The sequence below is a fragment of the Vicugna pacos genome, chromosome 11 (assembly GCF_048564905.1).
Source record: "Vicugna pacos chromosome 11, VicPac4, whole genome shotgun sequence".
Taxonomy (NCBI): Eukaryota; Metazoa; Chordata; class Mammalia; order Artiodactyla; family Camelidae; genus Vicugna; species Vicugna pacos.
The window spans coordinates 83,793,851-83,938,029 of NC_132997.1; the positions used below are offsets into that span (position 1 = coordinate 83,793,851).

General features: G+C 42.8%; 1 protein-coding gene and 1 long non-coding RNA gene across 7 annotated transcripts; one reads left to right on the forward strand and one right to left on the reverse strand.

Moving 5' to 3' along the window:
• Positions 1 to 32,256: 32,256 nt before the first annotated feature.
• XPNPEP1 (X-prolyl aminopeptidase 1) lies at positions 32,257 to 83,617 on the reverse strand. Of its 4 annotated transcripts, XM_072971855.1 has the most exons (22): positions 83,482 to 83,617; positions 81,227 to 81,336; positions 76,743 to 76,831; positions 70,629 to 70,753; positions 57,580 to 57,643; positions 56,266 to 56,370; positions 53,293 to 53,385; positions 52,905 to 53,048; positions 51,162 to 51,257; positions 48,979 to 49,060; positions 47,271 to 47,481; positions 45,403 to 45,492; positions 44,751 to 44,801; positions 43,521 to 43,579; positions 43,310 to 43,387; positions 41,310 to 41,381; positions 40,520 to 40,580; positions 39,002 to 39,071; positions 37,949 to 38,122; positions 37,143 to 37,219; positions 35,834 to 35,932; positions 32,257 to 32,795 (listed from the first exon to the last, which is right to left on the reverse strand). In XM_072971855.1, the coding sequence occupies exons 4-22, from the start codon at positions 70,743 to 70,745 to the stop codon at positions 32,667 to 32,669; spliced, it is 1,872 nt and encodes a 623-aa protein (XP_072827956.1). In that variant the 5' UTR covers positions 70,746 to 70,753; positions 76,743 to 76,831; positions 81,227 to 81,336; positions 83,482 to 83,617; the 3' UTR covers positions 32,257 to 32,666. The 4 variants fall into 4 exon arrangements, with proteins under 4 accessions (XP_072827956.1, XP_006200281.1, XP_072827955.1 ...); XM_006200219.4 differs by lacking the exon at positions 81,227 to 81,336 and having other exon boundaries at positions 83,482 to 83,614; XM_072971854.1 differs by lacking the exons at positions 81,227 to 81,336; positions 83,482 to 83,617 and adding an exon at positions 83,283 to 83,409.
• Positions 83,618 to 83,733: 116 nt separating this feature from the next.
• Positions 83,734 to 94,279, forward strand: LOC140699423 (uncharacterized). 3 transcript variants are annotated; one of them, XR_012077587.1, is made up of 4 exons: positions 83,734 to 83,948; positions 85,575 to 85,690; positions 86,779 to 87,045; positions 90,820 to 91,610. It is a non-coding gene; the product is annotated as an uncharacterized lncRNA (long non-coding RNA). The 3 variants fall into 3 exon arrangements; XR_012077586.1 differs by lacking the exon at positions 90,820 to 91,610 and adding an exon at positions 92,500 to 94,279 and having other exon boundaries at positions 85,575 to 87,045; XR_012077585.1 differs by having other exon boundaries at positions 85,575 to 87,045.
• Positions 94,280 to 144,179: the final 49,900 nt, after the last annotated feature.

The window sequence follows — 144,179 nt, forward strand, 5'->3', positions numbered from 1 at the left end:
GGAGGGGCAGTCCCGCGGGAAAGAGTGCAGGTGTGAGCCATTAGCAGGTGGGGGATGAGAGCATCACCTAGTCAAGAGAATCTGGGTGGGACACGAGGAGCATCTGCTGCCTGGGCTTACATGGGACCACATCCCTAACATTTCTAACAACACTTCTGTCTGGATAAAAGGACCTACTCAGTAATATCTCAGTCTTTTCAGAATTGTTAACAAAGGCTGTGACATCTGTTTGCTCTGAGGTTTTGTCTTAGTGGCCAGGCTCTAGATTTGGTCTTGGTCCTAAGGCTGTGCTTTAATAGCCACACCATGAAATGTTTAGAAGCAGTTTCGTATCCCAACCTCAAAAGTCCCAGAGTCTCTGGGTTCTCTATTACTATCTGAATCTGTTGGCAAGCTCTCTTTCCTGAGCTCCTCTCTTTCTTGTATCTTATCAAGTAAACCTGGTAGCAACCAGCTCACATGTTCAACTTCTGCTTTAAAACTGACTAAGCCAATGCTCAAGTTAAGAATGCCCTCTATCTTCCGGACTGCCACAGGCAATAGTTTTACAAAATGTTTACCAGTACAGAACAGGAGTTGCCACTCTTCCAGCATCCTATAACAATTTTCTCATGGCCATCTGTTCACCAAGAGACCATGCAATGACTGCAGATACATAATTCTTTGACAGGGTGGTAAGGAATTGGGACCAACAATACGATTAACCCAGTACCTGACACAAGGCAGATCAATGAAAATCCTTTTCATGGGGATGGAGAGTAGAAGTTCCCCCTGTGGATCTGATCCAGATCTTTTCTGCCTTGTGACTCTCTTTGCTGAGAGGGCCAGTCTGCAGACATAGATAAATGAAGCAAATAAACAGAACAAAGCAGACATGTGGGAGGCACAGAGGGTTCCCTGGGTTCCAGTTACTTTGCCCTTTTCTGGTTCCAACTCCTGAGGCTCAGCTGTTTTCCTTTCCTCTTTGAGTCCCCTTTGCCCCATCTTCATGATAAACTCCCATTTTCACTGTACACCAGCTTAAATCATTTTCTGTTACTTGAAATCAAATATTCTCAACTAATTCAGAAGAACATGATGTTCCCAAGACTGAAGCCATGCACCAGTCCTCATATGGTCCAGTGCCCCAGCCCCAGCCCCAGCCAGTCTGATGCTAGAGCAGATTATCACTTGGGTCTCTTCTGGTTCTGAAGTTCTATATAAGGCGACTCTGAGTAAACTCCCTGAAGTGAGGAATCCATGACTTCCACAAGTATAGCCCATGATAGACAGGACCACCCTAGAGTGAGTGTGTAATTCAGTACCTAATCAGCACAGTGCCCCTCTGCTGCTGCAGAAACACCTCAGAGTGCACACTCTACCAGCTGATTATGGGTGATAAGGTAAGCCTTCACTAAGTCTTTTTTTATCTGTTAGTCATTTCCAAATCCCGCACTGGGCTAGAACAGTTCCAGTCCTTAAACCTTTGAGGTTTCTGTACCATGTCTTTCTAGAATGTTAGAACCAGAAAGGGCCTTAGAATTAGTCTACTTAATGATATCCTTTCATTTTTTAGATGAAAAAAATAATGTCCACAAAAGTTGAGATGACTGAGTCAAGGTCATTTGGCTAGGTAGAAGCAGAACACAGATTAAAATCTATTCTAGTCCATCTTCTACTCCATTATCCTACCTAACAGCTGAAATTGAAGACACCACGATTTTCTCTTGGTTAGCTTCCTGCTAAATTTTTAACTAAAATTAAAAAAAATAGGTAAAAGAATCTGATTTCTCTTCCCACTTCACCTTGACTCCAGATCATGCGCCCTAAGTTTTTTACTCAGAGGATAATGGAGTAGGCATGATTATGGATGTATTTCATAGAGCAGCAAGAGCAAAACAGTTCTGTGGTACTCAAGTATCTTTTAAAAACAATAATCATTGCAGAAACCAGTAAGGAAACACAAGAGCTCTCCCAGACTGCCCACATGGTCCTACATCCAAGAACACGCAGTAGGAGGTCAACAACAAGACCCAGAAAGGAAGCAAATTAGAGCACACAGCAGAGAATGAAACTGGGGCACCTGCATCGTCAATAATAAGTGTTTGTTCGAACAACTGTAGCATTGAGAGAAGAAAAAGAAAGAAGATCTCACTACTGTAGTTGATTCAGCAAGAGGCATACTGTGGTTTCCTTGACGTTTCACCAGAGGAAATCTGCAGTAGGCAGCCGGGCTTGACGATACAGAGCTGTTCGGTTGGGAGCATTAAGACCAAATGATATCAGGAAAGATCAGTAGGATGGACCCAGTGATTTCTACAAGTGTGAACTGGATGCAGAACAAGGCTGTTTTCAGCTGTTAGACTCATGCAGCAACCATCTTTATGCCATGCATTGAGGTGGCCAAGACAGTGGCAGGAGATGGACCATGGTCTCCTTGATCTAACTAGAGACACAAGGTAGCACCACGCTGACTGCCAGGAACATTACACTCATTGCCAGGTGGGTGAAACAGCAGCGAGAGAAATTGTACACAATAATATTGTGTGCAGAAGGACTTCCTCAGAGTCAGCTCTGTTACGTGGTAGAATGAGTTCCCAAGGGAAATAACAGGAGGCCAGTCACCCAAGTTATTAAACATCAACTGGACAAAGACACCAAGTATGTGCTGGCAGGAAGGCTCCAGTTTCAGCCATACTGGAATGAAGAAAATGATCCTAACAGGATTTTTCTCTCCTCATCTTACTTTTTCTCTAGGCTGAATTCTTTGACTTGTACTGAAATCAGTTATATCCAAAGACAGCAAGATTCACTGCTTTCCTGTGGCCAAATTCATCAGAAGCTAGAACAAAAGCAGGGAAAGGGGATATTAAAGGATCTCTTTTTCAACTATCAAGAAACACCCTGGTCTCCTGGAAGAAAATCAATGCCGGTCTCTCAATTCTTGGCCTTTTCTTGATTCTGTGATTTAAGAAAAAAATTCTCTGAAAACAGAAGGGTAAGTTCTGCTGACATTTCATGCAAAAACTAGTATGTTATACATAGATTCCTACAGTGTCTGCATTTAATTTTTGTCCATCAACAAGTAAAGCTTTATTCCCCAAACAGTACAATTTTCCCATTACATGTTTATGGCAATTTCTCTGAAGTTCATTCATTTTTTTATACAGCCTTGCAGAGCATTGAAGAAGCCTTTTCAAACTCAAAACGTATGAAATATAGGCATTACTGTATTGAGGCAGATCAATGTCCTTACTACCTAGCACTCTGGGGTCCAAATAAAGATGTTACGGTTTTCTATCTTGGCATTATCAGTTAAACATATCCCTTTACTTGACCCAAGGCATCAATGAAAAATCTACCATGATTTGATAATCAGATAGTACCTCACACAAAGAGCACTTGTTTTTTATAAACTCTTTCACAAGCATCCACTCTTTTGATCTTCAACCTGGGCATCACTAAATCTAGTATACAAATGAAGGATCTGAAGCTCGGTGAATCTATGGCCATACCACCCTGAACGCACCCGATCTTGACTGAAGCTCAATGAGCTAGCAAGGGTAGGCTGGAACACAATCCCAGATCTGTCCCCAAAGCTCTAGATTCTTCTCTTTCTACGACCTTGCCCTTCTCAGGGATTTTGGGGGAGCCTCAGCCTAGAAACATGGAGATGATGAGTTTTAGCTGCTGAATGCATCCTCTGTATTTGTCAGACCAAAAAACTACACCCTCAAATAGACATGTGTATCAATAAAAAGTGTTTTAATCAGTGACCAATATGAAGTAGCTTCTTATCTACCTTCAGGCATTTTTCATTCGTGGGGAAACAATTATGCAAATTAACTTGAACTTTATGTCTCTGGGTTGAAAGAATTCACCTGATCCCTGAAAACTGGACACATTCTGCCTGTTCTTTTTGCAGAACCCTGTCCTCCTGGCCTCTTACACCCCCGGGGTACCTAGAGGTGTTCCCCTGGGCATTGAGAAAGCATATACTGGAGTAGCAATAACTTACTGTTGATTACAGTGGGACAGGGGTGTTTTGTTTTGTTTTGTTTTCTGTTACTTGCAACAGGAGTTGTCCTAATGGATATACCACTGCTGGCAAATTCAGACCAGAAGTCTAGTTTCCCAGGTTGATCTCCACAACAACACAGATCAACCAGAGTTACAGATTTTTTAGGGCTGGAAAAGATCCTTGAGTTCTAGTCTAGTACACTTTATGAATTAAAGTCTACAGTGTTTTGGAAAAGGGACCACAAGTAGGTGACAAGCTCTCTATCAAGATCAAATTTCTTGAAGTCAAGTGATTCTTTTCAACCACTCCACACTACTTTATTAATACATTAAGAATCTGAATCACTAGACAGTGATTTTTTGATAACCAACTATGCACTTGGTTCTGTGGTTCCTTTACTGTAGACAAATAATGATAGATATATAGAGATAAATAGGTAGGTAGATAATTTAGATGATAATAATAATAATAATAATAATAATAATAATAATAATAATAAGTATCCAGTAGAACTAGAAGGTGTGGTTCTCATTCTCAAAGAGTTTACATTCAATACCATAAATTCAAGAGTATCTGTTGAATACCTATTATGAATTCTTCAGCCTTCCTGGGGACAGGAGAGATGAGTGTAGGATTAGTGATAAAGTGTACAGACCTGGAGTCAAGCATGGCCCCATGGGGAGCCCTTGCCACCTCCACCTGTTACCACTTACTGTTGACCTTGAATGATATACTTGATTCCTTTAACTTCTCTATTTCCTCACCTTAAAATTTAGTTAACACTTGGTGTCATATGGCAAAGATTCAGTTAAATACCTTAGGTTTGAGCGCTTAACACCGTACCTGGTGAATATTATTCAGTGAATTATTTAGTATTGTTATTGTTACATGCATGAAACGCTATATGATATGTTGCACAATTTCAGTTCCCACACAGTGCCCTGAAATGTGTGGAATAGCACAGAGCATGGTGTGGTAATTGATGGATACACGGACTTCAGTTTGCAATTATCAGCCTATGGGGTAAATCTAGTTAGCAAGCATGTTTTGTGTGATCCACACAGTATTTTTTTTTTAAACCTTCAAATATTTTCCAACACTTAAAATTGGAAATATTTTACATAAAAATATAGATTCCTCTCTTCTTTTGTCAAATTAGTCAATCTAACTGTCCTGGGACTGCACTTCAACTTTGCAGTCATCCGCTGGATCTGAGCAGTGTCTGCCCAGTTCAGAAGGACCCACCATTGCCCTGTATCACAGACCCTACCCATCTGTATGTTTTGTCCAGCCCTTTTAGGCTTTGGGATTTTGGAACTCAAATCAGCATTTAACAAAGATGTTCTTAGAATCCTCACATACTAACATTTGTTTCACAGGCACAGACATACACACACACACACACACACACACACACACACAAACACAGAGTCTCCCTGGCACATACATTGGGAAATGCTTCATAATAAATCCTCAGCCACTTGGAGCATCATAATTCACTTAAGTTTCTAGAAACATTACAAGAAAGTAATCTGTTCAGATTGTTTTAACCCAGAATTTCTCAAATACATTAGGCTGTAGAAAATTTTCTCCCAAAGAAGACCTGATAATACTATTTGTACTGGTGCTTTTGGAAGACAGCTAGAGATTATTGGAATAGACTTAAAGAACCAGTATGTTCATAAGAAGAAAAGATTCGTAAGAAGTAGTGTTATGTCACGATTTCTGTCCAATGTGTAGACATATTCTCCAAACTAAGCCCTCAGGGTGAGGTTAACAGACAATCTAGGAGTGAACAGAAGTTGGGGAAATGGTATACAGGAAGAGAGACACAAGAGAAAGGAATATATTCTGGTCTCTCACAAAAAAGGGGAGGGGCGGGGGGTGGCTTAGGAAATTAAGCCAAATAAATCTTTGCTACCATTTCTCGGAGAGAATCAACTCCATGTTAATAGCACCCAGGCAGCAAAAGCTGCTGCTGGCATTGGAGTACATTCTCAGCTTTGCTCTGCTGTCTGTTTGGTGTGTCTCTGCTTTTTCTCCATACGTACATTATTAACAGCTTAATAGCGATTTTCCTTTTTCTAATAAATAGACTGGAGAATTTGACTTTTGGTCCACTTTTCTTCAGCAAACAACTCAGATTGATCAGTAAACTTTCAGTTACATAGGCCAACAGATAATTCCTCTGTTTACTGGCTTCCATTACTCAGAAAAGATTTGTTCTACTCTATGCCACAGGCTTGGCTTGGTGATTCATAAATATTAGTAAGTGCCAAGGACTTATAGCCAGACTAATTTGGCAAAGCTTAAGTCTTCAATTTTATGAGGTTTTGCTTTTATTTTGTTTTGAGTGCTGAATAGATGTTAACTTGAGAAAATTGGAAAGTACAAATAGCAGAAAGAATTCAAAATCAGTTAAAGGTAGCATTAAGGGCTAATATTTTTATACATGCCCTACGAACTTTTTTCCAAAGAACAGTCAACACTTGTATAGTATTCTGTGTGACATGAATGTTTTAACCCCAGAATTAAGAAGATACTATCAGTCATAATCATTTAATTTATTCAAATTATCCAAATGGCTATCAGTAGCAGAATGAATAAGTTGATTTTGTATTCATATAATAAATACTATACACAATGAGAATGAATTATCTGAAATTACACACTATAAGTAAATTCCACAGAAACATAATATTAAGTAAAGGAAGCCAAACTTCCCTTAATATAAAATATAAAAACAGACAAAACTAATTTATGCTGCTGGAAGTCAGGATCATGCTTTCTCTTTGAAAGGTGATACCTGGAGGAGTACACAGGGTTCCTCTTGGGGTACTGAAGGCTCTATTTCTAGATCTGGGTGTGGTTACAAAGGTGTTTCAGTATATGATGACTTATTGATCTGACACTTATGTGAGCTTCTCTACATATACTTATATATAATATTTTAATAAAAATTTTAATCTTTTTAAATTGACAGAAGTCATTATTTCAGAACCTGTATGAGATATCTGCCCACTGCTGACCACAACCTTAGCTTTCTGCTCCCCCTTAAACAAAGACTGAATACTGAGAAATACTGCTCTTTGGAAAAACTGAGGAAAGACACAAGAACATTAGTGCAACTAACAAAACAACAATAAAAATTCTGTGCCCCCTCCAAACACTCTAAGATGATACAGATTTTGTAGGACTTATATTTATCCACATCTAACTTTCTCATTCTTCAAGATAGCCTATTTTTTCCAATTTTTTAATTGTGGTAAAATATACATAGGATTCATAGTAAAAGTGGTAGGTGGGAATATAGTTGAACTGTACTTGTTAAGGACCTTTTAACAGTTTATTTCCAATTATGCCTTCCTGTCCTTTGTGCTATCGTTGTCATGTATTTTAATTTTATGTATGCTAGAAACACACAAAATATTGTTACTGTTTTTGCTTTAAACAAGAATGTGTCATTTAAGGCAATTAAGCATAAGTTTAAAAATTTTTAATTAAAAAAAGTACAGGGAAATATATACAGGATCTTGTGGTAGCTCACAGCGAAAAAAATGTGACAATGAGTATATGTATGTTCATGCGTAACTGAAAAATTGTGCTCTACCCTGGGATTTGACACAACATTGCAAAATGACTATAACTCAAAAAAAAAAGTTAAAAAAAAAAGACTGAATAGTTTTTCATCCCCTATCTCCTATTTCTCATCTTCCTTCCTTTTTCTCATCCACCATTACTACCATTACCATTTAATGCAGAATATATATTTACTTATCAATGAACTTGATCACAGATCAAATTTAAGTGACAGGTTCTTAAAATATATTTTAATAGAGTTATTTTTCATGGGATTCTAGATAGAGGTGGAGGTAGGAAACTCCCTATCTCGACCATAATTTTCCATTCCTTTATCATATAATAAATAATTTCTGAATTATAGCCATGAATAAAATTTAATTGTCTACCTATAAAATATGATATTATCTAGTAGTTGTAAACTTTTCTTTGGTTATTTTTTAAGTACACAGTTCTACATGGTGTTGCAGCCAGAAATGAGTAATTTGGACCTCTTGTTTTAACTTGCTTCCAGTGGAAAAAAAAATATGTTGATACCAAGAAGCTATTCTTTTTAGCAAGGAACCAGCTGAAAGCACTGGGTCAGGAATGATCTCCAAATATGGATTATTGGTGTTATATTTGATTCACGATGCCTCTGGGGACCTGTTGCAATCTGGTTTAATTAAAGGATACACTGTCAAATGTAAATGAAGAAAACTTTGCTCCTGGCCATAATAGAGTAGCTATAACTTACCCTATCTCTTATTTTATTCTGTAGTCAACTTGACATAATAGATATTTATAGAACATTCCACCCTAAACTGCAGAATGAATATTGTTTTCAATTTCATATCTAACATGCACCACAAAAGTCCAGAGGCTGAGCCATGAAACAAGAATCAATACATTTTAAAAGACTGAAATCAAAGAGAGTATGTTCTCTGACTAAAGCACAATTAAGTTAGAAAATAATAACAAAAAGATGCTTTGAAAATCTCCAACTATTTAAAAATTAAGCCCCATACTTCTAAATAGCCTATGTGTCAAAGAACAAATCACAAAAGAAATAAGAAAAAAATGTTGAATTGAATGAAAACAAAAACACAGAAATCAAAATATGTATGCTGCAATTAAAGAAGTGTCTGCAGTATATTCTTGTACGGCATGAAGAATGTAGCCAATATTTTATAACTATAAATGGCGTATTATCTTTAAAAATTATGAATCACTATGTTGTACACCTGAAACTTATATAATATTGTAAATAAACTATACTTCCATTTAAATAAATGAATAAATAATAAAATGAAGTATCTGCAGGAAAAGTTATAACTTTGAATGCTTACATTATAAAAAGATATAAAAATCAGTTTATGACAAAGATATTATAAGAAAAGGTAACTACAGATTGACATCCCTTGTGAACATAGATATTTTGAATTATTTTTTAAAAATTAAGGAAGTGAACATAGATTTTTTAAATTTTTTTTAAAAATTAAGAATCCAGCAAAATTTTTAAAAAGTTAAGAAATTATCAATTAGGAGGTTTCACAGGAATGTAAGTTTGGGTTAACACTTAAAAATCAATCAATACAATTCATCATACTAGCAGAATAGAGGAGAAAAGTTCTGTGATTATTTACTTGGATGCATAACTGTTTTACCAAATTCAACACCCATTCGTAATAATAACTCTTAACAACCTAGGAACAGAGGAGAGTTTCCTCAACCTAAAAAAAGAACATCTATGAAAATCCTACTACTAACATCACACTAAGTGACGAAAGGTTAATGCTTTATCACTACGATTGGGAACAAGACAAGGATGTCCATTCTCACCACTGATATCAGTATTGTACTAGAGGTCCTACCTAATGAAATAAGCAAGCAAGCAAGAAAGAAAAAGCATACAGATAGAAAAAGAAGTAAAACTTTTTATTCACAGAGGACATAATTGTGTATGGAGAAAATCCTAAGGAATCTACAAAAAGCTACCAGAACTGACAAATAAGTCTAACAAGTTTATAGGATACACAGTCAACATACATAACTCAGCTTTATGTTTATATACAAGTAACAGTTGGAAAATGAAATTTAAAAAAATACAACCTATAATAGCATCAAAAACCATGAAATATGTAGAGATAAATCTATAAAAAATATATGCAAGACCTATGAAATGAAAACCGTAAAACATTGCTGAGAGAAACTAAGGAGGTCTAAATAAATGAAAGATATACCTATACTAATCTATGGATACAATGTAATCCCAGTTAAAACCCAAAGAGGTTTGCTAGTCTTTTTTTAAAAAAGCTGATTCCAAAATGTATATGAAAATGCAAGAGACTGGAATAGTCTAAACAATTTTGAAAAAGAAGAATAAATAAAGAAGATCTACACTACTTGATTTCTAGTTACTAATAAACACTTGATAATTAAAGTGTGTGGTGTTGGCATAAACACAAGCATACAAGTTAATGGAACAGAACAGAAACTGCAGAAATAGACCCATACATTTATAGTCAAATTGATTTTTGGCAATTTGCTAAGGTTCTTCAATTGGGAAAATAACAGCCTTTTTAACATTTTCACTGAAACAACTAGACATAAATATAGGGGAAACGTACCTTGACTTTACCCCACACCATATGTAAAAGTTAACTTGAAGTGAATCATTGACTTCTACGGAAAAGTTAAAACCTAAAACTTCTAGGGAAAAAAAGATAGAAAAGATCTTTGTGACCCTGGAATGGGCAATAATTTCTCAGTTAGGATACAAAAGCATGAACTATGAAAAAAACAAAGAGAAGGAGGAGGAAGAGACGAAGGAAGGAAGAAAGAAAAAGAAAAATTGAACTTAGAATTTAAAACATCTGCTCATTAAAATGAAAAATGCAAGCAACAGACTGGGAGAAAAGATTTACACTACATATATCTGACAAAATCTAAACATTTTTAAACTTACAAAATAATAATAAGACAAATAATATAAACTGGCCAAATATTTGAGCAGACACTTCACAAAAGAAGATACGTGAATGGCCAATAAGCATATGAAAAGATGCTCAACATTTTTAGTCACCAAGAAAATGCAAATAACACCACAATAAGATTGCCACTCCACATACACTAAAATTAAAAGACTGATGATACCGTATGTTAGTGAGGACTTGGAGAAACTGGAACTCTCATGCGTTGCTAATGAAAATATAAATTAATACAATCACTTTAAAGACCATTTGGCAATTTGTTAAAAATTTAAATCTACACTTACCGTATGATCCAGTAGTTCCACTCCTAGATACTCATCTAGGGGAAGTGAAAATGTATGTCTACCAAAAAGACTTTGGTTCACAGAAACTTTATTCATGATAGGCAAAACTGAAAACAATCCAACTCTCCATCAACAGGTACATTGTTAGGCAAATCGTGATATATTTATGCAATGGAATACTACTCATAAACAAAAAGGAAAGACTACTAAAATGCATAGCAACATGAAAGAATCTCGGATGTGATACACTGAGCAAAAGAAGCCAGAAACAAAAGCATACATGCTATATTGTTCCACCCATGTAACACCTAATCTACAGTAACAAAAAGCAGTGGTTTCCTGGCGCTAGGGGTGAGGGGCACTGAGTGTAAAAGGGCGTGAAAGCATTGGAGAAGGTGATAAAAATGTTCTATATGTTAATCATGGTGATGGTTACGCAGCTGCATATATTTACCGAAGTGTTAAATTGTACACTTACAATGAGTGCATTTCATGGTGGATAAATTAAATCTCAATAAAGTTGGTTTAAAAAAAAAATGAAGAGTCAGCTGTAAGGGCAACAATATTCTTTCCCCTTCAGATTACTCCCCATTTCTCATGTGGCATTGGTCCTCCCAAAACACAGTGTGCTGAATGTGCTGATAAGGCCATGTTCCGAGCTGACAGTTCCCTGTTCGTGACATCCAACTGTCACAAGCAATACCTGAGAGATGTGCTTGAAATGGCCCTTTAAATGGTCTATGGCTATGAAAGTTGGAAGGATAGCAGCCCCTGCCTTCTTATCCGGAGAGGGGATGAAGATAGCATTCTGATTTAAGGACAGAATAATTTTTTTGTCAGCATAACCAATGTGTTCTCCCAATGGCTGTAATCAAGGGAGACTTGCTCTTCGGCCCCCTAGCAGTGAGCAGACCTTCACTGAGTTTGTTAGGGCTGTACACGGAGAGCTAGAAAATTATGGACAGGGACACCAGAGACATTATATATTACTGCTGCCACATAATTCTAGCACTTGTCAATATCTAGTAATCTCTATAACTCAGGTATGCTTCTAAAATGGTGACCAGTTGTTTACTGGGGCCAAGAGAGGTCTAGCAATTATAAAACTAATTACTAAGATGCCCCCCCACAAACAAAAGGAAATAGTTAATGAGTATTCTCCCTGTAGTTTTTTTCACCAGGTTGTTATCAAGAAGCAAGTAGCTTAGCTGGCATCCACTAAGAGGGTTATAGTGTGCTTTTAAAGAAGAGACATATCTGGAAAGGAATTTTTCATGGATGTTTTCCACCTTAATGTATGAGGGATGTTGACAAGCAGGGTGGCCAAAAAGAAATAAGCCAAACAACAAAGGACACTTTACTGAATTCAAGGTTTTACTGAAGAATTCCATAGACATTTGCTATAACCTTAACTTTCTCGTCAAAGAATGACATTCATATCAGAATATTGTGGAACACGGAAAGGAAATGGAGGTTTGTTGGGGGAGGTGGGTGAAAGGAGCCATCTGCTTCAACTTTAAAAATTCTGAAATTTGGGAGCTAGAAAGGACCTGGAGTTCTGGGATTCCCAATGCTCAAGGAATGAGGTGGTGATGCCGTGGGGACTAGGAATCAAAGGCAAATATGACTCAGCTTCCAAGATAATTCTATGCACTCAGTTTTTCTGCATGCATGTTATATATTAAAACAAACACAGATGCAAGTCAAATGAACAATTTGCCTGAATTTGTTAAGTGGCATCGTCAAAAACTTGATTGATTTCAGGAGCCGCTTTTGGCTGTTCTCCAAACCCACCAGCCTTCTCTCTCCCCTGCTACCAGGCGCGCTCCAGTGGAATGGAAAAGAAACAGAGTGAACCACCTCCTGGGCAGTCTGTGGTGATGAAAGTGGGACCCAAGAAACGAAAGGGGCTTGTCCAGGCCACACTGTGTCTGTGGGTAGAGCCCAAGCTGGGTTCCCCTTTCTCCTTCTCCAGGACCCGTCATCTGACAGAGACCTGGAGGGAGGAACCTGCCTGACCTGACTTGCTCCAGCCTGGCCTTTGGAGGAAAAACAGGTCCACTGGCTGCTCTTTGCAGGGAGAAATCAGGCCCTGGGTTCAGGATGCCTGGTCCTCCTCTAGAAGCCAGGTCTCACCCCTCCCCACCCATCTCCACCTTCCTAGAACACTCTCCTCCAAAACAGAGCCAAGTACACTCCTCTCTTCATGGGTGGTGTTTTTCTTTATTTCATATGGTAACTTTATGTTTAGCTTTATAAGAATCTATTAAACTGTTTTCCAATAGAATGTACAACTTTTTTCCATTTTTAATTTTTTTGTCCGCTTTTTTTTTAATTGAAGTACAGTCAATTACAATGTGTCAATTTCTGGTGTACAGCACAATGTCCTAGTCATGCATATACATACATATATTCATTTTCATAGTCTTTTAAAAAGGTTTTTACAAGATATTAAATATAGTTCCCTGTGTTATACATAAGAAATTTGATTTTTATCTATTTTTATATAGAGAGGTTATCTTTTGCAAATCTCAAACTCCCAAATTTACTCTTTCCCATCCACTTTCCCCAGGTAACCATAATATTGTTTACTATATCTATGAGTCTGTTTCTTTTTGTAGATGAGTTCATTAGTGTCCTCTTTTTTCTTTTTTCTTTTTTTTTTCAGATTCCACATATGAGTGATATCATATGGCATTTTTCTTTCTCTTTCTGGCTTACTTCACTTAGAATGATGATCTCTCGGTCTATCCATGTTGCTGCAAATGGCATTATTTTATTTTTTATGGCTGAGTAGTATTCCATTGTATAAATATACCACAACTTCTTTATCCAGTCATCTGTCATTAGACATTTAGGTTGTTTCCATGTCTTAGCTGTTGTATATTGTGCTGTGAACATTGGGGTGCATGTGTCTTTTCGAATTGGAGTTCCCTCCAGATATATGCTCAGGAGTGGGATTGCTGGATTATATGGTATGTCTATTTTTAGTTTTTTGAGGAATCTCCATATTGTTTTCCGTAATGGCTGCACCAAACTGCACTCCCACATGGGTGGTGTTTAAGAGAGCTCATCCATTCATCCCCTCACTCATGCCTTCACTTTTATCCTGTGCACACCAAATAGAAAACTAAGTAAGCCAGCCATTGTCTCTGCCCTCAGGGAGCTTACAGTCTAGTCTGGCAGGAAGGTGGTGAGAACTGATGCATGTTCCCTTGACACACGGTGTACACCCTCCCTCCAGTCCTCCCCAAGTTCCTCCTCTAGGAACTTCAATGGTAAGACAATCAGTACAGCCCACACCTTGGGGTTACTCTACTAGGTTTCCCTGGCAAAAGAAAATAACCATCCGTTTCAGGTCCTGCCCTCACTCTCATAAAATATATCCACAACAATCAATGGAACTAAAGTTCGAAAAATGAATCATTTGGGTAAATATTTGCCTACTGCTGACGAGATCAGTGACAAATTTTGGGAGAACAAGTCCTGGTGCTAAGACCGATGCCTTTGTGTGTCCTGAGGACTTGTTTCATCTTGTTTCTGGGTGGTGTATCCTCTCCTCTGCCTCCCACCTGTGTTCATGTGAGGGTAGGTTGGAGATTAAGGTGAGCCATCCAGATGAGGAGTAGCAGAGGGCAGCCCGGGGTGTCCCAGCCAAGCGCTTCCTCTCCCCCGCTCCCTCCATGATGAGACCCCTTTCTCTGGTCTTCCTGATGCCTCATGTTTCCCTCCATCCTGCTGAAGGAGCGACCACCACAGAACAACCCTGCTTGTCCTCTGGACCCTCTAAGAAGGAGAAGATCCTGGATTTCAGAGGCCAGCCTGCCATGTAAAGTCTGAGTGTGAGGCAGAACCAAAGCTGGCAAATGCAATTTTTGACAAGTAGGTTTTGTTTCAGAGCATCACTCTAACTTCCCATTCCCTACATCTCTCCAGGCTCTGCTTTTTTTAAATGGCAGCACTGTTTCCTCTCTGACTCACAAGGTGGGATTTTCTTTTTCTGCCAAGCCACTGAGGTAGGAGAGCTGGCTTCTAAAAGACTGGGGTTGACAGACACCGGCTGGATTTAGGAGCAGCGGCATGATTTCTCACCCAGATTCTTCCCATCCAGTTGGGAGATTATGAAAACATTTGATGTGTATATAGTTCGTTACCAAGTGCTTTGATACTTACAATGTTGCTTGATCCTTTCCACAATTCTGTAAGAATTTTTATGATACTGAGGAAGAAACTGATTCAACCAGTACCTTACCATGTCCTGTGCCATCACCATGTAGTGGATATAATGTAGAACCACACACCCCTCCTGTTTTTAAGACACTTTATGGACTGAGAGGCAGGCAGCAGGTAGACAGATAGGAATAACTCTGTGCTAAGAGCCCTGCTTCCTCCAGACTGTCTTACCTGTGTGGTGCAGATAAATGTTGATGGTTGTCCTCAGTCCTCTGCTCCACCAACAGAGAAAAGGGGAAGGTCTAACAAAGTGATGCTCTGTTTAAAGGAAGACAGTTCACCAAGTGGACAAACCTTTGAAGAAAGGAGAGGAGGAAAAGAGGGCATTCTCAACAGAGGGAACAGGGTGTGCAAAGATTGGTTTGTAGGATAGTGTGTTCACAGAACTTCATGATGAGGGCAGGAGCCAAGTGACTTGGCCCAAGGGATCTAATGTCCTGCCGCCCGTTACAAGGCAAGGCTTGGCTTTAAGGATGGTTCTCTTTTTTTTGGGGGGGGGTAGGTTAATAAACAAATATAAACACATTTCTATTTGTTTATTTTTAATGGAGATACCAGGGATTGAACCCAGGACCTTGTGCATGCTAGGCACACACTCTACCACTGAGCTTTATCCTCCCCCTTAAGAATGGTTCTCTTTCCTCAGTGTCTTCCTCCCCAGTCATAAGTCGTAAGTGGTCAGGATCTCCCTAACACACATGAAATGCTGCCTGCCCACTCACCCTCCCCATGGAGGCTCACAGCAAATCATCTCTGTTATTCTTGATTTTAAGCTACCTCTCTTTGGACAAGCCATCTCTATATCCTGGCAAATTGCAATAGTTACGATCATGGTTAATAACATCACAAGAATAATCAAATGCTATTGAAACAAGAGGCACCGATTTAGGCTGGGCTTCATCTACTGTAATGTGCATTTAAGTTTATGCACATTTGTGATTTATGATAAAGACGGTGCCCTTTATGATTCCCCGGAAGCTGTGATTTCCTGCCCTCTGCAATCTGGTTTTGTTTGGCAATTTATCTCCCCTTCCCAGCCGCCCCCCATCCTCAGTTTTAAAAGGGAGGGAAACCAACCCCCTTGCTGCCATCTGAGCCTGTGTTACTGAAGCAAAGCTGAAGCCATGATGAACTATAGTTGATAATCCATTCAGTCCGCTCCTGGCAGGACCAGACTGGGTGGAATAACCTCCACGCAGCCATCCGTTCGGCAACCCAGTCCCTTTTTCACTTCTCTGAGGCTGGCTGGGTATTACATGCCGCTGCCCACCCCTACCCTGCCCTGTCGGTTGGTCTCACTCTGGCTACTCTGATAACTTTCAGACTTGAAAAGCAGTGTCTGCCACTGATTTTTCTCTATGAGAAGAAGCTATCCCGTTGGAATGGGGGCCAGAAGACTTTCTTTGAAGCTGTCATATTTGCATATCAAGGACACTGGATTTACTTGAATTGTGGGTTTGTTCCAGATGGCTTGGAGAGTGCTGATGCAAGGTGTAACTGGAACTCTCCCAGCTCAGACCTCAGTGTCCCTAGAAGGAGACCACACGCTGGGAGGGCTGACAGCTCTTTCAGAGCCATGTTAAATTTCCTGTTCCCCAGGTAGAGTTCCTCTCTCCATGCCCACAGTTGTCTTGGCACTCTTCACCTGTCTGAACACTTTTTACAGCCTTCCAGCTCGAAAGATTTCTTGGGTTCATGTGTCTTTTCTCCATTCCATGGTGAGCTCTAGGAGAAGAGAGTGTCATAGTTATCTGTGTCACCCACAGGTATGTTAGAGGTTCAATAAAACCTGGGCAGCTTGTCAAAGACAGAAACCAGTTAATTATATCCCCATAAACCTGGCGGTGGGAGAGGCAAAAAACAAATGAGTAAGAAGATTGATTGTATTGAGGCTGTCACAGTAAAAAGATCCCAAGATCACGATGTGTCCCAAAGAGTTTTGTTTGGCAAAACTTTGAACTTTAATGGGAAGGGAAAGGGAATAACTAAGTCACAGATAAGGTGATTTATTTTCAGGGTTGTTTTGCCAGCAAGACAAGTCTCAATCAGTTGTCAGACCAGGAAATGTTTTTCTCTGTGGTTAGCTAGTAGGGGGACAAATGGTTCTAACCTCAGCTAATCAATCATGTAACAAAGACCAGGAAGTTGGAGGGGCTGTGTCCAGCCTTTGTCAGCCGGCTCAGACAAAGGGGGAGAGGTCTGTGCTTGGCTTTGTCACAGGTAAATACAGGGGCCGCCTCCAAGTCTTGTGAGAGTCGTGAGAAAGTATACACTTTAAGTCTTATCTAAGTCACATGGGGAAGGGTAGTTCTTTGTGGTAAGCTGCCTATCAGGACACAAAGGTCAGGTTGTGGGTATTTTTTAATGGTCACTATTCTTGGGGAGCACAGGGCTCAGGTATAGTTCAACATTGTCAGACTGAATGAAAGCAAATGTGCGATATAGGTCGATTGATTGATTGATTGATTAATAGACAGGCCAGTGGTCTCTTCAAAAACAAGGTTATTCTTGTTCTCTCTCCCTACCTACTAAAATGGAAAACAAGGAAGAAAAGACAGGAACTGCCCATGGGAAGAATTGCCATTAAGGTTATTGGACTTTAAAACATGCAGTATAAATATCACACTGGTAATTTTTCCACCAGAATCGAAGATGTGAGAAGCAAGGAGGATAAAGGGTGCTTGTGCATGTGTGTTGAGTCAAAGATGGTGGTCAAAGGACTGTGGTCTGAGGAGCCATAGTCAGGGAAGTCATTATCTTTAAAAAGATACACCAGACTATATCATTCTTTTGCTAAAAATTTTCTAACAGCTTCATGTTTACTTATAATAAAATTCAAACTTCTTACTGAGATCTACAAAATCCTAGGTGCTTTGTCCCCATTAATATGCACTAGGTGCATAAAATAAGCCTTGAAAAGATCACCCGAATCAATCCACAGGTAAATTAACTGCCTGCCAGAACAAAACTTAACATGTGTCTCAAGGAAGACAGTGAAATACAGATAATCACATTATGGCATCCAGCATAAAAACAAAACTTTCCATTATATGAAAAAGCATGAAATCGTGACCCATATGAAGAGAGCAATCAGTCAACAGAAACAGATACAGAAGTGAAAGGGCTGATAGGAGTAGCAGAAGGTGCTTTAAAACAGCCATTACAGGAGATGAAATAACACACTAAATAATTTTCAGTTAGTCTTAGTGCAGGAAAGATTAAAAGGAATAAAGAATGGATGGCCCAAGTAGGGGAAAAAAAAAGCAAGATGGTAGACTCAACCCCAGTTGAAAGTAAATAGATTAAACACTCCAATTAAAAGACAGAGGTTGTCTGGGTAAAAGTAAAATTAAAAATAATCACGTGGGAAAAGGCAACGGTCCAGTTTAACCAACACATCAGATTTGGAAAGGTAACATGAGATAAGACTGGGAAGTTTGATGAAGCCAAATTATGTTGGGTCATGGATGTCAAAACCTATACTTACTACAGGAACTTGTGCCTTCTGCACACAAATAAATAGTACACCCTGTGAAATGGAATGACCTTCTGGAAGAACAGGTATAAAGCTAACTTACTTTCCAGAATGGTTTATTTCCTAAGGGAAGCAAATCTTTCTCCTATCTCCTGGTTTCTTCTCTCCTCATGAGGAAACAAGGTGGCCACGGTCACGCATTTCAGCTGCCCAAGCCCCCAGGGCATCAATAAGCCAGGTGACAAAGCAATCATTCACCTTTAAGCTATGATCTTTCACATGCTATGATCTTTCTTTTAAAAGTGAAAATGTACTGGGAGACTGAAGAAAGTAGTAAGTCTAATCCTCCCTTGTCATTAAATCAATAAAGAAATTAAAGACAACATTAGTCAGAAGTGTGGTTCTTGGGAGACATTGCCTTTTTTTTTTATTATTGTCTTTATTATTATTGTTATTTCATTTTTCAGTGGCCACCAAGTATGAACATTCTGGAGTTAAAGGCATAGCAAGATATAGAAAAGATATTGCGTTTGCCTTAGTTTCATGAAGCTGATATCAATCTTTTATTTCATAAACTTCAGGCTGGTTATTGCTTTAAACGCAGGCTTTGGTGCATTAAACGTGGCACTGACAGGAATACAAATAAGTGAATTCCCAAGGATACTAGGCCGGGGGCTGGGGCAGGACTGACTTCCCTCCCGCGCCTGGAGAATGGAATTCAGGAAAGGTCACAAAGCAGCCAGATTTTAGAGAGAAATCTGAGCTGAACTGACTCAATGAATGACTCAGAGGTACAGTTTGTGCTGTTGCTTTTTCCCAGTGAGAGGAGAAAGGACAAAGGATTTGATTGAGCCTCAGAAGGAGGTCTGGCTGTGCTGAGGTCTGGAGTTTACCCTGCATTCAGACCCTAAATAGCCCACCTCTCTGGGCCTCAGTTAGGTCTGTGAAATGACAGCATTGTGCAGCAGTTAATCTCTAAAAGTCCTTTCTGGCTTGAAATATTAAGGACCTAATACATCCTATATGGAGCAACCGTCCATATTTGGAAAACACTTTCTAAAACATCATTTGCCTTGATGCTAATCACAGTCCTGTGAGAAATACAGAGTAGAGCTGAGTGAACTGAGGTTTAACTAAGCTGAGGAGACTTACAGTTAGCTCACTAGTGAAGAGATCTGGTCCTAGGCTGCAAGTCTTCTGGCTTTTAATCATGTGTCATTTATCCTATCCCACACTGCCTTTCAACAAAGAGAAGATAAGACTTCTTTAAAGGGAGCATTCAAACAAAACTGGGGAAACAGACTCACAGACATAGTAAACAAGCTTATGAGTACCGGGAGAAGGTGGTGGGAAGGGATAAACGGGGAATTCGCGATTTGCAAATATTAACTATTATATATAAAATAGATTTTTAAAAAAATTTCTTCTGTATAGCACAGAGAACTATATTCAATATCTTGTAGCAATGAAAAAGAATATGAAAACAAATATTTTATGTATATGTACGACTGAAACATTATGCTGTACACCAGAAATTGACACATTGTAACTGACTATATTTCAATTTAAAAAATAAACAAATAAATACAATTTTTTTAAATGGGTAAATGGTGTTTTTGAGCTCTTCAGGAAGGATTTAGCTCTGGTACAAAACTATAAAAATGGAATGAGGTTGTCCATCAGATCAGGATTAAGAACAGAGATTGCCCACTCCTGGGTATTTGCACAAAACAACTAAAAATAGGTACTCAGACCACACACAAGTGTCCTTAGTGTCAGGGGATAAGAACAGGACATCTGGATAATTTCTTCATAGACTACAGGTTAAAGGAAAAAAATCCTTATCTTCCAAATGCCCCCAAAATCTTATCTTCTCTTGCCTTCCCAGTCTAATCCTCGCTTCTCCCCTTCATGTACCAGTGGCTCCAGTCAGACCAAAGAATGAATCTTCCCTGTCCCTGCCCATGCTTTCCTGCCACCATTTCCTTGCTCACACAGTCCACAGCTGCATCCTTTTTGTTCATCTAAACCCATCTCCATAATTCCATGCGTTCTCTGATTCTTCCAGCTGGAAGTGTTCCTTTCTCTTTCTCCTCTGTAGACTTGACTTGTCTCCTGTATTATAATTATTCCCAAACCTGCCTTATTTCCCCTCTTAAATAGTACATTCTTTTAAGACTAGAGGAATATAGACTTCCACAGGACATCGATTTGGGGATTCAAACCAAAGTTAACTTGATCTGTAAGGTGCCAGGAGTTGCTAATTGTCATCTCAAATTGGATATTAAACAGCTCAATACATAGTAAGTGCTCAATATTTGTTAAATGTTATTTGTTTATTCATTCATTTGATTTCAAGGTCACTTCAGCATTAAAACCCTTTTTCTATCTTTATTGGCTATATGTATTTTAAAACTGGTTTGGGGAGTAATATTATCTAATACCAGAATGAATTTGTGAAATAGCTGAGGATGTCTGTGAGCATTTTTAAGGAATTTTCTTCTAGAAAAATGGGAGCACTGAAGATAAAAACTTGGGATCTCTTCCCCATCACTCAGTTCCACTATCACCAGGAAAACCTTTGCTTTGAAGATAGAATCTTCTCTGTGACATTTTAAAGCCCCAGATGAAAATATGCTGAGCTGAAAGAAAATATTTTCATTTCATTGCTTTAAACCCTTATTCACTTGACTACTAAAACACATACCTAATCATGGCATATATTTAAAGCCATGAAATATTTACAATGCAATGCCTAAGGCAGATGATGTATAGTATATTCATTCTACAGTTCAGTAAATTCTGGCTACAAAGACTCAAATTGATGCTCTCAAGTGATCGTGTCAGTGCAAACAAACTTCCCTTAAAAAACAGTTCTTCATCTCCAGAATTTGCTTTTCATTCTGAAAGATGGTATTCTCTAGGTATGTCTTAGCTGACAAATAAATCTAGACTACAGCTCTTCCTACAGTCATCAGGGAACATTCTGCCTTGTGACTGAATCGTATCAGAGCAGGTGAGACTCCTGCTCCTAACACATTAGCCCTCCCTCATCGGAGACCCTGCCTAAGTATGTATTTGCTAAATGAAATAAAAATTCTCAGTTGCATTTCCCAGAGTTCTGAACAACTCCCCACTACTGTTTTGATGTTTCATGGGAAGTGTGGGCCACATCAGGGAGTTTATAATCCTGGGAAACCACAAGTACCTGGTAGTAGCCATGAGCTGAAGTGTGACATGCTGGGAGCATTTCTTCATCGGAGACAGAAACTGTTTTACTGACTTCTGTACTTTGTTCATTTGCCTCTTTAAATCATGTTGCCTCTGCAACCTTTCTTTCTCCAGTGATTCTGCAACCATTATTTGGGGGGGCATTTTCCCCGTTTCTCATATTATACAACAGTCACTAGACCCAGTTAGTGGGCACTCAATAAATATTTGTTGAATGAATATAAAACTGCCTGTGACACGTCGCTGCCATTTGTGAGGTGAGGTGTTGTGCTACATGCTGGAGATGAAACTGTGAGAACACGGCCTCTTACGCTGTGAATACGGCCTCTTACGCTGTGAAATTCAGTCTAGTGGGATTTTTACTGCCTCTCCTGTCGAACTTTTTACCTACGATTCCTCCTGTTGAAAAAAAATCAGCTCCTTGATAGCAGGAGTTTGCGTGGGGAGGTTCTTTACTGCTTATAACCCCAATGTCTAGAATGAAGCCTGGTACAAAATAGCACTCAATAAATATCTGTTGGGTGAATGAATAAATGAATGAATGAGTCTTCACTCTGAGGAGTCTTCTGAGACACTGAAGACCCTGGCCTTTCTGCTAAAACTTCTCTAAGATAGATTTCCAAGCTGCTTCACCTTCCTCATCTGTCGTCTCTGACCACTAAAGCAAGGTGCTCAACAGGCTGGCTCCAGGTAGCTTTTTCCCCTAACCAGGCTACAAGCCCCGTGAGAACTGGGACTGTGGTCATAACTATGTCTGTACCACTCACGCATCCTGGCATATTCCACCTCTGCGGGCATTAAGTGCTCAGTAAATATGGACAAATAGTAGTCTCTCTTTACGTTCGTAGACTCCCTGCGTGGCTCAGCTGGATTTCCATGGCAAGATCTCATCCCTTCCCTTCCTTTCAGTTTTGTCTCTCTTTTCTCCATAGCATTCACCCTCAGGAACGCCCCCGTCCTAGGACTAATGAGGGCTTGACATTAATTAGAAAACTGACAACAAAACACACTATAACTATATAACGGAAAGCACGTTCTTAAAACCAAGGTTATTCTCCTCCCCACCACTACTCCCCAAAGCACACATAAAATTTTTTTCAACCCGTACAGGAAGAATTAAAACCCATGGGAGGAAATCAGAATGATCAAAGGGACAACAGTAGAGACTACAGGGCAAAAGCAGAAATTCCCTCATTCATGAGTTAAGTGAAATCTTTGTCGCATGCTCATTATATGTATGGAAGTCATGGTTTTATCTTTTTAAAAAATATATCCTTTAACACTTTCTAGAAGGAAAAAAGACAAATAGAGTGGTATCGAGGGTTTTTAATTAACCTTAGACCTATCTTGCTCTGAGATGTAATTTGTGATTTAATTGAGCGCTGTGCCCAGCCCTTATGAAACCTAGCTTGGGACATTCCTCAGAGAAGGCAAAGGGCTCGAGGCTCTGTCATTGCATCCAAGGCTGTACTGAGCATTTATGATCTTCCAGGCACTTAGCTTCACTAAGTCATCCTACCACCTACGATCCTGGCAGGATGAGAAAACTGACGCTCAGATGACTTTCCCAAGGTCATTCAGTCAACAATTAGGAGATCCAGGATTTAAACCCAAGTCACTCTGTTACCAAGCCTGTGATCTCGGTCACGTGATGCAGGCAGATGAGGAAATGGGGACTCAGAGAGATCTCACTCCTGGGAGAGGAACTGTCACTCAGGCTGATGAGGAAGCAGATTGGACTGCCCCCTGCCCAGGCCCCCACCTACCGCCAACCAATCCCTGTGCCTCCCTGCCTTCAAGTCTCCGTGCAGATAGCCTGCTCTGCACAAAGCGCGTCCTTCCTGCTCTGCAGCCTCTCAGGGCTCGCCAGGTCTCCAAGGCACTGCCTTAATCCATCCCAGTTCCCGTGCTGTGCTGCTGTGAGAACGTGCCTAAGTCATGTCATTTTCGTGCACGCACATGTTTCCCCACGTGCACACACATGCACACGTTCTTCACCACCACCCCTCCCCCCGAAGTTTTTTGTTCCCTCGCAGCAGCAGAGAGATTTGGATGGTCCTCTAAGCACCCACCTCGGAGCCTGCACACAGGCCCTGCACACAGTGTAATGAAATAGCTCCTGGGCTGGACATGCTGAGGGAGGTGGCCAAGGCTAAAGACTGCAGACCGGAGACAAGAAGACACAGGAACTTCCCTTTAGAAAAGACTAGATGCGGTTTTGTTTTTCATGCAGCATAGAAGTCTGTAACCCAGTTACAGGACAGGACCAGAAAACAGAGCAAGAGAGCATCCGTTGAAGTCCAAGGTCCTCAACTCAGGGATTCAGGGAAGGGGAGGATTGGGCCATGGGCTGTGTCCTCAAGAGGCCCTCAGAGCCTAAGCAGGACCTTGAAGAGACCGCAGTGCCTTGTGGCAGGTACTCAGTTAAAACAAAATGCATGTTGCACTGACTCCTGGGACAGAAAGTAGGAATATCACCTGTGCGGCTGTGAACATCCCAATTGCAGAGGAGTTTGAGTTCGTCTGCACCTGTATCCCTCCAACATTCACCCTGTGGAGAAGCCTTAAAAGAAAAATTATTCAGACTCATCCCCTGCCCTGAAGGAGCCATGGAGGCAAAAGGATAAACATGAAATAAGAAAAGTAAGAAAAATCCCAGTGCTTCCAGCTCTTAAGAAATAATTGTCTGGTGAGATTATGGAGTCTGCGGTGGAATCTTTCATCACAGTCGATTCCAGGAGAGAGACCATCAAGGGGAAACTCAGATCTCCCTTCCCTGAGGGTGTGCAGTTATGTATGCAGCTGACTCTTCTTTGGAACAACCCATTATAGGACAATTACGCCTAAAACTAAATCAATCTGAGGCTATGTTTTGCATCACAACTTTGCAAAAGGATGCACCAAGAGTGTCTCTTAATAGGTGATGTCCTGGTCCATCTGACACAGGATTCCTTATAAACATAACTTTTTAAAAACCTTATGTATCGCATAAAGCAAGATATATACCAGTATCTCCCTGTAGTTGGTTGGTTCTGCCATTGTTTTGTTTTGGGCTTTCAAGCCGTCAACACCCACCACTATTTCTGTTAGCCCCACTATGGCCTGTTTGGGAGAATTCCCCAATGTTCAAGGTCTTGGCAGAAGTTAAGTCCTGGCCCTGGCCACTTCACACTGCCTTCTCTACTAGGAGGCATCAAGAGACCACATCGTTTCTTCACTACCCACAGAGACATCCCAGTGACCAGGCTAGACCAGTCAGATGTTCCTGCCTGGGACCTTGACTCTGCGCCAAGTAGCACTAAGTCAGAGGGAATGTTTGAAGGGCAGATTCAGCGGTGACTACAGCCTTTTGACACCAACTGTTCCTGATGCTTCAACACCAATGCTGCAACCTTCCATAAATCCCTCCCCTCTTCCACTTTTTTCCCCTAAATGTGGGCAGACTCAGTTTCTGATTCTTGCAAATGAGAATCCATCTGGTCCAGTTTCTATCACACATTTAATGTGACCATATGTCTCTACCTCGTAAACTCTAACTCCAGTACATTGCACGTTCTTTGACAGCAGAGACAAGCTCTATTTTCTCTTCCCAGTCTGCAAATGAAATAGATGCTCAGCGACAGAGCTGAGAAACACTCACTGATACGGAGCAAAGAAAGAGAAAGGGATTGATGACCTCACAAGTCAAAGTATCAAAACTTAGCATGAAGTTCACTGAAAAAAGGCCAAATAGAACTACCTTAAATCTCCTAGAGTGGATTTGGGTTTGACTAATACAATAAGTTAACATACTAAAGTGCAAGAATATAAATAACTCCACTTCATGTCTGCCTCATGAGACATTATGTCTTAGGTATTTAATTTTAAAGTCACACTGAACATTATGTTTTAATTAATGAATCTTTCTTCATAAGGCAGTGAAAAGTGTTTCTGCCAATTAGCATCAGGTCTGTCCCTTACACATAAGTCCTCTAATTCTGCACTTGCGCACCGGGCTAGAGGGGTGGAGAGCAATGACCTCCTTTTCACTTTATGCACATGGATTTGTTTGCGCACTGGTACCAGACAAAGGACAGCTGGAACATCTGCATCTGTGTCTGTAGATGCTCTTCTTTGATCCATGCTCATGGCAAATACAATTTCCTTCATAATAAAATCACCAAAAGTGTCCCCCCCCAGCTCCCCATGCCTTCCCACTACACCCTGCTTGTGCAAGGAATGTGTCCAAATCTGCAAGTGTCAGCTGCCTACAAGAGATCAGCATGGGGGCGGGAGTGGTGTTTGGGGCTGGGGGAGATCGTGTGGGGGTAGGGGGAGCACAGTCTCCAGAGTCAGACAGCCTGGAGAAATTCCTGGTTCCACTATTTACGAACTGTGCAATCTTGAATAAGTCATTTCGTTTAGCTTCTTTACATGTAAAATTAAACTGTTAGTAGCACCCACCTAATAGGGTTGTTGGAAGGATTAAAGGAAATCAGCTGTGCAGCACTTAGAAGAAGGCTGGACACTTAGGAAGTGCTCAGTAAAACATGCCTGCTATTATTCTGCCTCCAACATATGCACTTTGTAGAGACCTTCTTGCCAAACTTTACAGCAGTCCCATAGACCGTAATGATCCTAATCATTTGCTTTGGGGGTTTTTTTTGGGGGGGGTTGTTCTTTGTTTTTTGCTTTTGCTTTGTTTTGTTTTTCATTTTGCAAGGGATCTACTTTCCTTACCAGATGCTCTTTGAACCAGGCACCCAGAATGTTGACAGGCTGCACTGTCATCCACACATACTCCCTCAGCAGTGCCACAGAGGGGTAAGCAGTGTGTCTGCTGCCTGCCCTTGGAAGAGAAGGGGGGCCCACAGCAGGGAGTGGACTGGTAACATCAGGGATCTGAAGTGATCCTCCCTGGGGCAGGCAGCAACACAAAACCCGATGACAGAGCAGTGGTGTTGGAGAGGGAGTTGGGTGAGAGGCAGTGTTCCAGGCAAGTGGCACCTCTAGAGAGTCAAGCAAAGGGGGAGTGTCCCACCAAGTAGGAAAGAACATGGGATTCTTTAGTCTAGGGTAAGGAAAACATAGACAGTCAGGCAAACAGTTGGCATCAATCAAGCCAAGGCATCCCAGGCACCAGAACTGCAAAGACATGGAAAGGTAGGTGGATGGGAACTAGCTTTGACTGAACATATTTGGTATAAGATTTGTACAAGGCAGCATTATTAACCACTCCCATCCCTTTTAAGAAGAAACTGATTGAGAGAAGCCACAGAAGGAAGCCAAGATCGCTCAGTGGTAAGCTGTGGGTGAGCTGCACCCCACCTCTGCCCTGATGGAGTCCAGGAGCCACCAGAGGGCTGAGCAGGAAATGAGAGCTAGATTCAGGCAGGGAGTATCATTTGGAAACTGATACCCTGTCTTAGAAGTGAGCATAAGGGAGAAATAGGGCTGGCAGGAAAAGGATTCAGAATCAGCATAATATTCAGCTTGACAGAGGGTGGGCATGGTCCTGGAGTCCTGGTGAGCTGGTCTTCAAGGTGGTGGCTGAAGGACCTCATTTTTGGACTGAAGGGTTGGGGATGGGGGAAGAGAAGCCAGGACACCATGACAATGGTGACAACAAGGTTAAAGGTATTGGGTAGGATCATAGACCAAAGGAAATCCATTGGCTCACCTGGGGTCTCAAAAAAAGGATTTTGATTTTATTGGTGCTGAGCTCCAAACCACGGAGCTAACGAGGCTACAGATTACTAAGCACAACACGTGGAGAAAAAGATGCTGAAGTCCGAGTGAACATAAACCTCTTGTGACACAACAGTACAGAGCCTTTGTTTAAACAGGAAACCACACTGTAGAAGGGAACTATTATCTGTATGCTTCCTGTTGTGGAGAGTGGAATGCTCATGGAGTCTCCTTGTTTAAGACAAAATAGGACAAAACCGGGGGAAGCCACAAAGGGCTCCAAAGGAAGAGTCCCAGAGCGAAAGGGAGAGAAGATGAGATCGTTGGAGGTGAAGATGAAAATGCTGCAGCCACTTTGGAAGACAGTTTGTCAGTTTCTTATAAAACTAAACATACTCTTACCATACGATCCATCTCCTTGGTGTTTAGTCAAAGGAGCTGAAGACCTATGCCCACACAAAAACCTGCACATGGATGTTTATAGCAGCATTATTCATAATTGCGAAAACTTGGAAGCAACCAAGATGTCCTTCAGTTGGTGAATGGATACATAAACTGTGGTGCATTCAGACAACAGGACGTTATTCAGAAGTAAAAAGACACGAGTTATCAGGCCATGAAAAGACATGGAGGAAACTTAAATGCATAGTGCTAAGTGAAAGGAGCCAATCTGAAAAGGTCCCATACTGTATGATTCCAACTCTGTGATGCTCTGGAAGAGGCAGAGCTATGGGGACAGTAGATCAGTGGTTCTCTGGGATTTGGGGTGGAAAGCGATGAAGAGATGAAACACAGAGGATTTTTAGGCCAGTGAAAGTACTCAGTATGATACCATAATGATGATTATTTGTCGTTATTCATTTGTCCAAACTCCTAGAATGTGCAACACTAAGAGTGAACCCTCATGTAAACTACAGACTTTGGGTGACAATGACGTGTCAGTGTAGGTTAATCAGTTGTAACAAACATCCCCCTCTGGTGGGGGATGTTGGTAATGGGGGAGGCTGTGCGTGAATGGGGCTGGGGGCATATGGGAGATCTGTACCTTCCTCTCAATTTTGCTGTGAACCTAAAACTGCTTTTAAAAATAGTCAAAAAAAAAAAAAAAAGGCTAAGGAGTGAGCCATGGTGACTTTCTAGCATCTAGCATGATGGCCAAAAGTAAGCTGTTCTAACTGAATGGACTCACACTGCCCAGGACTCCCAGGAGGTCTGAGGCAGACAGGGGTTGTGCCAATGGGACAGAGCAGCAGGGAGGCCCTTGAGAGGTTCTGTGTAAACTTCCTGCCTTTTCCACTTACCTTATAAACTCCCCTGTGCTGTAGTCACATTTGAACACGCCGCGTCTCCGTTAAGGCACACTCTGTGAGGGGTCCCCTGGGATGTATCTGTGTTCCCATCGTAACCAGCTGAGGGTCATCCCATCAGGGCTGCATTTCAGTCCATCTTGTTCAGTGAACTCTACCTGTATTCCTGCCTCCAGTCACGGGCTGGGTACAGTGACCTCTGAGAGGACACCGAGTGGCAGCCACTTGCGCTCATGGGATTTCTCCCCAGGTCTTTCTTAATATTTAATTCAACCCATTTCCCTGGGGTGGTGGTCTTCCTCTCTCTAAAGAACGACACTGCCATCTGCTGGCTGGATGCACAGGAGGGACCTGACGCAGCTGTGCCCATGCTGCCGGGGTTTGCTAGAAAGTCTCACAGTCTAACTCCCCAACTAATGATCTCCTGACCCCTGGTATGCCATACTTTGAGCTCTGGAAACCCCAGGCTCTCTTTCTTATGGTTTTCCAAGTATATCATGATCCTTTTCTTCAAAAAATGTTCTCTTCTTCAGAAACATGTCCTCCTCACAACCAAATGACAGGGAGATGCCACCACTAACCTCACTTTACAGAGAGGGGAATAGGGGCTCAGAGAGGTTGTGTTCTTGCCCGAGGACTCACAGCGAGTACGCGGTGCGTGCAGCTCCACAGTCGTCGTCTCATTCGGCCTCAAGGAGCTAACAGTCCAGTAAGACACTACTGCTGCCCAAGACCCTAATTCAGCCACACATGCTCTGTTTTGGGGTTTTTTGTTTTGTTTTGTTTTGTTTTTTGGTTTGGTTTGTGTTAAATTGGTTATGAATGTTTAAAACCTAGGATATGTTACACACACACACACACAAAGGAGTTCCACCTTCTCTTTAAAATCATGTTTTCACGCTTCTCCTGTGAGTCTTCGTCACATGACCAATCAGCTGTAGATGATCCCTCCTCCCTCCTCACACAGGACACTGGCCCTTCCTTCCCCCCCACCGTGGTCCCATCAGCTCAAACCCTGACCACCTGGCACTGTTAGTATTTTTTCAAATGTCATTATTGTTCTATTTAGCACAGATGCAAAAAAACACATAAAAGAAATTCGAGGTTCAATGAACTATAACAAACACCCTTGTCGCCACAATCCCACATTATTCCATTTCTTCTGACCTAAAATGTGGCTGTGAAAAGCTTCTCTTGGAAATCTTATACTTTTTCCACTATAAATGAGTGGATCATTTGTTTGACTACTAAAGGTTTCTTTTTTCTCTGAAGTACAGTATATTTTCCTGATGGTTATTTGGGGTCCTCAGCTCTGCCAGACACCCCACTGCTCCCCTCGGCTCCTCCTGCACAGATGCTGAGGACGCACTCGGTGGTCTTCACCGGCTCATGGGAAGGGTTTGTGAGGATATTCATCACCTTTATTTGGTGTAAATCTCGTCCACGGGTTTTAGTTTGCTATCCCAGCTTCTCTGTGCTTTATTATAGAGTGATTTGAAGGGATTCAAAAACTATGACACAACTGTCACCACCTTGCCAGAATCTGCATGTTTGTTTTCAAATCTGATCATGTGAATTTCTCACTCTCTGTAGTCCAACTGCTTTCAGGAACTAGAAAACACATTAAAATTGCCATGCACCCACCCTGCCCTCCCAGTACCCATTTCCAGCTCCCCTTGTTGCTAACAGCGCTTGAAAGGTGTCACAGTGCTGCACATGCGTCCTCACATCATCGCAGGTATAAATCTCCAGCTGCTGGGAAACAAGGGTAAAACCTCCCTCCCCGCTTGTGAGTGCAACTTCCCACTCCTCTCTGATGAGAAATGACTGTCACTGCTGGGCAGCTGGTGGCGCTGCCTCTCTCACGGCACTAGCAACATGGATTTGTAACCAGAGGGTGAATGAGAAGCCGCTCTTTCCGGAAGTCAGCCCCTGGGGCAGTCACAGCAGAGGCCCCACATTCCTACCCTTTTTTGAATTCTATCTTGTACATAAAACTTCAAGACGGGATAAAGTAAGCAAGACAAAGGGACAAGATCAGCTTCCCTGTAATTCTTCCGTAAGTTTAGCATAATGCCTGTTTTCGAACCCAAATTTTTCTTATCATTTATCTGAAAGTGAAGAAGAGTGATTCTTTTAATCCACACTTTATCTCCCCATTGTCCCTCCTGAGCTCTTGCACATTAGTTTTATTTTGGTCCTTGGTCTTTCTGGGGCACGCCTCGTTTACGGCTCTTGGACTTAATGCCAAGACATGCAGGTCCAGGCAGGACGCTCCAGACACCCGACACCAGGAAACTTTGCTTCCTGGGTTTGAGCCAATTAAATCAAACTTTGTTCTGAGGCTGCCTTGGGAAGTGACAGGCTTAACAGCCTAGTGAACAAACGGCGGAGCTGCCGTCAGACTTGAGTTACAGTCTGTTTAAACTCAAACCAACTGCAATTCACAGCTCCCATCTCATGAGAGAGGGAAAGTTTCAGGATGTCCTAAAGGGGAGGGCCCCTGACTTCAGAGACATGATGGATGAGAAACACGATTAATAAGTTCTATCACTGGAGGAGAAACGTCTCTTAAGTCTGATCTTATGAACCATATTAGAAACATGAGCAAGGGTGAACCAAAAGCATTCAAGAATTGATCTTCGGTGGATCAAACACACCCTGCTACTGTGAGGCCCCACTTCTGCTTTTTCCTGGCCTGGTTACAAATATAACCTGAGGAGCTGTCTGTCTTGCTTCCTCCCACACAGCACGTTGGAATCAATGATCCTTGAGAGAAAAGAAGGCAGGAAGGGTGATGGAAATGCTGACAGATCTGTTTTTAGGTATTCTGTCCATTTGGGCTCCCTATGTGTAAAATTTCCTTTGCTGCCTCCCTGGTTCTGAATGGTAACTACAGATGAGTTCACTGCAGCTGGAGAAAGCAACAGGCATTAAACTCTGCCAAGCACCCTCTGGTGAGAAGCCAAAGTATGCTGCTGCTTATTCATCTTTCACAGCCATCCAAATCAAAGATGGGGTTTAAGATTTAATGAGACTGGTTTTTAAAAGAACACTACCATTCAATAGAATAGTCTACAGTCATTAAAAATAATTAGATCTATACGTATCAATATGGAAAAATGACTTGGCTATGCTGCCAAGTTAAAAAAGCACATTGCAGGGGAAGGGTATACCTCACGGGTAAAGCGTGTGCTTATTAGTATGTACAAGGTCCTGGGTTCTATTCCCCAGTACCTCATTAAAAAAAAAAAAGCAAATTGCATAGGTATAGAATGGCCTGATATTCGTGCACACATTCTCATTCTATATATTACTGATGTATTTCTTTGTATTCTTTCTTCTAGAGAAAAGAAAAAGAGGCTTAGAATTAAGCCAGCAAATATGCAGGGAGGCTGGGGATCTCTGCCCAGAGGGCTCCTTCCCCCCAGAAAACGTGCCCTGGAGATGCGCTCGCCCCACACTCTGGGTGGGCAGTGCCTGGAGGAAACAGACAGCGGAGACCAAGCAGGTTGTGACATTTTATTCACTGATCGTAAGTACAGTCTCGTGTGCGTGAGGGTGACCGTGGATGATGGACTAGCACCTGGAACGTGACTGTCGCCGAGCACTCCCTGCTTCGCCATCGCAGGCCAGGGACTCGCTGCGCTGCTCGGGGCGTCTCCCTGGTAGAGCGTTCGGCTTTGTGGGGCCCCTCCTCCTGGGGATGCAATTTATTCTTGGCTCATTCTCAACAATTTAAAAAAAATCATAGAAGATTGAGTGTTTGCAAGAAAATATCAAAGAGGATGAGAAGAGTTTCAGTCCAGAGTCTAAAAGTAAGAGGGGAGGAAAGGTAGGAGAAGAGGGGGGATGTCAGGGGTCTGCCGGGCTTCTTCCTTTCCCCAGAGTGTTGTTTTCCTAAAAGCCAGGGCAGTGTTAATGCTGCTTGGAGATAGGCTGTGTCTCTCTGATGAGCCACTCGAGAGCTTCCTGGCGACCCTGTCTTTGCAGTTCCTTCCCGATCACGTCCCTGCAGGTCAGGTGGTAATTGTTGAGCCAGTCGCGCTGCAGAGGGAAGAAAGTCAGACGCGGGGCTCAGCATCACACCTTTACCGAAGGCCACGCAGCAAACAGCAAGCGGCAGCCCCCGTGCTGAGATCACAGGATGAGAGTAAAGGAGCACAAAACCCTCTCTCCCTGCTCGTGGACAAGTGACTTCCTTGTGTTCTACCTCCCTGGAAACACATAGGATGAGGCCACGTGGCTTCTGGTGAAAATGCTCCCAGCACAGTCTACTGTGCGTGGACGGCAGTGACTGTGAGGAAATCACAGGCACGCAACGACAAGCCATGGCTGTGGGCTCCCCTGAATGCAGAGACAACTGTAGGCAGGTGTCCCCTCAGCAGCATCCCTAGAAGCCCTGACAAGAGTCATGGGGCTGGGTTCTCGGAGCTCCTACACCCACCCTGCTTGCCTCAACTGCTGTGAAGACATGCCTGAGGCTGTCCTCCCAACGCACTGAGTCTTCTATCCTGCAACCGCCTGCAGAGCTGCAGAGACCAGAATCAGGCAAGCCCATGAGGGTCCTGCGAGTGGGGCTGTCTAGATGCACCCAAAACCTCTGCTGGTCAAGGACGGAGGTTCTACAGGGTGGGACTGGGAGTAAGCTGGACCTGATGGCAAAAGTTCTGCACGTGTAGAAGGTGAAACCTCCCTGTGACAAGGAGGGGAGGACGAAGGCTGGAGGGACGCAAGTTCTACCAAGAGGACAACAGCCCACTCTCTCCGCTGTCCATGAAATGGGCCCAACCCCTTCACATCAGACAGGTGGGGTGGTGTTGCCAATGGATTTGACCCAACCAGGACTCCAATCTCTGCTGAGAAGAGCATACCAGCCCCTGCTGGGAGGGCTGGGGAACGGGCAGGGTGGTATCAAAAGCAAGTGAACGGCTACATGTCAGCAGCACGGTCAGGCAGGGCTGTAAGGCAGCCTGAGGTCCAAAGCAGCTCAACAGTGAAGGAGCCAGGAGCAACCCTGGGGCCACAGACAAACTCTCAAGACCCTTGTGGTTGCGGGGAGGGGAGAAGGGATGTCGGGGCAACCTCAGCAGGCCTGAGCAACAGCCCAAAGACCCCGGCAGTCTGTAGGGCCCATGTTCATGTCCAACCAAGCTCCTCTGCCGCCACCTGGTGGCAGATTGATGGGAGTGTAGACCCAACCCCAAAACTCCCTGAAGTTTCTACTAAGACAGCCTGAGAAATGGTACAGGGCAATGAGTGGTATTTTAAAAGCCCAATGGACAGAATCTTGTTGTGGGGTATTACTATGCCTCAGGACAGAAGGAAGCCCCAGGTTTACTGAGTGGAATATGGGAAAAGAACCCTTTTGCCAAAAGAGATAATAAATATGCTCTGCTTGGTATATTAAATACTGTCCACTACTTGTTATTCATGAAAACTTGCTAATGATCCCAACCTAAGAAAATATTATCTGTCCTATAAAAAACTAATTGGCTAAAAGATTAGTTCAGTGAGTTGGGTATGTATGGTACAGCAGTGAACACTGGACCAGACAGAGTCCACTGGTCTTCATCCAATGTCACGGGGTGGACTGAGTCACAGGGTAACAAAACTCCCTCAAGGGAAAATGGCCTCGCGTACCCTTCCTCACGCACTACGTCCCTGGATAAAGTGGAATGTCATGTGCGAGAAATGCCTCCTGACGGGCACATTCCGTGTGGACAGCAGGGACCTAGAATTACGTGGCAGAAGCCACAGCCCTGGGCTCCTAAGAGTGCAAAGTGACTCGTTACTGGAGAGTCCCCTGCTAAGACCCGGGAAGCTGTGCCTGAGGGCCATCAGAAGAGACTGGTTCCTTGGGGCACAGGGTTTTAAGCAGGGTGGCTCGCCCACTGCCATGTGCTCACCCTCTCACCTAAGCCACCCCTGTGGGGACTAGAGGAGAGACTCTTCCTGCTGAAGAGACACAGCTGACACTGTGCTGCTGACGGGCTGTTTCCTGTTCTGTACCCAACAAACTGAATAAACCAGCATCAGCAGGGCCTGGTTGGTCCTGTGAGTGGAAAGTCTGGCTGAAACGAGTGCCTTGGGGGTGAAGGAGAGGTGCCCAAGGGTGGGGCCTTCCTCTGTCAGCCCTCTGTGAGCTGGATGAGGCAGAAGGGGGAGCGAGCCCTGGCTGGGAGAACCCCATTCCATGTCCCGTAGAAGGGAGCTCCTCAGCGCTCAGAGGCAACTTCCTCTACTAAGCTCCAGCGAGGATCCATTTCTGCCTCAAGAGGCACTAGAAGGTGCCCGGGATGTCTGCCTCCTGTAACAAAAACCTCTTATTCCTGGAGTAACCCCCCAGGCTTGTCCTGCCTTCGGCTCCCGCCAGCCATTTGCTTTTTGCTGGACTTCTGACCACCTGCCTTGCTCTGGAATTTATGTCCTTCTGGCTTCTGTCTTCCTGGCTTGGGAACTACTTTGTCTGTCCAGGGCCGACTATTTCTGCCTCATTTTTGACCCTTGTTTCTGCTCTGACCTTCACCACCTGCCTGGTCCCTCAAGCCTTACTCTAGATTCTTGGGCCTGCCACCTGGCCTGGCCTCATGAGCCTGGGGACCCACACTAGGATGTGAAGTGGTTTCAAGACCTGTCACCCTCTGAGACTGACAGGTGGGCACCGCTGTGCTTCTGCTCCGTGAAGGGCTTCACTGCCCGAGTGACCACCTCTCTCCCTGTCTGTGTGAAAACTAGGTGTATGATAACAGAGTTTGCTTCCCATTTCCTTAATGTTTCATGCAACAGAAGAAAACAGTCTGGCATATGCAATGGCCAACAGGCCCCACTACCCATCTGGCTTTTTGTAGGAAGACACATGGCCCATGTTTGCTAAACACGCCTCAGGGAGGCTACGGCCCCTGCCCTCCTGGACATCACTAGCACAGCATTCCCACCCGCAAAACCCCACAGGCCAGTGCAGACCTAGGGTTTTCAGACTCAGCTGGCCTGGATTCTAACTTCAGAGTGAGAACGGGGGAAGAACAGAGGGTGACCCTCCCCACAACACACATGTCTGCCCTCCCCCAAGACTCCCGTGTTACCTCTTTGTCTGTAAGAGAATCCACATCTATCATTTTGGTCTGTATTGGAACCAAAGTTAGAGGTTCAAAGGTCAGGCTTCCCCGGTTATTGAAGTTATACTGTGGGAAAAGGAAGAAGACAGAAGCTTTTACTCCTCTGCACCACAATGAACCACCAGGAGGTCATTCCCACCAGAAATGACCATTCCTCAGGGTCAGGTGTGACTAGGCATCGAGAAGCGGTTGGTGGGTCACCAGTTAATAGATGCAGGAGGCACGATGACAAAGCTGATGCCACCTACCAGGAGCTGCTCCACTGTGCCAACCACACAGCCTGTGCCATCAGGAAGAGCCACACAAAGAGGGCTGAGGGGCTCCCAGTCGCAGGGCCAGTCTCACGTCTGCTGTGACAGAGGAGGCCAGGGCAGGCCGCGGGATGTCTGGACGCGGGGACATCTCTGGTTTGAGTTCTTGAGACTTTGCTAAGGCACAAGCCCCAGAAGATCACTTTTTTTTAACATCAACCATGCGGCCTGCCCATCAGGTGACAGATAACTGGTCTGTCCAGAGCACGTGGCTTGGAACGGCCGGGGCACACAGAGCATGTCAGGTCTCTGATCCTGGCAGGGCCCTCTTTGGGAGTGAGGGGAGAGGCCACTCAAGAACAGTGACTTCAGCGTGGAAGCTGAGAGCAGACCCTGCAGTCAACCTCCTTGCAGGCCTAGGAAGACATTTCCCTCTAACTGTTCTATTTCCAAAGTCACCCATGGAGGAGGAGCACACAGGTCTTCTAGGTAAAGCCTAGGACCTGAATCCTGCGACATCTTGGTTATGTGACGGGGAGAGTGTGAAACACCTGTCTTCCAGACGGCACCACGCTAGTGTATCATCCACCTGAGGGGCCTGACCCAGGGGATAACTCAGGCTTCCTCAGCTTTACCTGATAAAAATCATCTGGGGTGTTAGTCTCCAGGTCCCAGCCCTGGAGATGCTGCATCAGTGTCTGGAAGGGGCCTTTAAATGAGCACCCCCAAGGCAGAGCAGGTGTCGCAACAAGAAGCTGCCTCCAAGAAACTCAGAGCCCCAGGTAACATCCAGCAGGGGCCTACCTGGGGCTCCCTGAGTTCGTTTGGGGTCCCAGTTCACTAAGGATTTTCTTTCTGGCTTTGCAGAGGAGAAGCAATTCCAGGAAAGACCCTGATATCAGGGGAAGAAGGCTCCATTCTGGCCCCAGAATGGCACACTCTTGGTTCCAAAGACACAAGTCTTCATCTTCCCCCCAAAAAGGAATAAGGGAATTTTAAAAACAAACAAACACATAATTACTCACCTTGGTCTTCACAGGAACTACCAGGACTACATTCTCAATGCGAATTCCAAAAGCCCCATCTTCATAATACCCTGGCTCTAAAACAAACCAAATCCCAAAATGAGAAGCAGCCCACAATGAAGAGGTGTACAGAGAAGCTTTCACTCCTGGGATGACAGTGCTTCCCCAGGGGAGGAGGAGACACAGAGGAAGGGCCCACTCAACCTGGGTCAAGAGCCCAGAGGTGCCCCCTCCTCTCACGTGGCCACTTTGAATAGGCACTTGAGGTGCAGGGAGCGAGAGGCTCCAAAGTTCTGGAAACAGCCGCAGGGTAGAAAGTACAATGACCGGGGATCCGCCAAATAAACTGTGGTCCTTATCCATAAAACATAATGACGCCGGCATTAAAATACATTCACAAAGATTTGGTAATGACATGCGAAATGGCAATATGTTAAGTAAGAAAGCAGAACACAGACATGTCCAGTATAATCTCAATGTAAAAAAAAGATACATACATAGATAAAAGACCAGAAGCTGACAACATACCAAAGTGTTAAGTCTCACTTCCTCTGAGTGGCTGGGTTACAAATGATGTTCCTTTTCTGCTTTACACCATTCTATAACCTTGCTTTTTTTCTACAGTGAATATTTATCACCTTTATAATCATAACAGGTTGCTGTTTGTCATTGTTGTTTAACTCAAGGTATCAGAAGGGGGAAATTATTTCCAATTTACTTTATAATCATTAAAATATAAGAACAATAAAGAGCTTTCAAAAAGCCAGGGGATCCATGCATGTACCCGCTAGGTAAGGGACACCTACCATCAGTGACAATCATGCCCGCCTCCAAGGGCTCGTCGGAGAATGTTTTATAGCTGATGCCACAAGGACCCTCGTGAACATTCAGAAAAGACCCGACACCATGCCCTGTGCCGTGCAGGTAATCCAGGCCAGAATCCCACAATGCTGAGCGGGCAAAGGAGTCGAGAAGGTGGCCTGAAAGACATATAAAGAACCACTTGATGATATCTGTACAGTACTTTTCAATTTGCAAAACACTTTAGAGATTAGATTTGTTATATTTGGCTCCAGAAGGTGAAACAGAAACCTGCGGGTAAAAGTTCTGGAGGGTTCAGGTTTCAGCTCGGCACAAAGAAGAACTTTCTAACAATTGGAGCTCCTAAGGAGGGCAGCTCCCCAGCCAGTCAGAGCTCAGTCTGAAGTTGGAGGATGCTGGTGAGGGACGGTCACCTGTAGCCAGATTAAATGCCACAGACATTCCCTTCCCAGCGCTGGGACCCTACTGTTTCAGAATTACAAGGATGAGAGTCTAACCAAACTGCATGCAGGCATGACAGACGAGGAAATGGGTGCCCAGAGAGATGAGTGTGGCCCAGTCTAAGTGGATTCAAGGCCCAGGTCTTGTCACCTCCCCATTCAATGCCCCACCCACCATCCTCATGCAAAGAGGTACGTATCTCAAGTCAGGTTCCCAGTAAAATAAATCCCAACAAGGATCCTGCAAGGAGGTAACGGCCCAGCAGTGAAGGGCAGACAGGAGGCTGCACCAACTTCCACTGGGACCCTGAGGCCTTCATGCCCTGCTGCCCTTTCCTGGGAGCCACCCACATGGGACACCCAACACCGCAAGTGGTCGGAAGAGAGGTGCACGGCTGACCCTGGGCCCAATCCTATGCCTGGCCCCCGGGAGGTCCTCTCAGCTCAGTCTGTGCAGTGCTCCCACACGCCCTGGCTGGGCCTGAAGTGGGCTGGGGGCTGACATGGCGAGGGATGGACACATTCCTCCACTCAAACTGGGACACGTCTGCTGCCTAACAAGAAGCAGCCTGCCACGTGACAGAAGGAAACACCTACCTTTGGTTCCAGTCGGGAAAATGGCTGCGCTCACAGCTATGTGGCCCTTGAGGACATATGTGAAGCATTCCTGCCAAAGACAACCCGGGGGCATGTTCAGAATGGGCACAGAGGCTTTAATCCTAGAGTTCTCTGGCAGTTCAGAAAAACTTGCCTCTGAAGGTTTTCTAGCAATACTCCAGAGAAAACCAGGGGAAAAAGAAACAGTCTAGTGGAAAAAAAGTTTGGCCTTGGTACCAATTTTCCAGAAAATCATGAAATTAAATTTAGTAAAACACAACTGTCTAAGAGATGCCCCCACCAGTCTTCCCCTCATAAGGGACATTGTGACACACTCTATGCCACCTGAGCCTCAGAGAGACAAGGGGGGAAGTAATAAAAAGTACCGATGACACTGGCTAACATCTACTGAGCTACTGCTCCGTGCCAGGCATGATAATGAGCACTGCGCATTTACTCCGACACTTCATGATGGGGACACCCTTGTCGTCCTCACTTTATAGAAAGACAGTCATAAGTGGCAGCATCTAGCCTCGGGGCCAGGTGGTCCTGCCTCAATCTCTGTGCTACTCGCCACCATCTATACTCAGGTTGTTCCCTACTGGCAGGACAAGAAAAGTGCTGTGTGGAAGGGTAATGGCTTGCTGGTAAGGTGCAGAGTCAGGACTAAACACACTGTTCAGTCTGGTCTAGAGCTCATTCCACAGCATAAGAAGAGTCACAACAAAGGTACCTGGACCCAAGTAAAACTCTTTTAAGGCACTGGTGTCTACCCATGAATGATGCAAGAGACCAACACTGAAATCTGCCCCGCTGCATCACATAAAACCCTCTTCCCTGGACAAACTTCCTGAAGGAGCTCCCTGGGAAAAGAGAGTCACTCAGAGATTCAGCCAGTATTTGCCGAGCAGTGCCTATGATCCAGGAACCTGATGGGCTCACAGAACCTTCACAGTCAGCCTGGGAGGCAGGTACTTCTATCCCCATTTTTAGGGATGATCTAAGTGCTGTGTTCAAGGTGATGGAGCCAGTAAACAGCAGAGAAGATCTGAAGCCCAGTCTCCAGACTCCTGGTACATATCTCTCTACCTTACAGCTGTCTCCTCTTTTCCGTGCCAGACAGACCAGAAACTGAGCAGTATATGTCATTTCAGAGGGTTCCTAGACAGTTGAGCCTATGAATAGGAATGCTGAACTTGAAAAAAGAAGGGGAGTAGCTTTCAGAATCAAATCTAGACAGTTTATAAAAAGCATACATTACATTACCCTACTCCCATCCCCAAAGAGATTTCCTGACTCAAGAGAAGGCCAAAGCTGTTTAAACCTGAATCTGAGCCGCTCTGACCTTAGCAGACAGAATGCTTTTAAAATTTCTCCAATAATTAATTAAATTGATGTCACAAAGCAGATAAGCCTGACTCCACAGTAATGAGCTATTTTATTGTCCCACATATAATAATTTTTACTTGTTTATATAATCCCTTTTCACAAAAGAGAACTGTCAGAGGAAGCTCTCACCTTCTCATAGGCCGTAGGAGTTCCAAAATGCATGGTACGGGTCACATCTGTGGTTCCATCCCTTTCCAAGAGAAAGGACAAATTAGTTTACATTTAAAATAAGCTTTTGCTCAAGTATGAGGCAGGTGAGGATATAGAGAAATTAAGATGCTCATGCAGTACTGGTGAACATGGAAAACACTCTGGAAAACAGTGTGCATTTCCTTAAAAGGTTCAACATGGAGTTACCCTACAACCCAGCAATTCTGCTCCTATGTAAGCGCCCAAGCAAGGTCTCCAAACTACATTTTGAGAGGATTAAATCCATTAACTTACATTTATTAAGAGAAAGTTCCACTTAATTAGCTTTTGGTAATTTTAATATAATGTACTGATTATAATATTTAATTAATACTATGATTTTATCATATATCATAACTAACACTTTGCAGTGCCTACTATGTGCCATGTACTAAGAACTCGAAACATATGTCCACACAAAAACTTGTACATGTATGTTCATAGCAGCGTTATTCATAACACCCAAAACATAGAAACAACCTCAATGTCCATCAACTGATGAATAAATAAGCAAAATGTAGCATATACATACAATGAAATATTATTTAGCAATAAAAAGGAATGAAGTACTGATACACGTGATTATCATTGATGGACCCTGAAGACATTATGCTAAGTGACAAGCCTGACACTGAGGTCATGTGCTACGTAATTCCATTTACATGAAATGTCCAGAATAGGCAAACTCATACAGACATGAAGAATACCAGTGGTGCCCTGATTCACTTACTTGTACTGAGCACCTGAGTCAATGAGGTACACCTCATCCAGCGACAAGGTCCTGTTTGTCTCAGGGACTGGCCTAAGAAAGGTAATTAAAACTTAGTTATCCCACTAACATAAATGCTTCCTGAATCCGGGAGGAGGCAATGTAAAAGTTCCTTGCACAATTTTTACAACTTATGTAAGCCTGAAATTATATCAAGATAAAGTTACCCAACAAGTTAATTATTTCAACTAATATTAACCTTCTACTATTCAAAGACCCAGTCAACCTATCTCTCCAACTAGATTAAGATCTCAGGAGAAAGAATAACCTATTTCTTTATATCTATCTCCACTTGTGTCTGAAACAAAATAAGTGTTCATGAGATAACTGTAGAAACTACAAAAATAATAATCAATAGAAGCAATAGGACCAAGCTGGGAAATGGGAAGACAGCAGCCTAGAGCCACTTGTCTTTCTGGGGGTAGGATGTAGGGGTGGCGGTGTCCAGGCCCCTGCCTCAGCTTCCCCTTCCCTCCAGTCCTAACCCCACCAGGGGCCTCCCCACTTGCTTCTCAGACCACCAGACGGGCAGGAGGTGATGTCTCAGTTTGGGAGATAAACTAAAGGGATTGCTGCTGGAAAAGGAGTGGATCACGATGCTCTTAAGCTGGAGCACTTTCTTCAAGTGAACATGAGGTATTTTTTACAGTGATCTGATTTCCCCAAGCCTTTTTCCAGGCGATGCACTGGACTGGGAAAAGCTCAAAGGGACGTGAGCATTCCAAGTCTCTGCCCTGCAGTGGAGAGAGGTTCTCAGAGAGGTTCTCCTTCATTTCCAGGCACCAGCCCCTCTTCATCAATAAGGGTGCCGGTGGGCACCCGAGAGCCCAACGACTGAAAAAAGACAAGACTTGGGCCTAGCTTCAGCACCCTGCCTGTCAACAGGCTTCCAACAGCCACAGTGAAGAAACACTGAAGGAGAAGCAAAATTCTCCCAGCTTGGTCTGAAATTACTTAATGTGTTAATTATATGCAAAATCCTAGGATAGTATCCAGCCAGGAAATTCATCACCTGAGTTAAATATAAGACAAAAACTGAAGTTCTTTTGGTATTTTAACGCTGGAACAGAGGCACTGATGTGAGAGGACTGTACAGTCACAGATGTGACTGTCTCACACACACAGCTTCAAAATTTGTCACAAGACTAAAAATTCCAAAAAGCAATTACTTAAAAGAGGGGGTGGCGAACCTGTTTTCAAGGACAGCACAGTGAGACAGCCCGGGTGTTCTTTCACTGATTGTGCATGTCACAGATGGGGAGCAAAGAACTTGAAATGCCCCGCACAAGACAAAACCAGGCGAAGCTGAAGCTGGAGCCCAAAACAAGCCCAGTTCCCTCCCCCTCCACCTCCACAGGCAGATCCAGCCGTCCTAAATTCATCAGTGCCCATCCTGTCTCACAGTGCAGGGATGCCCGGCTCTGTGCATCCATGGCGTTCTTGGAGGTCATGTGGTAAAAATCCCCAAAGGCTGGGGAAGAAAGAGAGGGTGCAGATTATCTCCTTAACCATAACAGCATGTTCCACAACTTAGGGAAAGTGTTTTTGGTATGGAGGTGCTGGAGCTCATAGGATGTTTGCACTAGTGCCTCAAGAAGACTGTCACTGTCGGGGAAAAAAAAACACTAAAACTTCTAATTGTTAAGATTCGGAGATTGTGAAAACAGATACTGCAGCCTCAGAGTTTGGAAAGAGGGACAGCCTGTCTGACTGCATCATGGAGAGTGTCAGTGCCAAACACCAGCACCTAAGAGTTAGCTCCCAAAAGGCAGAGGCATGGAGACTTAGAGCAAGTGAGAGAACATAAGACCTCAAAAGTCTTATTTCCCATATAAGAACAATCTCAACAGACACACGGAGGTGGGCGCTGGGGCCTCTGGTAAACAATGTCTCTCCCCTGCTCAGGCTCCTGTGCAGAAGCAGCAGCGAAGCCAGGCAGCGTGCTCCTCCGCATGCCTTACGCGTAGTGAATGATGGCGCCATTGGGTCCCGTACTGGAAATTGTTGGGAAGCTCAAGTCCACGAAGTCAGCTTGCTGCCTGGAACAAAAAGACACACAAAGCAGAGCAGCTTAAAGGTTTTTACTGTGCCAAGAATCAGGGCCCTCCCAGCTTCATTTAACCTGCCAAGGAAATGAGCCCAGGCTCATGGGGCTCCCAGACTGAGGCTCACCTGCGAAACTCCTCAGCTTTATCAGCTGCTGAAATCTCCGTCACACCACCTTTGGGCACCTACAAGGAAGTTGCTTATAAACCATCAGGTGTGATAAATTCATGTGTCACCTACGTATTACATGGGGTGCATTAAAACCTTACTTTTTCCTCAATTCCCATGTCCCCACTGTCCAATTTATAGGACACAGCTTAAGTCTCATCTTTAACAAGTAGGGAACTTCCAAAGGCTCTTACCAAAGCCATCTAAAGTAGAAGGGTTTCTATCCATTTAATTTTTCACTCAACCATTTTGCCTCAGTATTATATCCTGAAACCTCCCAACACTTAATACACCTAAATTTAAAAATTCAAAAGCATCCCCATCTAGGACATCATCCTAAGAAAGTGATCTTAGATAAATAAAAAAGATAGATACAAAGATATTATTACAAAGTTTATAGTAGGTGCAAAAAAATTAAAAACAATCTAAATATTTGAAAATAGGAGGAATGGGTAAATAAATCATCCTAACCACTAAACAGTCTCCATTTGTATCATTTTTTCAAGACCTCAAAGCACATGGAAAATGCTCACACTATGATACTAAGTGAATAAGATAAACAAAGTACAAAATCATACCTGCACAGTAAGAGACATGTAAAAATGTTTTACATTGAAAAAATGATATACACAGATGAAAAATAGCCAGAGGGGAAAAAATTGTTACACTGGTAGGAATATGGGTGACATTTTCTTTGTCTGATTTAAGCTACTTTTAAAGAGTTGTTTATACAATACCGAAAGGGAAGATGATATTGTTTAATAACAGCACAAAGAAATCACCTTCCTGACAGCTACAAGGAGTGAAAAGGCAAGCAGCTAATGACCAAGAGTCAGTTATATTACACAAAGATCTTTTTTCTCAATATAATCAGCTTGCCTATAATACATTGAGAGTCATCTTTTCTTTTAATGAAACTCCACTTAGTTACAAGACAATTCCTTAACCCAAAAAGGATCCATTCTGTTAAGTAATTTCTTCACCCTTGTTTCTATTTTCTATAATTAAAGAATTTTAAAATACACACACACACACACACACCCCAAATTGCCACAAAGAACTATTAAACGAGAGTTCTAAAATTAGATCAAGATCTTAGACCTCATGGTCAGCCAGAGTCACAGTTAAAATCACTTGTAATGTCTGAATAATCTATATCCAAGAGTTAAACAAAGACTAAGAACCAACCTCTTTCTCCAGCCAGTTAAAGAGTTCACAGAGGGCAACAGCATCTTTAATCTGTGCAGACAGGGGAGACATTTTTTTACAGTTACTACTGAAAATCAGATGGGCAGATTCAGAGTCCAGCCCTAACATGATCTTGAGAAGGTCGCACATACAAGACCACAAACCATTAGCAATCAGGGCTTTACATGCAGGCGTTTCCTGTGAACAAGTGTGCAGCAACTTCCACCATGGGGGAAAGGGCTCCTCTGCTGTTGAGCTGTTCAGGACAGTCAGGGAGGCCCACCTCAGAGGACACGCAGCTCCCTCAGAGGGGTCACTCCTGTACCACCAGGGCAGGAAAGACGGGCCACTGTCAAAAGCCATCTCTGGGTCCCAAATCTTTCTAGATCCATTGTTGCCCTTGAGACACAAATCTAGGCCTTTTCAGAGGCTTCGTCTTCATCATTTGCATCATCACCAATATCTGCTTTTGTGTCATGTTATATTTTGTAAAGATCGACCCCATCCAGTATTTTATTTCATTTTCTCATTAACTCTGGAAGGCTCAGAGAGGTTCTGACCGTGTGCCAGGCTCAAGGCCGCTCAGCAGGGGAGGGAGCTGGGCCTTCTGACCACCACACATCCCCTCTTCTGCCCAGGCTGCGGTACTCACGTGAGCTCGCCTCATGCCCTCTGATTCGGCAGAATTCTTCACAGCTTTGGCAATGCAGATAGGGGTATAAGGCATACAGCAGCGGTGATCCTGGGGCAGAAGGCAATAGTGTGGCAAATGGAGCCTGGCTCCGCTTGCCCAAGACCAGGCAATCACCTCTCCACCCAGCACTCCATACCTAGGACAAATCACTGGAAGAGCTCCCACTCAGGACCCACCCAGCTGTCCCATGGGGCCTGAAGACCTTCCCCTTTTGGTTGATGACTCCGAGCATGACAAAAGGCGCTTGAGCTCATCCAAAAAGATAAAGTACATCAAACAAGGTATTTCTCTTTGCTCCCCCACCTCTTAGCTCTTTGAGACTGCTGGCTGCCAGCAAGCAGCAAGATACTGCTTTTCAGGCCTCTGCAGTCATGGTCAGAGTTCACTAACGGATCAAAGCTTAACCGAAATAACCCCTTTCTGGCTACACAAAGGAGGCTTTTTCCCACTGTCTCAGGATGCACATGACCGACGAGGGAGGAGGGGGAGCTCCTGCTCCTTCCCCCTCAGCCTAGGGATCAGCCACTATTAATGGTCTGATCTTAAAGGACTGGAAGAGCCTTTCCAGTCTGAGGACAAGTTAGAATCCAGCCTGTGTTACTGGGAAGGCAGGGCAGGGGGCTGTTCATACCACTGTGCACTTGCTCTGAGCTTTTCAAAGGACTTTCCATCTTTCCACCCTCCTGATTCTCTCTCACACACCTACCGCTCATGAGACGACGAAGGCTGGCATGACCCCTGAGGAAGTAAAGCTCTGAGGAAATGAGTGTCACACAGTGTGACAGTGACAGGGCTGCAATGGCAAGCCAGGTGTAGAGGGCCAGGCCTGGGCTCCTCCCAGGATGGCTCACTGCATAGTGGAGGAGAGAGGACATTGCACCAGCAGCCCAGGGCAGGATAGTCAAAAGGGCTGTAACTCAGGGGGCATGGACTCCTGCCCCAGGCCCTAATTAAAATGAGGGGGCAGGTGTCAGCTGCTTAACACCACCCAGCAGGGGCTCAGTCAAGGCCAGGGCTGTCACTGTCACTTGACCTTTGACAAATCCCCAACTCCTAAAGCCTCCCTGGGCCTCAAGGCTCCTTAACTATAAAATGTGGTGGGGGAGGTGGGTGCAGAGCAGTGTTTCCCAAATTCCAGACGTTCTCATACCTGCACAGGACTTACCCCAGCTGCCTACCTCCTGGACCCTTATTTACTTAATCCTTTTCTTCAGACTCTCTTTGAATTAACTTAGTTTATTCAACTCAACTATCTCTTGAGAAATAATTTTTATAATATATGGTCTCATATGACAATCATTTTTTCTAGTATACACTAAGGTGATTTTTTTAATTGACGTGTCGTTGATACAACACATTATCTAAGTTTCAGGTATACACAGTGATTCACAATTCTTCAAGGTTAAACTCCATTTAAAGTTATTATAAAACATGGGCTCTACTCCTTGTGCTGTACAATCTTCGTAGCTCGTTTATTTTATACACAGTAGTTGGTACCTCTTACTCCCCTCCCCCCACCTTGCCTCTCCCTACTGGTAACCACTAGTTTGTTCCCTGTATCTTAAAACACTTTTAAAACAGATAAATTTAAATAATCCTAAGTATGAGTGTGTAGCACCTAAAGTTACCTCTCATGCCACATTTTGGGAAACACAGGGCTCAGTGGGTTCTAAGAGCCTCACATTCATCCAGGGGGGGTGACGCCTCTGACCTGACAGCCTCTGCTTCAAAGACAAGCTGCATGATGCCAGGACTTGGGGGTGGGGGGTTGAGGGAAGCCTGGGAGCTGGAGCGGCAGGTTTAGATGGGCCCCCGAGGCTACCAACCTTGGGGATGGCCTCGCTCACAGCATAGCTGGCCTTGTCGCTGACCCACACCTTCTCCCTCGGGGAGAGGCTGGCACACAGGACCTTGAGCTCGCTCAGGATGAACTTGTAGGGAAGCACCTGGATTTTGTATTCGGCTTCCAGGCCCAAGTCAAGAAGCAGGTGCTCCTTCACACTGGGGGTATCTATGCGGTCACCGTCAATGAAGAGCCTGCAGAGGGGCCAGAGGTGAGGTGACAGAAAGGCAGGCACAGGAGAGGACGAGGACACAGACCCACACACAAGCCACAGGCTCTGTCTTCTGACAATCCAAACCAAGCAGTTCCTCCTCCCTCCGTTCCTTTCCCAAATCCTGCCCCCATCCATGTGTAGGTTGTCACCTTCCACCCAGTTCCCCAAGCCAGGACCTTGGCAGTGTCCTCCTTGATGCCCCGCCTTCCCTCCTTCATTGAGGTCTTTGAACCTATAGACCAAATCTCCCTCAAATCTCTCCAGTTTCCACTGTAGCCTGGCCCAGCCACCACCCAGGTTCAGGTCACCATCACCTCTCGCCTGGATTGGTGCCACAGCCTCCTCACTGGTCTCCCTGCCTCCAGGCTTCCCTATCTGCCCTATTTTTCCATCATAATATTCTTTATGACTTATAAGCCTAACCATGTAGTTCCCTGTGAAAAACTCATTCAATAGCTCCACAGCATCCTCAGGATGAGACTGGGCTCCTGAACCTGGCTCACTAGGCCTTCCTTAATGTGGCTCCTGTTCACTTGCTGGCCTCACACTCTATGTCCCAACCACCCTGAACCATTCCAGGTCCTCCACATGCCCTGTGCTCTCTCCTGCCCAGAGCCTTGAAAATGCTGTTCCTTCTGCTTAGATCACCATTCCTTCTCCTCCTTGCCCCCTATTCACCAAGCTAACTCATATGTACCCTTCATCTCTGCTTCAGCATTACTTTCCCTAAGAGTCTCTCTGACCCCCAAGTCTAGGTCAGGCCACTCCTATGTCATCCATACCCACCCCACTGACGAGCTAGCTAGTGCCCACTGTGTGCCTGAATCCCCAGAGGAGATGTTCATCTCCCCAACTCTAACCCAGGATCCTGTGTGTCTCATTTACCCCAGCACCTAACAGAGACCCCAGCACATAAAAGGCACTCCATAAATACATTGTCTGAATGCAGAACGATCCAAATAGAAGGGCTATGGCAGGAAGGCCACAAGCAGCAGTTTAAAAGATAAACTGACAATTCAACAAGGGACAGCTCAGGGGGGTTATTTGCACTGTGGACCCAGGATTGTAATAAGAAGCCCATGTTCCCCTCTGTTGAACTGGCTACTAGAAAACCTGGAATCGAATGTGCGACCTGAACAAGACTTTGCAGCAGGAACTTCGTGAACTAACCTCACTCTCTCTGGTTTTATTCCAATGTCCTCGACTACCTTTTTTTTTTATCTCCTAGTACTATAGGGACTTTCAGAGATTTCAAATCATTTTCAGGATTAAAAGAGAAGCAGGACATAAATAAATACCAATTGTTAAGGAAGACAAGAAGGGGAAGGAAGAAAAGCGGGAAAGGGAAAAAGGGCAGGAGAAAAGCAGGCGTCAGTGCGCGTGGGGCCGAGACCGGTGGGCCCGGACTAGGAGGGGGAGGCTGGGGCTCTGAGCAGCAGGAGGCGGAAGGACTTGCAGGTGTGGGGCCAACACTCACATGATGGTCTCTAGTCCTATGATTGCATAGGAGAAAAACACCGGATTGTGCTCCACATCTGATCCTCGGAGATTGAACAGCCCTGAAACAAAAAGCTCCTGTCACTTGCTGACAGAGTTTAAGGGGTAGCTTCCACCTCCTAGGGAAGGACTGGGCGGCATCTCTCAAAGCAGCTAGGAACCTTAAGTTACCTCTTGGTTCCACCTCTGAGCTGCAATTGCTCATGTCCGCCAGGTGATGGCACCAGAGCTATTTTTTCTGTTGCCATATCCCGTCCCGAGAAGGGAATGGAAGAGTTGTTAGTCAGAAAACCCCAGAAATGCCCTCCAAACAAAGAGCCGAAACGGTCTGCCTGGTGGTGACCGGCCAGGCCTGGCGTCGCTGCAGAAAAACCTCTGGCGCTCCCAAATCCAAGGGAAGGAACCCAGCACCCGCTCTCTTCTGAGGGGAACGACCTCGGGCAGAAAAACTGAGACCCACCCACGAGGGAGCCGAATGAGGCCCTCCGCGTGAGGGTCAAGGAGCCCCAGGGGCGGGGCTTCCCGGCAGAGGAACAAAAGCAGTGAGTCAGCGGGGCTCCCGGCCCAGGAATGAAACCCGAGCCCGCGGCCCACCCATGGGTCTGCTGCGGAACCGCGGCAGGGTGGAGGACCTGCCTACGGCCAGTGTCAGGGGGGCTGGTGAGGTCACTGTGTGTCTGAGAAACTAGACCGACCAGCAGAGAGCAGGACTCCGGTCCCAGGGCTTCCAGCTACGTGCTCTCCTGAGGATCAGAGTGCAAAAAAGACCCTGGTATAAAAAGTACTGCTTCTACTTTTAAATCGTGGCTTCTCAAAGTAAAGGAATGAGACATGTTTTACCTATCAGACCAAACCAGCACTCTGTAAATGACGGTACCTGGGGCTCGCGAGGGTGTGGCAAGATGGGTGCCGTCATACACCCTGTGCAACATTTCTGGCAGGTAAATAAAAGGCAAAATGGTCGAAAGCCCTACCATGCACACACCCTCTAACTCATAATACCACCTCTAAAAGCCAACCAGAAGTTGAAAGAAAATAATCGGAAACTGAGACACAGATTTTGATGCACCAAGACTTTGATGGCAGCACTGTAATAAGATCATGAAAAAAACCGGACATAACTCAAAAGCCATACTTAGGGGAATGGTTAAGTAAATTATGATATAACCATATAATGGGATATTTAGTATTCGCTTAAAATTATGCTTGTATATGCTTAGAGTATCTTGATAAACTGGAAAAAAATCAAGCCACAAAATTATATATGCACAGAATGTTAACAGAGTCTCTGTGTAACAAGATTATAGGTGATTTTTTTGTTCTACTTTCTCTGCACTTTCTACGTTTTCCACACATAAATGTGGTTTTTTTTAATAATCAAGGGGAGAAGTTATCTCTATATATTATTTTCTCCGATGTTGAGGTTCAGTTAATTAGGGATATAAATCACTGATACTCTTGACAAAGTTCGGGGGCTGGGTATTGGAGAGACACGACACTGTGTAGTAGGCTCTTTTTCTCTAGTGAGAAAATAAAAAGATAAGGCAGTGCCTCTTCTCCGGTACCCTGAGTCAAATCCAGTCAGAAAACAGCAGACAAAACAGAAAGGTTCAACCAGATTCCTTCAGGTTCTAAAAGGCACTGAACAACCGCATGAGGACAGTTTAAGGTCTGAAAATGAAGAAACTGCTAGTGTGTCCAAAGGCTTCGTGAAGAACTTTCAGTGCCTGAAGTTTTCTGCAGTAGAAATACTTCTAGAACATCTTCACTGTGAAGAACTTGGGGAAATACAGGAAAAGTACAGAGAAAAAAAATCTCCTATGATCCCACTTTTACACCTATAGAGAAACACAAATGTTGACGGACACAAAAAGTTTGGAGGAAATGTCCCTCCTCAGAGGTATCACAGGCCAGAGGGGGACATCACCACAGATTTAACATCAGCCTGGCTGTAATAGTGCTCCAGGCCAGGCTACATTCCCCTCCCCCACTCCCCGTGATTCCTCCTCCATCCTACTTGGTATGTCATATACCCACTTAGTGACACAGTCTTTGGCTTATTCCCTGACACTCAGAAAGCTGACTTGCAGGAACACACAGACTCCCAGAGAAGCAATGGAGAGACGGAGTGACATGCCCCCGCAGTGAAACCAGAGCACTCACATGCAATCTCATCCAGGGCAGTGACCACAAACCACACGACGTTCCTCTCGGCCATTTTCAACCGAAGGTCTGCAACCTTGTCTTTCCAGGAAACACCTGCAAGAAACAGACGTGCTTGTGATTCCATCCCTTGACTGGTCCCAGGAACCTGCGGGAGCCAAGTGAAAGAACCCACTCCAAATTCTTAACCAGAAAGTCCGGATTCAAGTTCCAAACAAGAGAAGTGACCCTGTCTAAGCTAGTTGACTGTCGAGAGCCCTGATGGCTTCCCAGCAAAAGTAACTCATTTGTTCACCCAACAAATGTCCATGAAGCATCTCGACTTCCCAGGTGCAAATACCAGCAGGTGCTATGCGGGTCACTGCGATTACAGCTCTGAGCGACACAATCCTGCCCTCAAGGGGCTTACAATCCAGATGGGAAGACAGACAAACCAGCAGTCAGTTACACTTCTGTAAGAAGGCTGTTGCAATAGAGGAAGCACAGGGAGCTTTGAGAACAGACCACCCAGCGGAGAGAACTCACCGAGTCTCAGAGACCAAGGGACGATCACCCACCACTTTGCATTCCTGGAGCCTTTCAGTGCTGAGACCTAGGAATTCTCTGCAGTCTACTCACTATGACTATCACATCCAAATCACACTTGAGCTGTGTCCCTGCTGCTCCCCAGAAATGAACTGTGGCCCTAGAGGAGCTCACCCCATCCCCACCATCACCACCCGCCACGAAACAGCCTTTGTATCTCAGGGTACAGCCACCGGTGAACAGGGCAGGCATCTGTCTTATTCACTCAGCACCTGGCAGTGTCCTGCACACAGCAGGCACTCACGTGTCTGCTGAACAGAAGTCTTACTAACCACATGTGCTCTCCCCTCTCTTACAACCAACAGGTCAGAGCCTCTGCTTCAGTTAAACAAAATTCAAAACACACTACTGGCAAATGTTTAGCTGACTGTAGGCCGCTCACTGGCCCCATCCCCCAAGTCTGCAATACCCTCAGGTGAGGGCGTCACAAGGAAAGCAAGCTGCCGCCACAACCAAAGGCTGTGCTTCTTTGAAGATCAGCTCGGGAATGCTGTTTAAAACTTGGCTGAGAATCTGGGCTGTAATGCTTTCTTCCCAGGACCCCTCTGGGCAATGTGCCTACATTCCAGACACCCACCCACCCCCGCCCCCGTCCACCTCTCTTCTTCCATTTCTACAGCAAGGCTCCCTCCCCTACAGCCCCACTTCCCAGGCCTTTCCCTCTGCACTCCTCACTGTTCCATAAATCCACGCTTTCATCTTCCACAAATGTTCACAGAGCTTGCTCCTCACTCAGCACCATCACACAGGCCAAAGAAACCCAGCCACACCCCAAAACAGAAGGTATAAGACAGAGGGCAGGGGGCCCAGGAAGGTAAACTTACAAATGCTGGCAGAAGAAATGGAGAAGGAATCTAGAAATCTCTATGCTCTGTTTCCAACATCAGTCACATTAGAGGGGCAGTTAGCAACTGAGTGGTAAAAAAAGCATTCTCGGCAGCACTCGCTGGTCTGCCCACAAGAGCTTTGCAAGAATAAACTCTGCCAAAGTAGGTGGCAAAGTGGAAACAAACTGAACTGCTTCCATCAAGTGCCCCATGTGCCAGGATGGGGCAAAATCCCCCCCATCAGCCCAAGCTCGACTTGGACTCAGAGGACTTCCATTCAGGTGGAGAGGATGATGGCTGGGGGCCTGCTGGGCGCAGCCGTGGTTCTGACCTGTGTAATCCAGACCCAGTGTGAGCAGGGGCTTGCACGGACGCTCAGGACGCTCTGTCCAGATCTTGTCCACAAGGTTCTCCTTGACAGGAATGAGATGGTGGCCAGCACTTCTCAGAACCTTGGCCATCTTCTTCCAGTAATCTGAGGAGACACACAAGAGACCTAGCTATGAACTGAATACCCTTTACAGGCAGCAGGGCTTTGAGAGCCTGGCACCTTCTGAATGGCGATACTCCTGTGGCTCTTCTCCTCAACTTGACCTTCGCTGTGACATCAAGTCACACTGAGCCCCCAAATATTCACCTCCCACAAGCAAACAAGGAGGATGGAGAGGCATCTAGAACCCACTTCCTCACCCAAGCTGAAAGGGCCCATGCTTACTCACCTGTAGGAATGATCAGTGGGTCCACACCAACCCTGGATCCTTCAGGAAGTACACTCACCAGCCAGTCTTCCTGAGTCGGTGTGTCCTTCAGACCTACACAGAGAAGAACTGATAAGAAACAATTCCCACGGTGTCATCATGAAAATTATCTCATCAGCCTTCGATCATTTTACCACTACTGGTCACGTGATAAGGGCCCAGGTGGCGATTCCGTGAAGGCTGGAGCTGGGAGCCTCCCCTACATTCCACACCAAGTAAGGGAACACACACCACACTGCCCTCTCTTCATCTGGAGGGCAGCAGCCACATAGAGGACCCCACACAACAATCAGGCCTAAATGGAGGACTAAGCACAAGACTTGGCAGCAGAGAAATCTTTCCAGAGATTATAAGAGGGACACACAGGAAACCAACATTGTGTCTGTAACATGGCTCCCTGGGTTTCCCAATTACCAAGAGCAAAGAGCCCTTTCCATTTCTAAGAGACCAGTCATAGGACACCAAATAAGTTTCAAAAAAGAAACTGTTATTTCTGATATCCCAGTTTTTCTTTAATCCAACCCAAAATCTTGTATGTTTGGGACATATACTTTTCTCATCAAATTTTTGTTAAACAATTAATATTTTGGTAAAATATCAAATTAAGAGTGAAAGTTCACATATTCTAAAACAATACTGATTTTTACTACTTTCTCCACTGAGTACTGATAACCATATCACCACAGAAGTTTAAAGGTTTATAAAAAAATGAGCCCATGAATCTCAATTCTAAAAAACTGCCTAGAAGCTGGCATTGAGTTATTTTGCTATTTGATGCATTCCTATTTTATTTTTCAAATTGCTAAACAAGCCACTTATTAACAAAGTTTCCTCCATGCCCCTAGTGCAACTTTGAAAGCATGAAGTCATGTCATCTCTTAGCTGACAGATGTTTGGCAAAACCCAGGGATGAATCACTCCCCAAACGAACCCACCAGAAGAGACCGGAGGAGGTGGGCTTACGGAAGAGACAGCTTAGGGAAGAAACCAGAGAGGGGCTTGGAAGGGAGGAGGATTCATCCCCCAGGGCTCTTCTAAGGAACAGGCAGACAGTATTTGCTTCTCTGACACACTGACCCTCAAAGTGCTGACAGATCTAAGAGCTGGAGTTGTAGGCCCCAAAGAGAGAGACCCACACCCCAGGGGCGCACTAAATGATCCACTGGGGTGCAAGCAGGAAGTATCAGAACTTCCATTTGTATTTTTTCTGAAAAAATAAGAAATTAATCTTTGCTTATATTTGAAATACAGGCAGACACTAGCACATACGTATAACATATAATCAAATATACATATATACTAAGGGCACATGAGCCATCAACAGAGGCCTGTAATTAGAAAGTTTAAAGGCCTAGTGGCCTATCCATTTATAACAGCCCCATGACTCCAAATGCCTGTGTGTGTGTGTGTGTGTGTGTGTGTGTGTGGGAGTGAGTGAGAGAGAGACAGAGACAGAGACAAAGAGAGAAAACATCTGAGGCAACATCAACCTGTAGCTTTGATATTTTTATATTTCTAGAAAGATTTCTGAGAAATAGAAATTTAAAGTAAATCCACTGCCAGGATAAAACCATTCCTAATTCTTCCCCAAGACAAACAACACATATACATGTATATGGAGACATGTATATGTATGCACGTGTGTGCACACACACACCCCCAACACACACACCACCCCCCTCAGTAAACTAACTGCTTGGATCTTGGTGTCAACTCGGCTGAACTCAGTTGTCAACAGCCCTCTGATCCCTGAACTGTGAGCCTGGTAACAACCTGGTTTCCTCCTTACTTCCTACAACAAACAGGAAATATCAGGTGTTTGGCCTCATCTTCTCTTCCTCACTCAGCCCTGGTAGGCCCTTTCCCTCCTTCTATTGTCCAAGTTAAAATTTCAGGAGGCAGAGACCTTTGTACAACCACTAAAACTATGTTTCTAAAGACTTTTACAGCACAAAAGAAAATGAAAAACCAGAGAACACACGCACGCACACAATCACACAATCATTATTCCATAAACACTAAGCTCTATTCCTTCCATATGTTATTTATTTAATCCTCACCATTTTATGTGGTACTTACTATTACTATTCCATCCCGCAGATGAGGAAACTGAAAGTGAAGTAACCTGCCCAAGAAAGTTCCAGACCCACGCTCTTGCCCTATGGCTGAGCTGCCAAAAGTGAGTCCAGGATCCTCAGAGGGAGAGCTTCCTAGTTTCAGCTGCCTGTGGCCCCTTCCCTTTATCTCTGAATCATGACACAGCAAAAAGCAGTGGAAAGTCTTCCAGCTAATGAATCAAATGCACAGCACGCTATGTGAGCAGCAGCGAAGCAACTGCCCTCTCGGGCCCTCAGTCTCTCCTCACTAAAATGAGTCTTCTGAACCAGGACCTTCCAGAATTGAACACATAATGGTATATGTAAGCATGTCATTTTCTTGGTTTTCCTTGTGCCATGAACTGGATTGTATCCCCTCAAAATTCATATACTGAAGCCTTATCCCTAAATGTGACTATGTCTGGAGTCAGGGGTTGGAGGAGGTGGATAAGGCTAAATGAAGCATAAGGGTAGGCTTCTAATCCAACAGGACTGGCGGCCTTCTAAGAAGAGAAACAGAGAGAGCTCCAGCCGTGGAAGGACATAGTGAGAAGGCGGCTGTCTGTGAGCCAGGAAGAGAGCCCTCACCAGGACCTAACCCCAGTGGCACCCTCATCTCAGACTTCCAGCCTCCAGAACTGAAAAAATAAATTTCTGTTGCTCAAGCCACCCAGTCTATGGCATTTTGTTTTGGCAGCCTGAGCAGACTAAGACATCTTAGATTCTAAAAAGGGTCCATGGCCCCATGAAAGGGTTAAGACCCAGGAGCCTTGAGGAGCTCTCGGGTCCCTTCCCAGAGCTGGCCAGCTCAGGCTGAGGCAGCCATGCCTCTACACACCCATCTTCATGAGTGTCCAGTTGCTGTCCATCTGCTTAGCAGCCTGGAGAAAGTAGCGCCCGTCAGTCCACATGGCCGCATGCTCTTCTGTGATGATGGCTGTGCCTGGAACAGGGGAGCAAAGAAATTAACAAGGTTTCTGACAACCACCTAGAAGCTACACAAAATGGCAGCAGGCAGGCCAGTATGGTGAAAGGCACCAGATCCTGTGTGGCCCGGCCACCCGCCACCACTATAGTGGGGCCGGTGGGCCTTTAACTCCAAGGAAACCTCCAGGCAAGTGAAGACAATTCCACAGAGAACCAGCCGTGGGCCAAGCTCTAAAGGAAACAGTCCTGAGGTAGCCCAGTGGGTACCAGTCCCTGCACAGAAAGGACCCCACTTGCACAGCATGGGTCAAGGCCAGTAGAAGCGAGGTCTGTGGACCTATAGCCACAAGGGCCCCCTAATCAATAAGGCAGAGGTGGAAACAGTTCCTGCTCAGTGATCACAGTGATCAGCTCCACCAGACACCCGAAAAAAGGTGTTTCACCTTTCCCAAGAAAGACCCCCCAGGCCCTGTGAGTGTTCATGGTGACTCAGCAGTCACCAGCAGGGACTTCAAGCACCCCACCTCTACCTCCCCTCTGTCCCCACAGGCCAGGCAGAACTCAGGGCTCTCAGCAGAGGTGGCAGCCAAAACCAATCCTAATGTGCCAACCAAGACAACACTTACATCCAAGGAAGCAGTGGGCTAACTTCGAGGAGAGAGGGGCTCCCACCAAGTCTAGAAGCTTAAGGGATGAGAGTCTGAAGAGGGAAACCCTCCCTAAAACTCAAGGGCACAACAGTTTTGAAAAAGTTAGTGCAGGGCACCAATGTAGCTCAACGTTAATCTTTTGTCATTTAAACCGAAAGTGAAAACAGAAAAACCAAAAGCCAAGCACTGAGAGAATTGCACAGGACGGATCTGCTAAGGAGGGGGCTCAAGAGTGTTGTCATGTCCCATTTCTATCTGGAGTGCTAGTCACACAGGTGCTCTCAGGTTAATTGATACACTTTTCTGCACGTATGTTATATTTAATAAAAAGTTCAAAAATATCTTTTTGATAAAATTTTTAAGATTTGAAAAGCAAAGGCATAGAGAAAAGGGTCGCTAAAACGTAAGCTTAGGAGCTGAGGGGGCTGGGACCACGTTCCCTCTGCAGAGGCTTTATGGAGACGTCTAGTCTGTGTTTTCTTTTTGGTTCTATATCACAGGTTGAAACTGGGTCCAGTTATCTTGGGGAGGCAGACAAAAGTACCAAAGAACAAAGGGAGAATTTAGTGACTCACCTGCAGAGCCATCAAATCCAGAGATGAAGGCCCGCCGACAGTCACATGGAGCGATGTATTCACTCTGGGAAACACAAAGGACAAGAAATTGGGCTTTGGTCAGTCACATGCCAACTCGTGCTCAGCCCAGCAGGGCGACAAAGGCTGGCAAAAGCTGGGCACCTGCCTGCAAGGAACTGACAGTCTAGCTGAAAAGGCAAGCTGAACATTTGAAAAAAAAAAATAAGTGCACACTGCAAAAGACCTTAATTAATTAAGGGCTAAAAGGGCCGTTCCCCGTTAGCCTCTATTTCTTCATCTGGAGAACAAAGCAAGTCAAGAGAAACAGATCGAAACTGCTCTCTCCTCACTGAGCCCTTACTTAAAAACAAACCAAGAGCCTTCTCCCTTCCTTGCCACTGACATTCAGGCATCTGTTATTTTTTTCTGAAAAGGCTGAATTTCTGTTTTAAGTGCCAATAATTCTCTAACTTAAGTCTCTTTAGGTATCAGCTTATTTCTGAACTTCCTGTTTGTGTCCTCTTCCAGGGCAGTGTCACTAATCTCTCCCACGCAGACCCTGTCCCTTCCTGTTAGGGAACGAAGGGAAACACATCCTACAACCCAAGAGGCTTCAGCAAAATAAAACATCATGTTCACATCTAGGTCCTTCCTAGCTGATAATTCTTTTCCTCTGAATGGAAGGGGATTAGGGCTGAAAAAAATTAAGTTCCCACTCTTGGGGAGGGGGTATGAGGCTACAGTGTGTAACTTCTGGCAATAGCCAGTGAGATATAGAGTTAAAGAACCTGTCCAAAGTCACAGAGCTAATAAGTAGTAGAGGCAGGATTTGAACCTGGGCAGTCAGCTCCAGAGCCTTGACTCAAACCCTGTGCCACGCTGCCCCAGTAAAACACACCATCCTTCATTCTCATAATGACTTTCCAGAATAAGACCAATAGCAATGAGAAAACGGAGGTTCAAAGGCAGAATTGTTAAGTAACTGACAAGTCAATAGCGGGGCCAGGACCTGGTCTGCTTGACACCAGAGCCACTGCTCCTTCTACTGTTCACGTGGTTTTTGCTGAGCTGAAGGACCTGGCACGGTTAAGAATGTTTCAGATAGAAAAAGATAGAAAAAGGGGCTACTGGTTGGAACCCAAGGCATTTCAGGACAGCCAGCATGATGGCGGGAAAAAAATGGCACCCATGTTCTACTCCTGTCGTGTGGCTGAGAGCTGCCCCTTTTGCCAAGGCAGCCACAATCGCGGCCTCAAACCAGTCAAAAGACCACAACCCATGGAGGTGCCAGAAGGGTCAGCAGAGAGAATCATGATGGCAGGATGAAGGCACTCTGGGAGCCCTGGGCCACACCTGCCCTCTAGCAGGCCAGCTATGTGGTCCTCAACGAGTCTCCTCGCCTCTCTCAGCCTCAGTTCCTCATTTCTACAATGGGTCATTTCAGATTGCTGAATGCAAGGGCAAGCAAATGTTTTATCCCCAAAACACAAAGGAACACTGAACAGAGAGCTCTAAGGACATAGAAAAAAGTGGCCACAGACATCATTTATGAACTGTAAGAATCATCCTTTGTTTCTTAACCCAGTAATCACTGAGTGCAAGACTGTGGGGGAAAAAGGCCAAAATGGGGGAGTGGGTTCCCACCCATCTCCTAGGACTGCTGTGAGGAACAGTAAGTGAATGTTTAAAGCAACTCACCAGAAACCTGAGAGGGCTGTGTCCATGCAACAGAAGAGATAATATTAATCTCTTCTTCCCGAGGGATGAACAAGTGTCTAAGAGGCTGGGAAAACTAAGCTAACAAAAATAACCCTTGTGCTAAAAACCACAGTGCACAACAGGGAAGACACAGAGAGGACACTCTCAACCGACAAGGAGGTTCCCCTGGCCTGGGGCTGAGGACGCTGGCAAGGGGCTGGCTGAGAAGGGACTGCTGACCTTGGCCCAGCTGGGCTCTTGCACGCAGGGACACAGCTCTCAAGGAGTGCTGCTCCCCACCCCTTCCCCGGGGCAAGCCTGAGAGGAGGCACAGGGCCCCACAGGGGTTTACCTAGAGTTGCCATCAGCAAAGGCAAGAGGAGAGTTTCTCCAAAGGGGGGTGGAATTAACAGCAGGTGGACGTGTTTGGTTTGGGACCGAGATGAGGTCTGGAACAAGAGCGTCTAGACATGACCTAAGTGGTCAACATGCCAGAAAAACATCGCTGACCGAAGCTGTCACCTCCACACCAACAGGCTAGGCAGAGGCCAGACAAGCACTGGGCCTGGGCCTCCCACTCTTCCCCTGGCTATAAAGCTGGCAAAGCCCGGAAACATTCTCCCTAGAGAGCAGCAAAAGGTCTAAAATAAGCCAAAGCTGTAGCATGCTAGGAAAAAGGCACAAAGAAACACAGCTGTTGGCTTTTTCTCCATAACCATCCATTTCTCTCCATCTCGAACATGCCTCAGTCCAAGCCTCCCTCATCTCTACCTGGACCATTACCCCTCCAACCCACTCTTCAAAGGCTCTCAGAGTGAGCTTTTCAAAATATGTGTGTATGTGTGTGTATCATGTTAGCATCCTGCTTAAAAACCTCCAATGGCTTCCCACAATATTTAGGATAAAATCCAAACCCCGGCCCAGTCCCCAGGGCGTGGCTCAATCCAGCCTGCTCTCCTCCCACAACTCGCCCACTCACAATGCTCCAGCCACCCACCTGCTTTCTGCTCCATGTACTTCCCAATCTCATTCCTGCTTCAGGGCCTTTGCACATGCTCTTCCTCATACCTAATAAAAGCCTCCATGGCTAGCTCCTTCCTATCACTGTACTTCAGATTGGATGTCAGTTTCACAGAGAGGCTTGCCTGAATGATCCAGCTAAAGAAGCAACTCAGCCTCTTTCATGTCTCTGTATTGCACATTTTTCTAGATGTTTCTCATCTTAATGACTGTTTTACATTGTCATTGTATTGTCCTGCTCCCCAGAATGTAAGTTCCATGAGATCAAGGTGTTTGTCTTATTTGTCACAGTCCCTTATACAGGTGACACACAGTAGGCCTCAACCAACATTTGCTGAATAAATGAACAAGCAGGAGAGATGAATCTTTTTCCATAGTTAAACCTTTAGCCACCTCTTTGAAGATGGAGAAAGGGCTACAAGCCAAGAAATGCAGGTGGCCTCTAGAAACCGGAAGAGACAAGGAAATGGGTTCTCTCCAGAGCCTCCCACACTCACTCAGCCCTGCTTTAGACTCCTTCAGACTGCAGCCCTCCAGAACTATAAGATCATCCATTTGTGTTGTTATGAGCCACTAACTTTGTGGTAATTTGTTACAGCAACAATAGGAAACTAATTCTTTATCCAACAGGAAAATGAACAGAAGGGCTTATAACTGGGGTTTCAAACTCAAATGCCCCAGGGTACAGGCCAGTAAACTAAATGAGTGCAAGCAAGACAGGGTGGGTGTCTTTTCTAGACAGCAGCTCCTACTCAGCTCATTCCCGCAGTGCTGGAATGCAGCCATGTGTTGCCAACCTTCACTATTTCAGGAGAAGCTAAGTATATGTGTGTTCGTGAAAGAGCACCCAGTTTTTTAAATGTTGGCATCTAAGTCAAACAATGTAAATAACACAGAGCCAAATAAAACATATATGTAAACTACAGGGAAAAAAAACCAAAAACATCCTTAGCCATTTCACAAAATCCAGCTCAGATGCGCCCTTTTCCACAAAGCTTTCTGACTTATCCAGCTTTCAGAGATCTCCCACATCTCTGAATTTTACAGGACCATCCACGTTGACATTTATCCATGCCCCCCACCTTGGGTGATAACAGATAATATTGGCTAAGATTTACTAGCTGCCAGTACCTAGCTTCATTTCCTCTAATTCTGATCCCAACAGCAGCAGTTCTAGAATGTATCATCCTCCCCATTTACAGATTAGAAAAAAGAAGAAGCTCAGAGAAATAAATTATTTACTTTCCCCCAAGGCACCACTGCTCCAAGTGGCAGAGCCAGGATATGACCTCAGGTCTGACTTTCAAAAGCCCTTGCCCTTGCCACCTGCCAAGCAACCTCTTTTATTCTGTACAGACACTGTGCACAGCTGGTCTGCATAGCTGGATTATAGACTCTGGGGGAACAAGAAACACAGGTATGCCCCCCATTTACCTCTGCCTTCATCAAGCACATAACAGATCTGCCTTGAATCCATCAGGCCAACCTCAGAGGTTTGACCTGGGCCAACACAGACAGGTGAGGAGAAGCAGGTGAGGTCTCCTACCTCCTACCTCCAGAAATCAAACCTATGTTCAAGCCTGGCTCCCCCACTTACTGGCTGGGTAAACCGTGGGCTCAACTGCTGCATGAGTAGAGCAGGAATGATAAAGATGGCCACCCGGGAGGGCTGAGGTGTGACATAAAGCAATTAGCACATGCTAAGCTTTTGATAAACTGCAGCACTTAATACTCTGCGCCAGGCGATAAGCCAGACTCTGTAGAAGACTTAAGAAAGTACCTTCTCAGAGTACACAACCCAGCAAGCAAAACAAGACAGGTATCAGTGAAACACTAGCCCTAATCAACAGCCACCTAACCTATGCTGCATGTGCAGTATGGCATCTGCTATAGTTCCAAGCTCAGATCTGCCTTGAATCCATCAGGCCAACCTCAGAGGTTTGACCTGGGCCACCACAGACAGGTGAGGAGAAGCAAGAAGGCAATCCAGACAGGGGGAAAGGTTCAAGGCCCAGAAGCAAGAGGCCAGTGGCAGGACAGCAAGCAATTAGCCTGACTGCTGGGGCAGAAAGTTCAAGGGAGTGGCAGCAGAAATTCCTGGAAAGGTGGCCTGAAGACAATGGTCAAGGACCTCAAACCTCACACTAAGAGGCTTAAACTTTATCCTGCAAGTTCTAGAGAGAGAATAAAAGTTCAAGAGGAGGTGGTGACGTGACCAGAGCTGGGTTTTAAGAAGAGTGAGCAACATGGCCACGTGCAGATGGACCAGGGCATTCAAGGCAGATGGCTGGGTGCCACAACAAGCATGACTAAAGTTACAGGGGCCATGCTGGAGTGACATCTTTCCCCCTCCTCGACCCTTCACGTCCCTAAGCCATGACCCTGGCATAGTGCCTCAGACACACTAGGTTCTCAACAAAAATGAAACTGGAAGAGTAAATGGCTGTGTGTCACATGACTAGTTCTCACCAACGGAATGTGGGTGGGACGTGATGTCTGAGTCAGGGCAGTTAAATATGGATGTGCCCTCTCCATCCTCCTTCCCCTCTGCCAGCCGGAATGGTGGCATCGTAGGATGCTGGCATTACTCTAATTAACGCAGTGGGTAAAATCACTCTGGGATAAAAATCACTACCTCCACCCCAAGAAAGAGCCCGGTTAAAAAATACAAAACAGGAAGCCAACTCCTGGAAGAATGGGAGTAGGATCCAAAGAGTTGAGGAAAATCTGATTCATGTCTTCCAGAAGAAGGAACCATAAACACAGCCAAAAACTCAAGCTGGTAAAGTCACCCTGGCAAGAATGTGACTCTTTGACTAAGCTGAGACCAAGAGCAGAATAAGGGGCCTTAACAGAAGGGGCGGGGGAAGAGTTCGGATTTCTCAAAGGCAGTGCTAGGGCAGCTCTGGCCCCAACCAATGATTCTCCCGGTCTGGGGTCCAGTGGTGCCCACAAATCCCAATATTTGACTTAGATGGTACAGAAAGCACCCAGGTGACAAGGGAGAATGGACAATTCCTCACTTTCAAAGTCCCCTTGGGCCCAAACTCACTGATACCACAATCCCTGTTCTGAATTTAAAAGAAAAAACCCTTAGATCTGCACAAGACAGAGAGGAGCAGACCCCTAGAGTGCCAAGTGCTTGCGTAATCATGCATTTGGGGTGCGTTTTCTCTCCAGCCTGCAACAGGGTGTGGGTGTGTGTATTTGTGTTTTAGAAAGTACACAAAGGAGAATTCAAGATCCCTCTCCACCTCTCCAGCTCCCTCCCTCCCCCACCCTTCGGAGAAATTCCATCAACCCTGAATCTAGCCTGAAATGAAACAGTGAGAACAAGAGCCCCAGAGAACAGCAGCCTCTCTATCACTGAGGAGGCCGCTGTGGCAGGGCACAGACAAAGCCAGCCATCCTCCTTGTCCTCACAGTCCTGGCGAGGACCCAGAGTCCCACTTAGCAGTCCTCCCAAAGATGCCCGTCCTCTCCACTGAAACAAGGAACACGGGACTTCTCATTTCCTTCTGTGGAGGGCACCACAAACCCTCTCAGCTCCCAAGCTTCTCAGTCCCCATGGCCTCTGCTTACATGGTCCACCCTCGATCTGTCTGCTCCTTCTCTTCCACACCCTTCCCTTCTCCTCTGCTCCTAGGGCCAGCACCCAAGTTCAGGCCCTCGGGACCTGACTCTGGGATCCTGCAGTGGCCTCCTAGCAGGTTTCTCAGCGCCCAGTGTCTCCCGTCTCTAATCCATACTACACACTGCTCCCACGGATTGATCACATCACTCTCTTGTTCAAAGACCCTCAGTGGGTCCCTACTGTCTAACAAAAACCTGAACACCTGACTCTGGTGGTTCCTGGGGGGCCTTGACCAGACCCCTATTATCTTTCTTCTTTAAGGTTATCATTATTCATGTTCTCCCACTTGCAAAGATGTGCCCCTGGTATTTCTTGTACCTCTCTACCTCCAAGCACCCGAATTCTACCTGTTCACGTGCCAATTTAAATGCACCTCCATCATGAAGCCTTCCTTGACCACTATCTTAAAACAGTCCCTCTCACCTGTGAGTTCAGTCCACACTTTACCTAAATCTGTGCTGTCCAGTAGAGCAGCCACCAGCCACTCACAGCTACTGCACACTTGAAATGTGGCTGATGTGCCTGAGAAACTGAATACTGAATTTTATTTTGTTTCAATTATATATAAATTTTTAAACTGATGCTTAAGACTCAGTTATTGTAAAACTTTTCAAGTATATGTAGAATAACTTTGGTATGTAAGCCCACTTTTTTAACTGTAAATTTTACAAAATCTAAATACAGATCAAATATTTTCAATGAACATTCCACATTCAACTTGAGAGGTTCTGTAATGAAATACATAGCAGATTTGAAGACTTAGTATTAAAAAAGGAATGTAAACCACCTCACTAATAATTTTTTATACTGATGATGTGTTGAAATGGTAACGTTTTGGACATATTGGGGTAAATAAAAGGCATTATTAATAATTTCACTATTTCTTTTTACTTTGTTTTACTATGGTTATTAGAGTATTTAAAACTATGTATGTGCCTCACATATTTCTACTGGACAGTGCTGACTGAGTTCCTTCCAACAGCATTTACTAGCTGCATTCTGTGTTAGCATCTGTGACTAGGGCTATCCACTCTTAAATCTCTTTAAGGGGATATTCCCTTGTTCATCTCTATCATAGTAATAATAACAAGAGTAATAGCAGCTAATATAATGAGATGTATTAGGTGACGGACATGCTTTAAGTATTTGCATCTATTAACTCCTTAAGGATTTACATCTATTAACTCATTTAATCCTAACAGCAACCCAAAGAGGTGGGTAGGTCACTATCCCTTTTTTGCAGATAGGGAAACTAAGACCCAGAGGGCTGAACTGACACTTTGGAATCTGAGGTGACTTTCTTGAGGTCAAGCAGCTAGTTAAGTGGCAAATCTGACACCTGAACCCAGACGATCCCGGAGCCCACACGCTTACCTTTATGCTAATTGCTTGCGCTTTAGGTCTGTCCCAGTACTTAGCCCTGAGCTGGTAGTCAGGAAACATGCACAAGACAAACAAAACACAGCTTCTCCCACCTTGCAAGGCAGATGGCTAAGCTGCAGCAATAGAAACGATAGTTAAAGATTATGAAAGAAAAATGGGGAGGGGGTGAGGGGGCGAGGGGGAAGAGGACAGCAAGACTGCAAGGATACAAGTTTGTGAAGCCTAAACAAATAGCGGCTTCTGCAATAAGAGCGACAGCTCTTATCAAGCAAGCGTAACTTGTGTTTTCAGGACACTGCTGGAAAACACATATTTCTAGGATTAGAGCCTCAGCTTCTGATATTCCAGGATCATTAGCAGGAGCTGCAACACTAAGGGAAAGCCTGGAACAACACCTGTGGTTTGGTCCGCATCACTGCCATTCCCAAAGTTGAATAAGAATTGCTTTGGATATATTAGGCCACATCTGATGTCAAAGGCAGAGAATTTCTAAAAAATCAATCATGGTATCAAATCTGGCCAAAAACCAGATTTATGACAAGAAGTTAGCTCAGGAACAGCGCCCAGCACCAAGAACACCAAGATAAATCTGGTTCGGCTACAAGAACATCCCGTACCAGTAAACATACAGGTTGTATCCTAATTGCAAACAAAAGGAAACAAAAACTGGAATACCAACACTACAAAGCTGCCAACACATCCTTAACTGGAAACCTTCAAAGGTTAATGCAAGTAATACTCACAGGTCAAATCTTCCCACACAATGAGGCCTCACCTGGAGGAGGAGGTTCATGAATAAAGCAGAACTAGCAGAAGTTTGGCTGGAGCCTGGGAGACCCCGTTCAAAGGAGAGACCCAACCTCAGACAACAGTGTGCTAGTGCTCTGATGGTTAATTTTATGTGTCACCTTGACTGGTCTAAGGGATTCCCAGAGAGCTAGCTGGCAAAACATTATATCTGCGTGTGCCTGTGAGGTTGTTTCTGGAAAAGATGAACATCTGACTTGACAGACCGAATAAAGTTCGTCCTCACCGACACATATGGGCAGCATCCAATCTGTCGAGGGTCTGAACAGAACAAAAAGGTGGAGGAAGGGCGAATCTGCTCTCTCCTGTTTCAGAGGAGACATCCATCTTTTCTTGCCCTCGGACTTTAGCATTCCTCGTTCTCAGGTCTTTGGCTTAAGTGGAGACTTGCATCATTGGTGCCATCTGCGAGCTGATGAACCAGGAGAGCCAGTGGTGTGACTCCAGTCCAAACCCGAAGGCCTGAGAACCAGGCGAGCTGATGTTGTGTGAGCCAGCCCCTCATAATAAATCTCTCTCTCTCTCTCTCTGTGCGTGTGTGTGTATGTACATATGTGTATATAGATATGCATACGTACACGTATATACGTATCTATACACGCACACACACACACCTTATTGGTTCTATCTCTCTGGAGAACCCTTACTGACACAGGCACTTACAGAAGACCCCAAACCAACTGCTGTATAATGTGCTCCACCACCCTGCCCAGTACTGAGATAGGATGGCTAGAGTCAAACAGCCCAAGGCAACTGCCTGATGCTTGAAGGGCAGAGAATGACAAACACCACTGGTGAATCCAGCAGAGAATCCATGTGACATGAAGCCCAAGTCCAAAGGCTGAAGCCTGGGACTGACAGGAGGCAGGGCAGAGCCCATCAGAGGTGCCCAGGCAGGAGAAGAAAAAAGGAGTTCCTTGAGGACAAGGCCCAGGTCTGTTCTTCTTAAACTGTGGAGTGCCCAGCTCCTCTGCTACCTACACCTCCTCAAGCCCAAATAAGTAGGGTGGCTCAAGCCGGTCACCCAACTTACTCATCCAGTCCTTAGTCAAGATGAAGCTTGGGTTCCTATGAAGTTGGTGAATCTTGCGTATCCAGGGAACAGAGGTGAATGGAAGAATTCCATTGCCAATGCCCACCCTACACCTCACCAGCCTCTCCTTACCTGCCCACTGCCTACTTAATTTAACTCTCACGTGCAGGGCCACCACAGCTTCCTCACGTGCCAACAACCCCCCTTCCTGCTAGATCTTCTACATCTGCTGTACTTGCATCTTGTATCCTCTCACCTCCCCCTTCACCCACATTCACATGCCGAACCCTCATCTTTGGTGGCCTCTCCTCTCACATACTATTCTCCCCCCATCTCACTTCAAGAAGCAAATTCTAACCCATTATGGTTCGAACAGTGTTGATCAAAAAAAGATCAACTAACTAAGGAATTCCACACTGGGTCCCTTACTCCAGTCCTGGGATAATTGTGGAAATTTCACGGACATTTAAATCTGGAAAATACTCAATACTTCACCTTTAGAGCCACACAGTGCACACTAGTATATTAAAGGCCCTGAGAAGTCTTGCACTTAAGAAACAGTCCAAACAGACAAAGGACTTGAGTGGACATTTTTCCAAAAGAAGATATACAAATGGCCAACAAGCATATAAAAGCTGCTCAACATCACTCATCATTAGGGAAATACAAATCAAAACCACAAGATATTATCTCATACCCATTAGGAGGCCACCATGATAAAAAGAAAGAAAAGGAAAGAAAGAAAGAAATAACAAGTGTTCACCAGGATGTAAAGAAATTGGAATCCTTGTGCACTGTTGGTGGGAATGTACAATGGCATGGCCACCATGGAAAACAGTATGGTGGTTCCTCAAAAAACTAAAAGTACACTTACTGTATGATCCAGTAATCCCACTTTGGGTATATGTCCAAAAGAACTGAAAACCGGCTCTCGAGGAGGTATTTCCAGGCCCATGTTCAGGGCAGCATTATTCACAAGAGCTAAGAGGTAGAAGCAAACTAAATGTTCACAAACAGATGACTGGACAAAGAAAATGTCCTATTATTCAGCCTTAAAAAAGAAGGAAATCCTGTCTTAAGCTACAACATGGATGAACCTTGAGGTCATTATACTGTGTGAAATGAGCCAGTCACAAAAAGACAATACTGCAAGATTCCACTTGGATGAGGCACCTAAAGTAGTCAAACTCTTAGAAAAGTAGAAGGGCAACTGTCAGGGCACGGGGAGAGGGGAGGTGCTCAGTGGGCACAGAGTCTCAGCTCTGCAAGATGAAAAAGCGCTAGAGGTCTGTTGTACAGCTATGTGCGTACAGTTACCATGCGGTGTTGTACAGCAGTGTTAAAAATAGTTAAGATGATAAACTTTATGTTAAACATTTTTACCACAATAAAAAAAAAAGAAAGAAACTGTTTAGCTCATTTCACTATTTTCTTGAGCCCTGACTACATTTTTCACAGAACATCTTACAAAACACAACAGGAATGCTGTAGAATACGGTTCGGGAAACTGTTCTAAACATCAAAATATCCTAAATTTCATGCTGTTGCTTCAAATCATCCAATCCTTTTGGTTATTCATTTCAGCCCTTTATTTGCTCCTGAGGCCAGGAAATCTCATGTGTCCCCAGGCAGGGGTCTAATCTTGACACTGTCCCCAGGTTAACACTGACCTGATATTGCCACGACCGAGTGGTCCAGCCCCTTTGGGGAGGGGCAGAAAGGAGGCCAGCTCAAGTGGGCCTCTTTTGGGAACTCAGCTCAGCTGACAGTAATACCTGTATCTGCCACCCTCTCCATCGTGGCAGACCCTCATGAGTCATGTCTACGCCACACGCAATCCTACATGTGCACGTACACACACGCGTGTGTGCACACAGTCACAGTGACCAGGACCAAGGGTAAACACCAAGCCACTACACCAATCTGACCCAGGACTCTGGGTTTGGAATTAAGTCAGGGATCTTCAAAGTAAGAGATAAAGAAATATGAATACAGAAACTGTGGGATGGCCACCTATTTACTATCTACTTTATTGTCTGAGAAAGAAAGAAACTCATCTGCAGCAAGAGCTGAAACTCCTCCCACCCCAGTCCTCAGAGAGGGCCAGCTGCATCCCTGCCCTCAGGGGACACCTGAGGCACGACTCTGGAGAGCACCATTCACAACCTGGAGCAGTGCTAATGCAGAGGCCCTGCCCCTAAACCCTTAAATCAAGTAGTTTATTGCTTGAAGTACTTCAAGGTAGTTTATGCTGCCTGCAACTAAATAATGCTAGAACACCAGTATTTCCCTCGATTGTTTTTTACTCCCCTAAGCTTTTGCCAAAGGATCTTGCCACATTGTTTCTGAAAAGCACTCCAAGCCTTTGCTCCTGCTAATCTTCCTGCCGAGGATACCCTCCCTTCTCCTCTATTTATACAACTATGCATCCTTCAAGGAAGGTCCAGTTCAAATACCTCCCCTGACCATGAAGCCCTCCGTTATCCTCCCCCTCACCCTCAAACATCCACAGCCCTCTGTCCAGATTTTCTTGATGGCACATCTACATTCCACCTTACAATACAGACATGTGTATGCATCTTAACTTCATTACCAAACCGTATGCTTCTTGAGACCAGGGCCAATCACATCGTTGTGTCATGTACCATACCTAAGGCAGCGCCTTGCACATAAACAAAGGCTATAAAAACTAGATGTATAGATGACTCAATGGAAGAATAGCACTTTGTATATTGTCTCGTGCCTCTACTAAACTGTAAGCATAGTAAGGACATTCAATCTTAAATTCATCTTTGTAACAGTATCATGAGCATGGTGTACACATTCACACACTTGCTGACTCAGTGACCTAAAAGAGTAAATCCTAGAATCCTTCCATCCTCTTCCCTTCAGCCCCGTCACATGCAGTCTCCACCTCTCCAATCCTGACTCTCCCATATTTAAATCACTTGTTTTCTGAAGTAAAGGGCACTTACTGAAATGCTTCCATCAAAGGTGGTTGAGGGGAAAGAAGGGGTAATAAATATTAGGAATCATCCCTAAAACCTGCGGGGGTAGAGATTCAAGAGGACTTTCTGACTGCTCTTCTGGTTGTGCCAGCGGGATGGGACAGTCTGGATGGGGACAAGGGAGGCAGGACAGACGATTCGGCTGGGGACAGGGTGCGGCAGAGGAGATGAGGTAAAGAGAATCAGCAACAGAAAGGCCCAGACTTCTGCCCCTTCATTTGTACACTAATTCTTCCACAGTTGTTTGAAAGCTAGCTATATACACTGGAAACAAGAAAGCCACGGCCAAATCAACATGCATTCTGTGAGACCCTACTGGACACGGGCCCCTGTGCCTAGCCCTGGGGCACATGCTTAGATGTGGGCTGACAACTAGCATCCTACAAACACACTGAGGCTGGGGGAAAAGAATGGGAAGAAAGGAGGGATGGATGAGCTCCATCACCAGCCCATCTCCACTCAGTACCTGGTGGGCGTCTCCCGACGGGATGATGTAGGCCTGGATCGGTTCTGTCACATATTCCAAGTTTTTCATGGCTTGTCTCAGCTGCCGAAGCAGCTCTGAAGTTATCTTTGGAGCCATTCTGCCGTCTGCAACAACAGAAGAGTTTGTTCCAAAACCAGCCTGCCCCGTGCAGAAGCTCCCGAGAGAAGCACCTGCCATGTTCTGCCCAACCCCCAGCTACGTTTTCAACCTAACCACCCCAACACCAGACCAAAACCAAACCTGCCAGAAACTCTAAAGCTTACACTTCTTAAATACCACTTCCAAATAGCCATTGTGGCAAGAAAAGTTGAGTTACTAATACTCATTTCCAAACTAGTTACCTCTTTCACTTCCAGGACTTCATTCTGAGAAGATAAACAGATGCTCAAAGATATAGGCATTTATCTTTCTTTACAGTAGTTTGAAAAAGGGGAGGACACATAACTGGTTAAATGAACTATAAGACATACAATAGTAGAGTATGAAACCATGAAAAATTACATGAACAAAAAAATTTACATGGACCTATATTTTAACTCACAAAGATACCAACAACGCTGGCAGGTAATTAAAAATAGATTACGGAAGAACATGTATAGACTGTTCTTATCTAAAATTCTGTATTTGTATATGCAGAGAGAAGTTTCTAGAAGGCCAGTCAATGAAGTGTTAGTTAATGGTTACATTTGGGTAAAGAGATATGAGTGATTTTTAATTTTCTTCTTCTTGTATTTTGCTGTTTAATTTTGATGGCTTTAAAAGAAGTTTTATATTTTTGTTAAATAGCCAGCCACAGATTTGGAGCAGGAAGCTTAGTCCACTAGAAGTCAAAAGTGTTAAGTCATGTGCTCTAGTGTACGACCGTGGGGAGAAGGGGAACAGGCTAGCAGTGCTCCGGGTTCTCCTTTCTAAAATACGGTGGGATTGGAATGAATCCAGGGTTTTCAAACTGAGCCCCCAAAAGTCCCAGGGATCCCAAGGAGCCTATCATCCCAATAAAACTAGTACTGGAGTCAACAGCTCTAGAAAATACAAAATAGAAACAGTACTAAAAAAATCATTAAAAAGAAAATGTTAGGAACATTAAATGTAGTCTTACTAGAAATTCTTAAACTTTTACTAATTTCAAGTAATCAGAATCAAAGAGTATTGCTTCTCAGTGAGTACAAGAGACTATTTCTATGTGATCAAGGCACAGATGATGCAAGCTGACTTTAAAACTTTAGCTGGTTCTTCAAAAAAAACTTTCTCAACAAATACTGACATCAGTGAACAGTTCTGATAAATCATACTAAATCTATCATCATAAATCATATGATATAGATACAGATAGAGACAGATAGACAGATAACTATATCACAGCTAGAGTCCCATGAGTATATAACAAAACAACTACACAAAAAATTTTTACTACATCCCATATATTGGCACAAAACTAAAATAGTAGAATTTAAAATAGAATAATGAGTTTTTCCAACTCATTTTTAGATAGATTTTTTTTTTTAGAGCAGTTATAAGTTCATGGCAAAATTGAAGAGAAAGTACAGATAGTTCCCACATACCTGCCCTGCCCCAACATACACACAGCCTCCCTCACTAGCAAGATCCCCCACCAGAGTGGTATATTTGTTACAACTGATGAACTGCACTGAAATATCATGATCCCCCAAAGTCCATAGTTTACACTGGGGTTCACTCTTGGTGTTGTACATTCTATAGGCTTTGACAAATGTATAATGACATGTACCTATTATGATGGTTTAATAGGTTAATAGTTTTCATTGCCCCAAAAATCATCTCTGCTCGGTCTATTCATCCCCCCTTTCCCTTCCCCCAACTTCTCGCAATGACTAATCTTTTTACTGTCTCCATAGTTTTGCCTTTTCCAGAAAGTCATACAGTTAGAATCATATAGTATGTAACCTTTTCAGATTCTTTCACTTAGCAATATGCATTTAAGATTCTTCCATGTCTCTTCGTGGCCTGATAGTCCATTTCTTTTTAGTGCTGAATAACATTCCATCGTCTGGATGTACCATGGTTTATTTATCCATTCACAAACTGAGGGACAACTTGGTTGCTTCCAAGTTTTGGCAATTGCTGGGATCATATGGTTAAGACTATATCTGGTTTTGTAAGAAACTACCAGAAAGTCTTCTAAATTGGCTGCACCATTTTTACATTCCCACCATTAATGAATGCAAGTTCCTATTGGTCTACACCCTAGCCAGCAGTTGGTGTTGTCATTGTTTCAGATTTTGCCAGACATTTTTCAGACAAGTAAAAAGTACTTGATTTAACCAAAAACATCCTAATGCACAATGCTGTAAGCAACAGAGAATTGCACTAGGTTATCTTCAGGAATTCACACTCTGACTCACTGTGGCTTGTACTCTGCTGGTGTAGATCCTTTTTTTGGTTCTTTAACATTTTTATCAGCTGCTTCTCCATCATCACCAGCACCTTGGGCTATAAATGCCTCAGTTATCTTCAACAGATTCCTCTATGAGGTACCATGCTAATCTTGGGACTCACTGAAAAAGTGCCCCATTTTATTCATAATCTGCAAGAGCAGCTTCAATAGCCAACCTCAGGGCTCCATCTCAGAAGTCCCTGAAAGAGAGAAGTACTCAAAGAGAGAGTCACTGGAAATGGTCCTATTCATGATTCAAATATGTCCATGTTGCCTACAGTACAGCTGCTTCTGAATACTTTTCAAAGGGACATCTTTTGCCTTTGTCTGATCTACTGAGCCTACAATTTCTTACCTACCTGAAAAAAAAAAGAGAACAGAAGTATCTAACCCGACTAAATTTATATGTCAGTATCTCCATTGGGTTCAAAATGAAGCCTATAGTGAACTCATAAGCTTGCCAGCATCTAAAAACTTTATTACGACATCTTTCAGGAGCTTCAGAATAGATTTGTGTTTCCAAACCATATTTCTGAGCAAGTTAACATTTTAAAAAGTCAAGCAGAAACATAGACATCCCTTGAAGCAGTATTTCAACCTTGGCTGCACATGAGAACTACCTGGGGAACTTCTTTAATTAGTCTGGAATACAGCCTGAGCATCTGGAATTTTAAAAAGCAACTATATGATAGAAGCCAATATATTTTCTTTCAAGATCATTAATTTCCTCATAGAATTTGGCTTCTATTTGGGCACATTCCGACTTAACGATTTTGATGGTACTGACTGGGTGTTGACAGCGCTGACTGCAGTATGTAACTGATATTGTAATATGTAATATGTAATGTAATAGTAACGGATACTGACTTCATCAATAAAGTCAACAGAACGAATGGCAAGCACAAAATCCTCAATTACAAACTGAAAACCATCAAAGGCAAAATGGAGCAGGTCAAAGACATTGTCTGCTTCCTGGTCACCACAACCTGCCTCTTCACCACCACGCTCTGACCTTCATCACCGTCTCTTGCCTCATCATTACATTCCTCCTCTCAGCTGGCCTGCTCAGAATTACCAGCATCATCAGTTTCACTCCACTAAAGTGGCATCTTCATACCTCCCTCCACAATGCCACCTGCCCCCCCCCACTATTAACACCTCCCGGCTCCTTCCTTCCTCATCCTTCACACCCTTCACATTTGGTTGGTGTCCCTAGTCTGATGCAGCCACTTCCTTGTCACCTATATGAGATTCAATGAAAGAACTTCCAATACCACAACCAACAGTTAGGATGTGGTAAGGGGCAGTGGCAGCACCAACAAAGGGAAGAAGAAAGCAACAGGCAGTGGTTGAGGCAATGGATGGGCTGTGGCAGTGTAGGCGGCTGCCAAGGAGGTGGGCAAAGGTGGCTGAGGTAGCTGTGGCCACAAGAACAACAGGCCAAAAGTAATGGAATGGGTGAACGGCTAGAGCTGAGGAGGAGACAAAGGAGGTGCAATTAAAAGACCCAGTCACTGAAGTGGCAGCAGGTGAAATGATAGTCAAGATGGAAGAGGTGAAAATCATGGCTGGTGAGCCTCACAGGGTAAATTTTATGAGGCCTAATGGGCTATTATATACAAAGCACTTAGAAACAGAGCTTGGCACATAGTTAATGTTATGTTTGCAATTATGAGAGTTAGATACACAATTAACTAGTAAAGCAATGTGATCATTGGTGCAATAGGCATATACATTGTTTCTCCTTAAGGCAGGGACCATGGCATCTTCATCTTTGAATCACTGTCTCTCGCCCAGCACCTAACATGTGCAGACATTCACTCAAAGATGGCTGAATGAATATCACAGCTTTGTGTCTGTGATTTTTTTCAGACTCAACACAATAAACAGTAATGAATCTTCATGAAAGAAAGCTAGGATCCTAGAGAATGCTGTATTATAGCATCTGCTCATTCCACATCCCATTACTTTTCAGAAATGTTAGAAGCAGCCAAGAGCTAATCAGGGTGTGCAGGGTAGTAGGGAGCCAAGAGCAACAAACCTAGTCCATGATGTAAAATTAGCCCATACATTGCCAGGTATTTTTAAATCATGCTTTAAAAAGAATGACTCATTTAAAAATCTCTTGCATATGTGGGTCTGCTTTTAAAATAAGTTCCCAAATCTTCAGCCTTTATCACAAAAGACTTTTCACTACTTGGAAGTACCTGAAGAGCACACCCTGTCTACCTCACTGGGTGGCTAGAAGAATCCAACATGACAACGTGCACAAAAGCACCAAGCACAGCATCTGGTACGTTGTAGAAGCTCAAGAAATATTATTTGAATCTGGGTCTGAAGCACCAGCTGGGATTCCTACATGCCTTGTTATAAGAATAGAAGGGGCTGGTTTACTCCAATTTCAGCACCTTAACACTTGCACAGATGCCAAGCTGCTCTTCCAGCGTCAACAGCTTTAGAGATGGTGGTTTGTTCCTCTGTCCCACTGCTGAGCGAGGGCCAAGGGCTTTACATACATTAGTGGTTAATTCTCATAATAATCCCCCCAGGGAAGTTTCAGTAGGCCCAGTTTACAGATAAAGAAACAGGAGTTAAGTACTTGCCCAAGTCAACTGGATCATCAGGACCAGGGCCCAAGGTCTATTCAATTCCCAAGCCATGCTCTGTTATATCCTATTATCTAGAGGACATAACGGAGGCTCTCTTAAAGCATTCTAAGACCAAAGGAGTCAAAACAAGTGGGTTCCAGTTTCCAGCTAAGATTTGCAGCCTCAGACAACTGAAGCTCCCTGAACCTCTGTTTCTTCACATGTAATAAAAAGAAAGTGAAATTCTCTTAAAAACTCCAAATTCAATGATTCTATCACTTTTTCCCTTTCCTACTTCCTCTTTTTGCCTTTCCTTTCTCTCTTCCCTCCTGAAATGTGTTGGATACATCTATATTTTTAAAGCAAAATGACCTAAAATTGCATGCAGCTACAGCATTGATCTTCCGAAGACAGGTTAGTTATGGTTTCTTATGTGCTTCATGGGATTGATTTTTTTCAGTCAACCAGAAGGAAGTGTTCTAGTTCTCCTAGGTAGTCCACAAAAAAGCCCTGGTTCACATGGGATAGAAATATAGAAATACACCGCTTTTCAGAATTCAGGTTTCTGGCAACCCAACAATATAACTAACCAGTTCTGGGAAGAGGATATGGTTCCAGAAATTTTTCCCCCAAAATTTTTCCTGAATGCACATTCAATTTATAATGCACAATAACACATTAACCTTTTCTTATTTCATAGCCTTATGATGAAAATTTCTTATTTCATAGCTTATCTCTAAAGCTGTCAATAAAGGACTATATGAGAAACTAGAAAAATTAGAACAGGACTTTTTCATTAGCAATCTATCTCTATCACCACCACCACCCCAGGAACAGGAAATGCAAAAAATCATAATTCTCTAAATTACCACCCAAAAAAAAGTTATACATATATATATACGAACAATAACCAAATCAGAAAGCCAAGAGACAAAATGGTTGGTTTTTAATTTCCAGATATACATCCCCTCACCTCCAAACACGACCAATTATTAATCCCTTACCCTCTCGTCTCTCTCCAACTTGAGGTTGGGGTGGAGGAACTAAAATCCTCTGGAGATGTTCCATCTAAGTAATGGGCAAAATTATTACCTGTTTCCACACCTGGGTCTCCTGAGTTTATCACCTCGTTGGGTTCAATTATTCTTAAGTTTTTCAGCTGAAAATCCTGGTAATTCGCCCTAGGGAAGAGAAAGAACAGGATACTGCAGACTTTGACCTTAGTAAACGTGGTAAGGCTTAGTCAGAGAGGAACATCAACTTGACTTAGCAATGTTTCTTCATGAGTCAGAAAAACTCACCCCGTATCTGTGATGATATAAGTAAGTTTCAGATAAAATTTGCAGATAAAACATTACCATGGCAGGTATCTCAGTCCCAGCCTTTAATTCATGAATTCTCTTCAGCTATGTCTAATCTCCTGTTTAACTAGTCTAAAAATATTTTATTTGCAATGACCATTTTTCACATGTACAGCTCTATTTGGTTCTTTTTCAAATTTGCCTGTCCTTTCTTCACGGTGTCCTATTCCTTCACTATGGTTTCTGTTCCCTCTTTTAGCTTTATTTGTGGTCCTTATTTTATAAATGATTTCAGACCCTCCATTAGAAGGCCCTGGAACAGTAATCCTCAAGTTTGCTAAGTCTGCCGGCTCCCTCTTGGTGGATCATTCCTTTTCTTATAGACTCAGACTATTTCATCTATGAGAATGAGACATATCCTGGATTGTACAAGCACCACTGTCACTGTTGTTTGCTTCTGAGACTAATTTTCACTTTAATTTCTTAGCTAGGAGATTTACACACAAGTCTCCTGTCCCCATCTGAGGATAGTCTGATGCCCTGGACCCCAACAGAAAAGGCCTATAGCATTGGATAATCTCCCAGATGTCATGCAGGCTTTAAATTCCCCTTCATTTCTGGCACCTGAGGACTTCTCTTTCTTCCAAGCCTGTTCAGTCAGCAGATATTTATTGAGACTCTTCTATAATCCAGGCCCTATTCTAGACACAACAGTGAATAAAACGGATAACATCTCTGACCTCAAGAAGTTTACACGGTGAGGGAGGCAGGTGGAGGATGCTGGGGGGTGGGTATACAAGAGGAGAGGCAACAGACACAAGAATACAATCCATCAGGTGAGTACGTGTTTTATGAAAAAAAGTAAAGCAGGATAAGGGGAAGACAGTGTCAGAGAACTAAGGAAAAAGATTATTTTATATGGGGTTGCCAGGTAAGGCCTCCTTGCGGACAGATGACACTTTAGCAGAGACCTAAAAAAAAAAAAAAAAGTGAGGGATCAAGCCATGTAGATGTCTAGGGAAAGAATATTCCAGAAAAGGGGAATGGCAAGTGCAAAGGCCCTAAGGCAGGAGTATGCATAGTACACCTGAAGAAAAGCAAGAAGGCCACTGTGGTATGGATTTGTGTCAGACCACGGGGAAGTAAGTGGTTGGGAGACAAGATCAGAGAGGCAACAAGGAGTCTGTTGTTGGCTATAGAAAGGGTTTTAGATTTTATTCAGTTATGAACTTAAAGACAGTTTTGTTATAATTTTACCACATTTTTATGTCTTCAGTCCACCACATAGCCAGAACCAGGGAAACAGACATTTTTACCAACCACTCCAGGTCTGCTCTCAGATGGCTGCTATTTTAATTTCCTTCGACAGAATGAATGTTCCTTACTGGAGGAAGCATATACTCTTTCATTAAAAAATAAGATACTCAATAATTCTTATAAACATAAATGAAATATCCTCAACAAACTACCAGCAAACTGAACCCAGTAAGATATAAAAAGGATCATACACCATCACCAAGTGGGATTTATCCCAGGAATGCAAGATTGGATCAAAGTATGAAAATTAATGCAATACACAATAACAACATAATAAAGGAAATAACTACATAATCACCTCAATAGACACAGAAAAAGCATTTGACAAAATCCAAGACCCCTTCATGATAAAAATACTCAATAAACTAGAAAAGGAGAAATTTCTCAACCTGATCAAGAATATTACAAAATCCATGGCTAACATCATTCTTAATGTTAAAGGGCTGAATGCCTTTTCCCTAAGATCAGGAACAAGACAAAGATGTCCACTCTTGCTACTTCTAGTCAAGATTGTGCTGGAGGTTCTAACCAGGGCAATTAGGCAAGAAACTGAAATAAAAGGCATCCAGATTAGAAGAGAAGTAAAATCGTCTTTATTTGCAAATGGCATTATCTTGAATGTAGAAAATCCTGAAGAATTCACGTAATTAGAACTAATAAACAAGCACATCAAGATTGAAGGATACAAAATTAATATATAAAAATCGATTGTATTTTTACATACATGCAATGGGCAATCCAAAAATGAAATTACAAAAAGTTCACTCATAGCAGCATCAAAACAATATATATCTAGGAATAAATTTAACAAAAGAAGTGTGTAAAACTTACACTCTGAATATTACAAAACATTGTTGAAAGAAATTGAAGTAGACAAATAATGGAAAGATAGTCCACGTTCATGGATGGGAAGACTTAAAGTGCCAAAATGGCAAAACTCTCCAAAATAATCTACAGATTCAATGCAATCCCTATCGAATTCCAGCTAAGTTCTAGGTAGAAACTGACAAGTAGATCCTAAACTAATATGGAAATGCAAGCAATCTAGAATAACCAAAACAATCATGAGAAAGAACAAAGCTGAAGGATCCACACTTCCTGATTTCAAAACTAAGAAAACTACGGTAATCAAGACGGTGTGGTACTGGCGTCTAAGGACAGACTCACAGATCAATAAAATGAATTAAAAAATAAACCCTCATATTTACTGTCAATTAATTTTCTACAAGGATATCATTCAAATATAAAGGAGGAAAATATAATTCTTCAACAACTGATACTAAGGCAACTGGATATCCACATGTAAAATAATGAAGTTGAACTTCTACCCTCACACCATGTACAAAAATTAACTCAAAATGAATCACTGACATAAATGTTTTCTTAGGAGAAAACACAGGCATAAATCTGACTGACCTTGACTTAGACAATGATTTCTTAGATATGACATCAAAAGTACAAGCAGCAAAAGAAAAACAGATACACTGGACTTCATTAAAGACTTTTATGCTTCAAAGGATAACATAAAGAAAGTGAAAAGACAACCCATAAAAAGAGAAAAAGCATCTGCAACTCAAATATCTGGTAAGAGTCTAGTATCCAAAGTATATAAAGGACTACCGCAACTCAACAATAAAAAGACAAATACTACAATTTTTAAATGGTCAAAGGTTCTGAATAGATGTTTCTCCTAAGAAGACATACAAATGGCCAACAATCACATGAAAAGATTTTCAACATCATTATTCATTAGGGAAATACAAATCAAAATCACAATGAGATATACTACTTCACATCTACTAGGAAGGTTATAATTTAAAAAAAAAAGACAGTAACAAGTATGGGCAAGGATGTGGAAACACTGGAACACTCAGGCATTGCTGGTATGAATGTAAAACAGTATAGTGGCTTTGGAGCACAGCCCAGCATTCCTCAAAAGGTTAAAAACAGAGTTAGCCTATGACCCAGCAATTCCACTCCTAGGTGTCTACCAAAGAAAACTGAAAATATAACTCCACATAAAAACTTGTACACAAATGTTCATAATGGCATTCTTCATAATATCCAAAAATTAGAAACAACCCAAATGTCCATCAACCGATGGATAAATAAAAGTGGTCTAAACATACAATGGAATATTATTTGGCAATAAAAAGAAATAATCACTGATACAGGCTACAACATAGTAAACCTGGAAAACATTTTATGCTAAGTGAAAAAAGCCAGTCAAAGACCATATAATTATATGATTCCATACGCAGCATTCAGGCAAACCCACAGAGACAGAAAGTAGATTAGTGGTTGCCTAGACCTGGGGTGGAGTTGGGAAAATGAGGAGTGACTGCATATGTACACAGGTTTCTCTTGGCGAAGATTAAAATGTTCTAAAATTGATCGTAGTAATGGTTGTACAACTTTGGGAATACTCTCAAAACCACTGAATTGTATTTTTTAATAGGTGAATTGTGTGGTACATGAATTATATCTCAATAAAGCTGTCCTAATATTTTGAAAAGCCAGAAACCTCTTTTTCTTGGACAGAGATACAAGTCATATTCTCACCTGATTTCCCTTGACTTCATATGCACATTTACAAGATGGTGAGCCACAGAAGTCAATTTCTCTATATACTCAAATTTAACTGGTGCCAGTGACTAATTCACACAGAGAACAAGAGAGCTGGAGGGAGGTTATTCAGAAGTAGCCCTATTCATTCAATTTACAAGAGATGAAACAAAGATAACTTGCCACAGGCCATACACATCAGTAGCTGCAAAGCCAAGACCAGAAATCAGGTCTAACAGGAGATGCTCACAGAGAGGTTGAGTTCAGGCTCTCTTGGAGCATCACCACCTCCACCTTCCTGTAAGGATCAAAGGAGCCACAAAGCAGCTACATATTACAGTTGTCATGCTCCTGGTCTCTGCAGAATCCAAGATCCATCCACCTTTCACTTACCTGGACAGACAAACTCTCGGGCTCTCAGTCAAAGCAAGGTTATCATTAAATGTTAGATCTAGAATATACTTCAGGAACCATCCAACTCAGCTCCTTCCTCTAGAAAGAAACTGAGAAGCAGAGATCAAACAATTTGCTCCAGATCTCAGAGATATTCAATGACAGAGTTAGTCTAGAACTAGAGGCCAGGACTCCCAACTTCCAGCTCGGTGCTCCTCCCCTTTCCAGGATTTCTTCAGCCTACACCTTCTCAATGACATAATGTGCCATGAGGTAGGTAAGAGGAAAGAAGCAAGCAGAGAACTTCCTATTCAATCTTCTTATAAGCTGCTTATGGCGCATTTTTCTCCCTTTCTCTTTTTAAAGAAATCCCAGCAGGGTTGTTACCCTTCCCCGTCCCCCAGTCCATGATGAGAATCATACATATCTATCACTCAGGATGGGACAAAAAGGGACCCAGATGCTCAGTCATGTCCTGTGAGGTGAGACAGGGGTAGAATGGAACAAGTTCAAGGGTGAAGAAGTGGACAATGTTGTTTTGCCTACCCAGAATCCATCCCTCCCTTCTTTTGATCAGAGCACCTTGGTTTTCCTTCTGAGACTGTCTCTTCTGCATTTTCAGTCCACAGAGTTGAAATGAGTCTTACCCACTCACCCACCAAGTTTTGGGACCTAGGCCTGCACAGTCTATCCCTCCAGCCACAATGACAGGTTCAGGGATGGACATAAGGAACAAATCAGCCCAGTGAAAATCAGATCTGGAACTTCTGCTCCAACCATTAGGTAAAAGGGCTGTCAGACTAGAACTATCATAATCTGCCAAAGAGGAAAGTCTGCCTGAGAATGAAGCCAACACTGAAGAAACAAGAACCAAAAGGTGCGAGACAAGATGCCAGTGTGGTCAGCTGCACTGGAAGCCAGCTCAATCCCTTTTTACCCAAGTCAATTTGAGTTCAGTTCCCACCACCTAAACTGAGTCATGTTTACACTGAATAGCACTGAAATTCTGCCACTAGGGAAGGCAACTGAGGCAAATGGCCTCCCTTCTTTCAGCCTCTAAGCAGCCTCTTGTGCAAGGTAAGGAGGCTCTATCAGCTGAACTACCTTTCTGCCCCTAAAATGTTGTGATCCTACGAATCCAGTGAAGACCAACTCGGTCCTTAAAGACTACTTGTAAGCCTAGGGCCTAACTCATTATCCACCTGCCTGACCCCACTGCCAGCACTTAACACACAGACAGCTCCTTCCCCATGCAGGTTGGCCAGACCTCACACATCCTGCTTCCAAAGGGCAGGGCAGGTTCTCTCCTCACCCCTAACATGCTTTAGCAAGGCCAAGCCCGAGTCAAGGTCGACTTGGGATCTGTCCACTCACAAACACAAGCACAAGCCATGGTCTGTGTTCAGCAAGTGAGCCTGGCCACGCTACCAAGTCTCAGCTGGTCAGAGGATGGCTTACCCCGTCTGTATTGCCAGGGGGTCTGGCTTCTGGCCTTTGTGAACTCTCAATGTATCTCTCTCTCCCTCTCCCATTTTGCTAGGTGCTCTGATAAGTATACCCCAGTTGCAGGGGAAGAAGAGGCTGAAACCTGTTTAATGTGAGACCAGGGGATTATCCTTCTCACCTCCCTGGATGCAGGGAGAACCCCAAGCAGGTTACTGGTGAGATTTTCCTGGAGATTATGCCTAAGTATTCCCTTCTACAGCTTCTGAAACCATTTGGGTGGGGAAGGGCCCGCGGCTGCCTATCCTTGTGGCGTTGACAGATCAGTAAGGCGAATTGCAGGTGTCATATTGTCAGGGCTGTAATTTGCGGATTAGATTCCCAGGGAAGAGGAGCGAGGGCAGGGGCTCGCCCACCTCCCCAGACCCCAGGAGAAGCCAGGAGGGGTCAACTTCCTGCAACTTCCTGCCACAGAGGGGCCTTCTCACCGGGCCGGGGAGGGGGCGGCGATGGCCACAGCCCCTCGGGCCGGGCGCTGCAGCTCCGCACACACACTGGTCCGGAGACCCAGATCGACTGCCCTGGGGTGCCCGCGGCCCCGCCAGAAACGAACCGGAACTTGCCCAGCTGCATGGCTCCCTCCCCTGCTCTCGCCCGGGGGACTATGGCAATCCCCCGCCGGCGCCTGACTGCGGTGTGCCGCCTGCAGCTGCTCATCCGCTCGTCCCTGCCCCGCCGGGTGCAATAAGCGCGCCCGGGCCCGGAGGGCCGCGCGCTGCCCGGACGCCGGCTCCCCGGCAGAGCCGCCTCACCTTACTCGCGGTGCCTTTCTGGAGGCTGCCATTCGGCGGTGACGTGCCCCGGCCCACGTCAGGGAGGCGCAGACCAGCTGATCATCCGCGGACCCGCAGGAGGGAAGGAGACCAGCGCGCGCGGAGCCGGCCACGCCCCTCTCTGTGACGTGCGCTCGCGCCGCCGCCCCGCCCACCCTCGGGCCCCGCCCACCCGCCCGGGACCGGTCTGCGTTCCCACCCCAGCCCGCACTGCTTCTCTCCCTGCGGCGAGTGAGGGGGTGGAGGCCGTACCGCAGCGCGTCATTTCTGTTCATTTTTCTCGCCATTCCCCGAAGAGGAAAAAGAAGGGCTTTGTCGGCCGAAGGGGCTGTGGCGCGATGAGCTGACCTTCAGGGATGGTCCAGCCTTTAGGAGGGCAGAGAGGAGGAGAACGTGGCCAGTTCTGGGAGTATCTCAGTAGAGTTTCACGGCCTGAGGCTTAAGAGGTATCCCCAAAGCCACTGACACAGGCAGCTTCAAAATCCAGCCGCTCACTCCACTTGGACAGCTATTAGTCATCTCAAACTTAACACATGCGAACGGCCTTCCTGGCCCAACGCACCAAGACAAAACCTCAGTTCTCGCCATGTCACTCAGTGGCTAGATCTGGGAGGTATCCCTGCCTCCTCTCACACCGCACATCCATCTGTTAGAAGACCGTGTTGACCCCGTCTTCAAAACAGATCCCTAATCCAACCACTTCTCATCACCCTCACCTGTCCTCTCTCTGGTCTAAGTCACTGATGCCTCACCCTTGTGATTGATTACACTGGCCTGCCTGATGCCACAGGCACCTGCACAATGTAGCCTAAACACAGCAGCCAGGTCAGTCGTTTGAAGTCTGAAATCATGTCCCTGCTCTGCTTAGCACCTTCTGATGGTTCCTTTTTCCTCATTTCACTCCTGCTAAAAGTTCTGCTTGATTTGCCCCTAACCATTTCCTTCTGTTCTCACACTGCTCACTCTGCTCCAGCTTAACTGGCCTCCTTGCTATTCTTGAAAAAGCTAGGCACACTCATGCCTCAGGGCCTTTGCACCTGTTCTTCCCCCAAATATCTGGGCTCCCTTCCTCACCCATCCCTCTTCTTGCCTTCAAGTGTTTGCTCAAGTATCACTTTCTCAGCAGACCCACCCTGATCACCCTATTTAAAATTGTAAACCACTCCCCAACAGTCCTATTCCCCCTTACCCTGGTCTGTTTTTTTCCATAGCACTTATCACCTTTTAACATGATGAAAAGATGTATTTATATGTATGGTATTCCACCTTACCACCATACACACACACACAAACACACATGTACACACACACATGCACACACACCATAGCCATCAGCGCAAGAACTGTGTCTGTGTTGTTTAATGATGAGTAATACCTGACATGTACTAAATTCTTGTTACATATTTTCTGCATGAATGAATGTCCCCAGAATTTGCAGTACTCGAGGGTAGGGACGGTGGCTCTCTTGTTCGTTGTTATTACCCTGGTTAGAACAGCTTAGAACAGCACCCGACGCAGAGTCAGGACTTCAGAAATATTGGTAAATGAAAGTGACCACGTTGTTAAAAGCGATCTACGCTTCTTGCTTTGACCTTGGTTAAGACCTGATACAGCTAGATCAAATAGGTTCTGCTGCCTGCAAGAGCTCAGAGTTCTAGTTGTTACTCAATAAGCATTTAGACCAGCTAAATTAGGGCCTGTAGAAACATACAAAAGAACTAAAAGATGTGGCGCCTTGGAAGGCAGCAGACATCTGTTCCATTTCCCCAAAGTTATGGAGCCAAAAATAAAATAACAACAAGATTGTAAATAAAGTGACTGGTTCCAGCCCACATCTGAAAGATGGTGGGAAAGATCAAGTTGTGAGGAAAAAAACGGAGATGTCAGAGAGACAGATAAACGGGACCTCAGGGGAACAGGTATTTCGTAATCACATCGCCTAGGAGACTGCTCAGGATTTATCACATCTGGCTTTAGGGGAGAAAGAGAAATACTTTGTGTTCTCTGAACCAGATTTGAATTTCTGTTTTCAGGATAACAAAGCACCTCTCCCCTTCTTGAATGTCTTTCAGGAGAACCTCAGGGAGAAATTACTGAGTCGAATTATCACCAGAGGGGAAGAACAGTGGGGTTATGTCAGGCTTCTCTCCTGGCTCTGCAGTTCTGCGGTCCTCACATGTTTGAAGAGGTGGGACAGTCACACTGACATTTACTGAGTGCTATATGCCTAGCCCACAACAACCCAGTGAGTAAAGAACTGTAATCCTCATTTTACTGGTTGAGGAGACAGAGTTGTAGAGGTTAAGTCACTTGCCCAAAGACCACAAGCTTGTAAGTGGTTGGATTGTGGAATACATTCAGGAAGCAGGATGGATTCCTACCTCCCACTTAATCACTAATCTATATGAAAAGGACCCTAGAGGTCACCTCACCCAACCTCCTAGTCCACATCATGGAAAAAGAGAGGCAATTGGATTCATCATTCAAACTCAGACTGGATGGTTTTTAAAGGTAGCTAGAAACATTTAAATGTGTGGAAATGTTATGGGCTAAATTGTGTCCTCCCAAAATCCATACATTGAAGCCTCAACCCCCCAGTACCTCAAAATGTGATCTTATTCAGAAATAGGGTCGTTATAGATGTAATTAGTTAAGATGAGATCACACTGGGGTAGAGCGGACCCCTAATCCAAATTGCTGGTGTCCTTATTAAAAAAAAAAAGAAATTTGGACACAGAAGAAATGCCATGTGAAGATGAAAACAAAAATCAGGGTGATACATCTACAAGCCAAGGAACCCCAAAGATTGCCAGCAAACCACTAGAAGCTAGGAGAGAGGCATGAACAGATTTTCCTTCATGGTCCTTAAATGGAAGCAACCCTGAGGATACCATGATCTTGGACTTCCAGCCTCCAGAACTGTGAGACAATACATTTCTGTTTAAGCCACCCAGTTTGTGGTAGTTTGTTACAAAAGCCTTAGGAAACAATACCAAATGAGTTCTAAATATCCAAGTGTGTGACTTGTGGAGCTGCTATTTTGGCCACACAACATTAATTTATCTTCCTGGTAACCATCCTCCTATTTCCCTCTGAGGACCCATCGTTTCTTCCATCTCTCATTCTCAGCCTGTTATTTGGTGAAATAGTTGGATTCCAGAAGTCCATCATGACCCAGGTACAAGCCACAGTGATAGGCTCAGAAATTGCTTTGCGACCAGGGCCACGAAATTTCCATGGTCAGTGCCAGAAGAGAGCCTTGTTCTCCTTTGGCAGGCAAGAACCAGGACACCTGTACTCTGGAACTGCTGCCTTTTCATGCAGCATGTGAGCGACACCAAAGCAACAGAGGGCAGAGCAGAGAGAGGAGGAGAAGCAGAAACCTCACAACATCATTTGAGCCCTGAATCCTGCCATGCCTAAAACCAGATCTCCCACTGGACTTTTCGGATGTCAGCCAAAAAATTTCCTTTTGTGTTTAAGTCCGTTTGACATGGATTTTCTGTCACTTGCAAGCAAAAGACTCCTCACTGAATTACTTAAGTAAGTTATGATCCATCTGTACAGCTGAATTTTATGCATGAGGTAGATATATTTGTATTCAAAAACCATGAACTAAGAAATGGAAAAAATAGATTACAAAACAATGTAATACTCAATTTTTATAATTCTATGTATACATATATCTATACTATGTATATATGTATATGTGTATATATATATGTATATGTATGTATACTATGTATATATATCTATATACATAAATCTATATAATATAGATTTTTTTAGAATAAAAGGAAAAAGATCCACAAAATATTAACGATGCTTATCGCAAGGTGGGAGAATTTGGAATGATCTTAATTTTCCTCTGCTTCTTTGGGGTTTTTTGAAATTTTTTTTAAATTTAAAAGAAACTCAAAGTTCTGATCATTTCTCTGATCCTTTCTCCTTTGAATAGAGAATGGGGAGCCTGTTCCATCCTTCAAATCTGAGTACCACAAGCAATATTAGTCCTCCAGTATTCAACTTGATAACTGATATTGATAGCCTGACCATCTATTGGGGGTGGGGGGTAACATCCGTTTTAATAAACCCCGAGATAACAGGACAGAAAAAATAGAGATTCTTGTAGGCTATTATACAAAATTATAACTTTAGAGAATGGTTTTAACCTTTTCAAACATTTCACTTTGTTCTAATAAAATTGATAGTTATAGGAACAGTGGTGAGTGAGGCTCTCATAAATTGTTATAATATGGTCCTATTTTCTGTAAAGTTAACTGAAAGATAGGCTTGTGGTTACACCCTAGAAAGGAATCAGAAAAGAAAAGCCAGCTTTCAGGATTGTAGAGTCTGCCAAAACAATGTACTGTAAATTAAGGGTGGGAGAATGCATTTGGCTCAGTTCAGAATCCACTCACCCTTTGTCTTCAATGAAAACTGAACTCAGACCTTTGATATCTGAGTTCCATTTACTCTTGGCAAAGTTCTGTTCTCTGGTTGAAAAAAAAAAAAAACGCTTAAGGAGGCCCAGAGGGTTTCTTGGACATCAGATGTTCTTGCACAAGCAACATATTGATGAGCTAAGTGTAAATGAATCAGAAACATACAGAGTAAGGGACTTTAAACACACACACACCCTCCCATGCTATACAGAAAAGGGGGGGGGGCATATGGAGGCACTATGTTTGTCTCTTCCTTTAAGGAGTATTTCTTTTTACCATATTTTATCCCTTTCTCCAGAGTCTTTGAGGGACCTTTGTAAAATGTAGCAAAGGAAAGAGAACCTATCTACTTTTCCTGATGGTGACGTCTCATCATCCCTTCCTGGCTATGCCTTGAAAGCTGGGCTTTGTAGAGAGGTAGCATGGCCTAGAGGTCAAGGTCAAGAGGCAAGTTCTGGCCCTGGCTCTGCCACTAAAAAGGCATGTGACTTTAGACCTGGCAGATCACCCACTTCTCTGGTTTCCTAAGAGTTTGAATTTGACCAGCCCCTTCCAGACCTGCTGTGCATTTGATCAAGTCTTAGTCAGAGGACTTAAAAGTTGGCAGCCTGGTAGATGTTTTCTGTGGCCCTCACTGTATTCTTTTTTCATAACAGCTTTCTGAGTATATAATTCTCATACCATACAATGCACTTATTTAAAGTATGCAATTCAACGGTTTTTAGTATATTCACAGAGTTGTGCAACCATCACCACAATCAATTTTAGAACATTTCATCACCCCAAAAAGAAGCCTACACCCTTTAGCTACCACTTTCCATTTCCATTCATCCTCCCTACTTGAGGAAACCACGAATCTACTTTCTGTCTCTATAGATTCGCCTCTCCTGGGCGTGTCATATAAATGAAATCTTATAATATACAGTCTTTTGTGACTGGTCTCTTTCACTTACCATAATGTTTTCAAGGTTTATCCATGGTGTAGAACTTGATTCCTTTTTATTGCAATATAATGCAGTAATGGAATATAATAATATTTCACATCATGTTTATCCATTCATTAGTTAATGGACATTTGGGTTGTTTCCATTTTGGGGTTATTGTGAACAATGCCACTATGAACATTCATGTACAAGGATTTTTGTAGACATACGTTTTCATTTCTCTTGATTATAAACCAATGCATGGAAATGTTGAGTCATATGGTCACTCTGTTTAACCTTTTGAGGAACTGCTGAACTGTTTTCTGAAGTGGCTACCCCTTTTATATTTCCAACAGCAGTGTATGAGGATTTCAGTGTCTATATATCTTCATCAACACTTACTATTATTTTTCTTCTTGATTCTAGCCGTCTTAGTGGATATGAAATGGTATCTTACATGATTTTGATTTGCATTTCCCTGGTAGCTAACGATGTTGAGCTTCTGTTCATATGTTCTTTGGCCATTTGTATATCTTCACTGGAGAAATATCTATTCAGATTCTTTGCCCACTTTTAAGTTGGATTTTTAAATTATTATTATTGAATTGTAAGCATTCTTTATTCTAGATGCAAGTCCCTCATCAGATATATGATTTGGAAATATTTTCTCCCATTTTGTGGATCATGGTATTTTTTAAATTCTAATTAGATAGCAACATTTAAAGAGGAAATTTTCGCTACTTAAAAATCCATATCCTCAACTTCTTTTGGAAAATCAGAACGTTGGTTTAGCAACATTGGTCCTTCCTCGTATGCAGCAATAAGCAGCACGAATGGAGCAGGGGCTACTCCTTTGACATGAGACAGGGAGACCTCCATTTGTCCATGGAGTCCTTTCTACTTTACCTGCAAGGCCCCCGTACACATCCCAGGGGTGATTCCTTCTCCTAGAGAATTTGGTAAAACAGGGACTGAATTTCCACTCCACTGAAATTGCCCTTGCAATTGAGTTAAATCGCTTACTTCTTGCTGGAATGTTTTCACCTTTGGCACTTAAACACCGAATTCCCCAAACTTAGCACAGACCAGCAAGTCTTCCACTCTTCTGTTTTGCAATTTGGATTTGTAAAGCATGGGGCAGCTCACTAGGGCTTGGCAAAGCCTCCAGAGTTTTGGCAGCCCTGTTGGTACTGATGTCATGAGTGTCCCTTGCCATAATGCATCCTCATCACTAACTCAAATCAGCCAAACTCAAACAAATGAACTTGAAAAACAGAGTAACAGGCTGCCTAGCTTCAAAACACTGCATAAAAATACCAGAAAAACAATTCCGTGCTTAAGACCATAGCCAAGAGTGAAAAATCACAGTTTCTGATTGTTAACCATCCCTTTCCCCAATTATAATTTGCCTGCTAAATGCAGCTCCCTCTCAGAGTACAATTAGAATCTCTAAGAAGATACATTAGTAACTTACCCTAGTCATGTAACATTCTTTCCCCCTATTTCTCACTAATCTTTGTCTAACTCTTTATTCATCCATTCCTTCACATACATATTTTTACCCTTACTATTCTTTTTTAAACAGCTTCATTGAGATATAATTCACATACCCTATAATTCACCCATGTAAAGTGTACAAGGAAGTGTTTTTTCCCTATGTTCACAGCACTGTGTAGCCATCAACACTTCCTAATTTCAGAATATTTTCATCACCTGAAAAAGAAACCTCTTAACTTTGAGCATCACTCCTCATTGCTCCAATTTTCCCCAGCCCTAGACAACCACTAATCTGTTTTCTGTCTCTGTAGAATTGCCTCTTCTGAACATTTTATATAAATGAAATCATACAGTATGTCATTTTTGTGTCTGACTTCTTTCATTTAACATAAGACTTTCAAGTTTCATCCATGCAATAGTACGTATCAGTGCTTCATTCCTTTTTATTGCAGAATAATATTACCTTGTATGGATGTGCCACATTTTATTTATCCATTCAAATGGACATTTGGGACATACAAGGAACTCATGCATAGAGGTTTTTCCAAAGAAGACATACAAAGAGCCAACAGATATGTGAAAAGTTATTCAGTATCACTAATCATCAGGAAAATACGAAACAAAACTACAATGAGATATCACCTAACACCTGTTATGATGGCCATTGTAAAAAAGAAAAGAAAAAGATAACAAGTGTTGTCAAGGATGTGGAGAAAAGGAAACCCTTGTATCCTATTGATGGAAATGTAAGTTGGTATAGTCATTATGAAAAATAATGTGGAGTTTCCTCAAAAAATCAAAAATAGAACTATCATATGATCCAGCAATCTCACTTCTGTGTATATACCCCAAAAAATAAAATCACAATCTCAAAGATAAATCTGCACTCCCATGTTTATTTCAGCATTGTTCACAAGAGCCAAAATATGGAAACAACTGAAGTAGTGTTCATCGATAGGTGAATAAATCAAAAAGAAATGTGGTCTATATACACAATGGACAATTACTCAGTCTTAAAAAAAAAGAAGGAAATCCTCCAATTTGAGACATGGATGAACCTGAAGGACATTACATTAAATGAAATAAGCCAGACACAGAAAGACAAATATCACATGATCTTACTAATATGTAGAATCTGAAAAAAAATGGTCAAATTCATAGTAACAGAGTAGAATGGTGGTTACCAGAGGCTGGTGGGTGGGGAAAAGATAATATATTGATGAAAGGGTATCTTAGTTATAAGATTAGTAAGTTCTAGAGAACTGATGTACAGTATGGTGAATACAGCTAATAATAACGTATTATGTAGTTGAAACTTGCTGAGAATATAGATCTCATGTGTTCTCATCACAAAAAATATATATGTATCTATAACTTTGGGAGGTGATAGATATGTTGGCTTGATTGTTTGTAATCATTTCACAATGTATACATATATCAAAACATCACACTGTGTATCTTAAGTATATATAGTTTTTATTTGTCAAACATAAATCAATTAATTAAATTTTTAATTAATATTTGGGTTGTTTCCACTGCAGGGCTATTATGAATGATGCTGGTGTGAACATTCTTGTATGAGTTTTTGTACATGTATGAGGGTATAAGTTTTCCTTTCTCTTGGATGTATGTCTAGGAGTGGATTGCTGGTTATTGTATGCTTAACATTTTAAGGAACTGCCAAGCTGTTTTCTAAAGTGGCTGCACCATTTTGTATGCCCACCAGTGATGAACAAGGTTGCAATACGTCCACATCCTTATCCGTTCTTACTATTCTTGATTGATATGTTTGTCCTTCTTCCTCTGTCAACTCTTCCAGGATTTCACTGAAATTCCTAAAGACTTTTGCCCCTGGGGAAGTGAGATGGCACTTCATTATAGAGAAAACCTTTACTTAGCCTTTCTTTCCAGGGAAGCCACTGAAAAGCATTATACTTCAAATGTCCCTGTTGCTCTGGTAAATCAGATGTCTCCACAGTGCACCACAAGCCTGAGTCTCTAAGCTCCTAGTCGAGATATTTTAGATACAAACAAAAGAAAGGTATTCAATCACTTAAAGCCATAGATTTATCAAATTTTGGAACTGGAAGGAACCCTAAGGATCCCTCCATCAATGCTTTCATTTTTTTCAGTGAGGATGCTCAAACCAGGAGATTCACGTGAGCGAGGCCACCCAGCTGGCTTATTGCAGAACAAGACTGGAACTCAGCTCTACTGGTTCTCTGCTATTGCTCTTGTCAGCTCAACCCACAGTCACTCAGTCATCTGGGCAAACCCAGCTCAGCAAACACTGGGGTATGAGGAATTTAAAGAGTAAGGGCTGCATCCATATACACACCAAGCAAAAATGAAGAATTAGGTGATTCCCCGGAAAATTCTCACCACAAAACCCATTCAAGTAAAATCCTAGATCAAATGTTGTGAATTGGGTACCTGAGGGCTGACCCTAGCCCACAGATATGTTAGCTTGTGCTATGTGGTGTTTTAAGTTTTTTTTAAAAAATAGTTACCAACTCATAAAAATGAAGAGATTTCACCCCCCAAAAATCTACTAACATTAAGTGATTCCCACTTAAATCTTGCAACAAGCAGGCTGGAGTTGAGCAACACTATCCAGTGCCCACTCATCACACTACCTGCCTAGTTCCTGAAAATATTTGAATTTAGGACTCTTTGTCTAGATAATTGAGACATACGTGAGGCATTGGTGCCTTTGCTGTAGTAGGAATACTCCCACTCTACATGGCCCTGGTTAAAGAAAGAAAGACAGACACCAGACAGAAAAATACCACTGGGGTACTGAGATCTTTGCAGCCTCGGGGGTGCTTATCAGGGGAGCAGATGATCAAAACAGGAAGACTGGAGTGCTGGGAGAAGTAGAGGAGGGGGACGCTGTGGGGCCTCTGTGGGGCCTCCTTTTGGACTCGGTTCAAAAAATAGGCAGCAGATGCTGCAAGGCTGCTGCGGATTTCAAAGAGGAAACAAGACAGTGTGTTGCCTTAGAGCACAAGTGCCCACAGGAGAAAGTCTGGGAACAGCATGCCGCCTTGTGAGCTGGAGCCCTTCACCTCCCCGGGTGGGAGGGGCTGGGCTTTGCTCGTTTCCGGAACGTGCCACGCTCTGCTGTGCAGCAGGTCAGCTCTCGTAATCAACTGCAAATTGGTGACCAGGAAAAAGAATACCTGAGACCCTACAGAGGTTCCAAAGACCAAACAAAAGAACACTAGGAAAGCCCTCTGCACTGTGTCTGGAGCTCAGAAGGAACCTGAGAAACGTTAGCTCTGTTACTGCTAGTGAGCTCCCACAGTGCAGTCACAAAACCTGATATCTATACATCTCCGTTAACTCCTGACTGTCAAAACTAGGTCCTGGGAGACCATCCAGTTCACCAAACTCATGAGAAAAGCAGTTTCCTCCTCCCTAAAATGAGGGGATGGCCCTGACCAGTGTGTGGTCCCATCAGTCTCAGGTTTTGTCAATGCCCCTATTGTGTAAAGCAAGGCACACCTGTAGACCCCGGGGTCAACTTGCCCGTGGGGTGGCCTTACTGTTATGCTAGAGAGTCACCTTTCCTGACAGTTTTGGCTCACTGCTTAATAGTCAGAACTTAAGAGGCCCCCGGGTGAAGCTCAGAGACAAATGAGCTCGGAACACATGTGGGAGGGCAGGATTTACATCCTTTCCCTCTTGGCTGGAGTGGCCTGAGTACGTGAGGAGTGGGATGGACAGCGCTCTGGTTAGAGTACAGCACAGCTGTAAAAACAGCCCGTCCCCATGGCGTCCCCCAGCTCTTCAGCACAAAGAAGCCGTGGAGTGACTTAAAGAAGAAAAAGCAAAGGAGAAACTGCTCTGAAATAGGAGAGAGAGTAAAACAAAAATTTCTATTGTATGACCTCACCACCCACCAGGTCTTCGTTTCTTTGAAGTTAGGTGGAATTGGAATCATGTGGGTGTTAAGTAATAGAAAATAAATGTGATAGATTAAAATGCTCTAAAGAAGATTTTGTTGTATGGCATGATCACCTGTCAACTGCAAACAGGCTGTGAAAGTCTAAAAACCTTAAGCTGCTGTGCTGCTCTGGCCAACCCTCCACCTCATCCATACCCCTCCCTCTGGGCTCCAGCCTCACCTTCCAGTGCCTCAAAGGGAGCTTCCCTTGTGCCTCAGGACCTTTGCATACTGTAAATGCCTTAAGGGGCTGCTGTTCCCTGGAACAGCGAGTGTGTTCCCAGGTGTCTGTGTGTTGGAGGTGGGTAGGGGGAAACCGGCATGGAGTTTAAAGAAAAGGGGATCCAACAGATCTCTCAGAGATCACAAGCTGGAAGGAGAAAGGGCCTTAGAGGAGACCTGGTTCTGCCAATTGCTGAGCTGTGTGACCTCAGAGGTCACTGTCCCCACTGGACCAAAATTCCCTTGTCTGTAATATAGAAGACCGGATGTGATCCAAGCCCTGTTCCTGCTCTAGCATTTGGTGACTAATATCAAGTGACATTCCTCTCCTAGGCCAAGATATTCCTCTCCTAGGTCTGCACGCTTGACAGACAAACAGACATATGTTCATCAAAAAGCACATATAACTGCAGCACTGTTCATTGTAGCCCCAGTAGGAAACTACCCAAATGTCTATAAACAGTAGAATGGATAAACTGTGGTATGTCCATACAACTGAATGGTATAAAGCCATGAGAATGAACAAACTACTGCCACATGCACAACGTGAATGAATCTCACAAACAGGACCCAGACACGTAAGAGCAGATGCTACATGAATCCACCTTCATAAAGTTCAAAACAGGAAAAACCTATTTGTGACATAAGAAGTCAGGTTAGCGGTTACCTTAGCAGCAAAGTAGTGACTAAAGGAGGTGAAATGGGGCTTCCGGGGACCTGATGATGTTCTTTCTTGATCTAGGTTCTGGTTCATGGATGCGTTGACTGTGAAAATTCACAGAGCTGCACTGTTAAAACTTACGCATTCTCCCATAAGCATGTTATACTTCGATTAAAATTGACTTAAAGGCACTTTTAGAATAAAATATAGGAGACTATCTCTAAGATCTTGGGGTAGGGGAATTTTTCTTAAATTAGACACAAAGATCACAAATCCTTAAGAAATAATTGATTAATCAATTACCTAATTTTTTTTAATTAAGGAAGAAGCAGAAAGACAATAGCAGCGAACCTACAAACAGCTTCAGTATAAGAAATAGCATCATGAATACGTAATGTCTATGTTGCCATGAACTGTGCCACAACCTTGGCAAATACTGCCCATTGAACCCTCATAACTACCCTGTGAGGTCAGCATTATTATCATCCCTATTTTGCCAATGGGTAAGCTGAGGCTTAGAGTTAAACTGCTTGCCTACAGGTACTTGGCTAGGGAGCCAGTACTTGAACTCAGGTGGGGCTGACTTCCAGACTTCCCATTCCCTGCTCAGCCAAGGAGGTTTAGAGATCAGCTCGCCAGATATCCGCGTTGTAGGGAGAGGGAGGTCACAGGTCACAGGTCCAGATTCCCATCCCAATCCATTCCCAGCAGTGTTTTCAAAAAGAGCAGACGACCAGAGTAAGGATGCCAAGATGCCTCTCCCCTGAGATCAGGAGCTGAGGTCCGCTCAGAACACTCTCCTCCTGAGGGGGCAGAGTAAATGTGAAGGGTAGGATATGGGGTTACAAGTTGAGAGCAGGAGGATGGCCTTCTCCCTTTCATTCCCTGTACCTGTTATCATCAGAGTGGTGATGGCCCTCACAGCTCCTCAAAAAGGATTCTCTGCTCCAGCTAGTCCTCTCCCTCCAGGTATTACCCCAACCTGCCAGGTTCAGTCCAGCCTCTGAACACAGTTTCACAGCTTCTCCCATCAGAAGACCCTTCCCCTCCTCTTTTATCTAATTCTGTTCTTGATCCAGGCCCAGCCCAAGCCCCACCTATTCTCTGAAGTTGGCCCCTATTACTCAAGGCCAGCACTGCTCAATAGAACTTTCTGAAGAGTGAAAATATTCTTTTTGCTCTGTCCAGTATGGTGGCCAGTAGCCACATGTGACTCCAGAGCACCTCCTATGGCCAGTATGACTGAGAAACTGAGTTTTTTATTTAATTTTATTTTACATTTAAACAACCACACGTGGCTAGTGGCTACCATACTGGATAGTACAGCTCTGACTCCCTGTGCTGTCTTCATTTCCTTTTTCAAAGAACTGAGTACAAAGTTGACTTCTCTAAATATTTTATTTGCGTAAGTCTTGCCTTTGGAACTAGACCATTAGCACAAGGAGGGAGTTAAAGGTAGGAAAAATCTACTTTTGTGGCCCTCCTGTTGGCACACAGTGCTGAGCACAGAGCAGACTGGTCACCCGCTAAAATCTGTTGTCACTCAGAACAGGCAGAGGGAGAATGCAAGGCCCGGTGCCCCCGGAACCACAGATGCTCCACTCCAGAGGGGAGGTACGGGGTGCGGTGCAAGTCCAGGGAAGAAGCTAACAGCTCCCCTGTTACAGAAGCAGCACCTAGTGTCCAGACAAAGGCAGCTTTCATCCCGGCCAAGTTTGTCAGCTCCTCTGAGGCCGCCTGCATTTTCTGGAATCGTCGTCTTGCTCCTCAGAAGTGGCTCCCGCTCGGTCTGAGGCAGAGTGCAGGGATGATTACAATGCAGCAGGACAGCTGGCCGGAGGGTGCAGGAGTGCCCTTGGGTGCCAATTAGAGGCATTACCATAGCATTCCTCTGAAACATTCCTGGGAACGCCCCCTTCCCTTCTCCAAGCCTCAGAAACACCCTCCCTGAGACTTTTCTCACTGAAGTGCTGACTGAGCAGCTTGGGCCCAGTCCCCGTGGCCCAGCAGCCGCAGGTGTTTTCCCTGGGGACAGGCAGTGTGGAAGGGGTCAGCAACAGACAGAAAGGAGAGGGCCGGTGAGTCCACTGAGACAGCAGGATGGAAGACATAAAGAGACCAAAGCCTACGAGAGGCTGTTCACTAGATCCTGTATCCCGAAGCCTAGGCACCTCCACGGGTCAAACAGGGATTTTGAAGCAGATGAAGGCTGAACTGCAAGATGAAGATGGGAGTGAAAGGGAGGGATTTGGGAAGGTTGGACATTGTAGTCTACATGCTGGGCGAACTGGGAAGTCCTTGTGTGGAGTTTGAAAGGCCTCACTACTTCCTTTAGGGGGAGGTGGGAGGTGGACGGAAGTGGAGATACTTGCCACCACCCAGGATGCCCAAGCTGCCGCTCAAAGATGCCTTGAGCTGGCTCCCAGCCAAGGGGAAGAGCAGGAAAGCACCCGGGTTCTGGGGTGCCTTACAGATGCTCACCCCGGGGGGCCATCAGGCCTCACCTAGTCTAGGAGAAGGAAGTATTTGGGGGTCTATGTGCTGTGGTCTGCAATCTGTAGTAGACTCCAGCACCCCCACCATGTCCCACCTGCCCTCCCTGTCCAGAGAGAGGAGCATCAGAAGGTGAAAAGGACTGCTACAAAAAGCACAAAGCTGTTTAAGGCCCTGTCCGGAAGAAGACAGCCTTCTCCCTCTTCTCTGAGTTCTGCTTTCTCTCCCCTTGACCTTCAGAGACAGGCTGTGCAGGGTGAGGTGCCCGGTCACTGCCTTCACCCCCTCACTTCCCCTCTCTCCTCACCGACTCTCTTTCACCCACTGCATCCCTCCGCAGACCTCCCAGCTGCCAAACTGAACAGACACTGCTGAGGCCTCATCTAACTTGGCCTGAGACGACCCCTCCCTCCTTCATGAACTGCTCTTCCCCTGGGCCTCCTTTTTTTTTTCCCAACTAATTTATTTTAAGGGGAGGTGATTAGGTTATTTATTTATTTATTTTAATGTGGATCAGTTTATTTATTTTTTTTACATTTTTTAAATGAATTATAGTCAGTTTACAATGTTGTGTATTTATTTATTTTTAATGGAGGTACTGGGGATTGAACCAAGGACCTCATGCATGCTAAGCATGCACTCTCCCACTGAGCTCTACTCTCCCACTGAGCTCTACTCTCCCACTGAGCTATACGCTCCCCCTGCCCTATATCTTCTTGATACAGTGTTCTCCTTACTTTCCCCAGCCCCCTTTTTCCACCTCTATAGGTGTCAGTGCTCCTTCTCCCTCACCCTGCACTGCCCCCGGGCACTGGTTCTGCATTGCCCCTAGGTGCTCGCCCTGAACCAACTTGCTTCCACTGTCATGTCTTCAGCTACCATATCTGTATCTCCAGACCAAACCTAATTTTCTGAGTACTGAGTCCTTATTCCTAACTCGCGATTCAACAGTATTGCCCGAATATTCTATAGGCACTTGAAACTCCACATGTTCAAAATTAAAATTCTCCTCTCTTCTTTCCTTGAAAATTGATTCACTTGTATTTACAAATATTCAATACCATTCTATTCATTAATAAAAAGCCAGAACCTAGTGAGATGCATTCTTTGCATGTATCTCCCTTCCTCCTGTTGACAGCACATGGATTTACAATCAGGCAAGACCCTGCCCACCCTCACCCCATGACCCAGCCCATGTTATCTTCTCCAGGTGATAAAACTTGCACTTCATTCTGCTGCTCCTGGGTATGAAACAGTTGGGAAATCAGAGTTATTAAATTTTGTAAGTTTTTTTTTTTCTCACAGCAAGAAGTACTACATAAAGCAGGCTTCAGTAATCGCCTCACCTTTGGAAGGGGAATTTCTTTCTGGGAAAACTTATGAAATAAGCCTTTAGGTTGGCTCCTTATGTTGAGAAAAGCTTTAAGGTATGTCAAAATCACAAATAAAACTTCGACTCTTTATGCCCAAAACAAACTCATCAAGCCACTGGAAAATGAGAGGTTCAAACTAGATCAGAAGTTTTCAGTGAGACTCTCCTAACACAATGGTCAATCATAACCCATTTGTAATGTGTGTTGCAAGTAATTTCTTGCTAATAATTGTCTAAGTATCGTGTTTATTGTAGTGAACATCTGTTGGTTTTGCCCATTCAGCTTCTGTTCTCCAAGTTTCTTTTTCTTTTTTCGGGGGGGGGGGGAGGTTGGTGGTAACTTATTTTATTTATTTGTTTTTAGTGGAGGTACTGGGGATTGAACCCAGGACCTCATGCGTGCTAAGCATGCGCTCTACCACTTGAGCTATCCCCTCCCCCACCCTATTCTCCAAGTTTCTGATAACATCTCCTCAATTTTCCTTTAGGGCATATCCTACACCCACTCTTAGTCTATGTGGTTCAGATGAGATGGATCCCACCTCCATCCCCTATTCCCCCTGCTGTGGAGAGAGAGGGAGGGGCAATACCTTTCCAATCAGCCTAACCCATTGACCTGAACCCAGTGACTGATTCAGGGACAGAAGGCAGTGTTTCCAAGTCAACCCAATGAGTCTTAATCCTGGGATTTATGCTAGAACTACAGCATTGAGAAAATAAAGCTCTCTTTTCAGAGGGTGCTAAGCTTTGAGAAGACAAACCTAAGGCTGCCAGCAGCCATTTATCACTCATGAAGCGATTCTGTCTGGAAATGTCACTACAAAGTAAAGCAGAACCTAGAGATGGATAAATAGTCTAACTCCTGATGAAACCACGTGTGTCTCTGGATCCAGCCATGACTAAAGCACCTGCCCTTGCATATTTGTACATTATGCAAGTCAGTGCATTCTATCTTTTGCTTAAGTCAATTTTGTTCAGGGTATCATTGCTTATGAGAATCCTGAGCTTGCATTTTTGGAAAAAAGAATCGAATGAAAAGAAATGAACTGAAATCAAGGGTACCCTTAGAAACACACTTCTCTTGCTTGCATTCTGAAATGCCTTCTGGAGTGAGAGAATGAGGTGGAGAAAGAGCCAACACAGGCAAAGGCATCTGACCCAGAGTTTAGGCGTCGCTTGAAGCAATGGAACAAAAACTTGAGTCTATGGAATAAATGTGTTCTGTTCATGACCACCATTCATCAGTGGGCCTTCAGAAGAGAAAGGTTGAAAACCTCTTTACTGTTTTATTTCTTAAGTCCTTTCAAGAGTGTGTAAATAACTCTTACCATCAAAGTACTTTTCCGTCTGTAAGCGGACCTCAGAGATATTTCGGGTTCAATTCCACACTACCACAATAAAGCTAAAATCGCAACAAACCAAGTTGCAAATTTTTTGGTTATCTGGTGTATATAAAAGTTATGTTTGCACTCAACTGTAGTCTATCAAGTGTGGAATAGTATTATATCTAAAACAATGCACGTACCTTAATTAATAAATACTTCGTTACTAATAAATGCTAACCATCATCTGCATAAAATGCAACTTCCTTATATTCAATGCAGGATAGCTACAAATTTTCAATTTGTGAAAAATGCAGCATCTGAGAAGCATGATAAAGTGAAACGCAATAAAATGAGGTAAAGCTTTTGGATTTCCCAAAGCACTCCCTGCTTCAAGTCACAGACACATTTGCACTTATACAACCCTAAGCACCCAAAAGCACTTATGATACCACTTTACAGCTGGATAAACTGAATCTGAGAAAGGTGAAGCAAGTTGACTTGCCCAAACCCAGAGCAAGAGAAACTCAGATATGCAAATCCCAACTGGCTGCCTTTCCTCCTCCTGTGAGGGCAAAAATGAGATCATAAATAGGAAAGCACTTTGGAAAGAAGGAAACTCTATCGATGCCAGATGTATTATTACAAAGCCAAACCTAACTACAGAATGACCTTGTTATCACCCCTGGAGCAGGGATGCTTGCAGATCAGGCCTGCTTAATCTCCTGGTACCCTGGGGAGAGCATCTGGGGCTTTCTCCAGCAGGGTTAAGTCTTGCATGTTCCTGACATCACTTTCTCCCGAGGGAGTCCATCAGGAAGAAAAGAGTGACATCCTCTTCATTCCTTAAAAAACATCGCCCTCAAATTATGCCCAAGTCAGGCCAATCCAAATGTCAGAAGGTAACAGTGTAGATGCCAAGAGTCAAAATTTATAGACACAGTTGACATGTGTGATGGTTTGTTTGGGGAAATGGATACGTCATGTGCAAGATATATGGCACCAGATAAAATATCCTGACAATATTACACACTAGGGGAAGTTGGAGGGGTGCTCGAGCATATTATTTTGAAAGCATGCTGTTATGACATTTAAAAAATTCCAGAGTGAAGCCTGAGCAGATCCAGAGGTTACTGAGATGCGGGAACATACAGCTGTGTGGGACCATGAAGAATCACTCATTTTGCATCACAATGTGCATTTTTCATTTTCTTCTCTCTCAAATCATGGAGTTTGGTGCATTTTAAGCAAGTTTGGTTGGGGTGTATTTAAAAATGTGAGATAGGAGAGTAACAATAAAGACTCATTTTTTGAAATATTGAAAATACACTAAAATTTAAAATGTGTTCAAAACTGCGAACTTTTTAACCTGAGAGCCCAGGGAATTGGAAACACTGCTTATCCTCTTGCCAGCTGGCCAACATAAATGGCTGCCATCCTTTGCCAGGGAGAGTTTTGAGATTTGTTTGTTTTTTTAACTTACGCGAGGTCTTATAAAGTACAACCCTCATATAAAATGCAACTTCCTTTTATTCAGATGGGTTAAATGTTTCTAGAGGGCTTACTAAGTACAGGCTTTCACACATCTGCTATTTTAAAGTTAAATAGCACCACCCTCCTTTTACAAAGAGGAGAAAATGGAGGATTTAAGTAACTTGCCCAAGGTTTTTTTGGGAGGAGGATGTGGAGCCAGAACTCACAGGCAAAGCTTCTAAAGCCTCATAGCAGGATCATCTCAACCCAAAAGATGGAGGACATTCAGGTGTGCATCCCTTTACCCCTAGGCTCGTACCAGGTGCTGGGCTGGGCGTTAGGTCAATAAGGACAGGATGATGCCAGAACCAAGATTTAGGAGGGGCAGACAGGGGCACAAGATACAGGGTCCAAAGTTCCAGGCTGGGTGCAGCAGGCTTCATTATCTGGGGATTCCCCTGGCAGCAAGCGATAAGGGATGGGAAGGGGAGGGGCTGTTCCTCCTCCCAACTGACTGTCTCACTTTGTCTTATTGAGTTCAAAGCTCTGAGAGAGAACATCTGATTGGTTTACTAAACTACTATTAATTCTCATGTGCAAAACTTTTGTATCAGGCTACATTATAGGCCGTGGGCCAGCCTAGATAGACTAGCTGCTCTTAAGACACGTGTTCACCTGTGATCCAATCAGCTATGACTTTGGGGGTGGGGTGGGGAGGGGATGGTGTCTTATAATACAGAACCACCTACCTATGCTTAAGGAAGAGCTTAAGATGCCTCGTTCAGCAAGAAACTGTAAGTGTAGGGTTGCCAAATAAGATACAGGGTGCACAGCTAGATTTAAATTTCAGATAAACATGAATAATTTTTAGTATAAGTGTGTCCCAAATGTTGCACAGGACTTGCAAATATTATTCATTACTTACCTGGAATTTAACAGAGTACCTGTATTTTGTCAGTTGAATCTGGCAACCCAATGTGCAGGAACCATTAGAAGACATTGTGGATATGCTTCTAAAGCTTGGCCAGTTCCTCAAAAGAGAGAGGAAGTAAAAGTGTTAAGCCCATAGATGCAGAAAAGGACATTCAAGTGAATTATAGAAATCAAAGATCTGGAGGCAGGTATCAGGGACTGTAAGTCCAGGACTCCAGAGAAGGAATCCACAGATGGCAGAAGTAGTATGAGGGTGGTCCTCGGTACACACCTGATACAGAAAGCTGTCCTCAGCTGGCATCTTGGGCAGAATGTGGGAGGGGACACTGGAAGACAGGCAGGCGGGAGGGTTGTGCTTCTGGACGATCAGTTCATTCAAACAAAAGATCTAACCAGTGCCTATAGGAAGTGTCAGTAGGAAGAGGGAGATGTGAGGAATATTGTCAGATCCAAGGACAACTTGGTTTACACGATCTAGGCAATAGGCAAAACCCTAGCACGGAGAAATTTAAGCAAAAACCTGGCTGTTTCAATTAGGCGAATGTAACTGTGGGTTGCAGTTCAAGGAGCAAGTGAGTCTCTGAGATGTAGCCCCTGCCTGTGGGATAGTGGGCCCTAATGAGCACAACTAACTTGAAGTCCTACTTCTGTAGGCTAGAAAATCAGACTAACCATCTGCCAAGATAACAGTGGGTTCAGAAACTAAAAAAGGTTAGCGCTACAGGTAGGCGGGCAAGAGAGGGCTGAGCCTATAGACTCTGACTGCTGTCATTTGTCCAGCTTTCCCTTTCTGGGGACGCTAGGGGTTCATACTAGGCTGGACTTCCCCGAGCTGGACCTGGGCATGGAGCTGAGAGTAAGATAGTCTGAGACCTGAATGATGGGGGAGCAAGAAGAGGTACAAAACAAAGGGGCAGCTAAGCAGATCAGAGGAGATGGCAGGAGCAGCTGGGGAGACGAAGCCCAGAGAGCGTCTCTGAGATAAATGTCCCCAGGGCACCTCATCACACCTGTGGGCTGGCAGGTGGGAGTGAGGGTCACGGGCTGATTTGGATTTTGGTTTGGCTTTTATCTTTTGCACCACAATCCACACTTTATATACTGATCAGTATACAAATGACTGAAATTTAATTTCACAAACAAATGTTTACCATGACGGGGTAGCTTCTCTGCTGTTTTCTAATCTGTTTTATTTCATTTTTATGTTTTAAAAAATGTGATTCATTGCATTGATTTCACAGCTCATTAATGGATCACAGCTCACAATTTTAAAACATTGGCTTGACTGTATTTATATGCACCCTTTGGCTATTCATTTTTTCTGTCACTGGACCTTGTCAATAACGATGCCTAGTTCTTTTAGTAGGTGCTGGGTTTTGAGATGTCTCTCATTCCCCTATAAACCTTCTCTCTCGTATAACCCTAATTTCCCCCATGTAAGCTCCCCAAAAGGAGTGAAACTCTGAATCCAAGTGTCTATAACACGATGCTTCTAATTTGGTCTTATCTGATTGGACAATGAACAACTGACACAGAATGGATGATCATTTTGGAATTGGACCATTAAGATGACAGTTGGCTGGTGGGTGGTCTTTGAGACAGGTCTGTAACCTATGGTTGTACAGGTTGTGGACTACACAACTCTAGAGATTACCAACCACATAGACCATAGTGTAAACGGTGCCCCCTAGAGTCACTTGGTGTACAACCTATACATCTGTATATGACAACCCTGCTGGAGCTAAAAGTTAAATTTAGTTTCAGAGCTAAACTGACCATATTCCATCATGTCCATGTAAAATAAAGTGAAAAACATTTTTATGATATTACCAGCTGGAACTCATTTTAGGGAAAAAAATTATCTTTGTATGAGAAAACACCTTGATAAGCTACTGGGGGAATCCTTCAATGACAAACATAAGTTGGTGCCAAGACATCAGAGGAGGAGGGAAGCCACGCTGCTGGAGATCAAAGGGAAATATTTCTTGGTTTTTCTCCTAAAATGGAGACAGTTGAGCAATGCTGTCTTAGGAGGAAGCTGGGAGGCCACTGCCTGGAATGCCAACCTATAAACAGCAGTGAAACCTCATTAGGATAATAAAACTGCCACTGGAAGTGGGATGGAAATAGGAAATTTGAGGTTACCAAAACTTCTCTCAGATAGGGAAGGGTAAGCTTGTAACAGAAACTTTGATAAGCCTCATGGGTTTGGATGAGCCACCAAGAACATGATTGCACAAAAACAGACAACTGGTTTTAAAACAACTTTTTAGGAGGGCGAGTCAAGCGAAACACAATACTTTTATTTTCCTCAGTGAGCTGTGCATGTTTGGGGTCAGAACTGAATTACTCAGGATAACAAAGCAGAGGTTGAATGTGATCTTCCTCTTTTGCTTCCCCCCCGCTCCATGCACCCGACGCAAGGCATTGCCTCTCCTCCAAATACTGATTTGAAAAGGCATCCAATTGTCAGTCTTCCCAGAGTGCCAAATTGTTAATCTGTCCATCGTATACAAGAGCTTTTGTCTGGCTCTCGGTTTAAGTAAAGGGGAAAGAGAAAAACAGAAGGAGAGGAAAGAATGAAAACTAAGGCAGTAAGTTCAGACTACGTGAAGTAAAGGGGCAATGAAACTCGCCAGGAGTGGGTGGCTTAAGTGTGGTGATACCTGCTTAAGCGTGGTGATGCCGTTTAAGGTTTACACTACCATGGTTGTAAGTGCTTCCCCACCAGTTTCTCAGCCCAGCTTCTCATGCTCAGAAAGAATTTGTGTGAACAAGAGGTGTGTGAGGTGTATGTGTGTGTGTAAGTCAGAAAAGGGTCTGAGTCTCATGTCTGGTCACTGAAACAGAACAGAGACCACTTGAGCTGAGGAACTCAAGAGGGAAAAGAATCCATAAGGACAGACTCTCCTTTGGGAATTCAGAGATATCTTGGAAAAAGCTTTGGATACACATAGGACAAGTAACTGGGAGTTCATTCCAGTCTCACCTAGAACTCACGGAGAAGGGAAACTCCAGCTAACATCTGAGTTAGATACAGAGGAGCAACAAAAGGCAGTCTTCAGAGAGAGAAAGGGTTAAGTAGACACAAAGACCATTTTGCTTCTTGTATCAATTAAGTAGGCTAAGCTAGGGTAACAAGTACATGACATTTTATAATTGCTCTGAAACAATAGGAGCTTCTTTTTTTTTTGCTTACTCAACAATCTGAAGGCAGCTCTTTTCCATGTGATGATTCAGAAACCCAGGCTCCTTCCAGCTTGTGACTGCACTATTCTCCAGGGCCCCGGATCTCATCATTTTCTATATCCAGCCAGCAGAAAGGGAATGAAGCAAGGATGGGACATATAACCTTCTTGGCCTGGAAATGGCTTACATCACTTTCACTCATATTCTGTTGGCTAGAACTCACTCATAGCTGTGAATTGAGGTCTAGCTATACATTCAAGAAGAGGGAATGGATTTTTAGTAAACAGTTTCACTCTATCACAGTCTGACCTTCCAGACACTAACTGTCCATTTGCACACTTCTTCATAAAGAGCCTACACACATGGCCTCCCCAAGGAAGACCACCCAGAGCTCCATTACTCACAACATTCACCTCAAAGTCTGGGATTCTTGAGGATGCAGCATATTCTCAATCAGGTCTGTATGTGGCTCCTCACAGTCCAAGGAGTTATTAACTAAAAGACCAGTTATCTGACCCTCTAACACATATCCACCATAACATGGTAGAATAGGACTTGATAACTGCAATAAGACTTCAGTTCAGAAAAAGGAAGAAGGGGAGAAAATAGAGTCCTTGGGTAAGAGCATGATTGAACCCTGTTAGGTGGACAGTATGAAGACCCTCTGCCTGGTAAAGGGGATAAGTTCCCTGCTTAGTCCTTTAATCTGCTCTTTGGACAGAATTCATTGTCTATTTTCCTCTAGGGCCCCTTACTCCACCCTCTTGATATCCTTCCTTGCCCACTATTTTTTTTGGCCACTTCCAAGTGCCCTCACTGAAGACTCTGCAACGTCCACAGTCCACTTTCTGCTCATGCAAATTTAGGACAAAAGGATAAGCCTTGACCCATCAAAAATTATTTCATCCAGGTTTGTGACTTCTTTAGTAATACAACATTCTCAAAAACAAATTGGTAACTTTCTCCTTTATTTGCTTCTAGTAAATTCCAAGTGCTTATAACCACACCCAGAATTCTTTCCTGGACGTGATTCTGAAACCTAATATGTGTATTTCCTTGTCTCCGTAGCTTTCTCTCAACTTAATGGCAACTACCTTGAGGCCATCTGAACAATGAACTTGAGTGGAAAGGCTACACCCTTAATCTGATCTTTGCTGCAGGGGTTGAGCTGCTATATTTAACTGAGAATTCTTAATGGGCTTTTGTCCTTTCTATGTCCAGGGTTTTAATTTTTTTCTTCCAATCTGATTTCTTACAGTTTGAGACCCACGATCAGTAGGCTTTTTCAATTTGGAGTCCTTCAGTCCCTTCTATTGCTACTTATAAATGGTGAGTTATTGCCAGGGCTCATATTCTTCTAGCAACGACTTTTTACAAGTAGGGAGGAACTCAACTCTGACACGGGCTAACATTCTGTCTCTTCCTAGTGGCTTTCCCTAGAGCTACAGGTTCATCTTGGTCTTCATTCCAAATGACTGCTGGCAGCAGTTTAACAAATATTCTGCCACTGCATAACATGGTCACCATTTTTGCAGCATCTTCTATTTCCTGTTGCTCATTACACAACTACTAAATGAGAGCCACATAATTTAGGTGTTTCTTACTTAGCACGCCTTTTCTAACACCAACTGCTGTATTACTTAAGGTAAGCAGACTGCTGTTAAAAATAGACCTGAAATGTATGATGGTTTGAGCAAAATAGAAATTTATTTACTATTCACGTAACAGTCTAAGGCAGTAGTTCCTGGCCATCAAGTGACTCCCCTCCACACGGTGATTAAGGAATCAGACTTGTCGACTGAAATTAATACGCAGCCTAAAAGTTGAGAGTTAACGTTTTATTTGGCGGGAGGACTTGAGCTGGGATGACAGCCTCTCAGGTCGCTCTGAGGGACTGCTCCGAAGAGGTAGAGGAGGAGCTAGGATATATAGGAGCTTTACAACAAGGACCATGTAGTTGGAACAATAAAAGATTACTTGTTATCTAAAGAAAACCAGGCATCTCAAGTTAAAGAATTTAGTGCTTTTCTATGTATGGGAATAAGCAAACATTTGGGCTCATTGAATTCATTCCTTTGACAAGCATCTATCTAGCTATCTAGGGCCAGATATCTTTCTTATTCTGAGTCCTCTCAGAGGGCACCATTGTGAGTGGCTGCAGAGGCTGGCCTGCAGGCATGTCTTCACTGGGGAGTGGCGGCAGCCACTGATGACTTGATGGTTTCAGCGTTCTTTGTTTACTGATGTGGTTTGCAGTATTTTCGTTCACAGACTCCTTTTTCCTGTGGCTATGCACTCCTAGAACTTCATCATCTGTGTCCTCTCAAAGTGAAGCAGCCTGGGACCTGGAATTCTCTACCAGAGTGCTTGTACCTGGACAAATGTCTCCTTGAGCAATAAGGATACAAGGAAACTATAAGAGACTAAAAATAACCACACATATGTGCAGTTGGGGCAATTATGAGCAATGAGATACAAAAAGGCTATGAATATGAAAATGAATGTATGTATGTTCCTATATGACTGATGTATTGTGCTGTACACCAGAAATTGCACAACATTGTAAACTGATTATATTTCAATAAAAATATATTTTTAAAAAAAGGCCACAAACAAACTGCCATTTCTGAGGTCCCAGGAGCAAAATCAGGGTACTGGGCATGATCCCTGCACACGGCACCATCAAAGGGGTGGACAGACCACCTAGGCTACGCATCCTGCACAACCCAACAGCCCTGTTATTACCATGTTTAAGGACCCATGCAGCTCCTCTCAGGGAGCAGACTAGGGTATTTGTTCCCTGCTTTCACCCTCTTGTGCTGCAGCACCATCTCCAGTAAAGCCTTGCCTGAAATTCTCAACTGGCCTCATCAATGTCTATTGATCTCTGGATCAGTAACAAAAGGGTAAAGCAAGTGTGAAGGGGCACACCTGCTTACTAAAGCTTTGACCCAGAAGTGGTCCACATAACTTCCACTTGTGTTGCATTGGCTAGAACTCAGTCAGGTGGCCACACCCAATTATAAGGGAAGCTGGGAGATTGGATGGGCAGCTATTTTTCCAGTAACAACTCTAAAGTTCCAGGGATCTTCAAACTATAGCCCACTGCTTGTTCTTTTTTTTAAATAAAGTTTTATTGGAACACAGCCATACTCATTCATTTACGTATTATCTATGGCTGCTTTTGTACTCTTAACAGCAGAGTCAAGTAGCTGCAACAAAAACTGTATGGCCTACAATACCTACAGTGTTTCCCATCTGTCACCCTTATAGAAACATTCTACTGACCCAGTTTTATACTGTGGAGGCTAGAACTGGAGCAGCCACCTTGCCACCACAAGGGGGAGTCTTGACCTGCTGGGGACGACCCATGGCCACTGAAAATGAAGCCAATCAAACAGAAGGCAGAGCCTAGTGATGGAGAGGAACCAAGTCCTGATGACCTCATTCGAGCCACGGAGCCAGCCATCCCTGAAGCCAGTCTAGCCTTGGGCTTTTTACTTAGTTGATCCAATACATTTCCTATTTTACTTAAACCAATTTGAACTGAGTTTCTGTCTTGACAGAAAGGGCCCTGACTCATAACCTCTCCCACCCTAGAGGGGCAGACCCCCGGGAAGAGAGTTATGCTTATCTAATTGGTAAGAGCTGTGACGAGACTTCAGTCTGACTTAGCACACCGAAAGGGCAGACCTGAACTGTAGACAAGTGCCACTGAGGTGTAACCAACATGTGACACTTCCCCAATTTAAAGCCTGCAAGCTGTTCAGACACTGGTCGCTGGGAGCTTCCTTTGAATATTTCATGTCTCTGTCCAAGTCGATCAAATTTCTCAAAGCAGGTGAGTGAAAGGCAAGGGTTCAGTAAGGCAGCTGCTTAATGATCCTGCAACCCTAGGAGACCTTGGATAAAACCTGGCCAAGAAACAAAGCAGAGATTTTTTTTCAGTCCGGCCTGTCCTGGAAAGGCCCTGTGTCATCTACACAATGAAACATAATAAGCGGCCTCTCTTCCAGGCCGAGCCCTCAGAGCTCTCTGCAGGTGCACTGGCAGAGCATGGAGGGGTTGGCAGAGGGCAGGTGGCTTTGTTCCCCCTGCTGCCTCCTCCTAAGAAGTTGCTCATTATAGAGTGAGGCAGTGGTGTTATGTAACACTAACTCAGCCAGATTCCACCAGAGTATGAGGGAGAACAAAATATATAATGTCTTCAAGACACCACAGACTGACTGATCATATATGGGACCCTTTAAACCTCAACAGGCGGGCAATGCATTGAAGTCAGAATAGGCCCTAGACTTCCTTTGAAGGCAAACACTTGTTATACGATAAGAGTCTTCTAGAGTAGAGTCAACAATAAAATCCTGTATTTCTAATAATTCTTGGCCTTGGCCAAGCAATCTCCCTCTGTGGATCTCCAAGAGCTTTGCAAACATTGCTGTAAAATAACTTTACACACACACATACAACTATACTTATTGTTAAAAATCTCCTTTGCGAATAGTCAAGAACTAATTATATGCACTCCCTTTTAATTAACAAACATGTCCTCCCATAACCACCATATCTCCTGTGACAAGAGTAAGAAATACAACACCCAGAAAATGGAAATGAGTCCGGCTGCTTTTTAACCCTTTGTAAAAGTGTGGGGACACTGTGTAAAGAATGTGGTTTCTGAGCAGAAGTATGTAGGGCGTGAATGCTGTAAACCACAGGAGCACAAAAACCCTGGAGGCTGTGAGAGTGTGGATGGTCATGTGTGTACCTGGCTGAGTTCAGTTTTACCCGTGTAGGTCCCTTAGGGTCAGTCTGTGAGGTCTCAGGTTTGGAGGCAGAGCAGAGGAAGTTTCAGGGAAATAAACAACAGCCAGGCCAAAAAAGAAAGTTTAAATCATGGAGGAAAACACAAGGTTGAAACTAGAAATGTTGAGATGAGGAGTGAGGTAAGTTCATTTATAGAAAAATAAGCCAGGAGCTGAGAAGGTCACATAAAAAGGTCAAGGGCAAGGTTAGTCAGGGTGAACAGTTCAGTAGGAAATACATAAATTAAGAGAAAGAGGAGAAAGAGATTTATTTTCAGAAATTAGCTCATGCCTTGGTAGGGGCTGGCAACTCGGAAATCCAGCCGGCTGGAAATCCAAGTAAGAGCTGGTGTTGCAGGCTGGAGTACCAAATATGTGAGGCAGGCCAACAGGATTTCAACTCAGGCGACATTTCTATAGTACAGTCTTGAGGCAGAATTCCTTGTTATCCAAGAAACCACAGTCTTTGTTCCTGCGATCTTCAACTGACTAGATGAGGGCCACCCACATTATGAAGGGTAATCTGCCTCACTTACAGTCAACTGATTGTAAATGTTAACCACATCTACAAAGCACCTTCACAGCAATATCTCAACTATTGTTTGACCAAACACCTGGGCACCATAGCCTAGTCTGTTAACACACAAAATTAACCATCATGTAGTTTTTAAAGGTACGTGGCAGGACTAAGTTCTTTACATCATAAAGATCCAGGGCTAAACAACAAGGTCCTACTGTGAAGCACAGGGAACTATATTCAGTACCTTGTAATGGCCTATAAAAAAAAGAATCGGAAGAGGTCTATCTATCTATCTATACAGATATAATATATATAAATGAATCAGAAATTAACAACACTGTAAATCAACTATACTTCAATTTTTTAAAAAAGAAAAAGAATCAATTTAAGATTGAATGTGCTGATCTGTCAAGTATTTTTAGCCTCTGCCCTTCTTTAAAGTAATAAAAATAATTACCTAAAAACAGAAAAGAAAAAAAAAAAGGATTCAGGTCTAGGAAAGACTCTATCTATAGATGAGGAATCTAAGAACCAGAGAATGGTGAAGAGTGACCCCGGGGTCAGAAAGAGAGGCTAGGATTTACGTCTCCTGAACCCCAGTACGATGCTTTTTCTCAAACTCTGGAGCTGGGCATCCTACGCCCAGGGCCAACTCCCACACAGTATCTTTTTTTGATCAAACTTGGTTGGGTGTAAAAGCAGACATGTGCCTTTAAATTTGTGCCAGCTAGATCATATTCTAATCATCCAAATATCTTATTTCTTCAATAACTTCAAGAGGAAGTTGGGGATAGCAGAAGGCTAAGGACAACAACAAAATGTAAGAGTTTCCAAGAGTCTGGAAAACATATGTGGACTTGGAGTCCTGCCCTTATGGGTTTTAATTCTGAGTCAACTACATCTAAGCAGTATTTGCTTTGGGAATTCTCATTTGCACCCATGTTCATCTATTTGCAAAAATGAGTTGCTTCAACATGGGCCTGCATATCAAGACAGAGTTGTTCACTTCTCCCTGTATTAGGGCTAAAATAAAAAAATCAGCTTATTTCTGACTCTTGTGAATGGACTAACAGTGCTTGCTGTGTGGAACCATCTGGCCCAGGCAGAGCATGGACTGTTTGCATCAAACCCTGCCTGGCAACCCTCTGAGGTCAGAACCCTCCTAGGACTGGGGTACCTCCAGGAAGTGCTCAGAGCAACAACAACAACAAAAAAAATTGGCAAAAATAATCCACAAGAGCATCATGAATACAAAAACTCTTCCCACAACAGAATAATCACCAGACAAGCCAAGTACTTTTCTGTGGGAACCAGGGTGTAGTTGAAGAAATCACCCAGAGACCAAGGCAGAGAGAAACGATCTGTTACCATTCTCCTAATTTGGCCTGTTTTTATTTCTCTAAAATCACAGTTTGCCGTATGTGGGTGTTACCATGCCGTTCTCCTCACTAGCAGAAATGACAACCATGAAAACCTCCACACTGCGTTTGAGCAAGTATTTGTCAATCAGAGTGGTATAGTTTGAATACAATAGTAGCTAATTCAGTGTCAAGGAATGTCCTGAGTATTTCACGTGAACCAACTCACTGAAACCTCACCACAACCCTATGAGGTAGGTACCATTATGATTTTCATCTTTTAAGTGGGAAGATGAAATAAAGAGAGGTTAAGTCAGAGAAATATTAAATTTCCCAAACAAGTGCCATTGTTCATCAATTCTGAGACAAGTTTTGTCATATTTTAACATCACTGAAATTAGGATATGCCTTACAATTGATGGCACATTAGCATTGTGTCATAATTTAGTTGGCAGCTCTTTTCCTTTCTTAGTGATGCTGAAAATAATGATGTGTATTACAGTCAATGGCATCTTCAATGTGATAAGATATGGAAAGTGGGAGAGCCAGGGGAGAGTCCAGGCAGTTTGGCTCCGGAATCTGAGTTCTCAGGCCTTGCAGAGAGATTTCTGCTGCCCCAGTGAGAGGATAGAGGGGGAAATATGCTTTGATGTCAACCGGGAGTTCAGAAAGTGCTGGGAATAGGATTTCCAAGAAGACCACACCATTTACCTAGTTCTTAAATTGATCATTAAAAACACAACTTCACTTAGTTGGTTGTGAAATGAGGAAAAAAAAAAAAGCCAAGGCAGTCTAAGCCAGGTTTTCAGTCTCTTTCATTTTTTTTTAATCCTCAGTGCTTTTTGATAAACACAAATCTCATACCGGTTCCCTCCCTCTGACACCCCCCAGGAATTCTGATATGCTGACCCCGCCGTCACCCCACTCAGTGAGAGTCTTTGGCCTGAAGATTATCTAAAAATGTTCCTGTTCTGTGTACAATCACGCATGGGATTTGATCCACCTTTCTCCTTCCCTGTCTTCTCGAGTGCAGCAACACTCACTCAGCACTAATCGTATAATTTTTAAAAAGAGCAAAGCTCTCAAAGCATGTGAGGGAAACTTATGTTGGTGTGTGTGTATGTGCTCTGTGTGTGTGTGTGTGCTGTTTGAATTTTTTGTTGGCTTTTTGTTTTGTTTTAGATTTTGGGTTGTTGGGGAGGAACTCTCTATTTTTAAAAAAATGAATATTCATAATATAAACCAACTTATTGTTCCTGGTTTTTCTATCAACAACACATTGATGTGTTGCCCAGGCAACTGGAGGGAGTTTCTGGAGAATTAATTACCTCATTCCAAACCAAGGGGTCACTAAACACTCTCTTTTCAACTCTGTTTTCATGGGAAACAAAGGCCATTCCTTGTAGCTCACCTGAGTCTCTCTTGAGTCTGAAACCTGAGCCTTTACTGATTCCTGGGATTTCGCACTTCCTGCTGCAAACCATATGTTAGGTTATAAGGGGAAAACCCTATAGTTACAGTTGAAGAGGGAGGGGGAGTAAGGATGAGGTCACAAATCCCTGCAGGAGGCAATCACAGCTCTAACCCAAAGCTGCTAGAAAAACATGTTTCAATAAATTAGATAGATTGTTGTCACAGCCCTTCAACTTCAACATTCAGCTCTTTATGGCTGGAAGTGTCTTTCCCTCTACTCCGTGTCCTAAGTGGGCTCTTTCTCGACATCTGCGAAAGCTAGTGGCTAGCCTGCCCTAGCCTGTAATCTGCCTGGATTTTGTTCCTGCACCTGGAAAGTTATTTTAATTAGACACATTTTTATTCCTCTCCTTGCTTTAGTGAAGGCACTGTATATACAGAGGATCTGGGGGGAAGAGGGGTGTCCAGAGTCACTAAGCCATATGGAGGCCTGTTAGGGGGCATCCGTGGTGCCGAGGACTCCCCTAGGATTCCAGAAAAAGTTGCCTGAGGGATCCGGATGACAGCACCACAGGAGAATTTGCCCACCCAAAGGTACAAGGATGAGAATATCCTCACGGTCTTGCCCCACTGTCGGAAGGAAGACTGGTGTACCTATCTGAGCCAAAAGAAATCCATTCACCAGAAGTGAGAACATAGTCATTGTCCTGTAAGTGGAGGACGACAGAGAGCAGGAGTGTTTCTTTACAAATGACTGGCAGAGAACTGACTCACGTCAAGGTGGTAGAGGAGAAAGGGATCAGGATTTGAAGTCTAGCAAAAACCTCGCCCTGCCACTTGCTAGCTGGGTGATCTGCAGTGAATTATCTGATCTCTCAGAACCTCTGTTTCCTCCTCTATTCTATGAGGATTACAATAGAAAATAGAATTCTTATGAGACTTCAATGATACCCCGTATTCCACAGGCACTGAATAAAATGCTCTGCCCCTGTGCAATGATCATGGGAGCTTTATAACCTCATGTCTCCACAGGAGGTGATTGAGGCAGCACCTTTGTTCGTGAGGCAGCATCTCTCCAAGAGAGCAGTTATTTATTCCAAGATAGTGCTTATTCCACTTCCCTTAACAAGAGACCGGGAATGTGGACACTTCTGGCCTTACAGGAACTGTGCTGTTGTGGCTTCTTCGTGAATTTATTTCAATAATAAGCACATTTTAGAAACCACTTCGTCTATTGCTGCTTCCATTAATCCTTTCTTTGGCTCAGAAGCCTTTTAAATGCTTCTGTGGCCTGATTTGGGAGCCACACCTCCTCTGTGAAGCCCTCTCTGGTTGTCCAGCACATAATCTGCCGTCCCTTCTCAGAACTCCTGCAATGCTTCTAATCGGCACCATATGGCTGGGCTGGGAATGCTCCTCCAGCTCCGTGGAGCCGTGGTCATCTCTCTTGATTGCTGTTAAGTCCCATGACTAGTGCTGCCAGATAAAATACAGGATGCCAGTTAAATCTGAATTTCAGAGAAGCAACAAATACCCTCCTAGGATAAGTATGTCCCTTGTATTGCATCCTATGTGTTCATTTGCTACGTCCAGCAACAAGAAGGCCAGGCTTCTGCATTTATCACTGCACTCAGTGTGGAAGTGACTGTTCTGGGCCAGGCAATAAATAATTGCTGGTCACAACAACAACAATAATGATAGCTAATGTTTATCGAGCATCAAGCACCTCTGTTTGCCAGATACCACACTAGTTAATTTTACATAGCCCATGTTAAGGAGAAGGCACATATATGTAAACACGTTGTTGAAACACAAGTTGGAATATGACTTTTTTTAATGGCAATACAGCTTGAGGATTGACGGGAGGTCCTCTAGGCCTTGTAGCCCAGCTCTGTCATTTACTGTCCCTGTGACTTTGGCTATTTTCCTACTCTCTCTTTATTCTCCTCATCTGTAAAAGGACCTTTCCCCCCTGGAGCTTTTAATTGAGATAAGATACTAAAGGTAAGTGAGATAATAGTCTAAGGACAAAACCACATAGTAAGTTCTCAGAAACTGTCGAAGACATCTTGGCGGTGGAGATGGTGTCACTCTTGTTGGAGGGGGAAGCTCTTTGACCTGAATGATCAATAGAACCCTCGATGATAGGTTAATTTGACAAGTCAGGGGTGATTCCCAAGACAGCAGGAAAGTGGGAAGCAATTTTAGGAAATGTCAAATATCTTATTTGCCAGAAGTCAGCAACCCTGCTGCTTCAGTTTGCATGGGATTAATTAAAATTTTTCTTTATCATCAGAAGTGCTCTGTTATTCTAAATAAACCTGAAGTCCTCATAGCTAGAAAATGTGCTATCTTGGCTAGGCCAATTTATAAGTCTAGGGATGCAAATTGAATATTCAGTTATGAATTAAAAAAGGAAACACCAGGTACAGTTCTACACTTGATTTCTAAGCTTATCACAATGAAATAACACTCACCAAGGCCCTGAGATATAAATGGACTATAAATCTATCAGCTGACAATAGAGAGTTGTAGTCTTTTGCTAATGAACCTTGAGAATTGTCTCCCAAATATCCTTTCGCCCCTTCTTTTCTACAGGAAAAACTAAGGTAGAGAAGACGGGCCCAGCACTGGGAGCTTTTGCAGGATCTAGGCTTCCGCTGAGGTTTCTGCTTGGAGCTGGGGCTGTGGGAATGAAACCAGAGAGGGTGCCAGATGGTAGAGTGTGGGAAGTCTCGGGCTGGAAAGGGATGGCCAAGATAAACAAGCGACTGGAGGTCTGAAAAATGAATGGATAAACATCCAGACCAAAGTCAACAGTGCTGGAGAATCCAAGCTGGTCTCCGCAGCCGGCAAGGTTTTGACACATGAATTCAGTCTCAAGTCCTTGAAAGAACTTTTGTGCATCTGATTCTTCAGCATCCTTGCCTTGGGGTGTGGAGGGGGTGGGGAGATCACACAGTTCCCGCAGCAATGCAGGAATTGTAGATTTTCATCAGCATGACTTTCTGTAAGTTTTCTGCTTAAATGTTGGTAGATGACTGGATATTGGTTGATATTAAAGAAGTAACATTAATTTTTAAAGTATAATAATGGTATGTTGTTTATGTTTTTAAAACCACATCCTGAATCTTTACAGATGAAATGATACGATGTGGATTTGTTTCAAAATTATCTAGGGGTAGAGCATGGGGATTAGCCATAAACTGATAATTGTTTAAACTTGGAGAGCATTATTTTCATCTCTCTACTTTTATATAGGATCCTTGAAATTTTCCATAACATAGAGGTTTGAATAAAAGTTGTCACAGACATATTTATTTTGTGTCATAAAAAAAATCCAAACTAAGATCTAATAGAATATGTAACTTTTTTTTTTTAAATCATAAAGGGCATTAGTTTCAGGTGTACACAGAACAAAACGACATGGCACACTGGCAAAATTAAGCCATTTGGAGATTATGGAATAAACATCTTCTATATCGGACTATTTCATGGCAGAATGCCTGCACCTTCCTGTAAATTCACAGATCACACGTACCGTTGGAATTCTCACTTTCCCAAATAACTGGATTGTGTAGACCTAATCTGGAGGAAAAGTAAATTCAAGGAGTAGGATTTATGATGTGGATCTACGAGATGCTTCAGACCAGTGGTTAGTCCTTAGTTGGCTGGTGACCTGTTTGCCATTCAGGCAGGTCTTGACACAGACTGGGGCAAAAAGAGGAAACACATACTTGAAAGTAAGATGTCTAACACACTGACCAAAAAGTCCCTGCTGGAAATCTTCTCTGACTCAACTCATTTCCTCCCAGCCTTCTGGTACGATGGGCTTTTTTCTTTTTGGTTTGTTTATTTGGTTTGTCTTTTCAATCTCTGATAAATTTGAATTATAATCACACTATGATGTGTGTTATGGAAAAAAAAGACAAAAAAGCAAACTGTTTAGAATCCTTGTTTAAACTAGAAGAACTGATTTCGCTTTGAAAGTAATACATGATCATTTCCTGACCAGCAAAAGACCCCAAATCCTGTGCGACCAGAGTTAGCATTTAAGCAACTGCAATGCCTCGAGTTTATTTGCTGTCCTTGGGGGCTGGGTAGAGATGCCCTGCTATTTCTCTAGAGTATGGCTGCACAGTCATGGACTGTGTTAACTTACTTAGTTTGCAAACGTCGTTAGAAAACCAGCGCATGTCATGTCATATTGTTTTTAATGCAGTAAAGAGTCAGATGATCCTACCCAGCTCCCACCCGCGGGAGGGCCGAGTGCAGGCCTGCCTGCTCCGCTTCGAGTCCAAATCAATTACGCTCTAATCAGGACTGTTTCCGGAACTGGTCGGATGGAGGTTCAGAATGAAAAGGAAAAATTGCTATTTCTCTCCAGATCCTGTTTGCATCAGCAGACTCCATCTGAGACACATCCTGTTTGACCTCGGGCGTAACGGGGGAGGGGAACTGCTCTGTTTGACTTTTGACTGTCTCTGATTCGGGGCCTCCACTTTTTTTTTTGGTTGGGTTTTTTTTTTTTCTATTTTTATTTTTATTTTTTTAAAGGAAAATCTTGAATTAGTACAAAAAACTCAATCATTATCCTCAGCCCAGGAGGATATACAGTTTCTGGGCGATTCCTGCTTCTCAAATAGTGGTCCGTGGTACATCAGAATCCCCAGGCTGCTTGTTTAAAATTCAGCTTTCCAGCCCTACCTCGAGACACAGTCTACAACAAGATGCTAGTCTAACAAATCACCCAGCTGATTCTGAAGTGCATTCAAGTTCAACAACTTGCGTCAGAATAAGAGCCACTCAAACCCAGATCCCTAATCTCAGGGCACTGACTCCAGTGAGACCACACTCCCCTACTTCTGCTGTAATGCTGGGGAATTGTTTTGAATTTGGGGTACCTAAAAAGGAACTGCCAAAAGAGATGTCTTCACTCATGGGTCAGGAAGACTTAAGGATATCACATCTACACACTCCCGGGGAGTGATCAGTGAGAACTGGAGGGACAGCTAGAAGGCAGACCCTAACCGTGTTTTCACCAAACCATGTCAAAAAGAGAATAATAAGCGTGAAGTTAAATTTATTCACATTATTTTGTGATTATGTTAGCCCTGTCTTTCTGGAGATGTTAAAATATCTGTCTCAGACTCTTTGGGCTACTATCACAAAATACTACAGACTGGATGGCTTATAAACAACAGAAATTTATTGCTCACAGTTCTGGCGGCTGGTAAGTCCAAGATCAAGGTGCCAGCATGGCTGGTTTCTGGGGAGAGCTCCCTTCCTTATTCATACCCTGCACCTTCTCGCTCTATCCTCACATGGTGAAAGGAGCTAGATACCACAATAAAGGTGTGAAGAAAAAAAAGAAAAAGAAAGAAAGGAGCTAGGGATCTCGAGCCTTTTATAAGGCTCTGATCGCATTCTTGAGGGTTCTACTCTCATCACCCAAGCACCTCCCAGAGGCACCATCACCTCTTGGGGTTAAGATATCAACATACGAACTTTAGGGAGACACATTCAGACCATAGAAATATCTTTTCTCTTAGAAATTTATTTTGCATTTATTCACTGATTTTTGAAATAGTTAATACTGGATGTCCCTTGCACAAAATTCAAAATGTACAAAAGCCCCCAGTATTGATTATGTAGACTATCTCCCTCCTACCCCAGAGCTCTGGTTCCCAAACCCAGAAGCAGCCACTGTTACTGATTTCTTATTCTTCAAGAAATGTTCTATGCATATACAAGCAGATACATTTATAGAAACTCATTTTTAATACACCAGGTAGCATCCTGCATCTTAATTTTTTTTTTTTTTTACTAAATAACAGATTATAGAGATGCTTCCAGATCAATGCATTTGGGGGAGTATTTTTTTAATTAAATGAGAGTGATGCTGTATTGTGGTTGAACATTTTTAAAATGCCCTAAAGACTGCACACACACACACACACACACACACAGCAGCCTCATATTGGAGACCCAAGAAAGTTTAAACCTTTTTTCTAGTCCATGAAATCTGAAAGCTGAAGCCATTGGCATAATACTAAAAAATGTAATATATATAATTCTAATATAATAATATTATAACATTGTATAATAAATATGTAGGGATGATTTATAAAACTATTAAACAATAATAATAAGCATTTCAGAATCAAATAGTTCTAGGCTTAAGTCCTGCTTCTGTCATTTTCTAAGCTCTGAGAACCTAGATACATTACTAATGTCTCTGAGCCAGTTTCCTCATTTAACAAAACTGAGGGTAGATGAGAAAGAAAACCTCTTCCCTGAAGGTGTGAGGATTGAATAAATAACGAACAGAAAGCACCTGGAGCCTTGAATCTGAAGATTGTCGGTATATGGGACATGGCTACTAAGAGTTGGCAACAGACAAGTACTGCAGAGGCCACGTAAGTAAAAGCTGGAAGTGTGCACTGACTTTGGCAGTTAGAAGATCGATGAAGATTCAGGCAGAGCTCAGCAGAGTGCTGTGGACAAAAATCTGAGCTGGCAGGAGGGGAGTGGTGGCTGGTGGGGAGAGGAGGAGGTTGGTGGTGAGTACATGCATCATTGCTAAAATTGGGTGCTATGTGGTCCAGTGTCGTTGCAGGCAGGGTCCTGCCCAAAGAAATACTGTCTGACAAATAAAAAGAAAACTCAACCCTCTGGTCCTTTATCTGCATTTCCTGAATGCTTAGAAGGGAAAAACAGTGTAGAATGGTATCTCTTTCCTTTTATTCCCCCAACCCAAATCCTATCTGTAAACAGGAAGAAATGGAGTGGGTCTCTTCTGCACCTCCACTGGGAACTGATAAAAAAAAATTGGATAAATGCTATGGAAATGTTTTAAGAAGTGGCATATAACATCTTGAAAAGTGAGACATTGTAAGTTTTTTTTAGACAATGGTGACTGAACTGATGCATCATGTTCTACAGTTACTTGGTTTTTCGGTTGGGTTTTTCATGGAGAATTTCAAACATATACTAAAGTAAAAAGACATAATGAACCCTGTGATCATCTTTAACAATGATCAACTCATGGCCAATTTCCCTGCACATTCCCTGCACCTCTCCTCAATCTGAAGCAAGTACTAGAAACCATATCATTTCAACTCTAAGCATTTCAGGATGTGCCTCTGAAAACTAAAGATTCTTTTTAAAATACAACTGCAATACTACTACCACCTCTAAAACATTAACTATAATCCCTCAACAGCATTAAAAATCCAACAAGTGTTCCAATTTCCAAGGGTCTGACGAATGTCTATGTTCTTTTAACAGATTATTTGAATCAGGATCCAGATAAGAACCACACATTGCAATGGTCTTTAAAAAAAAAATCAATAGGATCTCCTTTCATTTCTCTTTTTTCCCCCTTGCAACTTATTTATTGAGGAAACATCTTTCTTTCCTTCAGTTTCCTTCAGTCTGGATTTTGCTGATTGCTTCCATGTGACATAGTTAACATAGACCTCTCATGCCTTCCTGACCCCTGTATTTCCTAAAAATTGAAGATTACCTCTGAAGGCTTGATCAGATTCAGGTTCAATTTTTTTTTAAAGATGATTTTATGGTATTTGTTTTCATCAGAAGGGACTTAATGCCTAGTTTTCTCTTTTTTGTGCTGTTAACAGCCACTGATGTTCAATGCCAAGCCTTACTATTTTTGGTTTTTCCATCTCTTTTGAGCACTGTCATTTGGTAAGCTATTGTTTCTGGGCAAGGTTGAGTCCCAAGTTAAGGTCTCCTAGCTTTGGACAACTAACAATTTTCAGAGACCCATTACCCCAAAGTTATGCTTTTCCAGAATGATTTTTTTTTCAGTTTTATGAGATATAATTGACATGCAACATTGTATTCATTTAAGGTACAACTTAATGATTTGACATGTGTATATTTTGCAAAATGATCACCAGTGAAGGTTAACATCCATCACTTAGCAGAGTTACAATTTTTTTTCCTGTGATGAGAACTTTAAGATCTGCTCTCTTATCAACTTTCAAATACATAATAGAGGATTGATAACTATACTTACCATGCTGTACATTACATCCCCAGAACTTATTTATCTTATGATTGGAAATTTGTCCCTTTTGACCACCTTTGCCCATTTCCCTCAACATACCTCCCTGCCTCTGGCAACCACCAATCTATATTTGTTTCTATGAGTTCAGCTTTTTTAGATAACATATGTAAGTGAGATTATACAGTATTTATCTTTCTCACTTGGGCTTATTTCACTTAGCATAATGCTCTAAAGATCCATCCATGTTCTTATAAATGGCAGAATTTTCTTCTTTTTTTATGACCAAGGATGTATATATACATGTACACACACACACATATATGTATATATATCCCACATTTTTTAATCCATTCATTCATTGATGTACATTTAGGCTGTTTCTCTGTCTTGACTATTGTAAATAATGCTGCAATGAACATGAGGGTGCAAATACCTTTTCTAGACAGTGATTTCATTGCCTTCAGCTATGTACCTAGATGTGGGATAGCTGGGTCATATGGTAGTTCTATATTTAATTTTTTGAGAAACCTCCATACTGTTTTCCATAGTGGCTGTACCAATTTACATTCCCACCATCCGCGCACAAGGATTCATTTATCTCCACATCTTCACCAGCACTTGTTATCTCTGGTCTTTTTTATAACAGCCATTTTAACAGGTGTGAGGGGACATGGCTTTGTGGTTTTGATTTGCATTTCCCTAATAATGAATGATGTTGAGCATCTTTTCATGTACCTCTTGGCTATTTGTATGTCTTCTTTGGGAAAATGTCTATTTAGTTCCTCTGCTCATTTTTCACTTAGATTTTTTTTTTCTTTTTGCTCCTGAATTGCATGAGGACTTCATATATTTTGTGTATTAATCCCTTATCAGATATATGATTTGAAAATATTTTTTCTCCCATTTTGTAAGTTGCCTTTTCATTTTGTTGATGGTTACCTTTGTTGCGCAGAAGCTTTTTAATTTAAAGTAATCCCACTTGTTTATTTTTGCCTTTGTTGTCTTTGCTTTTGGTGTCAAATCCAAAAAAAATAGTTGCCAAGACCAATGTCAAGGAGCTTACCACCTATATTTTCTTCTAAGAGTTTTTATGGTTTCAGATATTACATTCAAGTCTTTCATCCATTTAAGATTGGTCCTTAATCTGCATTTTTCTGAGCACCAAGAAGGGGAAAATAGCATAGCAAGCTATTTCTTTAAGCCTCAGTTCTTTCTTATGGGGCTTTAAGACTGTTCTTGTGTTTCTTTCATTATAACTGCCCCATCCTGCAATCTTCTCTAAAAACTGTCTGGCTTGCTAATATGCCTCTTCCTCTTTTTCCCTCCCCATCTGATTCTGTATGTAGAAAGCCCAGAGAACCATTCATCTGGCAATGACAGAGTCCTTCTCAAAGGGCAGAACAATTCACAGATACACAATCTTCTGGCTGTCAAGAGGGGGCAAAGGGTGCGAACTCTGCTGTGTAATAATTTTTGCCCCTTCACAAATGAAAGAATGATGGATTAAAGCAGGCTAAACTCCAGCTGGGATGCACAGACCTCTGGAGTGTGTCTAGTGGTGTACCTAAGCAAAACCTGGGCAAAACCCTGAGATGCCATGAGAGGAATGTGTGCCATGACAGACGATGTGTGAGTTCAACACGAACTAGCTGATCACCTTGCTGGACCAGTGGGAGTGAGATCTGGGGACAAAGACCATTCTAGGACTTCTCCAGTAACAGTGTTAAGGGAGCCAGTTACTATCTTGCATAAAGAGCTAGCATGCTTGACCCTGGACCACATAGCAGGCCATGGCATGATACCTTTCTTCCATTTCTGAGTAAACCATCTATGGCCAAAAGTTCTGGGAGAGTGAAAAGTGCTGGCAGAATCCCGAGCATCATCCCCAGGTGAGCATGTGATGGGCAAACGAAGACAGGAGCCAAGGGGAAAGAGCCAGTTGCTCAGCTCTGCAAGCATCCCAAGCTCCTTGGCATAGAAGCCTCTCACAGCCTCTCCTCACGGTCCCCTCCTCCAGGAAAATTAGAGCCCAGTTTAACAAACAGAAAGATGTTGGACTTGCCCTTGTGTTAAACTTGGTTACTTTCAAAATGATAATCTGGTTTACTTAAAGATGCAGGGCAAATTATTGGGTTCGTGTTTCCCCAACTCAAATGAAAGATGAGTATCAGTGTGAATAAATGATACACTTTCCTCATCTGGAAAGTGAAGATAATTCACTATAACCACTTCATAACATTGTTGTGAGTACATGGGTAAGGTACTTTGTATCATGCCAACCCCAAAGTATAGGTTCAATAAATAGTTTCTATTGTTGCTACTAAGGAGTTCTTGGAGAATCAGACTTCATGAGTGTGCAAGATTTTTTTAAAATGAACTTTAAATTTTTGGAATAATTTTATATGAATGGAAAAGTTGCAAAGATAGCCTAGAGCATGCCCATATGCTCTGCATCGAGATTTTTTTTTATGTTAACATTATATATTACTGTGGTACATTTGCCAAAACTAAGAACATTGGCACATTACTATTAACATTTCTACTATTATTAAACTCAACACTTTATTCAGATTTCACAGTTTCCTATTCCAGGATATAATCTAGGATATTATGTAGCATTTAAAAGAATGTTTTTAATTGACACAATAATCAACATTATTAATCAATCAATCAGTGACTCCATGGTCAAAACCCAAACGTGCCTCTCTACAACAATTGAGAAGTTCAGTAAGTGGTGCTGGGAAAATTGGACAGCTACATGTAAAACATGAAATTAGAACATTTTCTCATAACATATACAAAAATAAACTCAAAATGGATTAAAGACCTAAATGTAAGACAGGAAACCATAAAACTTTGAGAAGAAAACATAGGCAGAACACTCTATGACATAAATTGTGGCAATATTTTTTGGATCTATCTCCTAAACCAAAGGAAATAAAAGCAAAAATAAACTAATAAGATCTAATTAGACTTAAAAGTTTTTGCACAGCAAAGGAAACCATCAACAAAATAATAAGACAACCTACTGAATGGAAGAAAATATTTGCTAATGCTATGACAGATAAGGGGTTAATATTCAAAATATATTAACAGTTCATATAACTCAACATCAAAAAACCAAAAACTCGATTAAGAAATGGACAGAAGACTTAAATAGACATTTTTGCAAAGAAGACATACAGATGGCCAACAGGCATATGGAAAGATGCTCTACATCATTAATCACCAGAGAAACACAAAATAAAACCACAGTGAGGTATCACCTCACACCTGTCAGAACAGCTATCATAAGAAAAAAAAAACACAAACAACAAATGTTGGCAAGGATATGGAGAAAAGGGAATCCTCATACACTGGTGATGGCGATGTAAATTGGTGCAGCCACTGTGGAAAACAGTATGGTGGTTTCTCAAAAAAACTAAAAATAGAACTACCATATGACCAAGCAATTCCACTCCTGGGTATATATCTGAAAAAAATGAAAGCACTAATCCGAAAAGATGCATGCACTCCAATGTTCATAGCAAATTATTTACAATAGTCAAGATATGGAAGCAGTCTAAGTGTCCATCAACAGATGAATTGATAAAGATGTGGTATGTATACAGATACACAATTAAATACTACTCAGCCATTAAAAAAGAACAAAATTCTGTCATTAGCAACAACATGAATAGACTCGGAGGGTATTATGCTGAGTGAAGTCAGAGAGGGACAAGTACTGTATGATACTTATATATGGAACCTAAAAAATAAACTAGTGAATATAACAAAAAGGAAACAGTCACGGATATAGAGAACAAACTAGTGGTTACCAGTGGGGAGAGGAAAGAGGGGAGGGGCAAGATAGAGGTAGGGGATTAAAAGGTACAAACTATTGGGTATAAAATAAGCTGCAAGGATATATTGTACAACACAAGGAACATAGCTAACATCTTATAATAACTATGAATGGAGTATATCACTATGTTGTACACCTGTATCTTATATGATATTGTACATTAACCATATCTCAATTTTAAAAAGTAAAAAATTTTAAAAATTAAAAATAAACAACTCTTGAGAAGTCTTGAAAACCATTTATCCTCTAAAGTAGTTTCTTTGCAAAATTATTGACTTATTAATTGGCCAAGTAAATCCTTTCACATGATTAGTGAAATAGACAAAGGCAGGTTAGCATCTATCAGAATTATTACAATATTCAATTTATTCAAATGTGAATTTAGTAAGATTTTAGTGGGTACATAATCATGGCCTGAAAAGTGTCTGGAACTTAGTAGGTGTTCAAAAAAGTGTGTGTTGCTAAGCTATTTGTAAAGAGGAACTCAGATCTCCTGACAGCTTGATTTGCTTACAGGCACAGTTAGGAATATTTTGCCTTTAGCTGAGTCTTGTTTTGAATAATTCCTTAGAGCATGATCTTACCTTTGTCCATAGAACCTGTTTGTACAAGACTGTACAGAATCTGAGCAAATAAGAATTACTGCTTGGCAAATCATGAACTTCTCTACCGCCTTTCTCTCAGCAAGGATTGTCCCTTGGTAGGGGATCAATTCCGATGTTGAAAATAGATATTTCATGTTTATCTCTGAAGAAAAAAATACTTGTGTGAGTGAATTCAATACCTTGGAAGTTAGTTGTGGTTTTTGCTGTTTTTAATTAACAGTACTCACCAGGGGTGATGAGAATCACCAGGATAGCTCTGGCAACGAGAAGGACAAAGATAATCATGTCCAGCCAGCCGTGAGCTTCCTAGTATGGCTAGGTGGGCCTGCTGTCACCACACTGGGACCTCAAGGGTAAACTGTTACAAGATAGGTGTGGCAAGGGCATGGCTTCCTCCACCAGTGTTGACAAATGCAGTATTGCATCCAAGCCGTTCATTTAATCATTCTTTTATTCAACATTAAATACCTATCGAATGACAGCTATAGACCAGCTACTAGATTTCTGCTACTGCAGGTGTGGCCCATGGAGCATCCATTTACTTGAGGTCTTGTTGGAAATGCAGAATTTCAAGGTCCATCCCAGTCCTCTGAATCATTTTAACAAGATCTGTAGGTGAGTCTCATGTGAGAAGCACTGGACCAGATGACAGGGGCAAGAGCCAGGATCCTGTCGGGAGACAAATGATGTATTTATTGGAGGGACCATTCATAAAATCGCAGTCAGTTACAGGACACCAGTAAAGAACAGTGAAGACCCTGGAACTAATACTAGCAGAACACGATTCCATCTCAGCAAGAGCTGTAGCTATAGGAGAGACCTGCTCAATGGAACCAATGGACTTTGTCAGAGGGAAGCAAAAATTACCAAACTGCCTTGGCAAGGAGCAAGCTAGGGAATAAATACCCCAACGTTTCTCTCGTTCTCCTGCCAGTGCCTCCCAGCCCAATGCAAAGCCAGAGAGCAAGATAGCCCAGCTGGTATGGTCTGTAAAAGTCACGTGCCCTGGGCCGAGAGCACAGGGAGAGAAGGTGGGAAGTGTCTCTGGTGGGGCCAAACAAGGATATCCATCACTCCATGAAACACAGCTTCTGTTCTTGGTGAGTTTGGTCTCCAGGAGGCTTATGGGTGGGAGGTGATGATTACTTAAACAAAAAACTTATTTTCAAAGTGGCCTTGAATTTGATATTCTAGGATTCTCCTAGATCAATCACTACCAAGCTAACCATATTTCTGAGTAACTATTATGTGAAAGGCACTCAACGAGATACTAAGAAAGAGAAGTGTTAGATACAGCCTCTGCCTTTAAGAAGTTTGTGATTTTAGGTAATCAATGCTTCCTACATAAAACTTTGCAACGAGGCTCAATCAATCAACCAGAATCCAATGAAGCAGTATACAAAGCTGACACTCTGGAACGAGTCAGCTGGGTTTGAAGCTCAGTCCTGACACTTAGTAGCTCTAGGGCTGTGGACTTGCTGCCTAACTTCTCTGTGTCTCCATTTCTTACTTTGTGAATTTGGGATGGTAAAAATAGTTACCTGGCTGAACAGGTTGTGATGGTGGTGGTGAGACTTAAATGAGTTAGTACGTGAAAAGTATTTTAAACGATGCCTAGTTCATCATCAAACCTCTGTACACGAGTTATTGAAAGCTAAGAAATAACGCAAGAAATATCCCAAGTGGCAGAGGGTCTGAAAAAGCAGAGCATCAGGTCCATGATATAAAGGTGCCTTTCTAAATTTATGTATTTAAGAAAGTTAATTATAGGAGAAAAACAATAAGTAAATAATCATACAGTGGGCACAAGGGTAAGGAAGTATTGAAACAAGTAAGTTTGAGAAACCCTGTCTCCCAGTTTCTTCTAGCTCCTAGTTTCCATGCGGTGCCTTGTCTGAGTGTCCTTAGAGGATTAAAAGATTTTCTAAGGGGACAGCTTCCTACAAAGCTTTGTGGCTTAGAGAAAAATGAACTGTAAGTATAAAAGTAGGAGTGCTTTTAAGAAATTGAACTTGGTTTCTATTCAAAACTAGCCAGAAGAACTCAAAATACATTCGGGGTGCAGCTACTCTGGGTATCAAACGTGCCATGCAGCTGTCGGGATAGAAGTCACGTATGTACTAAAGGCATAAGTCAGCTCCTGAGATTTTGTCTAGTTACTTCTTTGTCAGAATTTCCCAAATTACAGGCTCCTTTTGCTAGATCCAGCACTGGTTTTTCTTTGATTTTTTGATGAACTTTTGACCTAAATTGTATTTCCAATCTCCAGTCATTTAGTGGAAGACCATTAGTGATTGGTTAAACACACACAAACACATACATTCATATATTACATTTCAGACCAATTGAATTACAGAAGGAACCAATTTGAAAAGTTATCAAATTAAAAACCCTAAGCAGAGAGAGATGGGTTTTATTGTTAGCAGTTGGCATGACAACTTGATATACCAGAGAGTAATATGTGCTGAGTTCACCTCGTTGGAGACTCTGACAAGTTCAAGGCCAGGTTTGTGCCTCTAAATCTTGTTGCCACGGTAATGTAGCATAAGGCCAGAGTCCACTGAAATGAATACTTCTGACAGCTCATGCTAGCAAGAGCTATCTGATTAAAAGGGATCTTTTTTTTTTTAAAAAAGAAACAGTATTTTAATAAGAGCAAGAGCAGAATGCAAAGGCAGGATATTGAAATATGGGCAACAAAAAATCTAAAAGGCAGCCGGTGGGTGCCAAGAAGTAACTAATGAAGGGTCTGTTTTATTAGCAAGGGGTTGGTGATGTGTGAAGGCTGCAGGCGGGAGTCCAGCCTGCCTGGCCATTTTGTAAATGAAATGATCCTGCCTCAGTTTGATTCCGTGGCTCAAGTTCAGCAGAATGATTTCACTGGACTGGTGGCCACCCCCCTTCCCACTGCAGACTTTAATTTGACAGATTTTCTTCTTTGATGATACATTAAAAAAATGGTTTCTGAGGGACTTTATAGGTCACACATATGTCCCAAGATGAAAAGGGAACCCACAAGAACCTCAACCCAAAGTAGAGGCTACCAAAATGCCACTGCCTTCAGCCACTAAAATCTCCTGTTGGATATTCTCCTGTTTTGTGTTCTAGTGACTTGTTAGTTGATGATTTAAAGGATAATAGTCTTAGAATCATGATCTTAGGAGATCCTCGTTTCCTAGCTTTCGATGCCAGTTAATCTTGGATTTGTTCACAACGAAACTGTGGTCCTTAGAATTTCTTACGCTCGGAGGATGGAGAAGGAGAAAGAGTCCTCAAGATCCTGATCATATTTCCCACAGGGATTTGACCCAGGTTCCACGTGAGCCAACTCTCCTTGACACTTCCAGGGATTCAAGGGGGATAATCAGCAAGTGGGGACATGCAGATAAGAGGGTAAAAGGTGAAATCTAAAAGGAATTCAGAATCCCAGATCAGCAGTTCTAATTTAAATTCAGATCAGAGTATTATTTCATAAGCCAATGAAAACGTGCTATGCTTATCCCATTCCACACAAGTAGCTTCTACAGTGTAAACTGTAATGGAGAGGATATTGGCCTTAGAATTACTGACCAAAATCCAACTCCTGCCTCTGCAAATGTTTTGCTGCGTGACCTCGGCAAAGTGTTTAACAATTATGGTCTGTTTCTTAAGCTATAAACCAAGGTGGATTATCCTAGGCTTCACCTGGAACGGTAGTTTTTAAATGTAAATCCAGATCACAGAGAGAATTGTTTAGAAATTCACATTCCCTGGGCCCCATCCAAATCTCTACTGAGTCAAAATTTGTATTTTTAAAGAGCTCTGCACGTGACTCTGATTTGCATCTCCATTTAAGAATCACCAAAGAAGGGGAGGGTATAGCTCAGTGGTAGAGCATGTGCTTAGCATGCATGAGGTCCTGGGTTCAATCCCCCATACCTCCATTAAAAAATAAATAAATAAACCTAATTACCTGTCCTCCCCCCACCAAAAAGAACAACAGCAAGAATCACCGAAGATTATGTACAACTTGTAAACAGTATGAGTTATTATATGTGAATTGTCTTAAGCTTCTTCACCAATCAAAAAAGAGTCCTGTTAAATTCAGCTTTTTTCCCCTCCAGTTTATATGTTTCATATTTAAAACAAGGCAAAGAAATTAAGGATGTAGGGAAGTTGGCATACATAAGGTAATTAGAGATCTGTCTACCATTTGAAGTATTTGGAGATGTCCAAGCTCTAAATGAAAAGCTCTTTGAAGTAACTTTCTTTGTTCATGGTTTGCACTATTTCCCTCAGCCTTTATTGATCTGGACAGAATGATAATTGATGCTTACCTAATGCTTACTGGCACTATTCTGACTGCTTCATAAGTAGTATATATGCTCTTACCCCCTTTAACACACATGCTGGGAAGAGATTAAGTAAGCTGCCCGAGGCCTCATGGATAATAACAGGCAGAGGTGAGCTTTGAACTCAGGAACCCCACTCCAGAGTCCCACTCATAATCATGGTGCTATTCAAACACTTGGTAGGTCAAATATTTCCAAAGTAAATCGTTGAACTTTCTGAAATAAAACAAGTCTAAAAATAAAAGGTTTGCTAGGCCTAGATCGTCATCTCTTAAAGTGTGCTCCTTAGACCTCCTACATCTGACTCACCTGAGGTGCTTATTAAAAATGCAGGATGTGGAGTAGAGGGAGCCCTAGTACACTGCTGGTGGAAGGTAAATTGGGGCAGCCACTATGGAAACAGTATGGAGGTTCCTCAAAAAAACAAAAATACAATGACCATATGATTCCACAATCCCACTCCTTGGTATATATCCAAAGAAAACAAAAACACTAATTCAAAAAGATACATGCACCCCAAAGTTCAAAGCAGTATTATTTACAATAGCCAAGATATGGAAGCAACCTGTGTCCGTAGACAGATGACTGGATAAAGGAGATGTGATATATATAGACATATAAAGTGGAATGTCAATCAGCCATTAAAAAAGAATGAAATTCTGCCATTTGCAACAATGTGGATGGACCTAACGGCTATTGTGCTTAGTGAAAGACAGAGAAAGACAAATACTCTATGCTATCACTTATATGTGGAATCTAAAAAATAAAATGGATGAATATAACAAAACAGAAACAGACTTACAGATACAGAGAACAAACTAGTGGTTATGAGTGAGGAGAGGGAAGCTAGGGTAGGGGATTAAAAGATAAAAACTACTTTGTATAAAATAAATAAGCAACAAAGATACATTGTACAGCATAGGAAAATACAGCCATTATTTTGTAATAAGTTTAAATGGAGTGTAATCTCTATAACGATATTGAATCACTATGTTGTACATCTGAAACTAATATAATATTGTAAATCAACTATACTTCAATTTTTTAAAAATGTAGTTTTCCAGGGACCACTCCCAGACCTATTACACTAGAATCTCAGGTATGAGTTGGGGCTGGGAACTGGCATTTAGAAAATACACTCTTCAGGTGATTCTTTTTCCCCTCCAGCTTCACTGAAGTATAATTGACAAATAAAAACTGTATATATTTAGGTTGTACAATGTGATTCCTTTAAGGTAGACAACAGTTCAATGTATATGTATACATGGTGAAATGATTACCACAATCAAATTAATTAACATACTCATCACCTCACCTTGTATAGTTACATTTTGTGTGTGTGTGTGTGTGTGGTGAGAACAGGTAAGATCTACTCTCCTAGCAAGGGAGGTGATTCTCAAGCCCAGGAAAGTTTAAGAACCACTGGCCTGGATCACCATTTGTGGGTCACCATTGTTGGGGATGAGGGTGGGTGTAGAACATCTGGGAGCCACTGAACAGATGCTGTTTTCTTTAGAATCAGATGTTGGACGCTGCCTGGGGTGGAAGATGCAGTCTTGTGACTAATGGATGGTCCGCACAAGGCACGCTTCTGCCCAGGAACAACTGGTTGTTATCCATTCCAGAGGGAAGCCAGCAAGCTGACAGTACGAATTTGCCTTCAAGGCCCAGATCTCATTTCCCCTCAATGGGTTCCCACATGTTGGGAGCTGGGCTAGCGCTGGCCTGGAACTTTGAAGTTTTCATTTTCTATATCCAAATGCCAGGGAGGCTCTGTGTCAGTGCACACACTGTCTCAGACACAATGGCAGAGTCAGGGAGCGGTCTGTTTGGAATGCGGTCTGGCCCCAATAGGGCTTTAAATTGCTGGAACTTGCAGACTCTCACAGGAGTTCATCCTGGTGCCTTTTTCAGATGGGCAAAGAAAAGGAGGCCAAGAGGCAAATCCAGAAGGGGTGGGGATTTGTAGATTGGAAGAAGTCCACAGTGATTCATTAAGGAATTGAAAACATTGTCTGAGGTTTAGTGAGGTATAATTTTTATATGTGGTAAATTTCAGGTTTTTTGAGTGTACAGTTCAATGAGTTTTTGGAAGCTATACTCAACATCATGCCACTAATGCCAGTTCTGAGTTTTGACTAATGCATATAGTCAGGTAAGCAATATCCAGTAAGATATAGAACATTTCCATCACCGCCAAAAGTTCCCTTGTAGTTCTTTGCAGCCAGCCCCACCCCCTTTCCCCTATCCTTTGACTACTGCTGATCTGATATGTGTCTATATTCCAGAATCGCAGAAATGGAATCTTACAATAAGCAGTCTTTTGTTGATGTATATGTCAGTATTTCTTTCCTGTTTATTACTATGTAGCATTCCATGGTATGGGCTACCACAGTTTATTTATTAACTCACCAGATGATGGGCATTGGGATTATTTTCACTTTTTGGCAGGAACTGAGATTTAAATGAGCAGGAATTCAGCAAATACTTACCGACCATGCATGTAAGTAGACTCTGAAAAACGAAATCGTTTATGCCTACAGCCTCTGATAAAAAATAAATCATAACACTGGAAATTCTAACAACACCTAAAGAAGAAGGAGCTTCATTTGTGGCCTAGGGAAACAACGAAGAAGGAAGGGAATGCCATTCAGTGGTGTTGGTGGCGTGCCTGGAAGAGCGTTGCATGCCCTCTGAAGGCCCTGAAATGATACTACCATGTTGAGACACATGAGGGCGCTCTAACCAACCAGCATTACAAACACTTTTTTTCCCGTTCTAACAAAGGTTGTTTGTTTTTTAATTTATTGGAATGCTTTGTTGAAAACCCTGGTGAATTCCCACTCCCACCCTTGGTCTCGTTGACCACTCTCGGATGATAGAAAAGAATTTGGCATCAAGTGTGTTTGTCTCTGACTCGTCCTCGGGGGTTTATCGTACCCAGCCGCAGTTTTACCGTGAGGCTCCAGTCGGCTTCCTTACTTAAACTTCCAAGGAAAGGCTTCCAAAGAAACTCTAGGTTAGAATATCTCATAAATCACAGAGAACTCAGATTGTCCCTGAAGTTCTCTTTTTAAATTATTGTTGTTTTCAGGCTTTCCCGGAACCTAGCACACAGTGTTAAAAAAAAAAATTGCTGGCAACATTTTACAAAAGCTTGGGAGGCGCTTCTTTTACATGGCCAACAATTTGTCTGGTTGAGAGTTGCTTATTCTTGTCAGAGGGACCACTGCGATCCATGGAGAAGAAGGCTATCTTTACAGGAAAGCAGCAGGGAGAGAAGATGGGGTTACTGGTTTTGGCTTCTGAGTGGCTGTTCAAAACAAAAACTGGAAAAAAAAAAAAAAAGAAAAAAAGGTTCTGGATACATTTAAAATTTTTTTGAAAATCAATGACTCATTTGTTACCGAGGAACCAAATACAAAATAAAAGACACTTAATAAAAATTGCATTAGAATGCTCTGATGGGACTAAATGAATTCAGTGCTGGGGGTGCGTGATTTTCTTGCAAGGTCTGGGAATTCTTAGGGATGACACTCTTGGGGGAAGGGTTGAATTTCATCGTTTGCAAGGATGTCTCTGCAAGGACTTTCTACAACTAACAGAATAAAATGCTCACTTGAAGAAAGAAGTCTTTTACTCAGTCAAATCTATCCAATAAAATATGATGATTATTTCAAGCAGAAAATTATCTTTGGCTGTTATATCCATATTATATAATAGCATGGCCTTAAAACCAGGAAGGAGACACTAAAGAGATGATCCTAAGGCAGAGCATGAGTCTGGCCTGAATTCACTGATGCTTGACACCAGTCAGGAGGACCGCCCCGGAGTGCTCTGTCTCCACATATGAGTAAAATCTCGAACCACTCAGCCAGACCTGGGCTGTTCACACAGGCCCACTGTAGACCTTCTCAGTCACCCACATCAAAAGGCATTCTTCCGCTCTACGTTTACCTTAAACCTGGGATTGAAAGCTCACTAGTTGTGTGCGTGTGGCGGTTAAAAGGATGGACCAGTAACTCATAGCTGGCTACGTGATCTTAAGTATATTACTTTACCTCTCTAAGCCTCAATTTCTCCACTATAAAATAGAGATAGTATCTATTTCAGGTCTTCATAATAGTACCTATCTTAAGTTGTTGGAAAGATTAAATAAGAGAGTACATATAAAGTAATACAATCCAGTATCTGAAACAGGGTAAGCCCTCAGTGAAGACTGACATATCATCACCACCATCATCATCATTATTTGTAGTTCGGCCCATCTCAGCTATGATCTGACCTCCCCATCCTGGTAATCCATCTTCAGACTACTGTGGGAAGAATCTTCCTAATCAACCAAGCCCTTAATCTCTTCTGTCCCTGCATCTCCCCCAGAGGTCTGTCTTCCCCTCCCACCTAGGCTCACAAACAAAATGCAGCCAATGCTAACAATGTGGTCCCATCACAATTAGAGTTGTGTTAAGAATACCAGGAATGTCAAATGGCCATCACTTTAGCTAACCATCGATTTGGGGTGGATTTACCTTAAAGGTGACACAAACTCCATTCTATTATAAATTTCCTAGACTGTTCATCCAGGACAGAAACGTGACTTCAAGAATGTATTCTGCATATCAACAATCATCTTCTTACAAATGAGATGCAGAAAGAGTACCATGTGAGTAGAAAGGTGTTCTGTTTATGGAGGGGAAATGCTATCTTAAGCATTTCAGTTATGTCCCCAGCAAGCAATAGAGTCAAGGGCCAAGCTGACAGCTATAACTCCAGGTTTTGCAAGAGAGAGAGAATAGAGGAAAGGGAAATCCAAAGAGATGGCGACTAAAGTTTTACAACACTGTCTCTGGTGATAAAATTCTACAAAAGATGAATGAGGAGAAGCAGAGTGCCTCAAAATAAATCCATTAACACTTTCTTTGAGGAATGGGAGGGGGAGTTTCCCACAGGCAGTTCAGAATAACTTAGAGACAAGTTGTATTTGAAACAAGTTTTCTTGACTAGCTGGTGTAGTGTTTAGGAGTGTAGATTCTGGGTCTGTCTAGCTGGGTGGGAATTCTTTCCCTGCCTCTTAATCTCTATAAACCTTGGTTTCCCCGTATGTAAGATGGGCATAACACCATTGTCTATCTCATAGCATTGACATTAAAATTAAATACAGTAGTCCATTTATACCACCAAGCACAGTGCTGGCAATGAGAAAGGGATTAGGAGATGAAGGAGAAGAAAATAATAGAGTAAGATTAAGCAGAAAAGGGCTTTGTCCAGACTAACCATAAAAGACTACATATCAATAAACAAATTTATACTGTGTAGCGCAGGGAACTATATTCAATATCTTGTAGTAACCTATAGTGAAAAAGAATATGAAAACGAATATATGTATGTATATGTATGACTGAAACATTATGCTGTACACCAGAAATTGACACATTGTAACTGACTATACTTCAATAATTTATTCTTTTTAAGTGAAAAAAAAAAAAGACTACGTGAACCCACAAGGGTGATTAACTCAGCCCCGTGCACCTGAGGTCTGAGGAAAGTGATAAGGTGAAGGAGTTTTAGCACACGGGCTTTGATGTTGTGCTTGTCCATTTAGCATCTTTTGGCTTATTTCCTCTTTTTCCACTGTGTCTAATTAAGTGGGTTTGCTGGATAGCCAAGTTTCAGAGAAAATAAGTAGCAAACCAAAATGAGCTGAAGCAATTATGAATATGCATAGAAGTAAATCCACAAACTAAAGGGATTTTAGAGTCTCTTTAGGTCAGCCTTCTGAGGTTGGAGAGAGTGCCCTGCTCAACTCACTGGCAGCCAAGGAGTAGCCAAGGCAGGACCAGACTCTGAAGGCATCTTGCGGTCCTCCCTAGCACATCAGACTGCAAGAGGAATAGGGATAATAATAATAATGTTACTTCAGTTCATATTGTACGTCCAACAAAAAATGAAAGAGAAACTTTTATGCAGGCATCTTTTGAAGTTCAGCTCACAATAGGCCTTACACTTTAAATGGGTCACTCTCCATCACCATGGTGATGCTTCCAAGTTTTCCCGGAATCATCAGCTGTTTTCTAAAGAGAGCACTCCCCAGAACTTGCAGCTCCACCAAACAGAAAAATTATTTCCCAGTAGAAAATACTTAGATCTTTAAGCAACTTAGTCGGCAATTGTTTTTCCTTCTCTACTTCTCAGGGAAACGGTCTGTAGATTACTCCTACATTTGCTCCTGATGTTATAAAGTTCTTTAAAATAAACTTCTTGATTCTACTCTTGGCAAGGCTCCTTCCCTGGGTGTGTGTGGTTTATATATTGAAAAACAGCCACCTTCCTGCCTTCTGTCTTTCTAAGTGAGCAGTAAGTATATAACAATTTAGAAAGCCTTATAACAGTATGGCTGCTCCTCAGAAAATTAAACAAGAATTACATATGATTCAGCATTTCCATTTCTGGGTATATATATCCAAAAGAATTGAAAGCAAGGTCTTGAAGAGATATTTGAACAGCCATGTTCATGGTAGTAGTATTCACAATAGCCAAAAGCTGGATGCACCCTAAGAGTCCATCAATGGATGAATGGATAAATAGAATGCAATATATATAATGGAATATTATTCAGTCTTAAAAAAGGAGGGATACACAGGCACACACAAAGGGAGAATGCCATGTGAACATGAAGGCAGAGGTCTGCAAACCAAGGAATACCAAAGACTGCCAGCAAATCCCAGAAGCTAGGGGAGAGGCAGAGAACAGATTCTTCCTCAAAGCCCTGTGAAGGAGCTAACCTGCCAACACCTCGATCTTGGACTTACAGTTCCCAGAACCGTGAGAAACTAGATTTCTATTGTTGAAGCCAATTAAAGGTAAAAAATAGAAATAAAGGCCTTGGAAGGAGCTTCAGTAATACTACATTTCCCTTTTCCTTGACTCTTTTGCCTCTTATCTCTTTCTGCTTTTTTTTTTTTTTCAACTTCTCTCTGATTGGGACTTTACTTACTCCATGCATCAGGGTATGTTGATATATGCTCAGGCTTTATTTTTATTTAATTTATTAACTTGTTTCCTTTTATTATGAAAGTAATACTTAGTCGTGTTTTAAAATCTCCTTTCACATAGTTCATAAAGGAAATAAAGTGAAAAGAGACCTCTCTCTTCAATCCCACCTGAGCAGAGCTTTACATCACCTCCCTGAGTGTAATCTCTGTTGAAGTTAGATTTTTGGGTGCCTGTACATACATGCATATATGATTGATGCATTTGTTTTTAAAGCGATAAAATGTAATTAAATAATATACACTGTTCTACACTTCGTTATCTTAAACTAATGATATATCCTGAATAGTGTTCCATGTCAGTACATATAGGTACGCCTTTTTCTGTATGGACGTTCCTTAAGTTATTCAACTAATTCATCAATAAAGGATATTTAGATTATTTTCAGTTCAGCTTTATCATAATCAGGACTGAAATGAACATGCTTGTGTTTGTATCTTTGAGCCCTTATTTCAGTATATCTATAGGATTAATAATTCTGCACCCAATTTACAATGTGAAGTGAGGGGGAGTTCCCCACACCACCAAGCAATTCTTTGACACCAACTGGGTGTCCTACAATTCAACTCAATTCTGACGCCGTCTACCTAGAGACAGCATCGAATCCTACAGGTTAAGGGCTCAGTCCTACGAGACTGCCCTCCATTTCAGACACCAATCATGATTCCAGACGCTTCTGACCTGTGCCTCTGACTGACTGCTATAGATTTAAAGTCTTCCTTGGGTTCAATTTATTTGCTAGAGCAGCTCACAGAACCCAGAGAAATATTTTACTTACTAGATTACCAGTTTGCTATAAAAGGATACAATTACCAGTTTACTATAAAAGGATACAATTCAGGAACAACCAGACAGAAGAGATGCATAGGGCAAGGTACAGTGAAAGGACACAGAGCTTCCATGCTGTCTGTGGGTGCCACTCTCCTAAAATCTCCACACGTTCACCAACCAGGGAGCCCTCCGAATTCCATCCTTTTGAGTTTTTCTAGAACATCATTACATATACATGATGGATTATATCATTGTCCACTGATGACTAAACTCAATCTTCAGCCCCTCCCCAGGTGGGGAGGGAGGAGGAGTTGTGATGCAAAGTTCCAACTTTCCAACCATCTAATCACATGGTTTGCTCCACTGACAACAAGACCTCATTCTTAGGCCTGGTCCAAAAATCACCTCGTTAACAGAACAAAAGATATCTTTATCTCTCTCTTCACTTAGGAAACTCCAAGAGTTTTAGGAGCTGTGTGCCAGAAATGGGACTTAGACCAAATATATATTTCTTATTATAAATCACGGTATAACAGGGACAAATTCCTGCAAGTAGAATTACTGAGCCAAAGGGTATATGCATTTTACAGTTCTATAAATGTTTGCCACAGATGTTAGTATCAAATCTGGGACTGAATCTGTGTCCTGCCCCTTACTAGCTGTGTTACTTCAAACGAGTGACTTTATTCATTTTCAACCTCAATTTCCTTGACTATAAAATAGGTACAATTTAAAGTATATCTCAGAGTTGTTCATAGATGAAACTGTATGCCTAGTTCATAGCGGGTAGCAGTTCGCTCATATACACCCATCCCTTTCCCTCTTCTTTATCTTCCTCTCTCTTTGGGTTTTTGCAAAGATGCTATTTCATTTCATGTCAACAAATATTTATAGAATATTTGATATATCACGTTTTGACAAGTGCTAAGAAGACTCTAAGATGTTTGGTTTTTTTCCTTTTAAGACATAGTCCTTAAAAAAAGATTTTTGTTTTGTTTTTTTTTTTTTAGGACACTCCTTTTTGGAATTTATGACATTTTATAGGAGAAAAACCTCTCATAGCTCCTAGTATATGGTAAGCCCTTACTTAATATTGTTGGAATGAACGAGTAAAGAAGGAAGGAATGTTGTCGAATGGGTCGCAACACCCAGACTGGAAAGGGCCTCCGTGGAGGTCCTAGCTTCATAGAATGGAGGGTGGAGTTAGCAGTGATGGAGAGGAGGCGTCTTAAAAACTTTTCCTCTGAATTCTACATAATGAATGGAAAGGAGAGCACTGGGGATGAAGGTGAAAGCATTTGGCTAGAGAAGTATTTGAAGTCTTGTGTTTTATCTTGAAACTTCACATAAAATTTTTATTCTACTCCATAACATATCATCTGCTTCCATATATGTAGCATCCTTCCCCTCAGTCCTAGGGCAAAATGGACACTCCAGCAAGATGCACCATATTTATCAGGTGACTCAGGTTTCCCCTGACATATTGTGAGGGATGTGCATACCTGAGTTCCAGAAGCATGAGAGTAAGATAGATGCAGAATGAGCCCTCACTTCATGCTTCACCAACTATCTCCCCATCTCTCTGCCCCACACAACCAGCCCACACCCTCTGCAGCCTCATGCCTCCCAACTTTCTGCTAAAATTATCCCCCATCCCTGTTGACTCTTCAATCTTAACTTTGTTTTCCTAACTAATCTAAATTTTACGTTGAAACTCCACTACTCAAAAAAATCTTTAAGAGAAATAGCTCAACTGCAAAACTCTACCAGTATCATTTGAGGTCATTAAAGTCTCGTGGGATATCCTTCATTTATCCACATTGTTTTGGCTTTTGGTCTATCTCATCCCTGTCATCTGTGACAATAGACTCTTAAAGGGATGTAGCTTGTTTCATTTAAATCTTGACAAGCGTCCAAACTAATGTCGTGGTCAATTAATGTTGATCTGGTTCTGAGCACTCTCCTCTGTGTTTGAAGGACACTGTAAATGGAACATATGTTTTGAATTGCTTCTCCAGAGCTCAGGGTGACTCTAATCTGTCCGCCTCTTCTCCATTTTCACTGCCTGGGCTCTGGGTCAAGCCCTCATCATCTCTCACTTAGGGTATTGCTCTAGCTCCCCACATGGGACCTCTTATCTTTCCATCCCGCCCTCCTCCAAGCTGCTAGAGTGATTTTTCCAACACAGAGGTCAGCCCAAGCCATTCCCCTGCTTAAAATCTAGGTGGCAACGATCTACAACTACATACAATGACATTATGTTTCACTTATCAACATGAATGAGAGCCAGACACAAAAGAATACATACATTTAATAAAGTAAAAACCCAGCAAAACCAGTCTGTGATGTTAGGAGGCACAATAGTGGCCAACAGGTATGTGAGAAGGTATTCAGCAACACTAATCTTGAAGGAAATTCAAATCAAAAGCACAATGATATCGCCTCACATCTGTTAGGATGGCTCCTACTAAAAACCCAAAAGATAACAAGTGTTGGTGAGGGTGTAGAGATAAGGGAACATTAGTACACTGTTGGTGGGAATGTAAATTGGTGCAGCCATTATGGAAAACAGTATGGTGATTCCTTAAAAAGTTAAAAATAGAACTATTGTATGATCCAGCAATCCCACTTTTGGGTATTTACCAAAGGAATTGAATTCAGGATCTCAAAGATTACCTGCACTTCCATGTTCATTGTTGTATTATTCCCAATAGTCAAGATATGGAAACAACCTCAGTGCCTGTCGACAGATGAATAGATAAAGAAAATATGATATATGTATACGTATGTATATATGTGTATACACACACGCAATGGAATGTTATCCAGCCTTAAAAAAACAAATCCTGCCTTTTGTGACAACACGGATAGATCTGGAGAACAGCATGCTAAATGAAATGTCAGACACAGAAAGACAAATACTGCATGACCTCACTTATAGATAGAAGCTAAAATAGTCAAATTCATAGAAAAAGAGTAGAATGATGTTTGCCAGGGAAAGGTGAAATGGGGAGGGGATAGTCAAAGGGTACAAAGTTTCAGTTCTGAAAGATTAAATAAGTTCTATAGATCTACTACATAACATAGTTTCTACAGCAATAATACCGTATTGTGTACCTTAAATTTGCTTAGAGAGTATACCTTACGTTTAATTTTCTTATAAGACACACTACAAAAGTAATTACAATAAAAGGGGTGGAGGAAAATTTGGGAGGTGATAGATATGTTGACAGCTTTGATGGTAGTGATGGAGTCATGGTCTATACTTACCCCCAAACTCATCGAGTTTTATACATTAAATATGCACAGCATTTTACATACCAATCACATCTCATTAAAGTGGGGAGCAATTATTGGGATTGGTAGGGATAGTGAAAGTAGCTTTTGGGATATTGTTAATGTCCTATTTCTTGATCTGGGTTGCTAGTAAAATAGATGTGTTCAATGTGTGAACATCTATCAAGCTGTAGAGCTATGTTTTAGGCACCTTTCTCTATATCTATTCCTTCAATAGAAAGTAAAAACAAGTGACAATGGTCGCTTCCCGTTAGCATGATACACAGTCTTTCATGTACTCCCACCTGTCCCCCTCTTCCCCCGCCACCCTCAATTATCTTCCCCAGGATCCAGCCACACCAGATGACCCAATGTTCTCCGAACACAGCATGCTTCCTATTTTTTTTCCTGGTGCTGCTCACCCTGACAGGAAGCCCTTTAAGTTGAAAGTCGACTTATTCTTTGAGGCTCCATTCAAATATCTCCTCCCCCATGAGATGCCTTCCTGACCACCCTCAGCAAAATGAATGGTTCCCTTTGCTGTGCTTTCATAATAATTTGTAATTCCTCTCCTACAGCTGCAGTGACCATACTTTCAATATAAAAATACAGGATTCTTGGTCTGAAAAGTATGAGTTATACTTAAGAAGTCAATGGAATACTGGGGTCACAAATGGCCTGGAACATCCAGGCTATGTATGAAACATTGTATTATTGTACTTTCTGTGGATTTGTGTCTCCACTAGACCAGAAGTTCTCAGTCTTTTCTGTTGCATGGATCCCTTTGGTAAACTTGTGTAGCCAATGGACCCCTCTCTTTGAAGTAAATTTTTACCAAAGTACAACTATAAATAAGTGCACAAATTATAGATGGATAGCTCAATGAATTGGTACAAAGTGAACACATTCCCATTGCTAACATTTGGATCAATAAATAATGCAAAAGCTCCACCCACTTATCCCAGCCACCAGTGCACAAAAGGGTGAACACTATCTTGTTGTCTAACTCCAGAGATTTTTAAACTTCATATAAATTGAATCACATAGTATGTTCCCTTTTGCATCTGGTTTCTTTTTCTCAATCTATGTTTGTGAGATTGATCCATGTTGCCGAATGTAGTAATTATTTAGTCATTCTCATTGCTAGGAGATGTTTCATTGTATGAATATACCGCCACTGATTTATCCATTCTTCTATTGATGGACATGTAATTTGCTTTCAGTTTTTCATTGTAATGAATAGTGCTGTCACGAACATCCTCATCCATTTACCACGTCCTCATACATGGTTAATGTGTGTTATGTGCGCATTTCAGAACACTGTTTTTAAATGCGCAAAATAAAATATGTAAGGGAATTATCTATTTTTAATTACCAAATAGATAAGTAAGCTAACATATAGTTTAGATAATTAAAAATAGATAATTAAACTAATATATAATTTTCAAATTACAAAATAAAATTTGAGGTATATATTGCTTCTTTATTAACACAATCCCTAGATTTAACAGTGGGTCTAATAACTATTATAATTCTGAAATACTGATGCACGTGAATGAAATTTCAAAATTTCTGCAAAACTACAACGTGCTATGAAAATGCCCACGATTTTTGTGGGTGACAAAGCTACGTATGTTGTGAAGACCTCTGTGACTTGTTGTATAAAGGCATAATTAAAGGAATGTTAAGTTTCAGTGAGAGGTTAGTGAAAAATAGATGTGTGATTTTTTTCCCCATCCATGTCCAAGAAGTCCCTGCATTCACCTCTGAACTAAACTTAACCCTTTTAAAAGCAAGGATCATATCCTAACCACATTAAAAATTCAGAATCTGACACAAAATTTGGCACACCATTGATGGTCAATAAATTTTTTTTAATGATAAACTCATGAATGACAGTAGCAAACTTTGCTTGTGCATAAAATATGTGCCAGGCACTGTGCTAGGCTCTTCAAATATTCTTCTAAAAATCCTCACAAAACCTTTTGATTACTGCCCCCATTTTATAGATAAGGAATGTAATTTGCCAAGATTCTACAACCAATAAGTTTCAGGCCAGGAATTCAAATCCAAATATTTCTGACTCCAAAGCCCCCAGCGGACTGCTAACTTCTATGTTTTACTGCTGACAATTGAATGAAGAGATAAATGAATAAGTAAATAAACAAATTGATTAACTTTACCAATCACACTCTC

Excerpts from the sequence above, each read along its gene's own strand:
- XPNPEP1 (XM_072971854.1), bottom strand. The coding sequence starts at position 83,386 with ATGAGCAGCTGCAGGCGGCACACCGCAGTCAGGCGCCGGCGGGGGATT. Across the intron at positions 56,371-57,579 it reads TGGATTTGATGGCTCTGCAG|GCACAGCCATCATCACAGAA; the intron begins GTGAGTCACTAA and ends CCCCTGTTCCAG. Across the intron at positions 40,581-41,309 it reads GACTCAGGTGCTCAGTACAA|GGATGGAACCACAGATGTGA; the intron begins GTAAGTGAATCA and ends TCTCTTGGAAAG.